Here is a 123,923-nt window from a genome sequence, read left to right on the forward strand (position 1 = left end):
CAAAGAGAGAGACAGCGAGAGATGAGGGCTTTTTTTGAAGTGTTGGCCAGCGAGCGAACGTTAGAAGACGAAGGAGCTTTTACAGCTGCTTGGCTCAACAGGAAGACGCGAAAGGAAGGACCTGGGACCCACCCCTTCAGACAACACACGTCAGAGTCCACAGCAGCAGCAGCTGTCGTCACTTTTCAGAGGTTATGTGAGTGCGTGCGTGGGAGGGGATTCTGGTGCGACCCTGACAATGAGCCCTCCCTATACCCTCAACGCCCTTTTGCTCCTGTTCCATTCATTGCGAAATTACTTGGTATTCATTTAATTTAATTTGTAGCACCTTAAGCTGTTTAACTTTAACGGGTAGCCCCACAAAACGGAAACGGAACACTTTCCCACCCCGCTGAGCCAACCAGCCACCACATGTCCAGGACCTCAGTGATGTCTAGTCAGCCGCCACATGTTCTGGCCACAATGTACGTAACAGGGGTCAGGTCATAAAGCATTCACATTGTTTGCAGTGAATGGGGCACATGAGTCGGTATTTAAGTGGATTACATTTTGTTGGCAAGGCAATGCCGTGATAAGTGCATGGGTGCAAAAGGTTTACGGTTGCAGGATGAAATAAATTGTTTTCTTTATTGAAAATTTTTTTAAAATTGCGCGCTTTCTCTTGCACTTGGAAGCACTGTTCGTTTCTGACAGAGCGGGTAATGTAAAATGTAAAATGTAGAATTAATTGTTAGGGAACATTCCTGCAGCAGAGATAAAATTGTTTGTCCTCTCTAATTTTAGCCAAGACACCAACCCACCGAAACATGACACACAAAAAACAAATTATCTAGGTAATAAATAAAAACGTAAGAGTATACACACCTTAAAATCAATGTGACCGTCCTGCAGATAGATGTTTTATGTGTGTCTTTCCCCGAATGCCCAAGATTCCCACTGTCCAAGAAAACTTCTGCGAGAATCGGGGAGACCTCTTCGAGCCAGCAACGGAGCTGATAAGCAACGAGGAGAACAGCAAGACCTCGGCAGTATTCTGGAGGTGAACTTCTCTTCTTCTCTTCTAATTAGTCGTCTTTATTAACCGATTCTTGGAACCGAACTGGAATTAAGACAGAAATACTTGAATGACCATCGCATTTTGAACTCGTCAGCCAGAAAGTTCTAACTCTTAAACGACTCGTCTATTGACGGCGGAATTAGTAACAAGGTGATGTTGTCACCACATCTTCCTTCTTCTGAAGTAAAGCATTTGCTATTTCTTTCTAGCGCTTGTCTCTCTGAAAGCCGAGCCGAGCCGAGAGAGGGCGTGAATAGTCCTTACCACCTTATTAATAAATTCATACTTAGCCATTATATCCTCCCCTCCACCAGAGAGCGCACACTGCACGAGGGAGAGTTTGTGGGAAAGAGCGAATGAGTAAGCGCGCGTAGCGTAGGTTGAGCGTAGCCACTGGCTATATGGATTCATGGCTATATCGACTCTGCTCTTGATGCTGGCGAAGAATATATGTATATACTTCATGGGGTTAGAAACGGTTCGAATATCCCCCTATACTCTTTGCCTTGGAAGCTCCATGCACTTCACCACTCCTACACGCCAAGAATAATTTTGACTTATGATTATATTTAATTCGTGAAAATTACATAAATAATAAATCAAATCTATGTGTACACATACTATGTACTTTCACGGCTCTACGTCGGCATCCTATGAATTCGGTAATGGACTGTACCGCCAGGGTCCTTCTCTGCGAGACTGAGAGCCTCGCAATACAGCTCTTCAATGAGTTTGAACCTTATCATGTTCGGTTGGTGGCAGTTGATCTGAATTGCTCCTCTGAGCTCTTCGACTCTTAGCTTTGGTTCTTCACTGCTGACACCGCCGTCCTCCTCAGAGAGTTTGCGACGTGGCGTATGCGGTGGTACCTGAGGCCGAAAACGGTGCATTCTCCTGCCTCTTGCATCCATGGTGTTGTCGAAGTCAAGCTTCGGCTCGTCCTCTGTTCCCACATCGAGTGGGAGCTGCGGTTGCTCTTGCCCAGTGGCCTGTGTAGATCGAGGAATCGGCCTGGCTTCAGGTGTAACAAAATGGGTCATCTGCAATGGTTGGTTCGGGTTGGGGCAGAGGTTCAGCTGAATGCAGCAATGTTTACCGTACTTACGATGATAAGAAATACAATGCACAGCACAGAGAACAAACGCATGTTATGCTGATAATTTATAATACTAAGGATACGAAAACCAACCATTGATAGTAAATAGAGAGCATACTGAGCAAAGTAACGAGTGGAGTGGTGTGTATCTTATTCAAAAAATGGTATTGTATGGATGCTAAAACATCCCAGGAACCTGAAATCCTCTTTAGAGTAACTATTGTTCGAACATGAACACACTTAAAATAAAATGTCATCATAAGCACTTACGTGGACAAGAATATGATTGCCGCATTTTGAAACATGCGTCCTTATCTTATTATACATCACATAAGAAGCCTGTGTACCATCCACTGTTAACTATATATGAAGATATACTTTTTTCTTAATATAGCAAGTCCTAACCGAACCCCAGGCAGACCTTAAACACCTGCGCTCCAATTGAGACAGGAACTAGTACTTTTGAACAACCATCGTTAACTAAACGAATGCGATCTTAGTATCGCATACAAAAAACCAAAACCAGTCGCTAGGGGCGTTCAAATAGCGCATATCTGTTCCACTGTAGGTACTTTGTCGTGGAGAACCCCCCATCCAAATTGCATGGGAAATAAACATTAAACAATTAATTCGAGCAAGACCAAGAGAGCCTCCTCCTTCTCACATTCCGACTCTCGTACATTTATTTAGTTTCCTATGCTATAATTATCCATGCATTTTGTATATAGTTTGTATATACTGCAAGTGTAATTCAATTGCGACTTATGGCTAGGCTCGTGTGCAGGGTACACGAGCAATTTGTTATTTCCACTATTACTTAGTTAGGTAAAACAGGAAAAAACGTAAGAAGATTTGATTTCTGTATCGCTATCGTTATCAAATTTACATAATCGGTCATTAGTAGTATTGCTTTCTTCCAAATCTCTTATGGGATACTCTCTCTCTTCCGCCTTTTCTTTTGATTGAAAATAGTTTATCTATTTTTTTTTTTTTTTTTTTTTGTTGCTTGTTTCTCGTTGGTTTGCTGTTTTGCACTTTGCATTTTGCTTGTGTACAAATATAAGGCTACGTGGAGGGGATTTGATTGGAGGAAGGAGGTATGGCTATGGGTATGGGAATGGGTATGGGTACAAGGGAGTATGTATGCCTTCTGTGTAGCTATGTTCTGTGCCAGAGTTGCTTTGAATTCACCTTTGGGTTAATGATCTTTATACAATATATTTTATTTGGGAGCTAAAAACAAAAAAATACAACTAGTGCCCGCGCTCTGGTTGAACGCTCGAGAGGATGCACCATCCATCTCTCGAAGGTCCAGGTCCAGCACATGGCTAAAATGAAAATAAATTATCCTATCAAAGGGTAGCGACTGCGGTGGCAGGGGGCTCGTGGCCCGGCTTTTAGCTTATTCATAAACATGTTTGTGACTTATAAAAAAAAACCAAAGGACTATATAATATATATATACGAGCATATATATATACATTTATATATATGTATACTATTATACAAAACAAAAATTTTACAGGGCCTGGCAATCCCATGGGCTCTGTAGCCGGGCAGACGGAGGAGCACTGTGTTTGTGTGTAGAGTGTGTGTATGAGCTCGAAGGATTTATATGGCAAAATGGTGTTTTTGTGTGGGTGTGTCCTTGGTACGAGTGTTGTAATTTCATTGCTGCTAATTCACCGGTTGATCGTTGATCCTACTTCTGCGCCAGCCGTTGTTGCTGTTATTGGTTAACGATTGGCATATCTATTTGATAAAGGCCTCTGGCGGTATTTTGTTCTCCTTAAAGAGTTTTCCGAACACAAAGCCGGCATGATTATAATCCCAATTCGTCTCCTCTAGGCACCTAGAGATTGGAAATTGATTATAAATGGACTAATCCTTGGCTTCTCCTGCGTACTTACTTGCGACTCCACTCTAGATTCATTTGACTCTGTGAACTCATGGCCTGGACCATTTGCATTTTGGTGGCATCATCTGTCGCTGATCCGGAGCTGGTAAAGACGGGCGGCGGCCCTCCGGCGACACTGGGCAGATTATTTAGGGACAATGAGGCAACTGCTGGCAAAAGTGCAACTGTGGACGCGCCGCCACCGCTTGCAGTTCCTAAACGATTCTGTAGCGATGATACAGATGCATCATCCATGCCCGACGCTGTGTTTCTACCGTCAGCACCAGGTGCGATACCGCCGGGAGCTGGCTGATGCTGAGATCTCTTAAACTCGCGCACCTGTTCATTCGTGGCGGCCGTAATAAAGATCGTCTCGTTGCGTATGCAGAAGCCCGAATTCTGTGGCACCACCACAAACGTGCGCATAAAGTGGCGCAACTCGTAGGCTTGCGAGGTGGATGGTCTGTCCTCTTCGCCGCTCAGCTCCTTGAACAGTCCCGTCACGGTGAAGACAATCATTTGGGGCTAAAAGGAAGGGTACAAAAATGCACAATAGAGAAGGGGGAACCGATATGTAGATGGATGGCATGATGCTCACGTTGTAAATGGTTAGATCGACGGTAAAGGTGCGCCGTTCGTGCAGCGTACGTGGCCACTCATTCAGGGTGGCCACACAGGCCAGTCGGCCGTTCTTGAGCAGCCTCGTGCGATGGTCATCGCGATCATGGTTAACAATGCGGCGAAAGTTGCGATTAAACTTCCAGAAGCTGTTCAATCTGCAGTCAAATAAACGTATATAGTAGTAGGATAAAGGATGAATCTCGGTGGGTGGGACTCACCTGCCCGCGTGGCTTGCATTTGGCATTGTGATGGAAAGCATAGCATGCTCGTGATAGGCATCCAGCAGGGACTGGCGGCTCTCCATATCGAATATGTTAAAGTATTGATCCAAGAATTGGCGCACCACATCGGCACCGGCGTTGTCGCACAGAAACGAGGCCTGGGTCGTTGGCATTGTGCCGGATCCGGCCAAATCGAAGGCAACCTGCGGCCCCAGTGTTTCCCCATCCTATTATTTATTGCATATCATGCAATCATGTAGACAGAGAGATCTAGATATTCTGGATTATCCAACACAATAGAGAAGCGCACTTACCAGTTTGACCAGTTTGGGGAACTTACGTCGTACTTCGCTGTAAATAGTTTGATTGGATATGCGATAGGTTTGTGGTTCGGAATTAGCATTATGATGATGATGTGAAAATATAACAAAATGATGTAGCTTTTCTCTATTGGCGTTGCCCACTGCTCACAGCAGGTACTGGAGATCGGCCCAACCTGACGCAGATCCTCCTCCCACCTTTAACTCCATTGGGATGTCTCGATAAACCGATAACGATTCGGCTAAAAACCGATGAATTGTTCAACTTATTGCAGGAACTTTTGAATGGGCGAAGGCACTTGCATCTATATCATCCGATTTGATATTTTGCAAAGGGGTATGCACAGCACAAAAATGTGAACAGCAGCGGAACAGAACCCTTAAGCATTGCACTGTGCCCTTGGGCATCTTTTTTAAATTTCTTTTTTTTTTTGTATATTTTTTTTTTTGTTGCTTTTTTTTCCCCTTTTTTGATTTTTTTGTATTTTTTAGTTCAAATCTCAAAAAAAAATTTGGTCCTGTAGCTGGCATGCAAAAAAAGCTGCCTGCTACATCAGACAGAGAAAGAGGTTCGGTTCGATGCGGTTCGATCTCGTACGGTCGGTTCGATGAGCGGTGGATCGGTTCGATGTCTGCTGTTGCAGCTCGCGCCCACACACACATCCACTCCACAGGCAACTCATGCGCCCAGGATTAGCAAAATATTATGCTTCCCCCACCCCGTAGCAATTGACGTGTTAACGCCAATTTCTCCATGTCCCTTGTCCCTCCACCTCCACCTCCACAGCCGACCACCGCCACCACACAGACGACAACAACAGCAACAGCAACACAGCACAGTGCAACGCAACCCACACATTCGCGAACATGTGGGCTTTCACTTGCGTGCCTGCGTGTGGGTGTCCGCGCGCGTCTGTGGGTTTTCGAGACGGGGTGTGCGCATGTGGGTTAGTGTTTAATTGTTGTTGTGGTTGGCTACTAGTGTGTGCCGTTATGATGTTTCATTGTCATACCAAAATGTGCTGCATGTGGAATGTTGCCCGCACAGTGGACACACGTGTGCGCGGAGCCTCAATAGCGTTGCCGTTTGTCGTGTCCGTGTCCGTCCGAAGGTCAGGTTCAGGTTCAGTCTTTTCTGTGTCGAACCGCTACACCAAACCTGTTTTTTCTTCTTGTACTTCTTGTTTGAGACTTGGACTTGTTCATAAATATGGGTTTTCATTTTTCTTTTTTTTTCTTTGTTCCTTTTTTTTAAATCCGTTGCCCAAAAGCCCTGTTCTGCTGAACGGTCTGTCTTTGCTTTGTGACAGATAGCAGCCGATGATTAACAAAACCCTTGCCGCAAAAAGTACATTTGCCCAGTTTCAAATACCGCGCTCTGAATAAAACCCGAATGATCCTTAATGATCCTCAACCAAACGGAGGGGGGGCATGGATCTGCCCTCGGATAGGGTCTCAGGACTCCAGCGTACTCCAGAGCAGAGTGCAACAGCCTTGTGTAGATTCTAGGTGGAATGGGAGACAACTCAAAAAGTGGAAATGGAAATGCATGTCCTAGTCCTGTGTGTATGACTCTCGACGAGGTGTCTCCCACGTCGACTGGACGGGCACACGATGGCACGAGCGACAGCGACATCCGCTAGAAAAAGCCAAACAAGTCACAGCATAGTATACCTGATAAACTGCTGTGAGTCCTTGTAGCGCGAACGGCACGGATTGTTCCGCAATACCAGCTCCACAATTGGCAGATTACGGAACACCAGGAGGTGGGCCAGCGAGGGGAGCTGCAGAAGGGACATTACTCGTTGAGGTTTGGCAGTGCCGGGTTTTGTCACTGATGCTGATGCTCACCTTATTATCGCCCAAGTAGAGTATCTTGAGGTGGGGCAGGCGCTTATCGACGCGTCTGAATGCCTCCATGGACACCAGATTGTTATCATTCAGATTGAGCGCCTCCAGATCGGGTATATTGTCGCACATGATATCGAGTGCGGCACCCATCACATTGGCCCGAAACAGGGGACAGAAAACCTGTTTTATGTCGGGATCGGCGTAGAAGCGCGACATATCCAGGGCCTTGGTCTGACTGTTGTAGCGTTTTGCCATGACCTGCTTCATACGCTCCTTGAGGGCATCGTCAACGGTCGCCAGCGGAATGCCGTTGCGGACGCGCGGCGACAGGCGGAATCCATCAGGCAACTGTGCATGTTTTCCCAGCTGTTGAATGTGCTCGGCCATGTCAAAGTCGTCCACATAGAAGCAGACGCTATCTCTCTCGGCACGCCAGTACTGGGCGTTAAACGGATGAGGAGAAAGGGCTGCCAATAAGGCACGCAATAGCACATCCTTTCCGTAAATCTGTCCATTGTTTATCTGGGGTAAGAGAGAGACAAATAGCAATGGAGATAAATACATTGTACATATAAAGATACGCGGAAGCGAGTCAGTGTGGATTCGTTATAGACTAGAGATAGCGACCCAAATTGTGTCATCTATTCGCATGACTATCCCCCACAAAAGTGGTCTACTTTTGGTCTACTTATCAGTGGTATACCCTACCCCCGGATGGTCATGAGGGGCTTCAATGGAAACTACAAGATAGCCTTAAACAGATCAGATCACAGAAGACCAACTATGAAGTCACCATGTGGAACGTCTAAACATAGCCGTCCATTCCTCGAGGTCTGAGCTCTGCCACAATTGCCGAAACAGAATCAGTAAGGCTACTAAATACTTCTACTTGCAATCAAATAAATATGAGAGCAATTTTATTAGGACAACTTAAGTGATCATGAATCGGATATCATGTTTTTTTAGTTCTGCTATACGCTTATGAGAAATTCATTATTTTCGCGGCTTCGGAGAATTATGATTTTTATTTTGGCTTTGTTTCTCGATTATTTCTCGATTTGCTTTTCTTATTCTTATCGATTTGTCGGCTATCGATATAGACCAATTTACCATGTATCAATGAAAGGTATCAGGCGCGTTATCCAGCATAACTTGATCAGGGATAGAGCTCTTACAATAGTGCTGGTGAACGCACATGATTAGATCTTCGCAAATGGAGCGTAAAAATAGTACGATTGCTATTGGCTTATATCGAACGCTGACATATCGATTAGAATACCCACATAAGTCAATATCAGTAGGTTCTGTAGGTTCGCAGTCGGTTGGATACTGTTCGATTTCATCGTTTATCGAAAATTGGCTTGGGGTATGGTTCGGATCCAATAGCATCCTACGTACCTGTGTACATATGTAAATGTGTGTGCAGATATTTGCATAGCATTTCCGAGTCCGTGACTAGTCGTTTAATTACTTTTTTCTTCCTTATCGCCAGCACAGAGTTCTGGGTCTCCCTCTCTCTTTCTATTTTTCCGTCTATCCTTGTCTGTTTCCGATTTAATTATGATTATGATGAGTGTATGGCAAACACACACACACACACACGCACGCAGAAACAGTACACTCAGCGAAAAATGGCATAGCAAAAACAAAGACACACCTATACTTCAATTAAGTACTCGGTTTTTAAGTAGTGTAAATGCATTTAAGAGTCTATTTTAATCTGAACATAAAACACTTTACATCGAATATTGTTAAATTAAATCTGAAGCCTTTGTTGCTGTGGCTTTAAACATTAATGGTACTGTAGGATTCATCTTGGGCTACAATTTTTACAAATCTATTGGTATACATTTTGTAGAAAAAAATATAATTATACTTCAAATGTCAGGACACTTTTCTCTGGGTGTAGTAGAGGCAGACCGTAAGTACGAGTATACACTGTTTCGAGTTTCGGAGTTCGAAGTGGGAGTGTTGCGGACGGATAACGTGACTGCGACTGTGAAGGTCACAGCTATGAATATCGGTCATTCGGCTATTATTATATTAGTAGTATCTAATCGGTGTTTTATGACAAAGGTACATACACTCGCCAAGCAAGAATCAGTTGAATCAGTGGAGAGTAATTCAATTTATATGTTACGATCGAGTTCCGAGTACAGTCAAACAACAAATAAAGATGAGACGTCACCTCATGCACCATATGCCTTTGCATAGTATAGAAAAGATAAGTCTGCAATCCTCGCAACAACACCCACCCAACCACCCATCCACCCGCCCACTCATTCATTGCGCATTAGTGCGATAAATTTATTTATTACGGAGCATTAGTTATGATTATTTTTGTCTCCTTTGCGAGTACACACCACCGCCATTCAGCCGTTCAGACATCCAGGCATCGGCCCCAGGCCCCTTCTTAAAAACTTTTTATAGGTTTTAGTAGGAACGGCCATTGGTGGCCATAGGTTCCAATTGTATTCTGTGGATTGCCCAGAATATCAGCGTCAGAGCTTTAGAGGTTTTTCCCTGCTGAAATCGGGAACGTGAGTCGTCAGCCTGGAATGTGAATAGGCAACCCTGGCTATCGGCTGTCGGCTGTCGGCGCACCTGACCTATCGGAATTTTAACCGTTAAGGGGCCACAAGGCCAGATAGACAGACAGGCATATTACAAAGCCTTTTAAAAATAAAGACGATGACTGTATTCTGTATTTGGATTGGGATCGGGATTGGGGGAGTACATTTATTCGTACAATATACCTATATATAAACCGTTTTTGTTGTATATGAATTCTCCATTGTATTCCCCACAATACGGAATACGGAATACGGAATACGGAATACGAAATACAAAATACGGAATACGAGCGGAGCACTGAGACATATTTCTAGAATTGATATGGAGCTATGACGCCCCTGTCTCTGTCTCTTTTTATGCCTCTGCTCTCTGCCTCGGTCGCTGTCATCGCCGGCAGCGACGCTGTCGATGGGTTGGGGCCCGTGGGGGCCTAACAAGTGAACGAACACCGGCAAACGGAACGGAACGGCACAAAACGGCACGGCGGCATTCGATGACAGACGTGCGAAGTTGAAGCAGCAACAAAAAAAAAACAGCAACCCACCCAGCCACCCAGCCAGCCAGCCAGCCAGCAGCTGAAGCTCCAACATCCAGTAACCCAGCAGACGACAGATCACATCCAGCAAAAATGGGAGGCTGCTGCTCTAAGGACTTGGATGATAAGCGCTCCTGGAGTCCCGAGGAGACCAAAAATGGCGTAAGTACTTTTCTGTCCAGAGAGAGAGAGAGCGAGATGATGTACAGAGATCATCCCTTTCCCCTCTCAACCGCAGAGCACCACATCGACCATCATTGCCCAGCCCATGGATGATGTGGGTACAACCGGAGTGTTTACCCTCACACGCACCACCACGACGAGCACACAGGAGAAAACGGTGACCACCACCAGCGATGGTGACCAGGATTAGCATTAGCCAATGGATAACGGATCCATCTGCAACTACTATGTGTATAGACCCAACCCAAAGCGGAGCCATAATTATTGTATCCACAATAACATCATAATTTTTTTTTTTTATACCATTTTTTTTGTACCATTTTTGTGGTATTTCAATGCCATGTGGGGACAAGTGTGTTTGCTCGAAAGAGAAAGAATGAGTCGAGAAGTGGCGGCCTTTCCTCGAAATGTATGCGATCGAGTGCGTGTTCGGGTGCGGGTGCGGGTGCGGGCTGTAGAGATATATGTATCTATTCGTATGTAAATATTTATGCCGAATGTATGCATGCACATAGCAGAGGGTACACAGCCATGTGAATATATGAATTAAGTGAAGCCGTTAATTGTTATACCAGAATTGCAATTTTATACAAAAAATAAATTGTTGAATCGCCAAAATGTTTGCAATATCCGCCCAAAACCAAAACCAAACACCAATCCCACAGCGAACTTCTAAGCAAAGGCGGCAAAATTAACGGTAAATCAAACAAACACAAGCGCAAACAAAGGACAGGGAGACCGAGAGACCGAGAGACCGAGAGACAGAGAGAGAGAGAGATCAGGGGACAAGCAGCAGCAGGGGCCATGCCAATTCAATTGGAGAACGAGATAAGGAGAACGATTTCAGCGGATCCAACGATCCAACGCATTGCTGGCCGATGACATCAGGCGATGCACAAAAGAACGGCACGGCAGACAACAGACGACAGACGGGCACAAGAAGCAGAGCCAGCGGAAAAGCACAAAAACAGAGAGAGAGAGAGAGAGAGAGAGAGAGACGAAAAGAGACGCGGTGGGTGGGTGCTGGGTGGTGCGGTGTTGTGGGTGCCTCCCTCTCTCCCCCCTACTGTCCATGAGTCAGTGTTCTGGTTATCAATGGATTTGAGTTTGTTGTTTTCGTTTATGGTTTAGGCCAAAATGTGACTAAGAGCCGAGCCATGAGCCATCGGCACGTGTTAAACGTCAGCGATCAGTCATTCCAGAACTTGAAAAAAAAAACAAAACCATATTTCCGTAATGTTTAAGCCATCTCAATCCATTCAGATGAGTACGGGTACGAGTAAGTACATGTGTCTATTTATGCATGCATGCATTGGCATTCCCATTCGGAGATGTGCATCAATTAGGGAAATGCAAATTGAATCAGTCAGCAATTACAATTTGCATTTAATACCACTTAGGCAGCGTTGCCAGACTGCTGGCTGATAATACCCTGTTTACACTAGAGCTGCGTTCTTTCGTTATTACGTTCATTTCAAAAAGACCAAAGCATAACAGACCACTGTCGAGTGGTGGACAAATGTTGAGCTATTCTTGCGTTTCAGGTGCATTTATTTGATTTTTTTATAAATATTTCTGGACTTTTCTGCCAATTGCCATCTATCACCACTAGCAATAACGAAAAACAGCTGTTCTTGCCGATGAAAAATGCGAGGGAAAGGGTAAAAATATACATGAAATCCTTAAAACAAATTAATTTAATCAATCGTATCCATCGTATCGTAACAAGAGATTTTAGTGTACACCTGTAGCCATACGGCCATTACTGAGAATTATGATCTTGAAATTACGAGCTCGCAAAAATAAAATAAAGAATAAATTATTAAGTATAGTTTTTTCCATAATTTGGTTGATTTTTAAAATGTAGTTATTTTTATCAACCACACAAATCAACAGTCTTCATAACGCAAGACGCCATAACGCAACTTTGTGCCAATGAAAACGCTCATGCTGGATTATTGCATTTATTTCGCTAACGATAGCAAACTAGCGACAGTTATGGTCGTTTTCCACTGCTCTCAATACCGGTAAAGGGTAGTAGAAAACGACCATAATTGTGCTGTAAATCACGCGCAAGATCGAAATATTCAGCCAGGCTCCGTTTTTCACATTCACAAAAGTATTCCGATTTACTTTTGAATACACATAAATTGGGGCTCCCGTTTTCACATTCCGCAAGATGTATTCCTTTTCAAAACCAAAACATTTTCGTTGGCGGCTTTTTATACAACAAAACGAACCTTAATTGCAAAATGAAAAAAATAGATGACTTATTGATGCATTAACATAAACTTGACTCCTATATCAGGGTAATTTAACTTTTGCTTTCTTTATAAATCATTTTATTTTAACCCAACCTCAAATTTGGCTCGGAAAAAATTGGACAGGGCAACAACAATTTTCGGTTTGGTGCAAACAGCAAAAATATGTGAAAAATGGAGAACCTCAAAACGAAAACGAAACGTTTTGGCTGAAAACGTAATCTGCAAAATTAAATGAAAAACGGAGCCTGCCTGATTAGTGCAGTTTTTTGTTTGTTTCATTAATATTTTTTGACACCGCCCCAAAGCCGGCAACACGAAAGTGATCTATCTTTCTTCATTTTTTTTCATACCCCTTGTCCCTCCAGAGGGTATACCAGTTTTAGTCACAGAATAAAAAAAAACATATATAGACTTTTCCTTGATCCGTATCCGGAATACATATATCCCAATGAAGAACAGTTCTACCAGGACACAATCAGCTTATTCGGAGCACAAAAAATCTATTATAATGTGGCATTATATATTATATATATATTATATATTATAAATACACGACATGTATTTTTTTCTTGCAATCTCGGTCGCACATGTGTCCGCTTGTATCTTTTACATTTTACGTGTTGGATATTCTCATTTGCTGGCCACGAACGGACCAAAGACTTGCCAACCGCTGCTGCCTCAGAAGATAGTCGGAAAAACTGTAGGGTCTCAGGAGTCGTGGACATTCAGAGCCCTGTTACAGAACAGAATATATACCCAACGAATACTGCCTTTCCCGTGCGTATAGATATCGAAGTAGATAAGATTGTGCCACAAAAGAGAACAAACACCGTCGCAAGGGAGAGAGCACAAACTGCGCAGATATAATCGTAAATTGGATCGTATCTCATGGATCGCTTGGATTGCTTGTATCGCTTTTATGGCACGGCAGGCAGGGCCTAAAACGAAGCGCACGAAGACCGAAGAACCAAACAAAAAGCCAAAACCAAAATCAAAATCAAAATAAAACGAAAGTACAAATCAATTAAAGAATTTTGTGCACTGGCAACTGGACGGCAGACGACTGAGCAGACCCGACCTACAATATACTAAAAGAGACAGATACACACATTGCTTATGTACATAGATAAAATAATTGAACGACCCTACAGTGACTTTTCAATCAACAGAAATGTGAATCAGAAGCGCGGAGCGAGGAGGAAGGGCAGGGCGCGATAGAACACAGAAATTGGAGCGCACCCCGAGGGACCGAGGGACCGATACACCAGACACCAGGCCGCGATCGACGGCAAGAGGCAGCAGCGTGTCAGCAGAAACAGAAACTGCGGTTCGGTTCGGTTTGGTTAGGAGGCGTACTCGTTGCGATTCAATTGCCGCGGTCACTCAGTGCAAAGGCAAAGCTTCGTGCAATCGGACGGACACAATGAAACAGATTCCGGGACTTCTGGGACTGGGTTTAGTGCTGGCGGGACTCCTGCTAGCGGCAGGCAGTTCAAATGCCCTGCCAATGACCAACGATCTGGAGCTGGTGGCTGCCTTGGATGCCATGGAGCCAGCAGCAGCCGCCGCACAGCCATCGCACATTTCACGCATCGCGGCAAGGGGCGAGGCAATAGCCCATGAGGATCGACCGGAGCTGTTCAACACCATTGTGCAGGAGCTAAAGGCAGCGGGGGTCTACACGGCCGAGCGCCAGGATCTGCACACACTCAGCTACAAGGAGCTCACCCGCCTCCTGGCCCTGTGGCACCTCTCGTCGGGCCGAAACTATTACGAGGCGAGTCCTGCCCCCGAAATCGTCGGCTGAAACCGTCGCTCTTTTGTGTTTTGTTTGCTCATTTATTATTATTGTGAAATTCTGTGTTGCCAAAAGTTTATTATGAAATAAAGAAAGAAACTGCTGCGCTACGCCACATCCTTCTGCCTCTCCCACTCGATCTGGTCGAGTCGCGGCGGTGCCACCACTGCGATGCCCCCGATCTCCGAGCTGGTGCCGGTCACGACCAGCCGTGGCATCTGACGCCGCTGCAGCCGCTTGGCCAATGGCGGCACAAACAGATCGTGCTTGATCATTGTGCACTCTGCGTCCTGGTAGATGCGACGGTTGTCGTCCCACTTAAGCAGCGCACACAGCCAGGAGAGCAGCCAGCCCCCGAAGAAGGCCACCAGAAAGCCCAGGGCGGCGTACCACATGTAGCTGATCCTGTACAAGTAAAAGTAGTGCTCGTCCTGCTGCTGCTCCTCCACCTTTGAGAAGAATGCGTCCCTTGCGTAGGTTCTATCAATCGGACATCCCTCCGTGGACATCGGCAAGCTGACCAGCGGCGGCCTCGGCTGCCCGAATCCGATCCAGAAGCACAGAACCAACGAAATGAGCAGCCCACCGATGGCCCCCTTCTGATTGGCCGACGTCACATACATGCCCAGGGTGAAGAGGCCCAGCAGCGGTCCCCCGACGATCCCGAATATGGAGAGGGCCGCCTGCAGCAGTCCCCCAATGGAGCCGGCCATGAAGGCCAGCCCGATGCACAGCAAGCCATAGAAGACGGACAGCAGTTTCGAGTACCACAAGGTCTGGCGGTCCGTCAGGGTGCCGCCACGACTGGAGCAGCACTTGTACAGCGGCTTGAGGTAGTCCTCCAGGGTGACGGCCGCCAGGGAGCTGATGATCGAGCTAATGGTGGAGAGGCTCGCACAGAAGATCCCCGACACAAAGAGCCCCGCCAGGCCGGTGTACTCGCCCATGGTGTCCACCACGAACAGCGGCATCACCTGGTCGCGCGAATTGACGCGTCCCTCCAGCACAGGATCGCAGTGGCGGTAGTACCAGTAGATGCACAGCCCGGAGAAGCAGGTGCTCAGGCTGAGCAGGCACAGGATGGGCAGGCACCACCAGAGCGCCGCCCGGGCAGAGCTCAGATTGCGAACGGCCAGCAGGCGCTGCACCTGGGCCTGATTGACGCCATAGATGGCCAGGTAGGTGGCACAGCCGCCTAGGATCTGGGTGAACCACGTATGCCGCTCCGTTGGATCCACACTAAAGTTGGTAAAATCGATGCGTCCGTTCTCCTGCGCTGTGCGCCAGATCTCCCCGAGGCTGCCCGCCTTTACCCAGGCACAGATGATCACACTGAAGACGGCGACAAACATCAGCACCGACTGATAGATGTCGGTCACGAGCACGGCCTTCATGCCGCCAATCGTGGCATAGAAGGTGCAGACGACGCCCACAATCACAATGGAGAAGATCTGATTGACGCCCGTGACGGCCTCCAGGGCCAGGGCCGGGGCGTACACCACAATGCCCATGTAGAGGATCATCTGTAGTGAAAAGCTTACGGAGGCGGCCAATCGGGTGGCATAGCCGAATCTCAGCTCCAGATACTCGTACACACTGGCCGTCTTCAAGCGATAGAAGACCGGCAGGATGAGGTAGGCGGCAATGGGCGTGGATACCACATACGACAGATTGATGATCACGAACATTGTCCCGAACTGATAGTTCTCCATCGATACGCCCAGAATGGTGATGGCCGACATGAAGCTGGCCATCAGACTAAACGCCACCGGGGTGACGCCCATCGAGCGACCAGCCAGCAGGTACTCCGTGGTGGTGCTCTGCCTCTTGCCCGCGAATCGGTAGTAGAGACCAATCAGCACGGAGATGATGAGCACCACCGCCAGGATGGCATAGTCCCAGGCTCCCAAAGTGGCTTCCATTTCTTCCTCTCTCTCTCTTACGATTGGGGTTTGGGGGTTTCGTATCTAATCGCACATCTAATCACTCCCGGGTGTGATAAGTGGATGGCTGTATGTCTGGGGTCTGCCACGCCGGCCTCTAATCGTGCCTCTTGAGATTCCAGGCAGCGCGCGCGCACAGTTTCACAGTCTTTAGCGTTTGCCGGCTGTTGATGAAATGAAGTCAGTGCGCACTGGCCAGAGCTCTGTTCTCTTCCGTTCTGTTCTACTGCTGCTCAGCGGGCCTAAAGGAGCACCGTCAGCATAGGGTTTGTGCCAAACTGCTTTCTACCTGGGTTTTTTTTGTTGTTTCTCGTGTTTTTATGACACCGCCGAGAGAGATAGCAACGTGTGGTGCAAGGTGGTGGGAGGAATAGCACGCACACAGTGTAGCCGAAGGTTACTGGCCCACCAGAGCCCCACAGAGGGAATACCTACAGCACCACAGACAGGCACCGGTATGTTTCTATATATTTCGGAAGAATCTGCTAATGCCACGACGGCTCCCATTGCTGGGGACCCTCTACTGGCGGCAGGCACTGTGCCCCGACCCGGCCCCGTCCAGCCATAAATATTTATTTGCTTGCTTGCAATTGTAATTGTTGTGGCTCCGACCCTCCCCTCACCCCACACAACGTGTCTGCTATTGAGATTTTGTTGTTTACGGGTTTTACGATTGAAATTAATTAATAAACACAAACGACCACAAACCGGGGAACGGAGAGTCGCGAGATGCCCAGACGCCAGGGCTAAATCGAAAACGAACACCGCTGATAAATGGATGGATAAACATGGACACATGCGCCACCAGACCAGTCTACAAGCGTCGCATGGATGTTGCGAAATCCAAGAATCTATTCCCGAGCAGACATCAGACACCGTCACATGCGTGTGCATGCGATAAGCATGTTATAAGGGATCCGCAATAGTTTTGATTACGTTTTAGCACATAAATCTGTATGCTGGAAAATTTCTAGTTCCAAGTCGTCCACAGACGATACATAGTATATGGTACACAGATATCTATATGGTTGTCGTTCTCGCTCTACGGATAACCACTTACTTAATGGCTAATGGCTTGTCTGGCTGGCTGGCCTAGGACTTACCGTCACTTGATACCATCCAAAGGTGTTGGGCATCAGTTTGCCAAATTTGCCCCGTGGAATCGGTGATCCTCGACGGCGCAGAGCATTACGATCCTACACCGAGAGAGAAAGAGAGAGTCAATGAATAAATACAGATCCAATGCGAGTCGTGGTGGAAGGAGGTTTGATCTTACTTTGGCTGCTGTTGTCATTTCATTCATGTCATCGTCCTCATCCCAACGACGCAAGTCTTCCATGCGCAATTTTATATCCTTTTTGTGTGGGAATTGTGGAGGCTTGAAACTGACACGCCTCTTGTTGCGATCCTTGCGACGTTGCATATCATCGCCATCGGCTAAATTGCACAATTTGTATATGTATGTATTTCCACTGGTATATAATATTTTGCTTTGCGATTTCCACTCACCATCAAAATCTTTCAGGGCAGAATAACGCGAGCCGCCACCGCCGCCATTGCCAACATTGTTATTATTGTAACGCTGGCTGCCTCCGCCGCCGCCGCCACCACCACCACCGCGCTTAGGCATTGTTGTTTTCCACAGAAAATTTTTTTTTGAGCACCCGTACACGTTGTTTTGGACCGCTGCTGCCTCGCAATCTATCTGTGTCGTTGTTGTTGTTGTTGCTACTGCTAGTGTGGAATTGTTCTGCTGTCTTTTTCTTTTCTTTTTTTGTGCCAAATGCCAGACTAAACAATACGCGCTCTCTTAGCTGTGCCTTGAACGCGTTTATAATTCCGTATAGTATATGTTTTATTCACTTTCGATGCCGTAATGGCACTTAGTACGTTATTTTGGATAATGAAAATGTTTTTCCTAGCATAAAGTCTATGCCATAGACACAAAAAAAAAAATTAAACAACGCAATTTCATGAAATTTTTTAACGATGTATCGATACATTTCATTTGCACATACTGCAAAATATAGCGATAGGTATCCAGTTCAGAAACAACCTTTTTTCACTGACGTGAGACACCCATCGATAGTTGAGTAAACTCAATAGCTCATTTTCCCTGGCCACTAACCAAGTACATGATGAAATTATACAATGTATACATACAATAGAGTAAATACATGAACAGGCCATTCATCGTTAATAAATAAATAAATAAAATGATATTTGATAAAATCGCACAATACTATCATATAAAAAATAAAATTAGTGTACAAATCGATATAATATAAACAATCCTAATCGATACACTAAACATCACCAAGTCGAGTCCAAGGGGAGTTAATATCATTTTCAATATGCCCGACCGCAAGTGTTCCTTCAAAATAAGCTTGGCCGAGTCCGAGGATAAATTGATTGAAACAGTGAGCAATCTGCTGAGGCGTTGCTCCGAGCAAGCGAAAGATAGGAAGGCGACTTTCAGCATTGGCCTCTCAGGTGAGGATCCGATCGAGTCGATCTGAGTGTGTGCCTGCCTGTGTGTGTGTGCGTTGATAAGCTCAACTTAAGGTGACCTTGTCAGGTGTTTAAATGGTCTTTTATTCAAAAATGCCAACTATTTCTCCATGATCAGGTGGCTCCCTGGTGCAGCTCCTGACAAAAGCCCTGAGGAAAAGTACTCTGGACACAAGCAACTGGGAATTCTTTTTCTGCGATGAACGCTATGTGGCTGATGATCACAGCGATTCCACATTTTGCGCCTATAAAACCGAGTGGCTGAGCCAGCTACCGTCAATTTTGGACTCGCAGTTTGTCAAGGCTGATACCACCAAGCTGCTGGATGAATGTGCCGCCGATTACGAGGCGAGAGTAAAGGTCAAACTTGGCAACAGTCACAGTGTTCCACAATTCGATTTGTTGCTGCTGGGTATGGGGCCGGATGGCCACACCTGCTCCTTGTTCCCTGAGCAGCCTGCCACGCTCGAGGAGACCTTTCGCCTGGTGATTCCCATCCGAAATTCTCCAAAGCCTCCGCCCGAGCGCATCACCTTTACTCTGCCGCTGATCAACAATGCCAGGGATGTGGCGTTTGTGGTGACCGGCGCCAGCAAATCGGATGTTGTGAAGGTGGGAACAATGGGGGACTCAATATGATTTACTACATTTACTAATGGCGTTTTTAATTGCAGCGCGTGTTCGTGGAGCAGGACAAACAGTTTCCCGCTGCATGGGTAGATCCCACAAATGGCCAGCTGACCTTAATTGTTGATGCGGGAGCTGGATCACAGATTATTTCGTAATTTGTATAGCGTTTTTGTAAATACATTTTTATTATTTTTAATTTGTAATTTAAATTGCTTGAGCGGGTGCTATCGGCTCGGATGCGATATTTTTACTATTATGAATATCGATGTATGGCTTAGTGTGGCCTTACTTGGAAATGTAAGAAATCCTGTTATAATATGACCGCATTCAAAATAGTAATAAATCCCACACAGTGGTTAAACAAAAAAAATTATTAAAAAAATTAAGGAAATGCAGTAGCAGCGGCAATAATTTGTAAATGCACATATGCAATACTAATCCACATCCACGCCCAAACCACAGCAATGGCCGCCTCAGCCCAACCAGTGCCAGCGGGCGGCAGCTTCGATTTCGATGCTGAGATTGTCTGCCGAATTTGCCTGCGCAGTGTGGCGGTGGGCGAGGAGATGCACTTCATCTACGACGAGGCGCCTGTGGAGCAGGGAGCCAATCTCGTCCAGATACTAAACGAGTGCACGCGCTACACCTGCGACCGATTCGACGACAAGATGCCGCATAAAATGTGCGACCTGTGCATCAAGGCGGCCCGCCACGCCTACCGTTTCAAGCGCGATGCGGAAAAGTCCTATTGCTCGCTGATGACACTACTGGGGCGCACACTCAGCAGCAGCAGCAGCGATGTGTGCACTCAAACAGAGCAGGTGGCCCTCCTGCCCTGCGAAATGTGCCACGACCAGTTCCTGAACAGCCTGGAGCTGCGCCTGCACAGGAATAGGGTGCACAAAACAAGAGACAGCGGCACCGGCAATGGCACCCGCACCAGCACCGGCACCAGTACCAGTGTTAGTGCTAGCGAAGGAGTGGCGGCGGTGGTCCAGCAGCTCAAGTGTAAGTTCTGCCCGCAACATTTCCCGCATCTGCGCCAGCTCAGAGCGCATCTAGCACGGTGTCATAACCAAACTGAGCGTCTCCAGTGTCCCCACTGCCAATCAGCCTTCACCCGCAGGGATCACATGCTTCGTCACATACGCAATATACACAAACAAGAGTCAGACAGCACCTGGCCGCTGGAGGACGAGGCGACAATGCAGAGCTCTGCCGGCGATGAGCTCGTTTCGGCCGAGGTCCTGCTCAACGAAGACGAGAATGATGAGGGCGATGCCTATCAGTGCAATATCAATCCCATATCCAGCAATGAGGAAGAGGACGAGGTCAATGACGACGCCAATGACGAGGCCAAGAAAGAGCTGTGGCTGCACATTAAGCCGGAGCCCTGCCTGGAAGCCGAAGATCTTGACCTGAAGCTCGAGAAGAAGCTCCGCCGGCGGAAAGAGAAGACTGAAACCGAGGAGCGGCAAACATCTACCGATGCCGCCGCTGTTAAAGGTGAGCCGCGAAACATTCCTAGAGCATGGATTTAATCAACTTTTCTCCAGATGAACCTTTGCCCAGCACAGAGCCAGCTCAGACGACGCTGCACATCAAAGAGGAAAGCCAGCCGGCGGCTGGCAGCGTGGATGAGCCTGAAGAACGGCACGAAGATGAATTCATAGAAGAACCCAGCCGCCCTGGGGGGGAGGAGGATTTGCCTCTCAGTGATGAAGAGGAGGGGGAGGAGGAGGAGGAGAACGAAGAGCAATACGACTATGGGGATGGGGATGAGGAGAGCGACCTGGATGACGAGGACAACGATGAGGATGATGGAGAAGACGATGATGCCCCTCCAGGAGGCGTGGACAAATCCAAGCTGGATATCATGAGGGATTATCTGAGAAAAGCCAAGCCCACAAAGCGACGACGTCGCAACAAACAGAGTGGAGAACCCAATCCGGAGAATCGCTGCGATGTCTGTCAAAGGACGTTCTCCCGCCACTGCCACCTGCTGCGGCACAAGCTCTCTCACCTGGAGAAGAAGCCGCACAGCTGTCCGCAGTGCCCCAAGGCATTTGCACGCAGCGACCATCTCAAGGCCCATGTGCAGAGCCTGCACAGCAACAAGGAGCACAAATGTACCCTATGCGAAGCAGCCTTTGCTCGCCCCGAGGCTCTCGAGCGGCACAAGGTGAGCAAGCATAATGGCGAGGGCCTGGAGGCGGGCAGCGAACTGAAGCTCCAGCTGGCGGAACACACCTGCGAATACTGCTCGAAGCGTTTCTCCAGCAAAACGTACCTGCGCAAGCACACGCTGCTCCACACCGATTTTCTGTACGCCTGCAAGAGCTGCGAGGAAACCTTCAAGGAGCGCCAGCAGCTGCGCGAGCATGAAAAGAGCCACACTGGTCAGCGTAATTTCCTGTGCTGCATCTGTGGCGATAGCTTTGCCCGCAACGATTACCTGAGGGTGCACATGCGGCGGCATAATGGCGAGAAGCCGTACAAGTGCCGCTACTGTGTGAAGGCCTTTCCCCGGGCCACCGATCTCAAGGTGCACGAGCGGTAAGTGAAACCTCCTGTCCTCCTGTCCTGGCTACAAATGATCCCACGATGATCGAACCTCTGTTGCTTCCTTCCTTGCTTGCTTCCCTCCAGGTATCACACGGGCACCAAGCCCAATCTGTGCAATACGTGCGGCAAGAGCTTCCATCGGGCCTACAATCTAACCATCCACATGCGCACCCACACGGGCGAGCGGCCGTACAAGTGCGACCAGTGCCCGAAGAGCTTCACACAGAGCAATGACCTCAAGGCCCACATACGTCGGCACACGGGCGAGCGGTACAAGTGTCCGCACTGCGATGCCTACTTCCTGCAGCTGTACAACATGAGGAACCACTGCCTGAGTGCCCACAACAAGCATATCGAAACGAAGACGGGTCGGCTGCAGCGTACAGGTCTCCTCGAGGATGGCACTCAATCCCATCTGACCACTGTCGTGATGCCCCCCGTTCGCTATCAGTCGTCGGCGTCGACCGGGCAGGATCCCAACCAAATGGAGCAACAAATTGGAGGCCCGGTGGCTGTAATGGGTACGGGAGTCGAGAGCTCGTCAACCACCAACATTCATAACCACTCGCTGCCAGAGGCCGCCTCGGCGTACCATGCCTCGCCCGTGACCACAGGGGCTGTGCCCACAACATCGCCATCGGCCACTCTAGATGGGGCCGCCTATGCACCGGCCCCGGCGCCGCCAACGCCTGTGAATGCAGCACCTTTTGGCGCCTTCAATTTTCCCCCCGTCGTTGTGGGTAAGCTTTAATAGTGTTCCAAGAGCTTGTGTCTTTAAAGCAAATATGTATTTCCTCCTCTCTGCTTGCAGCGCATCTATTGTACAATCATGCTGGTGGCAGCCAGCACAGTCAGAGCGGCAGTGAGACTGGTAAATAGCTGCAAAGCTGCTGCTACTCCCACAGCCACTGGCACTCCATCAGCAGAGCAAACACACCTATTATTCCAGTGCAATCTTATGTTCCCCGTTGTACAGGATTTCAGAGAGACGACTGCATCATGGAAGTTGCTGGGAAGCAACTTTTTTTTGTTTTAGAATTTTATGTGATAAGAACGACTAGTGTAAGAGCCCAGTTTACATCACATGGAATGTAGCACAACACACACCACCACCCCCAACCCTCACCCAGTAAATGGATGTATTTTATAAATGCCTATTATTATTATTATTATTATTATTATTATTATTATTATATTTGGGACAGAATTGCCATAGAAAATGGAACGATCGTAAAGAGAATTACAGACTCTCAAGCGACTTTGAGCAGATGTTTTTGCCCTACACTACACATCTATATTTTTATTTGTTTAATTAACTATTGTCTGCTACGTATATTTATTTAGATAAAAATAATACAGAATTATTCCTCCGAGTTCCATATTATTATTATCTTAGTCCATATTTAGCAGATAACTATTAATGAACTAAATAAATATCCCTTTCATATATTATACAGGTCGACAAAATCAAGCTTCTGTTTCACTTTCTGTTTGCTGTAGGCCTACATTTATTTTATAATATAGAAACTATCTAAGGCCACCATCTAGCTAAGTGGAGGACCTATTTATTTGTATACATTTTTTGTATTTGAGTCCCAAGGCCCCCCCATTCAGAGACTTGCAATTTTTCATTCAATTTGTGAATAGTCTCTTCTAAAACATGCACAAAAAAAAAATTCTATAGCATGCAGTTATGATTTCTTATTTGATCTTATTTCGTGTGAATCTTTAGAGCTGTTCAATCTGTACAATTGTGCTGTAATTTCACATACAAAATGCACCTTGCATAGCGAAATCGTTTGGCAAAGTGATCGTAAGCGACAAAAAGTAAAAGTGCTATTCTATTCCAATAGATTATGTGTTACCCCCAAATATGGGGTCGACATCGTGATTTCTGTATAATTGATCAGAACCAACTAAAAGGGACGAGACGTTCTTCAAAATCAGTGGCCGCTGCTCTCTTAAAAGTTATTCTAAATTTCTAGAAATATGTATGCCAGTATCTTAGAAAAGCGGCCATCTGTGTAGACCTACAGCAAACTCACTGTCGGCCCGTATTATTGATCAGGAAGCTAAACCTCTTCTCTTTTCTTCTCCTTCTCTTTACTTATCATATTTTTACATCACTGGCTGCCATTGGAATGAGTCTTGTTTCTGTAGATAAGTGTGGAAACTAGTCGCTATCGGCGAGGCTCAAGTCGGGAAGCAATCATCAACTGTGTGCATTTTGTTGTTGCATTCTCGGTCCCGAGACTCACTCGCGAGGACCTTTTTTCGCACATTTCGCACATATATAAACCCAGTTCTTGAGGGGTATAGGGGTATATTAGGTTTGTGGTGAAGTGGATGTGGGTAACACCCAGAAGGAAGTGTTTTCGACCAAATTTTGTATCCAGACTCCTGTGATATCACACTGTTACAAGTGTATTTCAAAATCTCGCCCCGCCCCCTTTCACCTCCACCAAGGACGAAGAGCAAATAGCAATAGCAGATCGGATCATTATTATAGCCACAAGGAACAAATGGAATTACAGAGCTTACTCATTCTCTCACTCTCTCTATAACACACAGTCTTTCTCGTGCAGTGTGCGTGATAAGGCGGAAGGGAGTAAAATAGAGAAAAAGAGACATACATATCAAAAACTACCAAGCGGTTCGACCGATTTGTATGGCCCACGCCGCGGATTCTCGAGCTCGAAAAGCGCTCACACAGGTGCGTTGCGTACCATACACGGCATGCACTTTGTTTTTGCTTTCTATTTTCCCACTTGTGCCGGAAAGTGAGATTTTAGAATACAAAAAGTGCTTTCTGGCATCAAAATAACTGTGGAGTATTCCCCAACTCCATCAAGGCCTCAGCGGTTCGGTCAATCCAGTGTTCCTATATTAAGGATAGTTCAAATTCAAATAGACGACTATCTTTCGCTTGTGTGGTTCTTGAAGATAATTTAATTTTTATTGGGCCAACATCGAAAATAAATGAAACAGAGATAAACAGATAAAGGTACATAAAATAAAATCAAACATAAAACGCAAATAAAAATTCCAAATTCCAAAAATATAGGTACATTTTAGTAGCAATTTCGATAGATAATCTCATCGTGGATTCGGCCACATGCGACTTTCACGTGGCGACGGGAGCTTCAATTGATTGCCAAATCGAGGCCTCTCCTCCTGATTGACCGCCTGCTTTGACGGTGTGTTGGCGGCCGACGCCACCGAATTGTGGTTTACGAGGACATGGCGAATTCGTGGCACAGCCACGCGATTGCGCTGATGCTTAGCCCCGCCGACGGGCAGCACTGAGGAGCGACTCGTGGGCACAAATTCGTCATAGGAGATCCCGGCTTCGCGGTCATTTTCAGTGGTCTCATCGGTCATATACTCGGAATCGCCGGGCGATCTTTTATCCGGCACCGCTGATTTTGTGCGTGGCTTCTTTTTCGAGCATGTGCCAAGGCTGCGTCTGCCCAATCCCCCGCTGCGACGCAATGTGTTGTCCAGGACGCGGACCCGCTTTAGTGGCGACTTGGACGCCTTCAGCTGGCTGTTGGCCAGCCGCTGTGCGGTAGACGGCGACGGGCGTATCGAATTCAGAGAGCTCATGAGGCTGCGCTTGGCGTTGGGAGTCCGATACCCCGAAGAGCTGGCGGCTGCTGATGGATTTAGTCGCTTGTGCAGATTCCCAGTGCTCTTGGTCATATTGGGAGTGATCAGCTGGATTGTTGGGGTCTTGCGCAACGACATTGTCGAGGTCGACATTGAGGACATGTTCTTCAAAGTTCGGGGCGTGCGAGGGGCCGTTGAACCGGCAGTCGGCGGTGGCATCATCAATTTGCTGCTGCTGCCCGTCCTCGTGGTGGGCGGGGCCTTCTTGCGGGCCGAGCTCTGCTTGGCCTTCCGATAGTTCTCCCATTCGCCAGCCATCAGCTCCAGTATGTTCTCGCCATAAACCAGAAACGGGCCATGCGATTGCACCTCATAGGCGTGCACCAGTTCAGTGATCTGCTGCTCAATCTTGGGCAGCTTCGAGGTGATGGCCTTGCGTTCCTTTTCCTCTTTAAGGAGCTGGCCGCCACGATTGTTGAAACGATTCGGCTCGTTGGCCTTTGCCTCTAGAGCCTGCATGCGGGACCAAAGTTCTGCACGGCTCTCGTACAGATCGAAAATCTCCTTGTTGCACGTGTAGAAGCTCTTCAGATCATCCAGCTCCAGCTCGTGCAGCTCCAACAGGTCTTCGTTGTAATACTTATTGTAGTAGTTGGAGAAACGCTTGCGCTCCTGCTGGCTCTTGAGCGTTAGATCCCACCACTTGCTTATCTCGACGCGCAGCTGCTCGATGAACGTCTTGAGGTTCTGGCTGCGCAGTGCCTGGCAGCGCTGCAGCTCCGAATGGAGGATGTCATAGGTGCGCTGCGTAATCTCGGTGCACTCGCGCACTCGTCGCACTGCGCTCTCGTCCGTCTCCTGGAGGCGATCCCACAGCACGTAGATCTTCTCGCGCATGTCATGGATTTTGGAGCGCAGCTCCTGGAGCTGCTCGGCATAACTGTTGCGCATCTGCCGCAGCCGCTCTAGTGTCTCTAGTGTTAGATTGTGGCTCAGATCGTTCAGTAGGCGATCCTCTGCATCGGTCTGGGGCATCAGCTCGAGCATCTTCATGTCATGTTTGATGGCCTTGCGCAGCTGGTCCAGCTCCGTCTGGCGCACTGCGCGCTGAGAGCGCAGGTTGTCGAGATGGTCGCGAAAGCCGTCCATCTCATCGGGCAGGGGCAGCGGGTCCGCCAGTAAAGGGAGCGGCAGTGCGCCCAGCTCTTCGCAGAGCTGCTCCTGCTGGAGCAGCAGCTCCCCGATCTCCGCCCGACGTTTCGAGAGCTCCTCGCGCAGATGCTCAATGCTTTTGTCCAGCTTCAGCTGCCATATGATCAGTGGCACATCGTCGGGCCTCTGACCAATGTCCACCGTCTCATGGAGGAGTCGGGTGAGGTCGCTGGCCTCGGCTCGGAGTGCGGCTATGTCATCCAGGATGGCCGCCTGCTTCTCCCGCGACTCGGTCAGCAGATCCGTATAGAAATTATCCGCGTGCGCCTTGAGTTTGTGCAGAAAGTCCTCGCATGTCTTCGGCTCGAACATGAGGGACCACATTGAATAGAGCTGCTCCACATGCTCGCCAGTCATCTCAAGGATCTCTCCCTTGATGGGGGTTGGGTCAACCATAGCCAATAGGAATGGGTCTTGTATTCGCGAATGGAAGGAATTTATGTGATGTGTGCAGGATTTCGATTGCACAATGTGTTGCTCAAGGAAAATGCCTCCGCACAGATAAGTGACGCCTCTCGTGTTGGCACAAATTGCACAATGAAAATTTTGTGTGCTTGATTTGCCTCATGCCTCAAAGCACAAAACAAGTTGATTCTGATTGATGTGCGGCCAAAAAAACACCTACTTTATATTGCAAATAAGTTCCTTCAAGGTTTTCCAGTTGTAAAGATAATTTAGGATGAGAAATGTGTTTAGTAAAGAAGAATGCCACCGCACAGACTCTAATGACGCCAGACAAAATTTCGGTAAATTCAAAATGAAATGGCGGCGGCTGCAGTGCTGCCACCCGATTTTAAATATTGCTATTCATGGTGAATGACAGATACTGAAAAAAGTGTGGCCATCAATAAAATACCGCTTTCTGCCAATTATTAGATGGCAGTACCAAGACAAAAATGAAACAAAAAGAAACGAAGCCAGCTAGGGAAAATGGCGTACATACAAGTATTTTTAATTCTAAAAATTAGTCAATTGACTGTGATTATATTCATTATGGGAAAAAAAAAACCAAGAACTGTTTGGTATTTTGCAAAGGTGTCTTAAATATTGAAGTGTGCGTGTGGTGTGTGACTAGACCAAGACAAATTTCCAAAGAACATGCTACAAAGCAGGATCGGCAAAGTTTACTTACTGGCGTAATTATTTTTGTTTGCTAATAAGCTATATGTATGTATGTATCAGTCAAAAAATAATATAAAAAAGTAGTTAAAATGCCGTTGAATTTTTGAACAAATGGCTGCCAGACCTGGCCGTTTAGAAGGCCGCTCTGCAAATATACTAAAAAAAAATAAAAATACTTCAAGCTCGGTCACACCGAGCCCGGACTGCATCCCTCGAAAAATTGACAGCAAATTTTTGCTTACCTGTGTGAAAAAAGTAAATTTTCGTGCAATTTTTGTAGGAGTTTTTGTGTTCGCAGAAGCGTGCATGGCTCAGTAGTGTTTTAAAAATGCACTAAATAAATTTTCAATATGGTTTAATCGAGTCACGGAAAGTGGGAACATTCGTTGTTCTACTTCTCTAAATAACACACGCATACAAAGACACGCCGCCGAGTGTCAACAGCTGCCCTGGCCCTGGCCGCCCGCCGTCAAAATGTCGGACATTAAGTAAGTAGCCTGCACAAGGGGGAAAATTCAAGTGTGAAGAGGAGCCGCAGTCGATTAATTGATTATCAAATGTCCCATATCTCAGTAAAAAAGAAAAGTTCCCAGCTAGCGAATGTGAGCGTGTGTTAGGTGAAAGGAGGGCCTAAAGGATGAGGTCTTGATGTTCCTCTATGTATAACACATTCAAGGTGTTTTTGTGAGAGTGCGTGGGTGTGTGTGGGTGCAGGAGTGTGTGCAGAAGTTAGTGGAATCTCATGTCCGTCCCAACAAATGCAATGAGTTTTGTTGTTATTTTTTTGTATTTTTTTTTTGTATTTATAAAAGTAACTATAAAACGGGATTTTATTTAATATTAAAATTGGCATGTGTGTGTGTGTGTGTGTGGGGGCTGCGGAGGACGATACTCCTTGAAGATGATTTTCAATTGAAGTTATTTTGGAATTTGCAGCGATGATTTGCTTAACTACGAACTGGGCGACGACATCGATGATCAGGCCTTGCTTGGCGCCGATGAGGATGAGCTGCTCCTCTCGGATGAAGGTAAGTTGCAGTCCCGTCCAGTCCCGGCCCGGCTATCACTGTAGCAAACACTGTAATGTGGAGGTAATAATCGAATCGGATCTCTTGCAGAGCTGGAAAAAGATGTCACTAGCGAGGTGAAGCAACAAATGCGCGCCGAGGCCGAGGAATGGGCCCAGGAGCAACTGCGTCAGCATGAGCGCAAGCAAAAAGCACAGTCAGCCGCCTCAGTTGAGGCAGCAGCATCAGCGCCCGTAGCAGAAGCAGCAGCAACAACAGCAGCTGCAGTAGCTGGTGTGGAAACTAAACCCTCCACTGTGGCCGCAAAGGTTTCTACATCGACTCAAAGTCCAACTACCGTGGTGGCTCCTGCCCCAAGCGTCCAGACAGACGACACAGTAGTCGCGGTAGTTGCGGAAACCACTCCCCCGACAGCAGTGGCTGACGAAAAGGTTACAGAAGAGAAAAGCGCGGAACAAGTGCAGCCACAGTCAAAGAAGGAAGCCACGCCACCCACTCAGCCGTGTGGCAGTAGCAAGGCCAGCGCCAGTGCCAAGGCCAGCACAACTACTAGCATCAGCACCAAAGAGACATCATCCAGAGATGCTGGGGATTCCACAGCCAAGCAGAGCGAGGCAGATAGTGAGAGTGAACCCGGACTGGGGCTGGGAACTTCTTCTTTGCTGGCCTCATCCCAGGAGAGCCTGCCCAGTGGCAGTTCTGCCTCCGAGCTGGCCGATCTGCGTGAGGATGAGGAGGAGCGTGAGGAGCGCACCAACTACAAGACTGGCAGTGAGCGGGTCGAAAGCAGTCACAGGCAGCATCAGGAGCAGTCCCATTCGATGTCGCCATTTCAGCAGCATCAGCAAATGCAGAGGCGACACCAAAACCATTCAGGTAAGGGTCCACGTCAGGAAGTGCCATGTCCCTGAATGAAACTACAAAATAATCGATTTACAGACAAATCACGAGTGGGAGGCGGTGGACGATTCATGCACGGCCAGCAGCAACAGCCGCAGAATCAAATGGGAAAACCGCTGAGAGGGATGGGCGGCGCACGTCATCACCTGCTGCGCAATCCCACGCCCATGTTCGGGGCAATGCAACAGCAGCAGCAGCAGCGCATGGGAATGTCCGGGATGCCGCCGCCACAGCAACGATACGGCATGCCGGGTAAGGCTTCTGTTCCCCCCCTCCCCCAAACCACATCCGCATTCTAAATCCCCTGCATCCTATATCCATGCATCCATGCGACAGCAAAGGATTGACAAGCCTCCTTCTCAAACATTTGTTTAAATTCCAGGACAATATCCGCCAAACCAGCCTCCGAACCAGTCACAACAACAACAACCGTCGAACCCACAACAACAACAGCAACAACATAATGCTCCTGCCTCCCCCCTACTCAATCCCTCGCACATGATGCACCACAATCACAATCCAAATGGAGGGATACCGCCGCATCTGCTGCCGCATCCGCATGAGCAAGTGCGCGTTGGTCTACTGCAGCCACCGATGGCGTATGCCCCCCAACAGGGCGGCTATCGAAATGGGGCACTGCTGGGTCCGGGTCCACCACTCCTGCCGCCAACTGGAATGCGTCCGCCACTGTATCGCAATGCTGGCCCGCCGCCATCTGGCTATGGCGGCTATGGCGATCACGGCCATCCGCCACCACAACATCCGCCACAGTTTATGCGGCCGCACAATGGCTGGAGGCCGCAGGGGGACGGCGCTCGCATGCCCCGTCCCCCGCTGCAGGCATTGCCACCACACATGATGCCAGGAGCGCCGCCCAACTATCCAAATGGGATGGTGGGAATGCGCGGGCCACCGCCTCAGCAGCAGCAGCAGCAGGTCCAGCAACAGCAGCAGCCGCCACCGCCTCAGCCAGTGCGGTCACCACAGCAACAGCAGCAGCAGCAACAACAGCCTAATCCTAATCAGCAACAACAGCAGCAGCCACAACCAAACGGCCCACCGCCACAACAGGGCGGTGGTCCAGCGGCTATACCGCGGGTCAGCAAGGTGCTGATCAATCCGAATTTCAAGGGCGGCGTCGAGGCAGCCACCAACAAGTTCATCAAGGAGACGCACTTCATGCCGGCCATCAACAGTGATGCGGAGCTGCTGCGTCAGCAGGAGGAGTTCATCAATAAGAATCGTCAGTACTTTGAGAAGCGGCGAATGGAGCGCTCCCCGCCGCCGGCTGGCTCCAGCTCGAGCTCTGTGGCACCCTCCTCCTCGGCCCAGGCTGGGGAGAGGAGACGCAGTCGTAGCCGCAGTCGTTCCCGTGGCCGCAGCTATTCGCCCACCAAGCGTGCCGAAAGGGACCGCGAAAGGGAGCGGGAGAGGGAGCGGGAGCGAGAGCGTGACCGGGAACGAGAGCGCGAACGGGAACAACGGTATGGGACGGCCAATCGCCCAGTGGGAAACCGTGGATTCCGACGTGTTGCTAGCCGCGATCGAGACGAGAATCGCAGTGGAGCGGGCGGCGCACCAGGAAGTGCCCCAGCACCCAGTGCCGGTGGAGGTGGAGGTGGCGGTGGCGGTACTGTTGTGCCATCCAAGAGACGTCGCAGCGGCTCGAACGGCTCTGTGAATCGTAACCCCTTTTCGGGTGAGCCACGCGGCCGACCCTCGGACATTGGCGGTGGTCGAACCGCTGTCAGTGGAAAAGTAAGATCCAACGAAAGAGAAAAACCCTTGGCTTTCCTCTAACCGATTCGCTCTTCCGTCTTGTAGGCCAGCGAGGAGGATGAGGAGACTCGCATCTACCGCCTGGAGATCGAGAAGCAGAAGCAGCTGCGGGAGAAAATTCTGCGCGACAAGGAGCTGAAGCGTAGGCGCGCGGCCGAGGAGAAGCTACATGAGGTAAGTGCCACATCCCAGACTTAAAGCAGCCTCAATCAATTTTGGTGTATTGGAGTACCCAGTACACAGTCAGGGTGAATGTTTTATTTGAGAGACGCAAAGAACCAACCAGAAAACATAAACAACTTTTTAGGAAAAGCGCGCTGAACAGCAAATTTCACCAGGCCGTGAAGAGAAGGAGGCACCTGGTGCGGGAGCAGCACCACCACAAAAGCAACGTCCGGCAGCCGGCAGCCACGAGCGCAAGGTAATCTCGCTGAAAAGGCGCGAAGACCAGGACCCGGCAGGGGGCAATGGCAACGTCAACAGCGGGCGCAGCAGCAGACAGCAGCAACACCAACAGCAAACATCATCGGCGGCGCCCGCTCGTAAGCAACTGACCGCGGCCAAAATAGCGCCGGAGGCTAAGAGGAGTATAACCGAGCACCTGGCGCCCACCCCTAAGCCGCAGCACCAGCACGGATCGGCAGCGGCTGCCGCCCAAGCAAGATCGAGTGGAGGCGGAGGTGGAGCTGGTTCTGGTACTGGTGGTGCGACACCGCCCACTACGTGCAAGCCACGCGATATGCTGCGTCTGGGCACGCCCAGCGACGATGAGGTTGAGCTTGACTACGATGACGATGAACTGATGCTGGATGAGGAGGATCGCCTTTTGGCCACACCCTCGCCACCACCACCGCAGCATCAGAATCAGCATCAGCATAAGACGAGCAGCAAGCGCTCGGCCACGCCCGAAATATTGGTGGTGAAGCGCACTCAGAAATCTGCTCGCGGTGGTAACTCGTCGTCAACGGGCAGCTTTGGCTCCTCCCATAGGCGGGTGGTGTTGAAGCCCACCAGTAATGGCAGCGGCGGCGGCGGTGGAGGAGATCACCAGCAGTCTTCGCATGGCAGGCAGCGGGATAGGCGACAGCGTGGGGATGACCATATACTGCAGAGGAAAGGGAGCAACGCGGGAGGCGGTAGCTCAGGAGGAGGCGGAGGCATCTTTGAGCGTCTGGAGAAGCGGAAGGCAGCATCCTCTGGAGGAAGCGGCGGCGGCGGTCACAAGCAGCGAGGCCGAGGGCCGGCCCGCATTGTACTCAAGCACGATTGAGGATTGCAGAAGACGGATTGAGGCAGCAAAGCTAGGACTAAGCTCAAAATTCAAATTGTAAAAGATAAATCGTTTTTTTTTCTATATAAATTCTGCGGCTGATAAATGTTGCAGATAATGTTCGATTTTAAGCTCTAAAGTTGCAACACTTACAATTGTTTATAGGTAGATGTTAAGCCTTATGTTCGTGTATACGTTAAGCATATACATATACATATACATATACATATACATATACATATATATTTGCGCATACATATTATTTATAATACAAATATATATTGTATCTATTTACATAGATATAGAGATATTCAATTAGAATTTAAGTGTAAAGATCGTAAAACTATGACTAAAACGTGCTTCGTTTTCTTAACAACAACAACAAAAACAATTGTATTTATACTTAGTATTAAGAGTATGGGATATGCTTAAAGCTTGACCTGGAACATCAGCAAAAAAAAAAAACGAAAAAGAGAGATAGCAAAGAAAAAATAACAAACAAATACAAATTTAGTGGAATGCAAACAAGACCATTGAAATGAATATATATATATATGTATGTATGTATATATATATATATATATATATATATAAATCATGAAGGATATATGTATATATATAGGTAGTGTAATTAAAGTTTAGTTGCGAATGAGTGTCCCGTTTCTCGATTTTAAGAACAAACAAAAGCCCTTCACTACATTAAGCTCAAATAACAAATAGCTTCAATGAGATGTAGTCAGAGATGACTCTTACCGTCGCTTTGAACTAATTATGCAAAATTAAATTCAAATAGAACCCCGGCTGTTATTAGATGCGGCATTGTCTATTCTGATACTTTTTGTTATTGTAATTTTTTTTAATGTGTTGTTTTTTGTTTAGATTGTGTGTTTGCGTGTTTGTCCAATATAAATTGTAGACCCGTCCCCCTTTAGCAAATAAGTCGAAACCATAAACTTCTTACAGTACCCATAACAACTGCAATATTGAGCACTAACTCTAGATTTCCTAAAACTAAACTACACCCGAAGCTAAAGCTCTTGAATAATTGTTAAATGAGAGCTCGATCCCATCACAACCCATCCATCCTCCACCATTTTCATCTCCACTCAATATTCGCAGAGGAAAGCTTACATTTACTAAATATATACTTATATAAAGATCTATACAGACAGACCCCTTTAAGCGAGAGTTTTTAAGAGCCTTTAAGTCCAATCCAAGGACCACAGCCATAAACGACATTTACTATTCTTGTTAAATTATTACCACATAAAATACACACGACACACAAACACAAAAAACTACACTACACTACACACTGTGACGTGTGACACGAAAAAGTATGTATATTTAAGCGAGGATTCATCGAGAAAAATCGAGCCTTAACGATAAGCTCCGATAAGTAAAGAATGTTAAAGAGTCGGAGGATGTATTGAAGCACCGAGATGAGATCGCAACGAGATAACCGGATAAAATGTAAACAAAGATATGAAAAGCAATGCAAAGATACATATACATACATATATTATGCCTACCTGTAACAATACACACAATACAGAATGCCGATATAATCTAATCAAAGTGAATCCTAAGGCGAAAAATGTAGGCAGTAGGAGCAGCAGCAGCTGGATCCTCGGTTTGTTATTGTAACTTCTTGTCCTTGAGATGCTTTGTTTGAAATTTTATTAATGTGACACATATATCCACATACTACAAACATATGTATATGTAGATATAGAGATATGTATATGGAAGACAGTACACAAAGAAAGCTCGCAAAAGATTATTCAATTGGAATACGAAAGCGCATGCAAAAATAATATATGCATAGATACGTATATACGTATATAGCTCTAGTAATCGTAATGCTACACAATATGATAATATATGAATTAATAAAAAACAAATTATATTACATGCATACGTAAAAAACATGCAACCGCATAACTGTATAAAACATCTTAAGTTATTCCACGCCACGTGATTCTAGCTTTTTAAGAACAAAAAGACATAACTGAACAAAACCGAACCCACACTCGAAGTGGAATATACATAGTACATAACGAACATTGCAAAAGTAACGATTCCAATCCAATCCAAGCAAATCCGAGTCTGTGATTATTTTTATATTATTCTTATTATTACGCATAAACTACTACTACTACTACTACTACTACTACTACTACTACTATATTACTATATGACATTAACTACTCGTAGCTATCCCTTAGACCGACACAACACACAGTCCCGCAATATACTATGTTTTTGTTTGTTTCTTCCCCCGACAACCCAACCACCAATCCACCTTTTAAGATCTGATACCTTATTGTTTTGTACACATCTATCATCTATGAAACTAGATACTAAGTGCGTCGAATAACTAGTACAATCTATGACACGAATCACACGTCCAGGCACCCAGTCTGCGTGCGACTCTTATGTATCTACTTAGCTGTAAGTCGCCTTTTTGGGGAGGGGGGATGGGTGGGGGCCTTCTATACACTATCTATCCAACACACTACACATTTCACCAGCTTCCTACAATTAGAGCTCTCTATTCATATCTATCCATACAATCCATGTACTTACCATACCATACACTTCTGTATAGTTAAGAACGTAGGCAGACATACAACTCGATGTTACTCTACTAGTCAAGTGAGTGTGTGCGTGCGTATGCGTGTGTGCGTGTGTGTTTTGTATACCCCCGATGTCTGCACGAACTTAATCGTATATTTATTATAATTTTAAGATACTCGTATCTACTATATGCATACATACACCTACGACACACACACCTAGATATTTTTGTTGTTTAGTTAGTTTTAGCAAAATGATTTTTTGTTTTTGTTAAAGTTTGTAACCTAATTATGTTTATAATTGTTGTAACCTCATCCCATACCCCTACTCCCACTCCTGCAGTCCATCAAGAATTGCTCGCCAGTTAAAGCATAACTGTACCCCTACACACAATCTCAAGCCATCCCTTTCATATTCATTCACACACTCTATCGCTATCTTTTTCTCTTCTGCGCTCCGCTCGCCCGATGCCTACTCGCTCTGTCCCCACCACCAATACACCTACACCTGCACCTGCAGCAGAGCTCAACCGGAACGCTGAGATTCAGAGCGAGAACAAGAGCGGGAGCGAGAGGGAAAGCAGCATTATTTAGATTAATTTTACTCAAAGGATAATATCGAATATATGAAACCCTAAACTAATTTTCTTTCAGCACAAACCTCTGTACAAATCGAAAAAGAAAAAAGAAACATGAAAAAACGTACAAAAAAGAAAAGAATAATCAAAGCGAAACTAAAAGAAAAAAAGATTGAATGAAGTGAAAAGATCTAGAGTCAAAAAATCAGAGATGGGGTGAGTGGCCCTGCCCTAACGTGAGGGAAGCCCGAAGCTGAACCTGATTCTGGGCAAAATAACTTTTGAAGAAGACTTAATAAAATTGATATATACACGAATGCATACATATATATAGCGGGAGAGACAGTCCTATATATATTTGTGTATACGTATATTTTTTACAGCAATCAAATTGATACAATCTCTTTTCATTTTGCGGGCGGGCGATCTACTGATCTAGGTGTCTGGCATCTGCTCCTGTCCGCCCCACAATTTGTGCCCCAACCTGGCTTCAATTATTCATTGTTTGGGTCTCTATCGGCATCGCCTAATTAATGGGATGGGATAGGAGATCATCATTAAACATCGAAAAGAATGACTCACAGACTTGTCACATCCAATGCGGCGTTGATTCATTGCTGGAACTACGTCAATGGAACTATGTATTCCCATCCTTAGTGATTTTTTAAGAGGATCACAGTCATAATCACGTCTCAGAGGTACGCAGAAGTCTACTAGTATAAAGATTTGTGCAGTAGTCTAGTCGGGTTTTCCGCTCTCTGATGTAGGCAACAAATAATCCCTTTCTATGCGTTTCCCAGCTGTACTCAACCATCATCTGATCAAACTCATGTTTCCTTTCACAAAAAGTTTTTCTTTTCGAAGTTCTATTTTTCTTCCTCCTGAATCTCTTGATCAATATGTGAAATTTCTTCTTCCATTATCTATTAATTAATCTGGTATCATTCATCGATACATATACATATTTTCTCACTGACATTTTTTTGCTCTATCTAGTGTTGTGTCTCGTGCACTTCTTACGAGAGTTGGGAAGTTGACGTTCAACGGCTGGGCATCATAAGGTGGCCCAAGCGACCAAACCGAAGACTGTTCCGGGCGACACATACATATAACTTAACCGATCGCGTACATGCAGGAAGAAAAGATATTAGACTAATGATCGAGGAAAATTAGAACAAAACTGAACTACTAAGCATACTGAAATATTAAAAATATTAATACTACTTAATTACGGGCATTGTATATAAGTATATATTTTAAAAATAGAAAGGTTCGTTGTAGATATAATGTGGTGTAGGAAATTATAATCCGAGCATTAACGATTCATGCAAAGGTACCATATAGTTACTGGTGGATGTAATATGAATAGTGACGCTTATGAGTCTCAACAAGCCAGGGCTTTTTTTACGATTAACCAAGAATGAAAGGATTAAAAAGGAAGGCTTAGGTAAAGAATCCGTAAGGAGTCTGTTACAAAGTAAGCAGATCAAAATCAGCATTTAATCAATAGGAATAAAGAGATCGTAAAGAAACATCACGGTAAAGATGACAGTCGCTAAGAATTCAGCGATCAAAGTTTGATTCTTATTTCCTTTTCCTTTGTTTTATGCCAAACGTCTCTGTGTTGGATCTCCCTCATGGGTCTCCCTTTGCTGTCCCCTGTCGTCTTTTCCATACGAATACCATATCCAGCGCCAGGATCTGGAGAAGGGGCTGTTATAGTTGACCGATTTGTGTGGTTGGAAGAAGCTTAAATTATGTGGTGTGAAATGAGCTAAATAGTGCCGGAATGGCTTTAGGACAAGATACGGTCGGGGCTCTGCAGTATCAATTAACGCAGGGGCTGGCAGCGTCCTACGCGCAGTGCATTGGGTAGTGTTCTGCTGCAGCGCTGCCGCTCACCAGTACATTGTTACGTTCTGCTGCTGTCAACGCACAAAAACGCACTAAAATATGCGTGTCAACCTATGATTTAATTTATCATAATTAGCCAAATCTCTATCCATACAAGCCTTGTACCCATTCGATTCTGTGAACCATGCTCTGCTTATTCAAAAGCTCTCTTTATTAGGGTTCCCAACGAATCTTCTAGATTGGATTTTGTCCTATCTCTCTAACCGTACTCAACGTGTTTTGTTTTCTAACGTGTTGTCAAATACTGTTAATGTTACTTCAGGTGTTCCACAGGGAAGTCATCTGGGCCCGCTTCTGTTTATTTTATTTGTGAACGACCTTCCTCAAGTTATAACATACTCTACTACACTAATGTATGCTGATGATGTCAAAATCTGTCTTTCTTACTCTGATTGGTATTTGCACACACGCCTTCAACTTGATCTAAGTGAACTACTATTGTGGTGTTCAACTAATCTTCTTTTTCTGAACCTTTCCAAATGCAAACTTATGACATTTTACCGTCGCGCTCCTCATTCTGTCTCATATGTTCTAGGAAATCATGTCCTTGAGCGAATTTCGAGTTCAAATGACCTCGGAGTCCTTTTTGATCATAAGATGTGTTTCAACACCCATATAGCTGCAACTGTAAATAAAGCTAAGGGTGTTTTAGCGTTCATCAAGCGTTGGTCCAAGGAGTTTGACGACCCGTACGTTACGAAACAACTGTACATCTCCTTAGTACGTCCTATATTGGAGTATTGTTCTTGTGTGTGGAGCCCGCAGTATAAAGAGCAGCAGGCTGTTATTGAATCCGTGCAAAAGCAATTTTTAATTTTTGCCCTTCGGAACTTTAACTGGGACTCGGGTAGAATCTTGCCACCCTACCGGTCTAGGCTAAATCTTATCGACCTGCCGTCGTTGCACCATCGCAGAATATGCAATGGCGTAATGTTCGTGCACAAGCTCCTTCTTGGGACTGTTGACTCCCAAACTCTCTTGGGTCAGATTGACTTGGCCGTTCCATCCAGACCTACCCGTACTTTTAGGCCTATCCGTCTACCCATACGTAGGTCTAATTATGCTGATCATGAACCTTTTAGGGTTTTATGCCATAATTATAACTCCCTCTGTCAAACCCTATCCCCTGAACTGTCTCTTAAACTAATTGCATGCAATATTTATAATCATTTAAATTTAGCTAACTTTTAACTTATCTTTTTCCGCCTTTAGTAACTAAGTACCATTATTAACAGATAATTTGTTAATTTAATAAATAAATAAATAAAATAAAATAAAATTTGTCATACCATTCACAGCCTACAGAAACAAATCTCATTCCGATTCGAACATTTTTGGCCGAATCAACCGATTATGTAACTTCTTATCATCTAAGCATCTTATCCTAATAGATAATTGTTGCATAGAGTGTTTATGGACTGATTCTAGAACGTCCTGTAGTAATTTGTATCTGTTCTTTCATCCTCAATCTGTCTTTCAATGGTTTTCTCCAGGTAAACGTAGCTTTTTATCTCTTAGGTATCCTCTAACCATTGTCTCTTGCATTCTCCTGTTAATCCATTATCCTCCTGTTCCTGTTCCATCCTCTTCGAACTTTAGCTTCAAACTGCTTCTAAAGTCATATGTGAGTAAGGGATCTTTGCACTGGCACTGGCATGGGCTTGGACTTGGACTTGGTCTTGGGCCGAGCAGGGGTTCGCACGGTGCACATGGATAATCGTGTGAAGTATTCTTGGTCTTGGCCAATGGTCTTGGCAGTATGCAATTATGCAAAGTGCAAGTTCAACGGAAAAGGCCATGGTTTCATTTCGTTTTGTTTTGTTTTGTTTTGTTTTGTTTCGCTGTGTTGTCGTTGTCGCATTCATTGTTCCCTCTTGAGACTCGAGATTTGTTGTACTCTGTTGTGGGCTACCTCCCACCAAGCCCAGGCCCACTCCCCACGCTGATCATCATCATCATAATTTGCTGCTTCATTTGCCCGGGCACCGGGGCGGTGCACTTGGCCTGCGGTTTTGCTCTCGTCTTACGAGCACTTTCTGTTGTTCAATTATAATTAAATCTATTTGTAAATATAATTGGGGGGCGTGCAATGATGCAACATTGCTGTGGCTGCTGCTGCTGCTGCCTCCGTGGCTGTTGCTGTTGCTGTTGAGCGTGATTTGGTTTTGCAAATTAGAACATCGAAATGTGTTAACGCCCCCATCTTTCCCAGCTTCTCCACCCCATTCGATGCTACGCTCCTCCACCTCCATGAGCATTACGTATACGCTGCATACTTTCTGTGAAATGGTGCCTTTGCTCTGCCTTGGCGGCTGGTGGCTGTGTAATAAGCTTTTAGGCCTCGGCATTAAAGAATCATTGTCTCAGTGGCAGTCGCAGAGTTGGAGCCAAAAACTCTCAGGCCACTCTCAGGCCCATGTGCACACGTAGCCATGGCCAAGTCGTGTCATCGCCGGTCCGTGCCGGGCCGGGCCGGGCCTGAGAGTCGGCTCCCAGTTACTTGGTTAACACTTTTCACATGCCCGGCATGAAGAACAATGTTGTTCCACTCATATGGGGAGAGGCGGCAGCCGCATCGAGATCGACAGCCACAACTCTGACTCTGACATGTATCTGTGGATGATGACTATCGCTATTGACACACGTATCTGTATCTGTATCTATAACTAAAGAGTGGGAGAGATTATTATTTCTGCTGGTAGAATCAAAGGTACCCTTCAATGGATCCAGATGGAATATAAGGTATATATATGTTTAGATAGTGGAATGGATATTCTAAAGGATATATATATCAGCGGTGGGGAAAATCAGCGATACTCATGCACACGCAATGTATGTTGTTTTTTTTTCTATTCTCGGAGAATTCACATGTGCGTGATGGGAGCATAGATGTGCTAACGATAGCACATAGTATTTAGATATGTACATATATGGAGGAATAAACACATAGCTAGGACAAATGGATCAACTTTAACAATATTTTGGCTACATGGACTACCTATGAGAAGTTCTCGGAATATCTAGGAACATGCAAACCCTTTCACAAGTATCTCATCCCCAACTCCAACTCCATCTCCATTTCAATTTATTTTTATGATTCCAGACCGTTACATTTTAAAAATGAGTCACCTCTGGAGACCCGAAAATGAGGGGGACATTATGTGGACACTTACCCCCAGCCAGGCCTATGTCTGCCCTCGAACGTCAAGACGATAGTTGGTAACAAGTACCTCCTTTGTTGCCAAAAAAAAAAAAACCAGATCCGCTTGGGTTTCTCTTTTCTGGTAAGTAGTTTGTGGTACTCCGATACCTAGATACCCGCCGATATCCGAGATTTGAGTGGCTAAACAAAGACCTGGAAAGTGAAAATCCCCCATCCAGCCCCAGTGCGAACTGATTTGAAGCACTTTCAATGACTCACGTACGAAGTACTAGCCTCAATATTTTATCTAACTAAATCGCTGGCCTGTACTGCACTGGATATATGTACGAGTAAGTACTACGAGCGGTGTTTTTGGCCTGAATCATTTTGTTGCGGTTTGTTTTTGCCACGACTACGAGTATTTTGTGTTTTATGTTGGGCAATTAGTTGGCCCAGGGTCAAGTTAATGATTCAATTAGCATTTGTCATCATTGTTATGGCCCCTGCCGACTGAAGTGGGGGATAATTGATACCCAGATCGTGGGAATATTGATAATGATGGTGTCTCCCCCCGACCACACACCCTGTCATATGTAGATCAATTGTTCTGGGCTAGAAGTTTTACTAAGAGGTCGACCTATGGCTTACCTTAGTATACCTTTCTTGATCGGCTGCATAGAAATATTTATGATTGGGGATTGTCCAATAGTAGCAGCTGAGACTCTACCTCGGGGTGGATCGATAGAGCGTTGATAATACAGGTGATACAGTAAAAGTATCCTAAGTAACGCTCTCTCCATCGAAAGTTTTTGGGACTTTATTGGATAGAAGGAATATGTAATACCATCCACTGATAATGTTGGCAGTCCCATCAAGTAAGAGCATATCATTTGATAACCTTAGAAATACATCCAACATTATTTAGAAATTGAATTCTCCATTTCCTTAAGAATTAATCTTCTATTTGTATGGAGTCGAATGGGACCTACCGAAAATCTCTTTCTTTTTATCCACTCATCTATGAATATCTACTTTTGAATCCTATCTGATGAGAAAGACTTGATCAACATATTCCTAGGTGAATTCCTGAAAGAACATCCAGTCAAGATACCCCCGCAGAAAGACATTCGCTTGATCAGAGCTTGGCTCGTGTCATTCCCCTGAGAAATAGAGGTAGATCAGAGGCACTCGTGCTGCTCCAACTTCACAGCTCTCTCACCCACCACTCGACCAAAAGGTAAGCTGACAACAGAGAGAGAAGGAGAGAGAGAGAGCCACAAGCTTGGGCCCAATCCGTTGTGTATAAAAGCGAGTGCTGGGGCGGCATTCGGATCATTAGACAAGTGTCAAGTGGCGCGTGCGCAGTAGCCAGATCCAGTAAACAGTTCCAGACCACACACCCACAGGCGTCCACAACATGAAGTGCTTTGTAAGGCGGCGGAGACTCAAGCCAGGAGCTGGCTAGGATTACACAACCTATAGAATCTAAAACCTGATTGATTGATTTTGCAGTTCGTTCTGGTAGTTGCCAGCCTGGTGCTGAGCGTCTGGGCCGAGGACACGGCGGCGGTAGAGCCGGCTGCAGAAGGACCTCTGGCCGAGGATCAGGTGAGCGCGGCCAGCAGCTATGCCCCGCTGCAGGAGAAGAAGCAGGAGAAGCGCTATGTTGGTGGTTACGGTGGCTACGGCGGCTATTCTGGCTATGGCGGAGGGTACGGAAGTCCCCTGGGAGCGGGCTATGGTGGAGCCTATGGAGCGGCTGGCTATGGCAGTGGCGTGGGCGTTGGCGCCGGACTGGGCGTGGACAGCTACTACAATCCGTACAGCTCCCGGTCGCTGGGTGGCCTAGGTGAGGGTGAGCGCAACATGGAGTTCCCAGCTCTCTTCGGAGGTTCGGCTCGGCATATTCCAGAGTGATTAACACCTCTTTTGTTTTTTTGCTTCGCACAGATGGCTCTGCAGTTGCGGGATACGGGGGCTACGGCTCCGCCCTGGGCGGCTATGGATCTGCTTTAGGCGGCTACGGTTCCAGCCTGGGAGGCTACGGTTCAAGCCTGGGCGGCTACGGTTCCAGCCTGGGTGGCTACGGCTCCAGCTTGGGCGGCGTCGGCGGCTACGGCTCCTACAACTCGAATCCCTATGCGTTGTCGTCGTACTACAATGGGCGCCTGGGCAGCGGTATCGGCACCGGCACTGGCTATCCCTACTACAACACCCGCTTCGGAGCCGGCGGCTATCCCTCCAGCTACTACACTAGCAACTACGGCAACAGCGTAGTGGGCGGCGGCCTAGGCGCCCTAGCCGGTGGGGTGCCGCCCATCGGTTCCGGCTACAACTACGGAGCGGGAATCTCAGGCACCGTCTACTAGGATGGTATATCCCCGGCATCCGACATCCATCCGTTTATCCTCGCCCAACCCAACGTTCGACATCTAAGCTTAGTGGAATTTACTTCTTTTTTTTTTGTCTTCAACTTTTTTTTTAACTTAATTTTTATTTAAAAAAAAAATGCATAAAAAACATAAGTAGCCACGATCACGATAACTAATGTCAGATTGTTTTCCAGGGTATCGAAAGAGTACAGATCAGTAAAGTCAATTAATTTGATTGGGTGGAAGCAGAAAGCAGAAGAAGAAGGTTAAAGGCCATAGGAGCCATGCTTATCCTTGATCACCCAGAAGGAGTCCACAATGTCGCCGTCCTTGTCGTCGGATACCTGCTCAAAGTGCAGATGGGTGCCATTGTGCGCCTTGAGGCGGGTATAGCCATAGTCCTGAAAAAAAGGGACCAAACAAAATAATTAACAATTATTCCCTCCAGAAGATGGCCTCAACATATTGAGTAGATAGTTTGTTTTCAAATAATTCAACCTCTTAACCCTCTACTGATCTAAAACGACCAGCAAATTCCGAATTAATTGCATAAAAAAGCTATAAAAAAGTTTTCTTATACCGGAGATATCTACAAAGGGCAGAAATTGAAATGACTCTTGTATATGCTGTGAAGTTGGAAAGGAAACATCAAAAATATATCTCAAATCATGCTCTTCTAAGGTCTATCCCAAAATAGATCCCCAAATCAAGGGCTATTTAAGAAGCATACATGTCTGTCTGTCACATCAACCACCTTCGTCATATGTACATATGTAGATTCGATATTTGTATAAAGCTTTCAACTTACAAATAATAGAAAGAAATAATACAAACAGACAGGCCTATATGGTTATTCAATCCATAGTGCCCAAAACGAAATGAAAGAATTGGCATAGTCGAAGCATTTATACACTTTGTGTATTATTTCATTGCTTTTCCTTCTTCTTTACCTTACACACAGCAAAACAGTGCTTCAGAGTCTGCGATACTATTTTACTCCCTTCATTTGAGCATTGCTCAATCAGACCTCTACTATATGCATACATTTATGCACGTTGAAATTAAGATAATGCTTTAAAAGCATCTGCCCAATAGACTTTGGGATAGGATATAGAATGATTAAAAAAATCAGGCCATCCAGTTCCGACGGTCGACCTAAAGATGCCTAACTGAATCCCATTTTGAAGTGGTTTTACCAAGCATTATTGGATTTTTAACATACGTTGCTGTGGAAGGCGTTCCATGCGGGCAGATCATTGGAGAAAGGTTCGCGCTCCTCCTTGCAGCCGGCCGAGCCGGTAATGATATGAATGGGTGCCTTGGGATTCGTATATGGCTGCTGGACACTGCCGTTGTAGACCTTAAAGTCGTAGATTGGCCAAAGACGCGTGTAGAAGTGCTCGTGGGCGAAAATCTCCACGTCGACGCCGTGCTTGTAGAAGAGATCTTCGAGGCCGAACCATTTGATTAGGGGCAGGCCCTGGCGGATGTACGTCTCTAGTTTGCCGTCGCAGTCGTACTCCTTTTCGTCGCTGCAATACATCGGACGGTGGCCGTACGTAATGATCCAGGGTCGCTTAGCGCGATTCTCGGGCAGATTGGCCTCGGCCAGGTCGCGCTCCAGCCAATCGAACTGTTTCGTCAGCAGTTTGACGCCATAGTTGAGGAAGTAGTAGACCTCGGTCGAGAAGGAGACAAAGTGCACGGGCCCCAGATCAAAGCTGTACCACAGGCTGTCCGTCTCCCCGGGCATGTTAAATCGCGCACGATAGTTCGAGAAGTTGCTGCAAGACAAACCAAAAACCAAAGAAGATTAGGATGGGTTCCTCCGATAACATAGAGAGGTATGTATAGGCCACTGGCCCACTTACTACTTCTCCTCGTGGTTGCCCGGACAGACCATATAGGGCACGTAGGCCGTCACTGTCTCGATTTGGCGCATGAAGGCATCGCCCACTGCCGCATTGTCCGTGTCCATGTCGTAGGCAAAGTCACCCACATGGATGATGGCATCGTACATCCCCCGCTCCGTATCCTGCTGTATCCGGCCCAGCGACTGGGCATTCTCGTTGCCCATGTCCCCGAAAATGGCCAGCGATGGCGACCAGTTTTCGCCCGCGGGCGGCGTCTTAAAGCTGAACACCGGCGACCAGCCCAGCTCACTGCCGCAGCTGTACTCGTACCGGGTGTCCGGCTCCAGATCCCTGAGTATCACATTGTGCACGTACTGCTGGCGAGCCTTGTGGCCGCCGTCCACGAAGCGCTGCCAGGTGCCTTTCACCACGATCAGCTTGTCCTTGGCGTAATTCCGCGCGTAGTTCACCAGCGAGGCGTTGGGAGAGCTGCGCGTCGACCAGGTTACCGTGATGTCCCTCAGGCTGTCTGCAATGCAATGGCAAGAGTGTGGTTTTTGGTTGAAATTCAATTAAAAACGAGAAGTGAGGTAACTGCCCACAAGAAAATTGTAGTCTAATGGTAGATGCTGCTTAGTATAAATACCTAGACGTGTTCGTATAGATATTGCCTACTTATTAGGCAGTGGCTCAGACTTAAGTAAATCTATATTATTGTTCGCTAATTGCGGTGCCCACTGTACCGAAAGATTGTTGCTCCCCTCTCTTTATCTCGCTCTTTTTTTTTGTTTTGTTAGCAGCAACACATAAGCTATTCTCGCACTAAAGGCCTTCCCGCTTAGTCTTGATCTAACACTTGATTCGTTTTGTACTGGATCGGATCGTGCTGTCTTCATAGTCATAGTGTACATTCAAATAGTTTATAAGTATTCATAGCATGGTCTTTAATTAGTCTACTTGTGAACGTATTCTTGAACATCCGCATAGTATATATGGGAATTTCAATGGAAAGGCCAACTAATTAAAAGTCTATAAAAACACATTTCCATACAATTCTGTCCCGATAAACTTAACAAATTTTACCAATTGACATATGTATCATTTTATTAGCTATTAAAATCAGTATGCGGTACTTCAATAACCATGTTTCCTTTACATATCTTCCATAAGAAAGATGATTTATGATTCAGGTTCTCCCACAAAGTCTCTCCAAAATATGCAAATATCTTTAAAAAAATGCACAGAAAAATGCAAAAGTGGAAATACTCATATATTAGTATTAATTATTAATTAAGTATTATTAAGTATTAGCGCAACAAAAAAATTGTAGTTTACTTCTATTTAAATAGCTATTCCATTTCGATTCCATTATGAGACAAATAATTATATCCGATAAATGATTACATTTTCTCGAGGATTGGATAATTGTTGAGCGTTATTTTATTGAAATATTCGAAATTTTTAAGGACAAAAAGAAGGTATCTGAAGTTTCTCCCTGTAACATTCAACCATTTCGCACCACTCAGTAAGGACCACTAGCTTCCTTAAGATCTCATGCGCATCAGCAAGGTTCGTTCAAAAGTTAGATTTCTTCCGATTTTAGCGGTGGGCGAGTATGGGAACTGTGACAATGCGAATATTGGTTTAGTTCTGGTTTTATTTGTACATATATCGTATAAAAAGAGATTACATATGATAAAATGGTATATAGATAGGTATATAATTAGATTGTGACAGTTATAGTTGGTGCTAATACAGATACATTATACATACATATACATATAAGTATACATATACATATATATTTCGTTGTTACAAAAATAAAAAACACTATTTAGAAACCTTTAAAATATCTTGTGTAAGATTTGTGGGAGTTATCACAAAGATTCCAGCTATAGCAGAGATCAAATCACAGATCAGACCCGTAGGCGCCGTGCTTGTCCTTGACCACCCAGAAGTGATCGATGACCTCGCCCTTCTTGTCATCCGATACCTGTTCAAAGTACAGGTGGGTGCGGTTGTGGGCCTGCAGACGCAGATATCCAAAGTCCTGGCTGTGGAAAGCGCTCCAGGGTGGCATGCGCTCGAGGAAGGGTTCGCGGCCCTCATGGTTACCAGCAGCCCCCGAAATAATGTGAATGGGTGCACCGGGGTTTACATACGGCTCGGCCAGCGAGCCATTGTACACCGTATAGTTGTACATGGGCCACATCCGCTCGTAGCAATGCTCGTGGGCCCACAGCTCCACGTCCACGCCGTACTTGTAGAAGAGCGGCTCCAGGCCGAACATTTCTAGAAAGGGCAGACCCTTACGTACGACGGTCTCGTGATTGGTGCAGTCATCACTGTTGGCATTGCTACAGTACATGGGACGATGGCCGAAGGTGATGATCCACGGACGCTTCTGGCGGTTCTCCGGCCGATTCGCCTCGATCAGGTCCCTCTCCAGCCAGTCGTACTGCATCACGATCTGCTTAAGACCGAACTGTGTGAAGTAGTAGAACTCCGTGCTGAAGCCTATAAAGTGCACTGGTCCCATGTCGAAGCTGTAGAACATATTCTCCGATCCGCCCGGCATGCTGAACCGGTTGATGTAGTGCGAGAAGTTGCTGCAGCGATGGATGGGGATTAATCTGCTCTGCATCTGACCGAGCGTATCCACTTACTACTTCTCCTCGTGATTGCCCACGCAGACCATGTACGGTACATAGGCGGCCACTGTCTCCACCTGGCGCATGAACTCGTCGCCCACCTCCCCGTTCTCGTTGCACATGTCGTAGGCAAAGTCGCCTACATGGATGACGGCATCGTACATGCCCCGCTGCGTCTCCCGCTGCAGGGCCGGCAATGAGGCGGCATTCACCACACCCATGTCCCCGTAGATGGCCAGCGAGGGCGACCAGTCGCTGTGGCTGAACTGCGTACGGAGCCAGTAGGTGGCTGACCAGCCCAGCTGGCTGCCACAATGGTAGCGGTACGTGCTATTCGGCTCCAGATTCGTCAGCGTCACCTGCGTTAGTGTGTGAGTGTTTGTGTGCGTGTGTGTGTGGCACATCAGGGGATACTCACGCGATGGATGTACTGTGTGGCCTTCTTGGGTCCGCCATCCACAAAGGCTGTGGGTCCTTGCGGCGCCTTTGCCAGTCGCTGCAGTCCCTCGATGCCGAACTCGCAGATCGATTCGTTGGTGTTGTCGCGCGTGTTCCAGGTAACGACCATGTCGAGCACGCTTTCTGCAGGGGCGGAGCACACGGCAAACCGAGATTAACTTTGATCCACACTCAAACATACACGCACAAGCACACACCACAGCCTACCCAAAGGCAAATCCGTTCAGTTTTTGCATCTTTTTTTGGTTGATAAAAGCAGTTTAATGAGAGAAAGGTACACAGAGATACAACAAGCGATAGTCGTATAGATCCGACCATAAGTTAAGCCCCGCCATTCGGAATCGGTGGATCGAAGTAGGGAGGAGACTCTACTCTTTCACTGGAATCGATCGAACTGCTAGTAGTTCTACTAAGAACCCTCGCCTGTAGGAAACAATATAAACTACTTAAAATAAAGTAAAAAAATAAAATATGATAATAGAACGGTCCAAAAAAAGCACATACAAAAGAATACACAATTTAAAGGATTGATGCTCCCATTCTTTTGGCAATTTTAGCTTAAATTTACCAAGAAATAGTTTACCAAACATGTTGGAAGAATTGTTTCAAGCATTATTGAATATTTATCTCTTAAAAACGAGCGTTTTGTAAGTTAAAGTATCCATTACACGACAGAAAAACAAAATAATCGTACAACGGATTTGGAAACGAGTACAAAAAGACTCAGAAAAGAGCGTTTAGCGAACGACTACACGAAGAACGAGTGATACGTGGTCTTAGAATCGTCTCGTAAAAAATATCTATCATAAAATGCTCGCCAACGAAATATTTCACTGCCACAAAATCGCTTTCAATGGCTTTCAAGAAGCCTGCCCAACGCTGTTCTATAAGATACGGATATGCAGACATACATATATACATAGGGGTACATAAATGCCTTTCCTGCCATACAGACCAAACGGACATTGAAATAAAAAGCTGCTGGCGCTCACAAAGTACATAGAAATATACAAAATAGATCCCTCCACCTCGTGTTCCGATTTCAATGCGGGTATCGGGGCTCTTACAATATATGTTTGTATACTTATATGTGTATTAATATTAAATGCACTTGCAAAAGTAGTATCCACATAAATGGCTGAACCATTGAATTGTCTAATTAAAATACAGTTTGCTGTTTGTTCTGGGCTCGACTGGGGAATGTTACAGCTGCCTGCTAAAGCTAATTCCTAAGTGGTGATCTAGAATGTGCGCTACTAATACTGCCACTAATTCTACAGTTCCTGCAGTGGCTACAGGTGCTCCGGTTTTTACCGGTTGCCGATTGACCGAGACTCGTTCAGCTTGGTTTGGCCTGGGCCTCAGTTCTGATTCTGATAGCTGCCGTGATGTGATTTGATTAGCCAGAATTGATCTATGATGGCTCCGTTCTGGTCGTCGGAGACCTGCTCGAAGTGCAAGTGGGTGCGATTGTGGGCCTTGAGGCGGGTATAGCCATAGTCCTGGCTGTGGAAGGCACTCCATTCGGGTATTTTACCCTTGAACGGCTCACGTCCCTCATTGCACCCGGCCGAACCCGTCACAATATGGACCGGCGCACCGGGATTCTCGTAGGGCGAGCCCTGGAGCGTTCCATTGCGCACCTCGTAATCGTAAATGGGCCAGAGACGCTCGTACGAATGCTCGTGGGCCCAAATGGCAACATCCACGCCAAATTCGTAGAGGAGCGACTCCAGTCCGAACATGTGGACAAAGGGCCAGCCAACTCTGGTGAGGGTCTCCGAGTGGGTGCAGTCGTTGTCGTTTTCGTTGCTGCAGTACATGGGCCGATGGCCATAGATGATGATCCACGGACGCTTCGAGCGATTCTCAGGCAGATTGGCCTGCTCCAGGTCCCTCCTTAGCCATTCGTACTGAAAGACCAGGCTCTTGACGCCGTAATTCATAAAGTAGTAGACCTCCGTCGAGATGCCGATGAAGTGCACGGGCCCCAGATCGAAACTGTAGAACATGTTCTCCGTCCCACCCGGCATGCTGAATCGGGCTCGATAGTTGGAGAAATTGCTGCACGGAAACCACACGGTATTAGACCTTTCCTCCCCTACACACCTCCACCGACTACTCACAACTTTTCTTCGTGGTTGCCCGGCACCACCATGTAAGGTAAGTAGGCGGCCACTGTCTCGATCTGCCGCATAAACTCATCCCCGACGCGCGCCTCCTTCGTGTTCATGTCGTAGGCAAAGTCACCCACATGGATGATGGCATCGTACATTCCCTGCTGCGTCTCCTGCTGCAGACGGGCCAGCGACTGGGCATTCTCGTTGCCCATGTCCCCGTAGATGGCCAGCGAGGGCGACCAGTCCGCGTCGGCGGCGGGTACCGTTCGAAACTGATAGACGGCCGACCAGCCGAGGGCGCTGCCGCAGTGATAGGCATAGGAGGAGTTCGCCTCCAGCTGGCTAAGCGTCACCTAAGTGGAGGCAATGAGAGCAGGATGGATGAGTGTCTCGCTCGGACTCCGCTCGCTGTACAGATCTAAACGCATACCCTGTGGATAAACTGCGTAGAGTGCTTACGGCCGCCATCCACGAACCTGGTGGCCGTGCCGTGGGCACGCTGATTGAGCCTGGAGGGGGCCTGTCCGGCCACTATCAGTCCGTACTCGACAACGCTGGCCGTATCCGGCGGCAAGCTGCGCGTTGACCAGGTGACAACCATCTCGCTGGCGGTGCGCTCTGGCGAGGTTGAAGCCAAGAATGTGGGAATGCAGAAGAGAGAAACAAACTTGAGCAATTTCGTTTTTGGCCAAAAAGGGGGTTTGGTTCGGTATTCGTTTCAAAAAGTGCATCAGAGGTATTCAAGATCAAATGTCGTTGCTGATTAATTTCTGTTGTTTTTTTGTTTTTGTTTGCTTTGTTCCCTAGCTCTTTTGTTATTGTTTTCTTATCGCATTCGGTTCCACAGAAACTAGCACACAAAAGCTGCTCAGATTACGCCCTTATCGCTATAATAATAGGGGTTAGCCCCACATCACACACACGTTTCAGGTCCGAGTTCTAAATTTGGAAATAGTATTTGTTTTCCCAATATGTTTACTTGGGCGGTTATTTTTAAAAGAGAGTACAGCTATGACAGCTGCAGGAGATTCAAGACGAGTTTTTCCCCCCAAAACGAAATCGAATGCGTAATCTGCACTTATAATTATTACAATTAGCCAACAGTTCCCCTGAGTGCAGTCGTCCATCAGTCTGCCTTTGCTCCACTTGGGGGCGATTGACGTGCATGTGACGATGGGTAGAGCTGTAGCAACTGGAACGTTCCCCCGCCCTTGGGATTGGGGTTGGGAGTGGAGGGAACCAGTGCGCGATTTGATTCGCTTGCAATATTGTGTGCTGGGATTGTACAGTCGATGGGTGAGAAAGCGCTGTTCATTTGGACACATTATGCATGCATGCACACACACTCATTCTCACAGATAAACAAATGCACGAACATAAAAAGGCATTTTATATAATGAAAGACTCACCGCCAAAGGCCAGATGCACTTGCTCCGGCTGGTAGTGGACAATGCTGACCTCCTCCTGATCAGCCCCCACCACTTGGGGGATGAAGCCAATGCCGCCGCCGGCCACCAGGATTAGAGACGTCAGCAGCAGCAGGTGTTGCAAGGACTCCATGTTTTGTTGTTAGTTTATGTTTTTCCGCTTGTGGTTGCACTTTACTGGAGCAATAACATTGCCAAATCACAACTGCGTCGTTGATATCTTCGTTGTTTGTGCTTGTGTATTGTTGCTGTTTAGTGACGTGACGACGCGGACGTTTACGAGAACACAAACAAATTAATTCGCGCGAGTATGGAAATATAGGGGCAATATATAGAAAGTGCAGAGCGGGAGCAGTGTGGCCATAATGCTTTCTGCTCGAAAAACTGCCTAGTGCGACCATACAAAATTATTGATGTAAGGTAATTACAGACTTTGCTGACTGACTAATTGTAAAGACAGAGATAACCTTATTTCTTATTTCTCTCGCTCACACTGCATCCTTTTCTCATTGCAGTGAAGTGAAGTGGCAGTATAGCGCTTTATAAAATTTAATGTGTTCTAAAAAATTCGAGTAAACTGTGTTTTTTCTATGGTCAATATATCAAGTTCTTTGAGCATTTTAATACATCGATAAGAAGACGTATTGTATTAATAGCTAATATAGCAAAAAAATGTATTTTTAATTATTTAATGAACAATATGGTCGAGTCGATAATAATAACTTTGAAACTATTTTTTCATTGAAATATACTAGCTATAATTAACATGCGTTATTTCACACATGATGGTAACAGCCGATAATGGAGTAAAAAATATCGATTCAGGGCAATAAGTTTAAAATCTCGGGACTATCGATATACTAATCCATACTTCTTTCCAGGGTGACCATTTTTCCTCCCATTATGTAGGAAATGTGTAGTTACCGTGTAATTCTTTTCCCCGACGCCGCAAATTATTATCCAGATTATTCGCGCGTAAAAAATAATTTCTGCTTTATCAAGGCTGCATATAAAACTATCATAAAAGAAAAGAATTTATTAAAATGGATAGTGAAGTACCTGAAGTGGTAAGTGGTTTATGCTTGTGGTCGCCAGTCGCCTGTGAAAATTAACATGAACAAATTTTTTCAGGCTCAAAATGCCGGCGATGTCATCAAGACTCCCAACACCGTTGAACTGGTAAACTTTGCTCCCATTGAAATAAGCTCGGAATCAGATTCCGACTCCGAGTCGATGAGCTCGAGCGGCTCTGAATCAAAATCGCAGCTTAAGGAATACCAGGAGCAGGAGCTGAAAGCAGAGTTTGACAAATTTTCGAATTATAGTAACTTGACGTACCGCCAAGTGATGCGGATGAGCGAGATAGCCTAGTACGTATAACTAATTGCAAGAAATTACACAATTCTGACTGTAATGTTGTTTTATCCGCAGCAAACTGAACGATTATGATTCGATTATGGAGGCTGCTGTGCAGTTCAAAAAGATTGCCATAATGCCACCAGAAATATGGCGCAAATACCTGCACGTCCGTCTCCTGGTGACCCATTCTCCCGATGAGCATGTTGCATTCGAGGAGGATTGCGCCGAAGCCTTGAACTCCTATTATGGTAAGCCCAGCAGCAGCACTTATTCGCCTTTTTTGCCATCTTATTTATCTTGTCATCTGTCACCTGTAGATGTCGATTTGGCCAATTTAATATGCAACTATTTGCTTGCCCAGAAGAACTGCAGCAACATCACGCTGTGGTCGTCGCTGCTGTCCAAGTACTCTTTGGAGAATCCCGATTTTATAGAAAAACTGCAAGAACTCTTGGCCTCTGCGCCAGATGCAGACAAACAAGCAGATGCTTTTAAAGCGGAGATGGAAAGTCGCTGCATTAACTGGAACTCTGATGAAGCGAAGTGCACCGAGTTGGCTGAGCTTTTGGACCAATACAAGAAATGGCTGAGCCCCCTCATACATGATCGGCGTGAGCCCGTCGACTGGGAGTGCTTCACCCCGGTCCACATTCTCCAACTGGAGGAAATCAATAAGATGGACTACACCGACGAGATTCGTGATTCTTTGGCCTGCGCGGTATTTGAAATAACCATCTCGCATTTTCCGCAAGTCGAACGAGTTTGGCTCGACTACATAAACTACACAAACAAGAGTGTCAAGCGACCCACTGGCGGGTACCAGATCAGCAGCGCCCTGGATCTGGCCAAACGCGCTGCGATGAGCACATACAGCAAACTGGTGAACCACAAGCTCATCCATTTAATGGAGACCGAAGGACACACCGTTCAGGAGGTGGATAACGTGCTGAAGGGTATCTTCCACAGACTGGCCGTCAACACAAAGGCGACGGTGGAGCTGCATTTGGACTACTTGGCGTTTAGGGTACGCCAGTGCGATGTATCGGACAGCGATCAGTGCACACGCGTGCGTGAGAGATTCGATGGGGCCTGGAATACACTCTCCGATTTGTACGGCGAGAAGGCCGACACCAGCTATGAGGTGCTCCAGCTCTATGCCCAAGTGGAGTATGCCAAATTTAAGAATCCAGCACTGGGCTACAAAATCTGGGAGTACATCATGTGTAAGCGTTTGTTTTGTTGGCCTTGCCCTGCAAGTACTTTTCTTCGTATTTCTAAAAATTGGTACATTTTTCTTTTGCGCAGCTTTCGATGAGAGTCAGCAGAGCGGTTACCTTTGGATGACGTGGGCCCAAATGGAGTCGCAGTTTAACGGCGGTGTTCGTTGTCGCGATGTTCTGAATTTGGCCCTGAAGCAGCCTTTCCTGAAGGATGGTAATTTTGTTCTCGAACAATATCGTCGCTACGAGCGCTGCCATGGGGACTACAAGTCCATAACCACATGCCAGAAGATAAAACTGCCGGCAGAGCCCGACCATGGCATTCACAGACACCAGCAGCATGCCCGCGAGCAACTAAGAGAGAGAAAACCGTACAGGACGTCTCAGCCACCATTGCGAGCCCAAGCATCAGTACGTGCCACAGCAGCACCACGCGCCAAAGCAGCAGTGCCGCCACGCGCCACAAAAGCAGCACCACGCGCCACAGCAGCACCTCGTGCCACAGCAGCACCACCAGTCTCAGGTCTCAAGTACTCAAGTGAGTAACAAAAGAAAGAAACGTAAGAATATATAAACTACATATATTATGTTTGATTTCAGCGGAACTTGAAAAAACCAAAGTGTTTGTTAAGAACATACTGCCAAATGCGACAACTGAAACTCTTAACGAACTCTTTGCCACCTGTGGCACGTTGAAGGATGTTCGCATAGTCCAGAAAAAGCTAACAATCGGCAGCCGACAGTACAAGACACGCAAAAACATTGCTTACATTGAATACGAGCAGGCTGAATCAGCCCAGAAGGCTGTTGAACAATTGAATGGCCATAATCTAAACGGATCTGTGGTAAGAAAATATTCTCCCAAGGAACAAAAGAGCTTGCAGAAATCTAATCATTGCCTCCACCAGCTATCTGTTGCCATTTCTGATCCCCCACCAAAGACCTCGAACATCAGAACAGCCAAACGTCGTGTGGCCACATCGCTAATACCGACTATTGTGACCCGTGAGATGCTGGCCGCCAAGCGTCGCAAGGTGCTGTCGCTTGATAACGAGGCAGATGCGGCCACCAAGACAGAGGATGTGGATATGAAAGATGGGGACAAAGCCACTGCTATAGCCCCAGCTACAAACCCAGATTCCTGCAATACACCATTAACATCGCCAGAGAAGCCCAAGTCCAACGAAGATTTTCGTAAACTACTCGGCTGAAAAATGAAACTAGAACTTTAATTAGAATTACTTTAAGTTTAATTTGTTTTCTAGAACAGGCGCGTCTGTGACGATCTTTTGTTTTTTTTTTTTTTTCTAATTGTTGTAGAGGGGCAAGGAAACCTGCGCCGCGCCCGCACACCCGTCACACAAATATACGCCATGCGTACGGACGTGCTTTAATGTTGTTCCCCACCCACCATTTCCGGCATATGCCGCACAGCAGTTTATGAATGAAACAAAGTAAATAAATGTACAAAATGTGGAATAGCAATGACATGTTCTTTATTTATGTCCGGAATTTGACGCTCTTGGTTACAGTGGCCTTAATGCCAGACATTTCGCCGCCATAGCGTTGCGTCTCCTTGCGTACAGAACGAACGGCGCCCTTGCGCCGGATGAGTGCCTTGCGGTATTTGCCGCGATGCTTTACGCGGGGATTGCGCAGCTCCTTCTTGCGATGTGGGGTGAGACCCTTGTTTTTAGCCATTTGATACGTGATGCCGCGGCGCACAGCTTCGGCTTCAGGGTCTTCATCATCGTCCTGTTGGTCAGGCATCAGTTGAGCGTCCTCGTCGTCGCTGCTGTCATCACTTATGTCTTCAGCTGTCGCTGTCGCTGTGCCGTTCTCCTTTCCGTTTCTCTGCTCGAATTTGTTGAGGATCTGTAGTTTGGCCTTGCGCTGAGCCACATCGAGGACTGTGAAGGCATCACCATCCTGGATGCGTTCGAGCAGAGCCTCCAGCTGGGGCTTGATGTACGTGTCATAGCGTGACGTCAGTTGCTCACGCAGCTGCTTCAGTTGCACGAGACGTTTTATCACGGGATGCAGCTTGACATTGCTGCGCCTGGCCTTGAGCAGCAGGTAGTAGGACACGTTGGAGCAGTAGGTGGCCAGGACGTTGTGGTAGACACTGGCGAACTCCAGGGCCGGCACCATGGGCACTTGATGGTTGCGCACGTAGTTGAGCACGGGCGTAATCAGCTGTTGAACCTCGCCCAAATGCAGATGGAAGTCCTGGGTGAGGCCGAGGAACTCGGGCGAGTCCTTCTGTAGCAGCTGCAGGCGCTCGCGCCCCGTGAGACCTGTCAGATCGGCGGTAACCTTGATGCCAGATTTGGCAACATCGCCGTCCACCTCTTCGTCACTGATGGCAGCAGGCACATCGTCTAGCTGGAAGTCAGCCTCGCTAAATCGCTTGGCCAGGCGCAGCTGAATCTTTTTGGCCTCCTCTTCCTCGGCCTTAGCCTCCTCCTCCTCCTGGGCGTTGTAGCTGCTGTAGTCGGGGTCCACAAAGTCTGTGTTGTAGTAGGTGCTTCGCCTGGTGCCCCAGTCCATGGTGTTCGGCAAGTGGGCATCATCATCGTCGGCCCCTTCGATGTCGCTGTCGCGCATCAGGTCAGCAACATTGTCATCCTCCTCCTCATCTTCATCGCTGAATGCTAAAATCTCCTGTGGTGCAGATGCGTCTTGTTTGCGCTTGTTACGCTGCTTGCGCAAGTCTTCCAGGATCTCGCGCTCATCTTCATCATACTCCTGCTCGGAGCCGGTCAGCTCATAATCATCTGCTTCACTGTCCATTTTAAGTAAATTTAAAAACAATTTCGGCCACAGCACGTGCGTGGTAAACAAACTCAGAGCTGCTGTCGATAGCGGTCTTTCCTAAACAGAAGCGATACATCGGCGCCGATATACTGCTGCACCAACCACAATGAAAATATTTTAAAAGATTATCGATAGTTCAATTCATTTATGGTGTCATGACATTTAAATTTACTAACTTTAATGCAAAGCGAGAGATAGCTTTTGAGACATAACGCAATATTGGTGTTCGGGGCTATCTCCAGACACGTGTCCCGGCTATCAGTCGATGGTCTTTCAACACACACACAGCCAACCGAAATCGATCATCTCTGCCGCGGCGCTGCTTCCATATTAACTGGAAAACCAAGCTGACACATATATTTGTCTCGCTCTCACTGTATGCTTTTCCCATAAGATATTTTTGTAGCTATTGAGCAAAGCCTAATGTCATATGGCCATTGTAGGTTTGTTGACAAGAATTACGTTACTCAAAGTTACGTACGTATTGCGCGTTGCTGTTTGCTGGCTGTTTATGTGTGCACTAAGAAGCAGAAAAGCGTTTGTTAATAAATTATACAAAAGAACAACGATTAAGGCATGGGAAAACCGACGAATATCAACCTGGCAACTAATTTCTCCTCTTGCCATGGTCAGAAGCAAAGCGATGTGGAGTGCCTAGTTTTCGAAACTGCGACGCGCATTGAAGGCATTATAGGGAAATACAACCAAAATAATGAAAATGCGTTCTTCGTCGGTCAGGTAAGTGAAATTCCAGTAAACTGTATTCTCACTAAGAATTGGTACATTTTTAGACGGAATATAAAGTTCGATTCCCATTCCTTGAAAGTGGAGTCGACAACAGCGTCCTTGACTGCGCTCAATTTTTGGGCAACCATGCATGCGCCAATAAAAAAGAATATATCAACCATGAGAAGATCGAGGCACAGGCTGAGTCGTCTTTCGAGGAAGAGGCACAGCCTGACTCGCCTTTCGAGGAAAAGGCACAGCCTGACTCTTCATTCAAGGAAGAGGCCCAGCCTGACTCTTCATTTAAGGAAGAGGCCCAGCCTGACTCTTCATTCAAGGAAGAGGCCCAGTATGACTCGGCATTCAAGGAAGAGGCACAGCCTGACTCTTCATTCAAGGAAGAGGCCCAGCCTGACTCTTCATTCAAGGAAGAGGCCCAGCCTGACTCGGCATTCAAGGAAGAGGCACAGCCTGACTCTTCATTCAAGGAAGAGGCCCAGCCTGACTCGGCATTCAAGGAAGAGGCACAGCCTGACTCTTCATTCAAGGAAGAGGCCCAGCCTGACTCTTCATTCAAGGAAGAGGCCCAGCCTGACTCTTCATTCAAGGAAGAGGCCCAGCCTGACTCTTCATTTAAGGAAGAGGCCCAGCCTGACTCTTCATTCAAGGAAGAGGCCCAGCCTGACTCTTCATTTAAGGAAGAGGCCCAGCCTGACTCTTCATTCAAGGAAGAGGCCCAGTATGACTCGGCATTCAAGGAAGAGGCACAGCCTGACTCTTCATTCAAGGAAGAGGCCCAGCCTGACTCTTCATTCAAGGAAGCGGCCCAACCTGACTCGGCATTCAAGGAAGAGGCACAGCCTGACTCTTCATTCAAGGAAGAGGCCCAGCCTGACTCGGCATTCAAGGAAGAGGCACAGCCTGACTCTTCATTCAAGGAAGAGGCCCAGCCTGACTCTTCATTCAAGGAAGAGGCCCAGTATGACTCGTCATTCAAGGAAGAGGCTATAACACTGCCCGGTGAGACGAAAGCTCAGCAAGTAAAATCCAAGGATGATGGGCTGATCGGAGATGGCACTGCTGCTTCTTCGACATATAGCTACGACAGTGATGACAACGTAGTGGAGGAGCACGAAAAGGATAAGGAACCTGGAAATTGCTTCCGTGGACAGGCCGTACCGAAGTGTTGTTTGGTCAGTAAAAACCATCACCCTATTTAAATATATAAATTTATTTAACCACAAATATTGGTCTCCAGACGGATTCAGTTTTTATGATCGATAGACCCAGATGTGCAGTGATGTTGAAGCAGGAGCTGCGCCGCTTCTCCTTGTTGTCCTTGGACGCCGCCAAACGCCAAGCCAAATTCAAAATCAGTGTAACCAATGTATGTGTTGCCTCTGAAGAAGCAAAAAATCAGTAACTGTGTGAATTGATGGGATATTCATCGTTCATCATCCCTCGTCTTTCAGGTGTACAGCCCCTTTCAGTTTTGGTTCCAAATCGCTGATGAAAATTGTCCTTACGATCTGGAAAATCTGCATTTGGCGATGAAGTAAGTTGTCGTGTATCCATTCCATCCTCCAGAACAGCAGCTAAAAAAAGATGTACATATTTAACCACAGCGACTTTTACCAAGAACGGCGCCGACCCGCCGAAAGCAGTTACCAGAAGCCTATCACTCGGTTTTTCCTACGCCCTGGATACATTTGTGCCGCCCGTCCAAAGTGGGGTGGCTGGAAGCGGGTTCGCATTGTGTCCGCACCACAGGAAAATACTACGGACGTTTCTGTCTTCTACGTGGACTATGGCCGTCTGGAGAAGTGTGCAAGCGAAGAACTACGTTTTTTACCAAAATTGTTCAGCAATATTCCGGCCATGGCCGTCAGGGGAGCACTCTCGCATATCCATCCGCTGAATCACACTTGGCCGGCCGACGTAACGGAGGAGCTCCGTGCCGCAGTTTTGCGGCGCGAGACGTTTGCCCATATCATTGAGGCGGACCAGCAGGATGAGATCTATTCAATCAAAATATACCAACACAACCGGTCTGATGAGTCGCTAAACAGCAAAATGATTCTGGAGAAACTCGCGGGCGAAAGCGATCATTTTGACGAGCGTATCATCAAACAGCATTGTGGCCGCCGCATTCGCTACTTGTGCGAGCGTCTTCCCACGTGAGTATTCTCTAGAGAGATCCGATCCATTTTAAATGCTAAAATAGTGAATTTTTGCAATTTCCCTTTGGTCTCCTTTAGCTTTGAAATGCTCGAGACTGGTGTGTTTCCCATGGATGCGGATAAGGATCTAGATTTTGTGAAATATTTCAATGGAATCATGTCCGCAACATCGTATTTTAGGGAATTTAAGATTCCCACGAGCCACAACCCCCTTCGGCAGGACCTTGAAAAGGCGCTGCGTGACTGGATGGTTGGCTACAAGAAGGAGCAGATGCCCTTGCAGAAATTGCAGAGGGAAGCCGCGCGTAGGGCTAAGGAGAAGGAGAAAAATCGTCGCACTTCTTACGAAAAATTATTTTACAAAAGAAAGGATTAAAATTAAAATAAAATAAACATCTACAATCGCATCTATTAATTACACTGTGGAAGACTAAAAACCAAAAACAAAAACCAATAATGTTGTGCGTTTAATTTGTACTCGCTCAAAACAAAGAAATTTCAATGTATTCTCCGATAATCTGTATCAATCTCCCATTCTCCGTCTTTCTTCGTCTGAAATTGGGACTCCGTTTGCGATAGGGCTTCTGCTTGGTATATGGACCGATGCGGATCCCCTCCTGGACACGTGTCCGTCTGTGTTTCCCCACACTGAGGCGATTGGCGTCTCGGGAGTTACAATTGGAATTTTTTGCCTCTCTCTCGCTCATTGCGGAGTTCAAAAAAGTAGAATTGTAGCCGCCACGCCTGTGTCCTGGAGAGTGTTCAGAGGATCAGCGGAGGATTAGCAGATCCTATGCTTTTCATCTACTTACCCTTTCGGTGAGATCTGGATCTGGAGCACAGCTTCGGTCACGGGTCCAGTCTAGGGCAGGAATCGAACTCAAGTTTTGGTTTAGTTGTATTTTCTTTTGCTGCTTCATCGCTTTGTGGCCCGACCATCCCGTACTGTCCCATCGGCACTTCTAGTTGTTTGATTTGCGGAACCTGAAGGGCGGCAGGACGAATCCCTGGTGATGCGGATGGGAATAGTCGTCTCCATAAGAATGGTTGGAGGTGGCCAGATCTTCATAGCTGCTGCTGGACGCAATGCTTTCGGTGGTGGAGGCTGGCACTGGCAGAGTGCCGTCCAATAATCTGGGAAAGGCCTTGAACCACGGCAGGGTCAGGGAATAGCGGTGCCAATTGTTGGTGTTGTCCTGAGTGCTGGACACCGCACCCTCGGGGTGCACGCGATCTGTACCTTCATTCTGGAGCGCCATCGGTACCTGCCTGGAGCACTGTGAGCCCTGTTTTATCGCCTGGGATGTAGATGCACGCGAAACCGTGCACATTTCCGTCTCGGAGCCATCCTCCTCTTCAGATGTCCCTTCTAGAATCGTGGCTGGTGCCCCCTGGTCCTTTAGTTCCCCAAAGTCTTCCAGATCATCCAGATCCTCCGTTGTGATAGTGTCGGTGGTGCCGCTGCTGCTGGGCGTGTAGTGGGCCATTTGCAAGCGGCCAGATGACTCGCTCGGCAGCTCCAGGCCCTGCTCTTCCTCATCACCATCATCCCCTTCCTCGACGAAGTCGGCCAGGAGGTCCACCTGGCTGAACAATTTCACAGGCGCCTGGTCACGGCCGTGGCCCTGGATTTGGTTGTGACGCCTCAGCCGCCTCATGTTGCTGCAGGAGCGCGAGTTGCCGTAGAGCAGACGCTGCTTGAGCATGGCCTTCTTAGTCAGATCAGGACGCTGCAGCCGTGACGCATTGGTGCCAGCCACTGGTCCTTGCTGGCCAAAGCTGCCAGGGGAGGAGTCCATCAAGCCAGCACCGGCGGCGCCCGTGCCAGTGGATCCACCACCACAAAGACGCCGCAAGCGGCTGGTGACGAGTCGCTTCAGGTTGTGCTTGGACTGGGCATTGCCGTACCTGATCCGTTTGGCGGCCCGCTCCCGTCTGTCCGCCGCCGCGCGCTTCGCATTAACGGCCGCCTGCATTTTGGTGGTCAATCGCAGATCGCTGCGCAGGTAGTGGCCCACACCGGCCTCGGCCAGTTCCGCATTGCGACGAGAAATCTCCTTGCCCAACTCTTTGGCGCGTGCCAGAGTGTTCAGGCGCTGCAGATACTGCTGTTGCTCGACCGTTGGCGCCAGCAGCTCCAGCCGACGGCGTCGTTGCATCGACCTAGCCGTGGCGGAGGAGGTTCCAACGTTGCAGGTGCCAGCGCCATCGAGGCCAGGACCAGGGCCAGCGCCAGCACCAGCGCCAGTGCTAGTGCCAGTGCCCGACATGGCGGGGGGCCCCTCCTTGATCTCCTCGATCTCGCGGAAGAGTCGCTTCAGCCTCACCTGGCGCATCTTCAGCTCGATGGTGCGGTCGTTGAACTCCTGTATCCGCTCGTACTCCTCCCTCAAACGCTGCAGCTGGCCATTCCTTTGGCTATTGTTGTACATGCGGCGGAAAAACGGCGTCGACTTGATCTGGTATGACATGATGGATACTGCTGTCTGCGTCTGCTATCTGCTATCGGCTTACTGCTGGATTATCTTTGATTTTTATTTTATTCAAACTGCAATTGAGAATTTAGCTGCGTCCTAAATATTTTTTGGCTGGTTTATTATGACGAAAATGATTTTTTCATGTGTGTGATTTAAGATTTTTTCTAATGAGACTGAGACACATTTAACCAAAACGTCAAAATTCCCCAAAGCCAACTAAGAAAATTCATGTAGTTTTTAGTCAAATTTGGAATCTTTATTTCTAAATGGTTAAAGCAAATTATCATATAAAAGGCATTTCGAGTAGTTTATCTTTCTTTACGGCGGCATTCCAAGCTTACACGTTAAATATCAATTAAATATAGTTTTAGGGCAACATTCTCTTTTTCTTTTCGCATTTTCGCATCACAGATGCACGACTACATACATACATACACAATTTTTTGTTTTGTTTCTTTTCGTTTTCTTTTTCTTATGTGAGATTGAGGTTATGTTAAGGCGACATCGCAGATGCCAAAAGATTAAATTTTCTCTTACAATTTGGTGAGGTTATGTTTGACAAATTTCACAGTTTCCACAAAAAATACATATGTATTTCTTATATTCTAGACATACACAAAGACAATTTCCCTCTTTCGAGGGTTACAAAACACATAACGCACATTCAGTAAAAAAAGGTAGGTTTAAATTTGCGGTCAAGCTTGCTCACTCCCGCCTGAGGCTTGATTGGCTGGATTTACTTGGTCAGTTTTTCCATAGTTTTAATCAGTTTGTGCTCATCGGCGCCGCTGAATCGGGCAAGGCGCGTCGTGCCCCGTAGGAAGATAAATGTGGGCATGCTCTTGATCTTGTATTGATCCACCAGATCTAAGAACTTGTCCACATTGATCTTGATGACCATCGCCTTTGTGGAGTACTTGCGGGCCATGGACTTGACGCTCTTGTCCATGTCTTTGCAGGGCTCGCACCAGGTGGCGTAAAAGTCCAAGACCACAACCTTACCCTCGGCAGCATCCATTTTCTTATGAAAGTCGTTCATGCTACGGATGCAAGCCATTTTTCGTTTTTTATGTGCACACGATGAATTAAAAAAAAACTATGTTTACAAAGAACTTTTCAGTCTCGAGGTTTTGCTCAAGCGGGGATGCGTTGGCTCGACGTTCATTTTTTGGGACTACTTGTGGGCCTCGTGGTACCTTTTATAGCCTCGGCTCGGCCGATCTGCGGAATTTGGAATTCGCGCCATTTTTATCTATACAATTAACCTGGAATTCGTGGAATTTCATTGTCCACTAGCTCTTATACTCTCTCCGTCTCTCTCACTCAAAATGTCCAACATTATATTGCACTATTGGGATATTATTGCACACACTCATAAAGGTCACACTGCTGCAAATCAGGCGAAAATTTGAAACGAGCAGCGACGCCGCCATTCGTGATTGCATTGATATTTCTTTTATTTTCTTTATTCGAAAGCTAGGCATTGAATTCGTGGAATTGGGTTCATTGTCCACTAACGCTCTCCTCTCTCTCCCCTGAAATGTATCTACGTAATTCGAAACATACTTCTGAAACATCAACGAGCACACAACATTGTTGGAAAGAAGCAACTGAAAAATTTCGTGCAAAAAGTAGGCCTTGCCTTTGAACAAATTTTGGACGCCCTTTAATTTTATCTACTGCCTCAGCCAGATTTCAGTTCGTTAGTCGTTTCTCAACCGTAAAGGTTTTTGGGTTTTGTAAAATCGTAAGTCTCCGAGCAAATTTAAAAGCAAATAAAAAAAAAAAAATGTGAAAATTTTGTTCCGTGTTTGTGCATTTTGGTTTTGTTTTCTTTTTAGAACTTTACTAACGATGGTGTATCTGGTGCAGAGCAAGGATGACTTCGATCAGCAGGTCACCGACGCAGGGGACAAGCTGATCGTGACCGATTTCTATGCCAACTGGTGTGGACCGTGCAAGATAATCAGCCCCAAGCTGGAAGAGCTGGCCCAGCAGTATGCCGACCGTGCCGTCGTCCTCAAGGTGAATGTGGACGAGAACGAGGAGATAACCATCCGGTACAACGTGACCAGCCTGCCAACGTTCGTGTTCATCAAGAGCGGAACCGTGGTCGATTTCTTCGTTGGCTGTAACTCCGAAAAGCTGGCCAAGACCATGGAGAAGTATGTGGGCAGCGAGTGCGATTGCGGCCAGGGCACCGACGACGACGAGCCAGACAGCCAGACGCCGCTCGAAGGGGGAAACAGTGACAATAATGTGTGCGCCATCAATTCGAATTTCATCGAATCGGAGCAGCCTGACGCCCCCGACGACGTCATTGACGCCATGGAGCAAGAAGGCGTCATTGAAAACTAAGGAGCAAAAAAACACAAACAACACAGCACAGTAAGTTGTCTAAAAAAACAGCAATGCAATGCACAAATGCAACACAACAAAATGCATTCTTCTTTAGGCACTAAACGGCATTTTGAATGCCATCGACCAGTAGAGGCGTCCTGGAAATATGACATAAAAAGCAGCACTACTACAGAGTCTCCCAAACAGAAAGCAATGCATAATTGTGTGACATTAAACAACCAGACACATCGCAGGCAAACGAAACAAAATACCAAATGAAAATATGTGCAACAACACAGGCAACTAACCAAATAACAATGCATAAAGGCAACACTTAACAATATTATTGATGCTATCGACCAGTAAGGCATCCTGGATTTCGATAGCACAAAAACATGACTTAAACCTTCTGACTCAATCAGAAACCAGAAACTAAATACAGAATCCAATGGAAATATGTGCAACAACAGCGTCCCTTACACAAACAACAATTACACATGTTAAATATTGTTTTCAAAACTATACACTAAATGGAAATGTGTGCAACAACACACAATTGATCAATTAAATATGTTAACTTTCAACCAGAATTCTTCGGCAATTGTTTCGTTTTTTAATGGATTGGTTTATTCTATTTAAATTAGCACGTTAAAAAAAAGTGGGCTCGGGGCTTCGGGGGTGTTTCAGTTTCACTACAGCCTTGGTGGTCCTACTTCTTGGCGAAAGTAATCTTCATGGCGTGTGTGGGTGTAATCTTGAAGCCCTGTAGTGCCTCCTTGGCGGCATTACTCTGCAGTTCGGTGGTGAACTCGACAAAGGCAATGTCGTGTCGGTTGGGCACCAGGCGAACCTCCTTGAAGCCGGGGAACTGATTGAACAACATCGACAGCATCATCTCGTTGGTTTCCTCCGGCAGATTGGTAAGGAAGAGAATTTGATTTGGCGGCTGCTCAGTTTGCGTATTTGGATTCGAATTTTCAGTGGTAACCGGCTTCTTCTTCTTGTCTCTGCGGGGGGAGGGGTGTACGGAAAGAAATGGTTTGTTATTGTTTCTGGATGCGAATGGAATGCTTTTATTTTTGCGGAGGGTACTTACTTTTTGTCATCGATACCCGGTGTGGGCTTTGGCGGCTTCACCTTCTTGGGGCGCTCCTTGAATGTGCCCTTAAGCTTGGCCACGATGTCCGAGTCAGACTTGGAGTAGGCGATGCGCATGGGCTTGTCGTAGAACGGGAAGCCCTGCATAGTACGCAGCGCGTTGGATGCACTGCCGATCTCCTTGAATACAACAAATGCCTGGCCGCGCATTTTTAGTGTCTTCAGGGCGACAATATCGAGAATTTGGCCGAACTGCGAGAAGATGGCATAGAGGGACTTTTTCAGTTCCTCCTTCTTGATCTTTTCGTTCAGGTTGTTAATATAGATGGTCTGATTCGGGCGAACATCCATTTTTGTTGGAACTTCGTGCGAAACTTAATTTAAACTATATTTTTGCTTGAAAACACAGCAGCAAAGAAAAAAATGCTCCCTTGAGATCAGTGTTGTAAAACAACAGCCGGCACCGCCAACGCGTTGTACTATTTTATGTCTATCGCACTGAAGTATCGATTAGAGCTGGAGAAACATCGATGTTTTAAAAACAATCAAGTTAAGTGAAATCAAATATATATTAAAATAATTTTGAAGCAGCAGGTTGGCCCAGCTTACCTAAATGTCCTTTCAGAAGCAGTGGGATGTTGCCTTAATCTATAAACATGTTGTAGCCACTTATTTTAGTGTGTGTTATTTCATGGGCGCCAACTAAATGCAAAACCATCGATGTCAACGATGCTACCAGCTTTAATCGGTAGTGTCGGTAGTGCACAAGCCCATCGATTGCTTCCGTGCAATTCAATTAATTTTTGTGTTTAGTTTTGTTGCCATTTGCCAATTCAATTTGTTTGTGTTATTAATGGTGCTTTGCGGAGAAGCTGGCGCCCACATGGCGCCCCACAGCAGCGACAAAGGCGACCGCTATGCCAAACTGTCGTTCCTTGGTGAGGGTCAGGTGAGTTTGCTGCAACGCTAAAGCTTTATTTATATTATATTGACGTTTATTTCTCTTTAAATGCATTGTCCATTCTCCCCTCCCAGTTTGCCATTGTGTACAAGGCTCGGGACACGGTGACCAGCCAGATTGTGGCCGTGAAGAAGATCAAGCGTGGCACCCGCGAAGATGCTCGAGATGGAATCAATCGAACCGCTTTGCGCGAGATCAAAATTCTGCAGGAACTGCAGCATGAAAACATCATTGGGCTGGTGGATGTGTTCGGACAGCTGTCGAACGTGTCGCTGGTGTTTGACTTTATGGACACCGACCTGGAGGTGATCATCAAGGACACCAAGATCATACTCACGCAGGCCAATATCAAGGCGTACGCCATCATGACGTTGCGCGGCCTGGAGTACCTGCACCTCCACTGGATCCTGCATCGCGATCTGAAGCCCAACAATCTGCTGGTCAATAGCGACGGTGTGCTCAAGATCGGTGATTTCGGCCTGGCCAAGACATACGGTTCGCCAAATCGGATCTACACCCATCACGTGGTTACGCGCTGGTATCGGTCGCCCGAGCTGCTCTTTGGTGCCCGCCAGTACGGCACTGGTGTAGACATGTGGGCCGTCGGCTGCATTCTGGCGGAGCTCATGCTGCGCGTGCCTTTCATTCCCGGCGACTCGGACCTGGATCAGCTGACCCGCATCTTTGCCACCCTCGGAACACCCTCAGAGGCCGAGTGGCCGTATCTGGGGAAGCTGCACGACTATCTACAGTTCCGCCACTTCACGGGCACCCCGTTGGAGAATATATTCACTGCCGCCGACAATGACCTCATCCACCTAATGCGCCGCCTCTTCGCCATGAATCCGCTGCGGCGTGTCTCCTGCCGCGAGGCACTGAGCATGCCCTACTTTGGCAACAAGCCGGCGCCCACCGTTGGTCCAAAGCTACCCCTGCCCTCGGCCATAGTGGCGGCCAATGCAAAGGCCGACGAGAAGCCCGGCCAGGCGGTGAAGCGCAAGCTGGTGGAGACTACCGTTCGCGGCAACAGCCTGTCACAGAAGAAGCGACTGCAGTTCTGAGAGCTGCCAAGCTGTTTTAGCATTTAGTGTAGAGACCTAAGACAGAGACAAGTGTGTCCAAAACATTGTTGAGATTGCATTCAGCTCGGGTTGATATTGTCCATTAAATATGTGAGAAACTAATAGCCAAAAAATGTGTTGCCCTGGCAGCAGATGTCAGCAGATGTCATTGTAGATCAATTGTGTATCTCAAAATTTCCCAAGTAGTATCCCCCATAGCCAAAATCAAATAATTGGGCCAAATTTCAGTGTATGTTTGGTCATTATTAAGTGTGTTGTATCTCCGTTGCAACAGAAGGCAGAACGATGTCCAACCAGAAACAGACCAAGACACAGGCTCCGATCCAGACCCTGGCCCAGGTTCAAGAGGCGGACAAGCGGTTAACAGACGAAGAGGCGCGCCGCCATCGTGCGAAATTGCGATTCAGCTACGGTAATATGATTTCCAATGCAAATCTGAATCGCATGCGCAACCGGCTGAGCGCCGCCGTGACAGAGGCGGGACCCACAGCAGCGGTATCAGCAGCAGCAGCAGCAGCACCAGCAGTTGTTGTATCAGAAGGAGACGGAGCAGCTAAAAAAGTATCCTCGGCGGGAGCACCAGATACAACACTGCGTCGCATCGCCTCCACTTTCGAGCATGTGTGCAATGTGAAAGCCGGCTGTTGCGAGGCCCAGCCCCACGAGGACACCGACGCGGATGGGCGCGAGGAGCGGGCCGAGGTGCTAATTTGCAGTCAGATGATGCCCCAGGCACCATCCCTATCCGTTCTGTCGCCTGTACCAGAACCACAGAAGAAGAAGGATCTTCCGCTTGACAGCAGCCACTTGGACGGCTTCTATTCAAGGCCATTGGGCGAGTCGCGTGCCATCGAACGCTGGCAGCAGCTGAGCAGCACGGTGACGTCTCTGTTCAGTGCCCGCCGCTTCAGCGATGACTCGGAGTCGCCTGTGGCCAAGACGCGACGCCTACGCGAACAGCGGGAAATGCTACAGATCTTCACTAGACCCTTCCTCATGGATCAACAGAAGCGGGAATTCAGAGATTGAGAAAGAAGAGATTGAGGAAAAGACGAGACGGGACGTTACAAGAGGGGATACCCCATTGAAAGTCGCCGGCAGTTTTTTTCTTAATCAAATTTAATTCATTCCCGATATTCGATATACATCTCCTCTATTTCACATATCTCGTCCACTCTCCTCTCTCGTCCATTGGGGGTGGGGCAATAGGCAGCACAGCTTGGGAATACACCACGGACTATTGGCAGCGGCATCTGTCGCGCGGACAGTCCGACTCGTAATTGAGGCATTCGTCCATGCAGTAAGTGTCGGCACCTTCGCGTCCCGCCAGCTCCCCAATCGCCACGCATTCCTGACTGCAAAAACAAGTCAGGATTATGTTTCTGCGGTAGTCTGCGGTAGTCCGGGCATTCACTCGATTCAAGGGCGCTACTTACGGACAGTGGCAGGCCTCCTCCGGACAATTGGGCGGATAGCGCAGGCAGTTGATCTCGCACCAGTGATCGATTCCAGGCAGCGTACGGAATGCCGATGCCCCAATGCACTTTTGATCTCTGCAAGAAGATAGAACCAAAAGATTGAGCTAAAACATGAAGATTAGTGGAAGGCGGAAAGTCTATCGAATGAGACATATCCATGGAATGTATGGATTTTCCAGTCTCTAAACGGGGAGGGTCCTTCTACTCCTTTTACTCTAAAACCGCTAAAATTGTGAAAGAGGGAATCTTCTCCAACTCCAAGACCAACATCTGGTCCGTAAAATGTAACGAAACTGTGGGATGAACGAGGCAATCCTATATTACTACTATATCAAGGAAATATCTGTCACTCATCCAGGAAACAACTGTCGTTTCTCATCTAGAGTCCGTCATAGTTGTCCGTTGTAGTTGTCGTTTTTCCAAAAATGCAAATCAAAATCTAGGAAAAAAAAATTAAACTTTTGCATTGCGTGCGCTTTTGGATGTCCAGCGGGAGGCAGCAGCGGAAGGGACGCAATCAGATGGAGAAGCAACGTCGACTGCCAGAGCTGCGCATTAACTACGGCAGTGGCCGCTCTGTCATTAACATGCGCGGTTCCAGAGCCATGGTCAAGATACAAACGCCCCGCACCGATATCGTGGTGAGGCATCGCAACTCCAATGCCGTTACCTCGCTGGACCATTGTCTCCCGATGTACAGCGGCTATGGTTACAATCTGGAGAGATGCTTCCTTAAGCCATCGGTGCCGTCGGTGCCATCGATGGTGGGGCGCCCTCTGAAGCCGATTGGTCCCGGACAGACGCCTTCGGACATGGCGACGCCCGTGCAAAACCGAGATCGTGATAGATTTGAGTCCATCGTTTGCGAGGCACTGCCAAAGACGGTGTCTCGCAATAAGTTCCCCATGATCCAGAAGCTTAAGCTGAAGCTGAAGTCCAAGCTGAAGGGCAAGTCCAAGAACCAAAGCAAGGCCTAGAGGGCTGACCAACTGGAGGAAAGTTCAGGAAAACATCGGGGTAACACCACAGGCGGCAAGAAAAAAGCAATGCATTACAAAAAAAAATAAAACAAACACAAGAACAAGAACAAAAAACAGAAAAAAAGGCCTTGACTGGAAAAAAAAGCGGAGTTTGATTTTCAAAAATTCCTTCCTCCTAGAGCAGTAGCATCTATGATCTCATTTTATTGATAGAATCTTCGAGGTGTTCCGATTGTAAGATATCTTTAAAACTCCTGAAACCGTAGACGTGTTGTGTACGAGCGGATGGGGAATACTTAATGGATCTTTTTGAGTTCCTTTAGCCCCTCTGTCGATTCTTTAAATATGAGTATGAGTCTGCAAGGATCGAGTTCCGTGTCTTTGAAATTGTGGATCCCACAGGGTTTTTGCCTATGTATCCGATCGTAAGAATTATTCGATTTCAATGATTCCCTAAATATAGGTAGATAATGGCATTATGTATGAGTCTGCAAAGATCGATACCATAGGACTTTTACGATGATTTGCTTGGAATATATGTACATAGGTAAATAATATCACTGTTTTTGAGTTTTGTGGTAGCTTTCTATTGTCTTATGAAAGCCAGATAATGGATGATCTCCATCTTTTGGATACTGACGGACGCATAAAAGTAAAGTCATAGGTTGCCGTTTTGGTTAAATGTATGTGTTCCCAAATCAAAGACCTTAGACGTAACTTTTAAAGAAACCCCCATCCCCCCGGAATCCATCTAGCTCTCGGTTTGTTTTCTGTTTGTAACATTTGTATGTTTTGAGAGTGAAATTTCTCATTCTAACACTGATTTCGGTCTCGTAAGGAAGTTGTCGTCTGATATCCGGTCTATAATATATTTTTTCTATCATCGTAAAACAAAACAAAAACTAAAACTAAAAAAGTCAAAAGCTCAGCAGCTTTCAAAACACAGAAGCGTCGCGTAAGCCATCAAAGAAACAGTCACGTCACACAATTATCAACACCAAACACCAAGTGAACACATCCGAACGCAATCGCAGCGATGGGATCCCAAATGATGGAACGTATTCGATTGCGGGAGTTGGCCGAGGCCCAGGCACGGGCCTGTCGGGTGCCGCTTCATCTGCAGCCGCAGATCGTGAATATGGGTGACCACACGGTGCAGTATCCACCGACTGGTTAGTAGTTATGCAGCTTCCACGTTCCAAATTAGTTTGTGCTTATCCTTTGCTCTTTGGTCAGCCCAAATTCAAGGACGCTCGGGACGCAATCGTCGGCTGGTGACTGGCGTCCAAAGGACCACCCTCAGCGGCCGTGCTAATTACAGTCCATCTTCGGGTGAATCCAAGCAACTGGTGACGGCTCTCACTTTAGCAGCAGCCAAAACTGCTGCAGCAGAGGCTGCGGCAAAGGCAGCGGCAGAGGCTGCGGCTCCACGTCCGGCTAAAGCTCCAGCCGGTGCCCAGATGAGGAGGGAGTTTCTGACTCGAGTGGCAGGACTCGCCCGCCGAGGTCAGCCCCCTGTGACAAAGGCGAGCCAACTGAAGACCCCACTGGCTAGGCCAGTGCCCAACAAGAAGATGCCGCGCACTGAAGCTCGCAACCTGCGGGTGCTGGAGAATAGCACCGTCACCACAGGAGAAAATGGTGACACCGGCGCCCTGACCGATCAGAACAGTGGGACACATGCCCAAGGGTTGGCGGAGGTGTCAAGAACCAGCTTCACGTACTTTGGGGGGCCGGATGACGACGTCGACGACCTTTTGACGGAACATCGCTTTCCCGCCAGACCCGCGGCCAGTCGTGGCTCCTTTCATTCCGACAAAGCCTACGATGCCGTTATCAATAGCACTGGTGATGAGACGCCTGCGCCCACGAGTAGCGACGTCCCAATTGCCTCGGCCTTGTTGGTCGCATCTGACCAAGCGGCCGTGGAGGCACTAACGGAGAGCTACCAGAAGCTGAATGAGATGGTCGTAGAGCTCAACCCGTACGTGAACAGCTCAAAGGAGACCACTTACGAGCAGCTGGCAGCCGTGTCCTCCGTCCCCCCAAAGGACCAGAAGAAAATACCGAAGCCGTTAACTGCCCATCTGAAAAAGGAGCTCCAGACGCTGACATTGATGAACAGACGGATGCGGTCCAATCTTAAGGTCATCATCGGTCCGCTAGACCGCACTGAAGCAGGAGGCCCACCCCAGATACTCCCGAAACCCTCGACCAACACCATCACCGGCGGCAAGGCCAAAGAGGCCAAGGGCTACGAGTCCTCGAGCAGCTACTACACGCCATCCACCAGCTTCAGATCCATGCGCCCCAGTCTCAAGAAGAGTGTGGCCATCAGGAAAATAGAATACCGGCACGTTGAGAATAAGCCAATGATGATGCAGGAGCCTCGCATTATCGCCAAGGCCCAGTCGTTCGGCATGATCGAGGAGTACAATCTGCAGATGAATAGCATGATGGAAACAGAGAGTCCGAAGCCCGATCCAGCTACCGATCTAGATACCGATACCGATTCAGATGCCGAAATGGATCAGGGGATCCCACTGCTGCCTACTCCGGCTCCTGTTGCTGATTCCAATGCTGATTCTCGACGTGCTGGTGCTGCCGCCTACTCCGATCTAATACAAGAGATGAGCCCCTTGTGCCGCATCGTGTTCGAGAACCTGGGCAAAAATTCCAGCTTGCTGTTGAGTCAGCTCCGTCCTCTGGTGAACGAGGCACGAGCCATCAACGACAAAGAAAAGGACAGCTTGGCTCGTTCCGTTTCCGACCTGGCGATGGGATCCATTCAATCGGCATCGACTGGCAGTTCGGACGCGGAGTCACCATTTTGCGAATTTTTGGCCTCATTGTATTCGGGGGCGACAAGCTTGACCTCCGATGGCATCCTTACCCCGTCGATGGTTTCCTGCTTGTCCACCACTGGCATCTCGACCCCGTCGATGGTGACATGCTTGACCCCAAATGGAGTCTCGACCCCGTCGATGGTGACATGCTTGACCTCCAATGGCAACTCGACGCAAGCGCCCGAGCATAAAGCCGACATTGGACTAACTCCGAAGATGGTGGAGCGCCTACTGGTGACGACGCTATCCTCTCTACACATTCCCACGCAGGTGCATTCCGGCACGCAGACAGAGATTCCCAGGGATCGGTCACCGCCAGCCACACCACGACGCTCTAGTCTCATGGCCAAGAATTGGAAGTCACGTTTGTTAGGGGGGCGCGCAAAGCTTTCAAAATTGCCGCCCCCTGAAATACGTGCCTCGACGCAGCACCTGGTAGTCGATAACAAGGGTGTAGAGATTTTCAAAAAAGTCCTGGTGGGGACTTTACAGATGTTCCTGTTCATCATGCTGATCTTGGTCTGTGTCTATCCGGAGATACGGTGCCTCAAGAGCTGACGTTCCACAATTTCCATGATTTTACTGATGATTCTTAAATGTTTTTTCAAAATTGTTGCGTATTGAAGAAGGCACTGGCTTATCAACGTTTCGTTTCAATGCGGTTATCAAAATTTTGTTTTTTAGTTTTCGTTTTTGCAGACCCACTCAAACAGACACTGGATCCAGAGCGACAGATCAATGTTAATAAATAAATTTCTTGTGTACTGAATCGTATTGAATACGGGCCATCCCAGAGAAGCGAAAACCAAGAGCTGCGAATCGGCTATGCCCGAAACAGAAAACAATATAAATCCGAATTATATATGTTTTATGTTTATTCAAGCATTTATTTATATACAGCAAGTGTGTCTATGAGTATATGTAAAATGTATATTGTGTGTGTGTGTGTGTTTTGGAAACCATAACCGTTTTTGCTTAATATTTAGTAGACTCGCATTTACCTTTACCCGTTTCGGATGCCACTCTAGCCCCGGTTCGTGGCGCGAAGAACAGAACTTTGGAATCGGGTAAGTTGTCTATGCGGGTACCGGGTACCGGGTATATGCGGGTAAGCTGTGTATCGGGTAGCATTTAGCAGGTAGTAAGCGGTTAAGCGTGGGCTCGTTTGCGCGCATGCCGCGTGGCATTGCTAAAAACCAAAGCAAGAGTTAGAATTGTCTTCTCAAATGGCAGATTTTCAAGGAGAAGAAAACGGCGAAACGGTTAGAGTCAGTAGAAACGGTTATGAATAAGGAATCAGCATCGTGTTGGGGATAGTAGAGACAAGGATAGCAAGGATAGCCAATCGGCAATGAAACGGGTAAAAAAAAAATTAAATATATTCAAAAAAAAACCAGAAAGAGGAACTAAAAGGAGTGGAGTAAAATAATTGTTAAATTATAAGGAAACAATTAATATTAAAATCAAGTACCGTTACTTATTATTAAGTTTTATTTTAAATATCACACAATATCACACGATCAAAAATAGAGCACAACGCAAAATTTAATACTTTTTTAAAAATACCATTTTTTTACACTGATTTTTAATTTTTTTTTATGGAAACGTTTTGAGAATGTCTCAAATAGTAAGGAATGTATTCTCAACTCTCATTTTTTCTCAACTACCTATTATCTTTTAAAAGGAAAAAGGAAGGAAGGAAATTATTATTATCACCGAAGAACATGCTTAAAAGGGATAATTATAGGGATAGGTTATACCTAGAGTAGTTTACCGGTATATCTAATACTGCTGTGCGGCTATTCTGAATAGTTACGAAAATAAAAAATTGTCATTATGTAGGGTCCCTGATTAAAATAATAAAGATAAAGTCGAGAGGAAGCGAAATAGTATGGAATCGGTAAGGAAATGAATTCCTGTAAGAAATGGTTATGAATTGATAGAATGGGAGCTGAGGCAAACGAGAGCTCGAAGAAGCGGTAATACAAATAAATCAAGTTTGAAATCAGAAGAAATAAAAATAAATAAAAGTTAAGGAAAGACAAACAATAGATAAAGAGGTGGCTAAGAAGTAAAACAGTTAAAGAAAGCGTACTACCGAATCGATTAATGAAATGGTTGCTTCCGAACCGGTTACAATATCTAGCCGGAACATTTTCCCCCGCATCCCCGCACCGTATACCGTATACCGTACACCGTACACCGTACTCACCGCACAATCAAAGGGAAGACATTGTTGTCCTCGGGCGCCCGATAGTCCCGATAGTAGAGCAGATATGGTGATTTGTTATTAACAAAAATGGGCGGCACACCACCGCCAGTGTTCGAAATGATGGCTATATCGGCACAATTCCTGAATGTCTCTGTGCAATGGAGGACATAGGGGGGTTGGATATTGTGGGTTTACAGATGAGACACGGGCAAGAGAAAGAACTCTATCTTTGGCAACTTACCTGCCTTGCCGCAGCCGACGGCCTCGGTGCCATTGGCACAGGTGCCCCACATATTGGCCGTGTAGTATGTCCACTGGAGGACGCACTGGGTGCAGGTGACATAGGCCGGCAGCCTGACACGGTAGCGGAAGATGTCCTTTTTTTTGGCATCGCGCGGTATAAGGTAGCGGTGCTCCCGACTGCCGGAGATCAGTAGGGGATAGCGGTCGAAGCACTCCTGGGTGGCCTCCTGTCGCGGATTGTTGTTAGGGCAGAGGAACATCTCGAAGCGGCCGTAATGGTTGGCCGTCAGCTCCACTTCCACCTCGATCTCCTGGCCGGAGGTGTAGTACCTCGAGATGATGCCCTTGGCGAACTCCCCGCCCGCTTCGTGTGGGCGCGGCGACTTCACGTGATAGGCATCCCCACAGACGCCGCAGCGGCCGCTGTTCTGCTCCCACTGCACCGCATATCCGCCGCAAAAGAGCTCGTTGTCGTTGTAGTTCACGGGATTGGGATACCCAAAGCGCCACATGGCATTACGCGCCGGAGGATCCATTAGGCGGCCGTGCCCCAGCACCGAACCAACGCCGAGCAGCAGCAGCTGAAAAACATGGGAGGGATATTGGACAGACATATGTAGGTTCGGTCACTAACTCTATTGGCCAAAAACCACTTACCAGAACCACTCGGAGCGTGCTCATTGTGAAGCCCGACCCAACTGTCAACTGTCGCCGCATCTCCTGCCAAGAAAAAAGAATTTAATGAAATGCGGATTCAGTTTCAGATATCAGACATCAGACATAGGGCCTGAAATCGAATGCATTCCCTTGAAATGGGTTCTTGGAGACAACAGTGGAACGAGGACTAGAGGAATGACGACTAAGGACTGTAGTCCTTATGGCTTATATTTTGGGACTTTTCGGGACACGGAAACCATTGAACTCCGCTGAAACCAAATGAATTTCTAAATGTCAAAAATAGCTCAGAATATCAGAGGGAATCAGTCGGAATTGATGATAGTCGAAGCATGAGGGACGTTACCTCAAGATAAAAGTGCTCTAAGCGGCACTTCTGAATGGAAACTCAGCGGAGAATTGTCTCTTGCAGATGGGCCATCTTCAAGGAATAAGATAAACTGAAGAACACAATAATGAATGATGGGATTCTGAGTTGATTGTAAGTCCCAAAGAAATAACCGTAAACACACTTGGGAAGACCATGGCCATTGCCATTAAAGAGTGAACAAATTAATTCCGAATTTCCAGTCTTTTACAGAAACTCCCTCAGCAGGTTTTCTATTAATTGCTTTCCCCCATCGAATGTAAATTTGATTTTGCAATTACCGTTGAAAAGCTGCTCTTGATTTTCCCTGCGGAATTATCTGAACACCCGAAACCTCCACCTCTTGCACCACTGTCTCTGTATCTGTATCTGTGTCTGTGTCTGCGCCTGTCTCTGTATAATGCCTGCAAGGACGTCCACCTGATCCGCTTTCCGACTTTATGGCTGTGTGCCCTTTATAAATAAATTTACAAAACAGCAACACACCAACAACCAGACGGAATCCAGACAGACGGATAAATACTCGTATGTATTTATATTTGCTACGTTTTTTGTTTTCTTTTTTTTTGTTTAAATATGATTTTTTTTTTCATACCCTTTGGGGCTTATCTTTTATGTTAAACATGTTTGCTGGCGCAAAGAAAAGTAATCAAGAGAGAAGGATTAGCAAAGGACCGAGTTGGTAGATACCCTGCTTACCCTGATCAATTTTTTTGGGAGCTGTAGAGGCAGATGTTCAATAGAAAGACTTGGATTTTGAGGGGAACTACTGATAATATTTATGGGGAACACTTTAACTTTGACTTTTTCATACCGTAACGGGGATATACTGGTAATCTCATTAATGCTTAAATGTAGCCATCCGATCCGAGGGGTTCCAGCCGTCTGTGCCATGAAAAGCTGAGAGACAAACTGCAAAACAAAAGTACTCCTACGATCCTAAACGCGGATATTAATTGAGTTCTGTAGGGCATACTATACTCCTTCTTCGCAGCATGGACAAGACCCAGGCCCACCTTTAAAGTGTATTAAAAACTGTCAATAGCTGCACGGTATTCTGTCTTCGGTTTTTTCTTTTCTTTTTTTTTTTCAATTTTAAACAACATTTTTAATGGCATCATCTAGTTTACGCACACAACAGCACAAGAGGAATCGGAGCTGTCTCTGGATCTGGAGCTGAAACTGAGACTAATGCTGAGGCTGAGGCTGGGGCTGAGGCTGGGGGGCTCCAATGCATAAACGGGTTTCCAACTCCGGCACTTGAACCCGGTCCGGCCCCCTCCGACCACAAAAAGGCAACAACACAGAAGCTTTTGGGGGCTAAAAATATATATCCAGATGCTCTCTCTCTTTCTCTCTCTCTCGCGACTTCGAATCTCATTAAATGTCCAAGTGTGGTTTTATTTATTTGCTTATTTACGTTTCTTCCCTCCCCGAACCCACGAAGCATGGGCATGTCCAATGTCCCCACTCTACCAAATTGGCTAGCAAACACATTGATTTCTTGGCCAAGAATTCAGAATATATGCAAAAATTTAGATATTTTAGCAAATATTATGTTGTTTTTCTCAATGGCCATTGACTTTCGAGGCTTTCGAGTGACAGGCGAGATGAGCCACAAGGTGCGTTTGTGGAGCATAAGAGATGGGGAGTGGATACTGCGACTTGGACTTAATTTGAGTCGGCATCGAGGTGGCAAGAAAGGCTGCTTTTGTTATGACTAAATGGAGTATGTTTCAGTATTTCATATGATATTCGAAATACGTATCTTGGATGATCAGATGCTTGAAAAACGGCAATTAACAAACCTTATGGCGTATAAAACACTTCGCCGTGACCTTTGTGTTCAGAGTAATGAATCCCTTTTTTTCTAGCAATCCTTACTGAAAATACATAAAAATGTCTATCTCTATTTTTCGCTAGCCTAGCCCGTCAATCTTCAATATTTGCATTGGAAATCTGTACCGAAATTCTGCTCGCTTTTAATGGCGGCAAAAGTTAAAGACTCGAGGCATGGGTGGAGAAAAGAGCAAACTCAGGTCTTTGGCTGCGGAGCTCAAGTTTCGCCAAGTGATTAAGCACTGCTTGGCGGTTAATTAGGAGCTTAGTGCAGGTGTTAAATGCAACAACAACCTGCCACCCGGCTTTGCCACCTACAAGCAACCACTCGAGAGTAAGGTTTGTTGCCTTTGCCCCTTGCCCCATGGCCCATGCCCATGCTTATGCGCCCTGTCCTGCCCTGGCACCAGCGACGTAATTAGGCATGAGTGTTGGGTTTTTAATTGGGGCCCAGAAATCAATAAGGCAGCTGGAAGGCTGGCAGGCTGACAGGCAGGCCTGGGTCGCGACTGTGTTAAATGAGCGTGCAACATGCAATATTCCACGACAGCGGCAAAAAACGATTAATGGGCGCCCCCAAAAAGAGATGCAAACACACACCAAAGCCGAAATGGCGTCCTTGTGGATGAAACAGAGGGAAAAAGTACAAAAAACACTACAAAAATAAACAGCAACAGCAACAACAACTACAACAATCAACATGCAATTACAACAACTGGCAATAACCAACAGCGTTTATCATAATTGTAAAGCAGGAGAATGTGACAGCAGCGGGAGGGCTGGGGTCCGTTTCTCGAAATGAAAATGTACGAAATTTGGGACCTCTGGTCGTCGGGCCTCTGATAAATTGAAAATCATGACAGAAATTAAGTTGTAAATTAACCAAATTGTTGAAGTCCAAAAAAAAAACCGAAGGAAGTTGAACGTGTAAAGGGGAGACCGCGATCCAGAAGAAGCGCCACCAGCGTGGATGTGTGGAGGTAGCCCCTGTCTTTCGCATGTGGCTATTTAATGTTCGATTCCATTGCGCAATTCCCGCCAATCCCCACACGAGTACTCGCATTAATAAAGTGCATAGCAGACAGCGACCGAAAAAAGGTAATAAATGTATCACCTTATGCAATCGATGTCTTGTCGTCTTTTTTTGGCTGGCTGTCTGGGGGGGCGTGACCGGGTCCGAAATAATCGAGCCAATAAAGATGTCCACTCGGCTCGTAATGAGTGGTGTCAAAAGTCGTGCAGAGAAGGACCATGGAGACGCCCACAACACTATTAAAAATTCCCCACACACCATTGACTTTTCAGATGTTACATTTTTCTATGGAAATCCAAAGATAGTGAAGGCTAAGATAAGACATACATAAGTCCGTACTATATGGCAACTGAGTGCGGGAGTATCGTGATGCCAATGCGATCTTTCTGTTTCTTTTCTTTGGGGCTGCATGACACAAAAGATGTTCGGTTCTTCATTTATGTTTCGATCACATCAATAATTGAACAAGAAACCCAGCTACGTGTATTATTTCCTCCGTTTTCTATTGTATGATTTATATATGGCATGGCGCCATATATACGGATACAAATAGATTGAAATACATATATGTACGTGTGTACGAGTATGCTGATGTGGAGAAGCCCACACACAACAGCAAAACTGGTCTCGAATTTTGGGCGACAGAAATAAATCAGGAATAATGATATTGATACGCATAATAATGATAATCATCATTGCTGTCATCAGTTTTTGCACCAGTCACGATTCTGTAAGCTCCAGGCATGACAGAACGAACGAATGAACGAACGAACGTTCATCCAAGTATAATACCCTTTGGAGGTCACACTCTTAAGTCTTTAGAAATTATTCAACTGATTTGCAAATGGGAATGGCATCGAATGGAAATCGAAAAAATCTATTAACGAACCGCAGAGCACTAATTGGTTTGGGTTCTCCCTCACGCTTCTTCCATCTTGCAGCGAAGTGGTTCTGTTCTGGAATTGGCACAAAGAAATAAATCTCCCACGAAATCTGTTTACAGAAACTGTGTGTGTCTTCTTTTGTGGAGCTAACCGTTTTGTAGTGGCTAATGGCTTTTTGATAAGTCCATTTTATAAGTTCATAAATAAATTAACCATAAATAAACAAGCAAAAACATAAACAGACTTGTAAGTGTCTCTGTCAAGTCAACTCCCGAGCAAGAATCGTCATGGATGGATAGCTCGAGGCTGTATTTAGTGTACGGCTCGACGCATGGGTCTCGGTCTCCTCACGGATGCCACTCACGTAGAAGTGTCTTTGAACAAGTCCCAGCAAACATGCGTAAATTTTATATTCAAAGAGAAGACTTCGCTTTGCTTCAGTTCGATTGTCGATCGATCGGTCGATCAATGGCCAATTCTTTCAAGGCAAGAAAAATGTGTCAATGTGTCAACTGGAATACGGATTTCTGGCTCCCCCGAAAACCGCAAATGAATCTTTGCCGTCTTTGCCAAACAAATGGCCCAATTACTGGCTTAGAATCGTATGCATGTATACATACATATGTATGTATGTACGGTTTCAGTTAGAACTTAAGCTAAATTTCCAGTTTTTTGTTTGAGGCATCGCTGAGATATTTCCGTTTTGAAATTTCTTTTGTTTTGTGCCACGAGAGACCACAATTTATGGCACGACAGGGCGTGAGAACAAGCGTGCCAGTCTACCAGTCTACCAGTCTCCCGGTATCGTCTCCTCTCGCTACTCTTGACCCGACGTGACGTCTGGAACTGGCTTTGGCATCCTTGGCGCTTTTGGCATTTAAAGAGTGTTAATCGAAAGCGAAAACTCCGACGGGAGGGAGGGTCAGTAAACCAAGCCGGCTTAACGGCCCAACAGTGAAGGTCAGCAGTGAGCGGAGGAGATCGGTATCCCGATCCCCACTGCAGATGGCACATGAAACCTTCACAGATCTATTTTTGCATGGCAATGGCGCTCGAAAGTATGCATCGAACAAACTGGGGCTTTCCTTGAACTTGAATAGTTTTTCCCCACTTCTGGGTGACCCATCCGGTGATAGAAAGTTGTATCGAAAACGACATTGACGTTTTCTTGCGCAACAACAAACAGAAACTTTTGCTTTCTTTCCTTTTGCACAACATTCCATACCACAACTCCACAAATGGAGAACCCCCAACGTGATGTACATAATATATCTACATAAAATCGTATAAAGTGTATATATATTATATGTGCATTCATGGCTAAACGAAAAATGATTTCTGGCCAAGTGATTTTGAGTCATTGCAAACAGCGCTTTTTGTTCGGTGTGTGGAATCAATTACTCAGAGGGGCACGTTAAAAGAGAGCCTCATTGAAATGCACAAATGCCACGCCGTGCCGTGGCATGGGGCACATAAAATTCCCCAATTCCCTGGCATAGCGGGTTCTATTAACTGCACATTGTACGAAGTACGAGTGCGAGTGCGAGTACCCTGACCATTCCACGAAGGCCTCCTCCCCTCTTTAGTATGCCGATCGGGTAGCACTTCAATTGGCTCTCGACGAAACCCCAAACAGCCAGAGATTTCGGGGTTAATTCGATTATTTGAATGACGGCAGAACCAAACGTATCGTACCGTGAATTCTGGAATTCCTTGGCAGGTGCACTTTTCAGAATTGAATTTCGTTTGGGTGTAAATGTCGCTGAACCTCGCGGAGTACCATATTTTCGGAACAAAAATGCTTCTCTTATTTTGATCAGAATTTATATGAAACTTTTGTTTATTGCTCTCCCGCATAATTTTAGATAAGAATGCGAATACAATTTTGTTTTAATTGTGCACCGCAGCGTACCATATTTTTGGAACATCAATCCTTCTCCCCTTTTTTTTTTATCAGAATTTATATGAAACTCTTGTTTAATACTCTGCCGCATAATTTAAGATAAGAAATGCTAATGCGATTGTGTTTTAATTTTACATTTCTATGCCTTAATTTTACATATTTTGTGGATGGACGAGATAATAGCACACATAAATCGATTCAAAGTGTTGATTGCAATTGAAATTGCCACAAAAAAAATAATGTCATACATTTTCTGATGTATGTGCACCTTTTCCCGCCATAGAGAGACCATCAGGAGTTCGAAAGAGTTTCTGAAGATTTTAACAAGGACACACATTCCTTAGTTCATCATTTATTGCGTAATGCTTTAGGAAAATTGCTCTTCCACCATTTGGGAAATGTGTTCAAAAAACTGTTTGCAATATATATATTTGTATATTTTTTTCCTCGATATACATATTTCATTGTTTTCCATTTTTTTGAGATAAAAAATTACCTGTAAATGTACTCCACTTATTTAACACTTTTAAATATTTACAAAAAATTCTTTACGCACACACACACACACTGTTGAAAACCCAAAGGAAACTTTTTAGCTCAATAAAAAAAATCACACACAGTATAAAAACGGAAAAAATTAGCAAAATAATTGTTTAGATTCCTTGAAATTGTGGAAATATTTTAATAATTGTTCAGTTTTTTCAATACATTTATATGGCAAGCCGGCTTGCTCGAGCGGGTGGATGGGTGGCGTCTCGAGTATAAGCGAATATAAGTCCCGATTGTGCGTGTGGGAGTGTGCGTGTGTGTGTGGGTGTGTTGGGCGCGTGCTATGCGTCTGCGCAGCGGCAACGTTCTGATTTCGTACGACGCTCGGCGCTCGCATTTCAACGGCTTTTGAGTGCGCGGAACAGCAGCGAAGGTGGACAGAGGCACCGACAGCGACTGTGGCAGAGGCAAAGGTAAAGGTAAAGGTAGGTGAGATAGGCAGCGACAGCGACAGCGCAGCGGCTGAGCGCCAACGTCAAGACGCTTCCGAGTCCAGGTCTTTTTTTATAACATTGGCGGCTGCGCAGTTCTGCTGCTGCCACTTCTCTCAACCCGCTGCTCATGCGCACTGCGTTGGCGTTGTCGTTGACGTCGCTGCTTGTATACCCTTCAATAAGGTATCGTGTATTTTCGATTGCACAATAAATGCACTCCTTATCCGCTCTGATCACCGAATAGTACACAAATTAAATACAATTTAACGCTGCCCAAGCAAGCACTCTGTTAACAATTCGCACAGCTGATTGAGTAGGGCTACCGTTTAACAGCGGATGATTATTGATGCACTCTGGTCACCTTTTTATAAACTCTAGCTGATGTAGGGCAGCCTTAAATACTTTATAAATGTTTATATAAATATACATACTTTATATTAATATTACCAAAAGTTCTACCAATCATTCAGTAATTTCTTGGAACGAGCGAAGCGCCTAAAACACAATAAGGACTGCAAAGCTTCTCAGCAAAATTTTAGACAGTGGTGACAGCCCTGGTCACATTTGTCAAAAGGTTATCGGTATGATTAGCTTGTCAAACTTTCGACGTCACAAGAAGAGCTGTCTAGTCATTAACATAGAAAAAAGTCGGCCGGAAAAAAACTCGGAGTCTTAGAAAAAGGTACGAATTAGTAAGAAACTTTGCGGATAACAAAATTTAATATTTTGCTTAATTCCATAGACATTACCAAGAAAAATCAGTCGAAAGAAGAGCCAAAGAGTTCGGCAGAAAGGCTGCCGGTAGAACAGACATCAATAAATTTGCATCTCGTTGAAAAAAAGGTTTGAGTACGTAAGAAGAAGACAATTTGTGCAGGATCTAATAGTGCTTTAGTTTCAGCAGCTATTAAAGATGAGCTTAGTCGCTGTGCTGGTGGCGGACGGGGGTTTCCAATGCTCCTACGAGAACATCGTCAACGCCATTATGACTGGAAGAGCCAAGCTGCTCCTAATCGCCAACTCGACTCCCACCTGGCTGAGCGCCCAGCTTATGCGTCTCGCAGAAATATGTCACTGCCCCCATTTGAGCTACGCCCACAGTCTGATTGTGATCCGCAATAGCCAGGGCTTCGTGATCCAGACCCGTTACATTGTCTTCACCGATGCCAAGGCTGCCGCCGATATTCTGACTCTGGCACATTAATAAACTATAATAATATACTAATAATAAACTAATTGATTCGATAGAAATGTACATATATGACAATGATTCTCTGTGTGTGTGGTCTGTGGTTCCAAAGTTATAGCCGGGCGTTGTGCCATTGTGGCCATGCATTCTTTGAGTAATTCGTGGTCGCATATTCGATCTTTCGCATTAGCGGAGGACTTGGAAGACTGAACGAACCTAAATATGTGATATTTCGGAGGCAAGTTGCTGTAAATTGCGAGAAGTTTCGGCAAAAGTAACAGTGCTGCCATACTGCCATACTGCATGCGGGCTAAGCAGCTGATGGATTCTAACATAGAAAATTGCAATTGGTTTACACTTCGACTTAGCCCAATTTGTAGGAATTACTACAACACTACAATGCCTATACATTTTCGTAGCTGCCACATGGAAAGAGTATGCAATGCTTCGGCCCACCGGCTGAAGAGCCTCCTGTTTTGCTGCTGTCTTTTTGCTTTTGTCTTTTCTTTGGCGCTTTTTCTCTGCTGCTGCCGCTACTGGCGTCTCTGCTGCCGTCAACGCATTCTGCTTTGGTATGCAAAGGAAGCGGCAAACGTGCAAGGCGAGGCCCTGTGCTCTTCTCTCTGCTCTCCTCTGCACCTGAAAAAAGGGACGGCATTACGGCAAGTGCGTGCTCCGTCCCATTCCGGCTAATTGCTGCGGCCAGGCAATCAGCTGATTAATTGCCAACATAGTCTCCAAGGGTCTGTCTGTCTGCGGGCGGGCTCCAGGCCGATCTTGCGCGTAAGAGGCAGCGGCGTCGTCCCCAAAGTGAAGGAGGGGGATACTGGTACTGTGGTCTGCAGCACCTATCGCATTACACTGCAGCATATCGGGAATTCTTCCACAAAAACCTGCTTAGACCCTGCCTTAGATCATCCCACCCCGCCCCCTACTCTACGATGCCCTTGAGGTGCGTCTCGCTTCTGTCACCATTTGTCGCAAACAGATTTTGATTTATGTCGTTCACTCTGAGAGCTGAATATGAAATCAATAGATCGATTTGGGGCTCTTTTCGCTTGCAAATTGAAATCGTGACTTGGGGCTTTAGATAAGCCCCGAGAATTGGCCGCAATGTAATTGGTGGCCCAAAAAAATGGGCAAAAAAAGAACAACCAGAGCTCCAACCAAAGCGCTCCCACATGGGGGTTCAATGAACCTAAAGCGGAGTCGTTTGAATTGCCCGCCACGGCTGTATAACAGTTTGGTAGGAAATATTTCTTTTCCGCCACAAAACAGCTGATGCTGAGGGAAATTTTTGTTTGCTCTCTCTCTCTCTATCTGGCGCTCTAAGCATCAATGCGCAGGATTTAAAAAGCCGGATATGCAGAGTTGGAAAGAGAGAGAGAGAGAGGGACCTACGAAATATGTACCTTACCTTGTATGATTGGTGCACCTTGTGGAGGAGAGTGTAAGAACGTGTGTCTGCTGAAGAGAGAATTTCACTCTGCGGGAACATTCTCGCAGCTATCGTCGCCGTTGGGCCAGAAGGACAGACGGACCACAACCTCTCTTCATTCTAGGTTGCTCTCTCTGTTCCGCTCAACCACACCACCACTCCCACCCCCCCCGCTGCAGTCTATGAATGATTAGGTAAACAACAGCGCGAGATCCGGCATCCGTAATGCCGGACCCGCTTGTACACTCGTACTCGTGACTCGGACTATTTCGAGTTTCCCTCATTTTCGAATTTGAAACTTTACAATTTCCTTGAATCTTTTCACCTTGGAAACCCATCTGCCACCTTGCTGCATTTGGGAAACATGAAACTTAAATTTTTAATTTGCTCGAAATTAATTTTTGGTTGTTGTTGTCGTTGCTGGGGTTCTTAGGGGGAGGGGGGTAGCCTTAGCATTAGCATACTTAGCCAGGCCCAAGCACATTACACATACGCACTGTTGGCTCCGCACTTTCACCTCTACGCGGGGGAAACAGGGTAAATATATATATAGAGAGAGAGAGAGAGAGAGGAAGGTAGGTGGACGGACGGGTACTTCCTGTGCTTATGTGTCAGAGATGGGGGTTGGGCCACACTGCCGCCTCCATTCACTGGCAATTTACATGCTTTATTCGAGTAATTTAATTGCAAATGTCCCATTAGTGGCAACGTGAAGAGCCTGCAGGGCGGTGGACGGAGGAGGAAGAGCGACAGGGAGAGGAAAATTTAGAAAAGGGGAAGGGCAGAGGGTTAGACTGGAGGATGCGATGGGATGCTGCTTCTGGGCTTTTGGGTTGAGCGCTTAGATGCCCAATGTTAATGTGTTCTAAGGCAAGGACAGTAGAACATCGGCCCAAGTGATATGTACGTATAGGAGCCAGATAGATAGATATGTAGGTAGGTAGTATATAGACAGTTGTATGCGAGTATACAGCTAGAAAATATACGTAAACATCGAATAATAATCATTACATCAAAGTTATTTAGCGTTTCTTTTGAATGGACAATTTATTCCCAATGTTCGGCTTACAGGGATCCTTTCTAATAGTTTTCTCAACAAAAAGTTCCTCTAAAACGGCTCTATCTGAGTTGCAGTTTTCACTGTAATTGTTTACAGGTGAATATTGAAGGGGATTGTGTAGCAAATATGTACATACATATGTATGTGTGTAGTTGAAGATGGTGTCAGGAGGGGTCTTGGGAGGATTGAGAGACGGATCTTAGCGGCAGAGGGATTGCGGTAAGGGAGGCAGGGGGGCCCTTGAAGAGGTGTTAGATGTACGATATGTACTCCCACCCCTTTATGTGTTACTGTGACATTTATTTTTCTCTCTGCTTCCGCCACCATATTTTCCATGTTTTTGTTGCTGGGCCTGTGAGTGTCATTAACATGGCCAAGAAACCGCAAAAAGCGCAAAGCGCATCTCTAACAGCAAGCACAAGAAGCGGCGGAAAAAAAGAACCAGCAGAAGAGGCTGGAAAAGAAGCAAAAAGAACCATAACAAGAAATAAATAATATAAAAAGAAATACTTGAAAGCAATTTTTGGCTGCAACGAATTCTGTGTACACTTTCAGCTGCCCGATCATCATCGGGAAAATTGGAGTGCAAGATCTATTTGATTATCTCATAGTTGAACAGTTGAAATAGTTTTTGGCAGCTCCAACACTTAAACTGGGAAGCAGGCAACAAATCAGTCTCCTAAAACTGAGGAAACTAAACAGAAAATGATTGTGTATTAAAGGTATGTGTTTGAGATGCTTCCTTCTGGAAGTCTGGAAAGCCTTTCGTGAATATCCCAATACGCATACCCTCTATACGTGTAGGGTATCAGAAACAGACATGCAAAAGGCTCTTTCTGCTGCGTCTCCCCCCAATCAAGACTTTCTCCCTCTGTGATTCTCTTTTTCTCTGTTTTTGATGGGCTAAAACTAACAACAAAATATAAAGAGAAAAAAAAGAGGCAAAGCAACAGAAAAAACAGCAAAAACAGCAGCAGCAACAAAAAAGAAACTAAATAAATAAAGTTGTCACATAAAATAAGGCAAAAGATATGGGAACACTAGGTGTAGGGGACATGAGCGACGGTGGGGATGCTGGGATGTTGTGTGCTAAGGAAGGAGGGGGGACGGAGAGAGCGGTGGAGGGTCTGTGGAGGATGTCTGTGTGAGGCATTTAGCTATGCAAAAGCGCTCATCCTAGCCGCCATTCTGTGGAAATTACAAGCAAAATGTTACCTAAATAGGCCAAACAAATACATATGCTGTGGCACAAAAACACACATAGATCCAAAAACACGAGGGAGAATACACACACACACATAGACACACGCATAAACAGAAATGCAGATAGGAAAAGTGCTGACATTCATTGACTGTGAGATAAGCCATCTTTATTTTAATGGCAAAATTATTATTCACAAAAAAATCAAGTGTAAAAATCAACAGATTAAACATATATGAAAAATAAACTTAATGTTTTTAGCTCTCCCAAATAGTTTAGATTGATTTTAGATATTTCAGTAAGATATAAACGATACGCGATTGAGAGATACATAGATACATATATGGAGTTGCATATGGAAACTGGTGTTCAAGTGCCTCAAACAGGAGCCAGTGGCAGTGTATGTAATATTTGATGGTTCAAAGACACCTTTAAAGACAAAAATGGTGTGTTTATTTATAGATAATCATACTATTAAATATCAGAATTTATGGTATCGAACAATATGTATTTATCATCAATCTAAGCCATACATTTCGAGCAAAATCTTCATTTTGAAAAGCACAGATATTATTTGTATTGCTTATTTCTGCTTAACAAATGGGGCAATGTTAGATTCGATCATATGTGCTATGAACCGCTTGAAGGGCTCAGTATTCCTTTTCTTACTTGATTAACATTCATATAAAGCTAATAGCTATGTATATATATTATAAAATGATCATATCTGATCTAATACAATCTCTATCTGTTAGACCACTCGCTTGGCTATTCTACAGATTGTTGCATAGCTGTATGGCTGTAAAATAACTACATAACGTAAACGTATCTCTGTACTTCATCTCATTTATCACTTAGTTTTAAGCAAATTAAGATCCAGAAAGTCTGTGCTTATCAGATATTCATATTTTTATGGAAATCAAAAATGAATTGGCGATTTCTTTGTCGGCAGCGAATCAGTGTTCTCCTTTCAACAGCTCGGATCCGTTCCAATGAAAGGTTCAATGCACTTCAACGTCGCTTCACCTCCTAGGCCCATAAAAATCGTTGCAGGGTGCCATCACTAAAAAGAAAATTAAACACAGAAATTTGACTAAAAATATTCGTAGTATGTTCTTGTAAACCAGAACAACTTAAATGCAAATGAAATGTTTACACTTAATGTGCAAATTTATTTATGACAATACATAAAAAAATAGATTTGAGATCTAGATCCAGGGATCCAAAGATCCAGAGCCAGCCAGCCCCCCGCAAATTCTGATCTATCGAAAGTTGGACCCGTCTTGGCGTTGATTGCTGCCTGATCGGCGATCGGTCGATCGTTAAGGCCAATTTTCGGCTAGAGATATCATAAAACAAAACGGCGAACGATCCACAAAACTGTCATAATCTCGTTATAAGAAACAAAAGCCACACAAAACAAGATTGGTCTTTAAAAAAAAAAGAAACAAAAATGAATCATAAAAGCGTAGATAAATAGTTAAAATTGTATGCGACTTGGGAATGCTCTTTGATTTGGGGCTTCGGAAAAGATAAGAGCTTTAAATAAAATGTTTCTGAAAGATAAAAAAAAGATAGATAATAGATATTAGTTTTGGAATTATGTTTGGAGATTTTTTTGAAGTTTTGGAAATACCATTTCCCATAAACAATATATTTTCCTCAATCAAATCGAGTAGGAGATAACATTATGGAGCTTTCAAACCAGTCTTCAACAACATCCCCTACTCGTCTAAATCCTTGTACGAGTACGAGTACGAGTATGAGGACGATTATTACTTAGTGATGATTACATACATTTATGCATATCGACGATGGAAATGGATATTGATATGGCTGGCAGTGGATATAGCAATTACCTGGTTGGCTTGATTGTTTGTTGATTGGGGAGTTTCGACGCAGTTGATTATCTGTGTATGTTTGAGTTGTGCGTGTTCTCCAGTGTTCAGGCTGCTGTTTAGGCTGCTGTTCAGGCCCGGAATTCGACATGCATTCAACTCTCACATACACTACTCCCCTCTTCCCCGTTGACCTGTGTGTTGTTGAGTGGCATTCGTGGCCGATAATTGTCCGGGTGTCAAATATCAGCTAATCGATTAATCGTCAATTGTATGCCTCGCTTCTGACCCGCTGGCTCAACTCTTGTTTTGTTGTTTGTTTGTCTGTCTGCTAGTCCGTCTGTCATTCAGTCACTGAAGCTACCTTTGGCTGCTGCCCTCACGACGAATTGTCGAAATTCCATTGTCATGCACAAATTTAGAGCTTATATAGAATCCATTGGTATGCGTTATTTTTTTTCGATTAAACTTTTTGTTATTCCAGGTGATATATCTGTTGTTTACCGAAAGCTAAACGTTGTGTGGTTTTTTTGCTCTCTAATTAAGATACCCTTTGCTTATTTCCATCAATTTTGAACACATCGAACTGGTGTCCCAGAGATACGATCAGTCTATGGTATGGCCACCAGAAGAACGATCGATCTGGAAAGGTTACTTAAGGGTTATGCACAGGGCCTAAAGGCCAAAGGTTCTACATATTTATAGAAATCTATAGAAAACTCAGTTATTCATCGCTGGTCAATCGCTGTTTATCGGTGTCTATCGCCCATCTGCTGCTGTTCTTCTTCCTCCATCGCTTGTTCATCGATGATTTATTCCACTTGTGATCCCCTAAGCACCGCCTCTGGCTTAAGCAGCTGTGCCACCAGCAATCGCAATTAATTGCTAATAAAATCATTAAAAATCAATGAATGCATTCATTAAATAATAAGCAGAAGATCCATAAGCAGGCTAGCCATCAAGGATTCGGATAATGCGGGTAGCAATTAATGAACCCTGAGAAACTGAGAGCTCGAGCGCTGGAGAGCTGGAGACAACCTGACAACCCATCCGTGAACCCCAAAGTGCTGAGAGGCTTTCAGGTGGCGTTGCGGTGGAGGTGGCGGTGGCGGTGCCGGTGCTTTGTGGCCATTAATAAACGTGTCAGCTTTGGGCATTTGTGGTCATATTGTTATTCTAATAAACAATAATCATTGTTTGTTGTTTCGGCTACCGATGTCGTCCCCCGACGCCGGCACTGACACACTGCCCCCGGGGTCGGTTCGGGACGTGGACCCTGGTCTACGGTGCCACGCCCGAAGCAGCATGTTAACGCCATTTGCTGGAGAAGAACAACAAACAAAAAGAGGTGGACGTGGTCGCGGATCTGGCATCAGCCCCCGATAAGGGGGATTATCGAAAGTCATTGTGTTCTATGAGGGGGCACTGTCATTGATAAAAAGTTTAAGAAACTAACTAGTTTTCATTTATTTTCTTCAGAATTCAATCATTTTAAAGGCTTTTACAATTGAAATTCAAACATTTTTGGGCGTATTATAAGGTGGTATGGGAAAAAAGAGTAGTTTTTTTATACCCGATACTCAAAATGAGTATTGGGGTATATTAGATTTGTGGTAAAAGTGGATGTGTGTAACGTCCAGAAGGAATCGTTTCCGACCCCATAAAGTATATATATTCTTGATCAGCATCAATAGCCGAGTCGATTGAGCCCTGTCTGTCTTTCCGTCTGTCCGTCTGTCCGTCCCTCCGTCCGTCCGTCTGTCCGTCTCCTTCAGCGCCTAGTGCTCAAAGACTATAAGAGCTAGAGCAACGATGTTTTGGATCCAGACTTCTGTGATATGTCACTACTACAAAAATATTTCAAAACTTCGCCCCGCCCACTTCCGCCCCCACAAAGGACGAAAATCTGTGGCATCCACATTTTTAAAGATCCGATAAAACCAAAAACGCAGAATCGTAGAGGATGATTATATGTTCAAGAGTGTAAAATCTCAACCAGATCGTATAATTATTATAGCCATATGCAAAATATGAGTTCAAGGATCTCAGAACCTATAAGAGCTGGAGCAACCAAATTTGGTATCCACACTCCTGTGATATCGGACCTTGACCGTTTCGTGTCAAAATTTCAGCACACCCCCTTCCGCCCCCGCAAAGGACGAAAATCTGGGGCATCCACAAATCTCAGAGACTATTAAGGCTAGAGTAACAAAATTTGGTATCCGCACTTCTGTTAGATCTCACTATAAAACGTATATCTCAGAATTTCGCCCCACCACCTTGCGCCCCCACAAAGGACGAAAATCTGTTGCATCCACAATATTGCACATTCGAGAAAACTAAAGCGCAGAATCATAGATAATGATAATATCTATCAGATTGCTGAATCTGGATCAGATCGGATCATTCTTGTAGCCAAAAGCAAGAAATCAGTGCAGTGCAGTGGCTACGCAGCTCCCGACGTCACGCTCAGACTGATTTTCTGTCTCTCTCGCACGCACTCTTTGTCGTGTCGTTTAAAATTAGCGGCGTCTGCCGGAGGAGAGCCATACTGACTAAGTATCGGGTATAAATGTAGAGTTGCGGTCTCCGCAGCAACTCACAACGTTCCCCCTCGTTTTAAACTCTTATTTACTGTAAGACAGCATAGATTTTAGTTTTTGAAGCCGTATTTGATTGCACGCCAATTTCACACTATGTATATGTGCGCACATACATGTACATATGTATATATGAACATTGAAATCTACCGTATATATTATTATTTTCGAAATCTTCATGATTACTCACATGTGTAAGCTACATTTATATGTAGGTGTTACACTACATGCATCAGTGGCGCCATCCATTGCTGAACGCTTACTTTACTACTTCTTACATTTATTTATTCTGTTGTACATTATAAGTGTTCCATCTGTCAAAGCTTTGCTCGAAAAGATGCTATAAACTGTGGTGTATACTTTGGGTGTAGTTATCAGCTAGAAAAATTAATTTTTGTTTGGCGTTGTTATCCTCCTATACTCCTCCGCTCGTTCTCAGTTCCTTGCCGTTAATAGTGCTATAATCAATACCTTTCACAATGTAGTAGAAAATTTCGTAATGATCTTAAAAAATTCTTTTCGTTCGTTAACTCTAAGCGTAAGTCAAATGCTTTTCCTCCTTCCCTTCATTACCAAAACAAAACAGAAGCTTCTGCTGTTGGTATTGCAAATTAATTCGCTACTTTTTTCCAAACAACGTACTCGTCTCATATTTACAAAGCATCCACTCCGTGTCCCTACCATCTACCGCACGTTAACAGCATTTTTCTAGCATTTTTGTCATCTATGGACATATCGTTTTCTGCGGGTCCATCCACCGTGGTTTTCAAAGTGGTTGGCAGACAGACGGATGTATGTAGTTTTTACGGACTTTAGCATGGCATTCGTTTCTGTGAACCATGCTCTGCGTATTCACAAGCTCTCTTTATTAGGGCTCTCAAAGAATCTTATAAATTCGATTTTGTCCTATCTCTCTAACCGTACTCAACGTACTGTTTTGTTTTCTAATGTGTTGTCAAATATTGTTAATGTTACTTCAGGAGTGCCACAGGGAAGTCATCTGGGCCCGCTTCTGTTTATGTTATTTGTGAATGACTTTCCCCAAGTTATAACATTTTCTACTACACACACTGTCTGCCTTACTCTGATTGGTACTTGCACACACGCCTTCTACTGGGTCTAAGTGAACTGTGAACAAATGAACGCTTTTAAGTGTTCTAGTCAATACTGCTCGGCTCTACTTACTGCTGTTCCCCGTTGCTAACCACTGCTCCTTCAATAGGCCCCTCCTTCTTAAATACATGATAAATTAGTCATATTAGATGTAAGCAAGCACCGAAAAATAATAAAAAATGATAAAATAATACGTGTAGGTGGAATGTTCCTTTCTCGCTCTTTACAGCACTACCCTGCAGCCATCTTTCACTCTCTTTTCCTGCTACTACCCCGTGTGTCCGCTCCACTCCCTATCGTCTTGCTACTCCTGCTCCTTCTGTGTATAATGTGTATAATGCATTGAAATATTGCCTCCTTTTTGCAACGGTTTATTTTTAGATATCAAAAATTTGCCTCAATTTTGTCCAAATAAAAATCCGTTCTTAAAACGTCAATGCATAAGGTCACATCAACTGGACACGTAAAAGCCAGAAATAATTTATGAATATACTTTTGGCCCTGACATATTATCCACAATGATTAAATATGTTTCTTTATATTGGCACAATACACAATTAAACCAACCCAATCTAGACCAACCTGCACTGGATTCGCACGGAAGAATTTTCTTTTTTATTTTCTTCCTCAGCAAAAATAAATTAACAATATTAATTTATTTAACAGAATAAAATGTCAATATTATTAACAAACCAATTGAGCTTTTGAGCTTGCTCTCTTTCGCTTTATCGCTGAATGCCCAATGGAAAATGAGAAGCCGATTGGTTGGCTGTGTGAAGAAAAGAGATTTCTTATGCTGGGGGACGCTCACGCGTTCCAAAAAGGGAGAGAGAGAATATAAAAGCACCTGTTGGTTCAAGAAATGCTTCAGTCAGCGGCAGCACTTAGATAGCGACTAGTTAGCGACCGGAGCGGCCACGTAGAGCTCGAGAAAAGAATGAATCTTTCGGCACGACTTCTGTTCATCGCAGTGATCGCGGCAAGCGTGATTCTGAGAGAGATTCGGGCACGTGAGGCGATTACTCCCAGTCCAGAAGTAGGCCAGATCATTAAAGATCTCGATGGACTGCATATAGACGGCACTGGGACGGCGTGGAGGCAAGGTGAGTGGATATGCAGAAAACTTGAATGGAGAACTGAGAAAGAGCTGTCCCTCTCGCGTTAACTTTGTTAGGGAATGTTGAGAGTCGCTGCTACGGCCGCTACTCTATAGACAGACATGGCTCTATCGACTCGGCTTTTGCTGCTGATCAAGAATGTATATACTTTATGGGGTCGGAATCTGGGGGTTACACACATCCACTTTCCGCATAAATCTAATATACCCCTATACTCATTTTGAGTATCGGGTATAAACATTTAATTTCACCTCCATTTCGAGTGCTAAACGATTACTGAATTACTGAAATTTCAGGAGCGTCCTGCAAAGTGGATGTGCAAAGGGATCTGCCCCCACCGAGATTATTTCAGCCGCTTTACCTTCAACCAAATACGAGTTTGTACTGGCTGCCCAATGCGAATGGCCAATTGGAGATACCTAGTGGGCATCCCATCGAGCTCTACTGCAGAGGAAACTTTTCGGAAATCGCTGAATACAGTGAATCCATACAGCCAAAGTGTCTGCAGGGCACGACGTTCGAGTTGAATGGATCGAAGCTGGAGTTTCGCAAGTTCACCTGCTCCCAGTCGATGACATACACGGTGGAGAAGTTAGAAAGCAGTTGCGGATCCTCGCCCAGCCCAGCCGATCAGTCGCATTTGTATCGCGTGGGCTACGACATCGGGCGTGGCCGATTCGTGGAGACCATGAAACTGTGCCACAACCCACAAACAGTGCGCACACACTACGCCGTCCATCAGCTGACCCCCGCCAGCCAGCACTTCCAGCAGAAGGTGAAGAGGCCCAAGTTCACAACTGCCGGACACTTCGAGGGCTATGACATGAATAATATTTACTCGTTCAAAAATCAGCAAAGCCTCCTGGGAGGTCTTGTGAACGAGAAGGAAAACCAGTTCCTTTCCCGCGGTCATCTGGTGGCCAAGGCGGATCTCATCTATGCCAGTCAGCAACGCAGCAGCTTCAACTACATGAACACGGCGCCTCAGTGGCAGCTCTTTAATGCTGGGTCATGGCAAAATCTGGAGGAGGCCACACGCCGCTTTGTGGCCAATGCAGGCATCGAGGTCGAAGTCTACACGGGCACCTATGGCCAGATGCCATTCCCTAATGCCAGTGCCGTTGTCCACCTGGCTACAGATACCAACAAGAGGCAAGTGTTGCAAGTGCCCCGTCTTTTCTATCGGGTACTCATTGACAAAGTCAACCGCAGACGCGGAATCGCACTGGTGGGCGTCAACAGTCCAAATGCAATCCTCAGCGAAATCAAAGATCCCAATGTCATCTGTGATCCCATAGATCCCATAGAGGAGAAGGTTCCCTGGCTTGACTGGGTGGCCAAGGCCAACAAGAAAAGAAGGCTGTTGATGCAGGGAGGATATCTCTATGTCTGTTCTGTCTCCGACCTGGCTGGTGCTGTCAAAGAGTTGCCCAACCACCTGGGTGATGTCAGCGAACTGCTCAAATAGTCCATAGGTTTGCCTCTGGATCTATGTAAAATAAGTGAGGGCATATAATAAGTGAGTGGTTTACCGTGAATTTTAAAGTTGTTGTAACACGACTTCATATTCAGAGATCTATCATATATGTACATATAATTCAGGCATTCGCTTCGTATTTAAAAAAAAAGCTTATTCAGCATACTTAATATTTTTCGCTGTTCAGAAATAAAAGGAAATGTTCCAATTTGTATGCCAAATCCAACTCCTTTCCATCCTTAACTGTGAATTAGCCTATACCATCCGAGTGCCATCCATCGGAGCTTCACGCCATCTAAATCAAGTGTGTGTGGTCATTTCTGGTCGAAACATAGTTTTAAGTGAAAATCGAGTTCATTTAATAGAACTACAGCCTTGATCGAAGGCATCCCTCAGCCTCCGGAGCCTTTATGGCCCGCAAAGATGGCAATGGTTGGAATGTTTACCGCCATTATATGCACATACATTATGCACGTATAGTACGATATGTTCTCAGTCTGTACGTAGATCGGCCCCACTGTTATTTACAACCTTCTCAGTTTCGAATAGGTACAGTTGGACGACGAAGTCTCTTTTCCATTCCGTTCCATTGGGTTTTTTTTTGTTGTCTAAGGTCTACTACTGAAGGCTTAACTAGTTTTTCAAACGAAATATACGTAATGGAACTGAAAAGCAAATTCTTCCTAAAATTGTACCACTTTTCTACAATGAAGAATGTATGATATAATCTATGATGTGTGCAAATACAGTATACAGTATACTATAGATATAGATATAGATATATGGATCGGGGTAGGAAATAATTTCTGCTTTTGAATCATGATAACACCTTTGGAAGGATATAGCAATGTTTTCCATCGGCCTGACGTGTGGGTTGGTACGGTGGGAAGGGGGAGTCGAGCGGCCAGCCGTGGGCGATGGGCGTGGCGACCACTTTCGGGGCACGCACACACGCATAAACATCGCTGCTTTCGCGTCTAAAAGTGCTTGGTTTTGGTTGCACGTTGCAGGTTGGGGAAGTCGCACATGCCACAGAATACTCGCCTCTTCTTCTGCCATCATGCATTATGCATGCCACTGCTTTTCTTGTTGCTGTTGCTGTATCTCTGAAACGTTTTCCCCCGATGGTGGAAAATATGAAAATCTTCCTCAAAATTTCGCAGCGCGAATAGCCGATCGGCTAGAAACCTAGACAGCAAAAGTGTGCGGATGGAAAACATACCCTCTATTCATTATTCAGGTCTTTAAATTATCAAAATCAAAGCAAAGATGCCACTTTAAATGAAGCTTATACTTAAGGTCTATATTTATTTCGTATATTTGCAAATTTAATTCAATTGAATCACGCCTTGATTGCATTTAGTTTAATAAATCATAGCGCATTTTACTCAATTTGATCACTCACTTCATACTCTGAAGAATATAACTACTTCCGTTCCAAACGGAAGGGCGAAACATTTCCCCTAGATCAGGCCCCTCTCGTCTCTTGAGCGCTTGCCCCCATTGGATGGCAACTCACATGCCGCACTACCTCCAAGAACTTAAGGTCTAGATGATGAAGGCTTGACTTCCTGCGGAATGCCTTCCTTTATGTAATCGTTGGATGCATTGCGTCCAACACCGAGTGTCTCGCACAAGATGTTTTGAATTTCTGAGGCGGTCTCCAGCTCCAGGGCCATCTTCGCTCTTCTTCCGTCTGTTATACAAGTATCGGAGTAATTGAGTCAGTTTGGCGCGTCCTGTCACTGGGTCATTGCAACCCCGACACCGACACCGACACCGATACCGATACCGAAACCCCTCCTGAATGGCAGTCAATCGCTGTCGATGTGTCGATGTCAGTGCAAACAGAATTTAAATGCGTCAGCAAATGGCAGACAAAGAGTCAAGCAGTCAAGCAGTCGAGCAGTCGAGCAGTCAAGCAGGGGTACAGTCAGCAGAATCAGAAGATTTCCCAGTAATAAGTCAATGGAGGGAGAAAGAGAGAGAAAGAGAGCGAAAGTGAGAAAGAAAAACCAGTAGCGACACGCACAGACATGTCAGGCACTAGCGACAACAACAACAGCTTCTTGTCAAACAACAAAACAACAAAACAACAAAAGTGACAAAATAAATGAAATTGACTTGCCTTTTGTCTATCGCCGTCCCTTTCACCGCTTCTCTCGCCATCTCTTTCCTTCTGCCAGTGTGTGAGAGTGTGCATGAGTGTCTCCATAAGTGTGCGTGCCTGCGGGGGCAGCGGGTGCGTCTTTCCCCCAGTTATTTTTTTTCCATGTACTTCCCCCCGTTGTGGTACCCTTCTTTGCTGAGGGTATGCCCGACAGGCAACAGATGAGTGGAACGTACTTGATAGCACAATAAACGAGCATAAATATTTATAAGATTACTATTATTATTATTAGAAACCCCCATTGCACTCTGACCGTATACATATTGGGCATATTGTATGATCTAGGCTTTTACTTGAGTTAAGTTACTCAAGGCAAGGCCGTCACATAGGATATGTTCCGATGTTTCCTGCTTCTGCAGGAGTACAGATATCTCTATCCTCATGCACCTGGAGAATTAGATGAAGAGCACTAGTAACGGGGAAGCAAAGCGAAACGCCCTGGTGGGTAAGTCCGATACAGAAATCATATACTGTAATGCACCATACGTCCATTACTCCAACAAAGACGGACACCATTGCCTTGCAGCCACTGTGATCAATTCACGGCCAGATATTGCGGGAGTACTACGCACATTGGGAAGGCACTTCCCTATCTTAGCGCTTAAAAGCTGTTAACCTATTTTTGTTTTCGCATGCCCAAAAATACTTCCAAATGGTACTCCCAAATTAATGCTTCACCAACACATACATGCATATATATACGTACGTACAATAGGCTGACTGCAGATCCATGATCGGGTTCCCAGGCTGAGACACGAGGGCCAGAAGCTCATCATACTGTTTCTTTGTGAAACGAAATATAACAATGTGTCAATTAAAAACTATTTATTAAATATAAAGAAATAATCGAATGTTTTTGTAGTTTTATTAATCGATTAAATATATTTGAATGCCAAAAGATGGCCTATTCCTTAGTACTTCGTGGTCGCTCTTTCAGAAGCCGAAAGAATATGATGATAGAGTAGGTACAACACATATGTATGTATGTATATATGCATGTGGCTAAGTATTGCTAGCAAGCATAACATCTATGGTATAATATAATTAAAGTAACTGGTTTGAGCAGTTAGGTGTAGCAGTATTCTTGATATTGGGCATCGGTGGATGGCTCCATGGTACCTGTGTTGCATATGGGATGTATGGGATTACTTCTGTGTACCGTGTACAATACCACCAGAATATGAAGACTGTATCCTATAGCTACCATATGTACGATCGACCTTAGAGGGTATCCAGCTATCATTCTGCTGCCGTTGCTGTTTGGCGCCGTTGGCCGTTTGGCGCTTTTAACTGCTTAAATTGATACAATTAAGTGCCTTTCGGGCTTGTTTATTCGCATTCACTTGCACTCCTGATCATTCGTTGCCCTCTTTCCGCATTTCTCGTCCCCTGTCGGCAATTATTTATGTGCCGGGGATAACAATAAGTGAAGTGTTTGTCCTTCGGGCAATGGCCGGTACAGATTTTTGCCGTTTTCCGTTTGGTTTTTTCGTCCGCCTTAATGCTAATTGATTTATGCTGCCTCATGGGGCAGGGCTCAGGAATCAGGATGGTGGCGCCAGCGATTGGTAAGGCCGTACGTGGGGTTAATGGCGGCGTCAGGCTGCGCTCTGCAGCTGAATCGCGTGACGAGTTTCACACTACGAAATCAAATCGAAATTGATACACTTCTGTGCGACATGCAACGGAGGGCGGCTGGAGAAGGGGGACTCCCCAAAATGATAATTGATTGATGCCGGCAAACGAGTTGAAGTCCGGATCGATTACGAATTTGGTTAGCCATCGAGAGGAGAGTGAGAGTACAAGGAAACAGTCCGACACTTTTCCACAAAATTACATTTGCAGCCGCATTTTCGTTTCCGTTTCCCTTTCCCAGTCCCTTTGCGGTGGCTACACTGTCTCTCCGAATGTATGTCTGTATCTGTTGTCTGTTTCTGTGTGTGAGTGAGGGGATGCCATTTGGGTTTGACCCTTGGCGCATTACTTGTACCACAGTGGGGCCATTGCATTGGAAAATCGCCAGAGCTTCACTTGAAAAGATAAGTGGCCGAAGCTTGTTGCAGATCACAGGCAGAAAAGCAACCGAAGACTGGCGACACGAGACTATATGTATTTGTATATATGTATTTATTTATTTACAACGAGGTTAGAGTTAAAACATTGTTTATTTAAGAATAACACTGGTTACTATGAGCTTTGGCTATGTTATAATTATATTACATTATGTTCATTATATACATTGTATATTATATAGTTCTATAGATGCTGGGACGTTGTTCTGTATATTATATGTATTTTATGTATGTCTATGGAATATAAAATGAGGTTGATTTATCTTTGAAATTCTTTGGACAAGTTTAATGATTATTGACTTGTGTTTTTGCGAATTAATTTTTCTGAAGAACTACAGTCTGAAACAAGCGGGAACGCTGTGAGTCGCAGCTACGGTCGCTCCTCTAAATTTATACCCGATACTCAGTCAGAGGAACCACTACCGCTAACTATGTTTTAAAGTTAATTCTTGAACTTCGTTTCTCCTCTTTTCACCTAATGACATATTTGCTTAGAATTTGAGAGTACTTTATTTATTTCCATTTTGACGCTACTGACCATTATTCCGCCACAACTGGCTCTCTCTCTTCTCACACCAACAACTGGCGCAAGATCCCGCTCCCCTCCGCCAGGGGCGCACTCTGCACGATGAAGACTGTGAGGGAGAGAGAGAGAGAGAGAGAGAGGCGCGCAAGTAGGCGCGTGGAAGGGGGTAGCGTAGCCACTGAAAATCGATTTTTACTTTACTTTAAAGCTGTCAAAGGCTGAAGAAGGTGAAGAAATGAATCTTGAAGTCGATATATCGAATATGGTTTCCAATTTCATTCCTTCCACTGTGCTGGCTCTGGTGCTGGAGAGCACGAGCAATAACTGTGTGTTTTCAATGGCCTCCCAGCGTGTCGCTTTATATCTGTCCGACTGTATGTCTGTCTTGCTGCTACAGTGTCCTGGGTGTCCGCCTGCTCGTATGGATGCGGGCATTATGCGTAGGCACAATGCATTAGTTAAATGTAACAAAAGCGTCCAAGGCAGCAGCGGCCTCTACGGGGAGTTGGGGTTTGGGAATTAGGCAAAGCGTTGGCCATTAGCCAGACGACCAGGAGGAGGGCCTCCACCAGACAACAATAATACGCACTGTGGGACATAGTCTATGGATATGGCGGGATTTGAGATTCTTTTGGTTGTGGCCCAGCAAATTTCTGCAGTATTTCGCGATAAATGCTCGATAACTGAATCAGTTCCAGCACTCTGCCATCGATACATTCATCGGTATCAGTAGCCAGATAGTATAGTATCTCGAACGATATTAAAATTGTCTAAGCACTCTCAGGGCACGGTGCAGTCCCATCCCTATCCCCATCCCAATCCTCGCCAATCCTATTCGCATTCCCTTGGACACACGGTGAACATGTCTATTGGTCCACAAGGACCATCCTTGCCAGCCAGCTAGCCCCTCTTTTTTTTGGGGTTCCTTCTCGTTTCTCCCTTTCTCCCTTACGGAATACGAGTATCTGCTGTTGCTATCATTACCATTTCCATCTTCCATTTGCTTTCATTCGTTTCAATTTTAATTTACAATTATTGGTCGCCTTTGAGGGTGTCGGCTGTCGGGTATGAAAAGGAGTAGCGCTCGAAGGATTCACAGCCTCGACGACCGGTTACAAAAGTTTCGCCGCCTCATGACAACTCTTCTATGGCTGCTCTCCGGGCCAGGCGTCCGGACGGACACAAAAGGGGCCAAGTACACGACCCACCAAAAACGTTGCCGAATAAACCAAAATCAAGCAAAACGAGAAGCGAAGGCCAGCATCAGTGGGTCGATGCCTTTGATGCCCTTTTAGAGCGTATGTTTGTTTTGAATGGGAGAAGTGTGATGTCCTATGTCTTATTCGATTGAAGGACATGGTGATTCGATCCAGCTTATATACTGGCTGCAACAAAATTAATAATAAAATGTAAAACTCTCAAAAAGATGTACATACTAAAGGTTATTGTTTTAAGGCAGCAAATATAGCACAGTTCAATATTAATTGTTTAGATTTTACCCAACAAAGGTGGTATTTAAGTAGTTCATAGTGTGCAGTCGTTTTGTTCGACAGATGCTTCATCGACTCGACTTTTGAAAACTCGATACTCAATAATAATCCTTGATGGTTTCTTCTATGTGGTACAAACATCTGGTGAAAATTGAATGGCCTTTGGAAAGGGTATACAAAGAGAAGACCAAGCGCAAAAAAGATTTCAGACTTTATTCCGTGGAACGATGGCGGCTGGTTGCAGAAGGTCCTTGTTGTCCTTGTTGTGTTTTTTAACAAACATATCATTGATATTTGCGCTGGGCATTGTCAGTGCTGTTGTTGGGGTCTTTCTGGTCGGTGCCACCGCCTCTTGTAAATGAAACTTTTTGCCAGTTTTCGCCCAACGACATTGAAAGTTACGAGGGGCCTTCAATTTGAGTTGAAAACAGAAACGGCCCCCTAGCCCCTATCTCTCCTCCGACAACCCTTCCCTCCGCCCCACCCCACCCTGTCGAAACTAAAACGGGGCAAGGGCATAGACATCTATGGAGAGATGGGGGACATCGGGGTGGGATGGGTTGGGATGGGGCAGCAGCATCATCCGTAGCTGAAGAGGCGGAAAACTCTCGGGGACGCTGTCACAGGTGCCGCCTGGTAAATCTGCTTTTCTGGTGGCGCTTCCATGGCAGAGTGCTGGACGGAGACGCGGCGATAGTGGAGGATTTTGGCAAATGTTAAACAAGTTGAAATTGAGATATTTCAATTGTTGAAACGTTCCAGAAAGGAGTAAACAAATTAAGTAATTCATGATTCAAGATTTCGTAACTTTTTCCATGATTATGCCAGTTGAGGCAAAAGGTTGGATTGTCTCCCGTCGAAAGAGGTCGAAAGATGTTGAGCGAATCTTGGGGGAAAAGGAACAAGAAAGAAAGGTGAACATTTCTGGAAATAAGATGATATCGGAATGGAATTTTTGTTTGCTTTAATTCAGATAACAATAAAGAAAGGTAACGATGTTTAAAGGGAAGATAAAAGATCCATTATTATATTATTATTTATTTATTCCTTAGAAGCAAATGAGAATGAAGAAGAGGCGGGGAATAATGACAAGGAAAGAAGAAAATGTCAACGTAGAAATGCTATAATGATAATGATGATATGAAGGAAAACTTTACGGGATACAATGGGATCTGGGATCTGGAATCCGGATCTGGGTGCAGTTGGAGCCCTCCCAGGTGTACATGCTTCCCCTGTCCGTTAGGGGAAGAACATATCTTTTCGACTTTTAACTCTTCGGCCTAAACATAAAGCCACGAAACTGAAAATTGATGAAGCCACTGACCAAAGTAGCCCTCTTCCCTTCTCCCCACTCTGTCCAGTAACACCCTCTTGGCTTGCCTACCCCTGCCTGCTCCACAGCCTGCTGGACTTCCGTCATGTCCTGCAGTTTGCCTTCTCATTATTAACAGGGCACCGAAAAGCGCCTGGGCATGACCCAAAGGTCTAGCGCCTCCCCATTGCGTCCTTATTTTACATTTCTCTGCTCCGCCCTACTCTGCCCCCCTCTAGATTCCCTGAATCCCTCAGTGCTCTCTACAGCCCCCACCAAAGGCTTGGCCCCAAGGCTGCCTTCGGTCCGGTTTTGGGCTTTGCTCAGCTTACTGTTCCTTTTTATTTCAGATACCCTTTCCGAGGGCATTTTGAGTTTGAATTGTGCCATGTGTACATCATCAGTCCTTGAAAATAATCTAAGCAAAAATAATGCAAGAACTTGTGGTAAAAGTGGAGAAAACTCGTCGCCCGAACTGTACCTATTCGAAATTTGAGAAGGCTACAAATAACAGAAAGCTCGATGTACCAGGCAGCATCGATGTACTGTATTAGGGCGGAAAATGGATGGAGTGCATCAATTTCCTTGCATATTTCCAGACCATAAAGTCTCCGGAAGCTGCGGATCGTCTACTTTGATCTTCTGCCGACAATTCGATTTTAAAACAAAAAGACTAAGGCCCAATTAACAACATAAATACTCTAAAATGTATGTACGTATATACATCTCCAACACCATATACATATTCATATATGCACGATGATCTTGTTGCAGATACATAATGTTCGATCGTCATGATCTTCCTGTTTCCTACCACGAAACACTTTTATTAAGGCACTTCACATAAATGCCTCGTGATCGAACTTTTTTGTCGGGTTTAAAGAGGAATTGGATCTCTTTGTCTTATAGCTTCTTCTAGAAAACATGTGCCTGTAAGAGTACCCAAGGATTCGGCCTCCGATGGAGTCCTTTCATTCTTGATTTTTTCGTGTTCACTTCAACTTTTTGGGCTCCCATGCATGTGTGTGTGCCGCTTATTAAGCTCTGAGAGCGTGTGTGTGTGAGCCTGAAGGGGGATGGGAAGGGATTGGAAGGGATGGATGGTACATTTAAGCGTCTGCTTGCCATAAAAACAAATTTAATTTACGTAATTTTCAGTGAATGTCTACATCAGTTTCTGTTTCATTTTCATTTAGAGTTCGTTTTTTGTTGTTGTTGTTGTTGTGTTTGAAGTGCGGTCGCTTTGGGTCAGCCATGGATGGTGGTTGGCAAAGGGGATTTGAGCGAGGTTGAATGACTACCCACTAAACTCTCCCCCAACCACAAACCACCGCCCTGCGTGCCCTGTGTGCCCTGTATGCCCTGCACCGTGCTTCCGGCCACTGTATAACCTTTGTAAATAAATGTAAATTGTTGATTAATTTTTAATAATGCTCATTAAAGTTGAACAATGCTGTTGTGCTGTGTGCTCCCCATATGAGTGTTTCCTTCTCCCCAGCGCACTAAGCAGCTCTTGACCCTCTCAACGTTGCGGCTCCCCGGCTGCTTGTGGGCTTCTTAATTGCGTTAATAGTCCGCTGAATGGCGACAATTTGATTTTCCTCTCTGCTTTTCCTGGGGTTCTCATAGCGACGGCTGCGGCTGCTGATCCCCCGCCATATCCTTTGACTGTGCATGTGTGTGTGTGTGTGTCTATGGAATTAGTCGACATTTCTTGGAATAGTTCCCATATTTGTCTTTCATTTTGTGTTGATTGTGAGCTTTTCTTGGTGTATTTCTAATGTGTTCTCCGATGTGTCTTGTTATCTGATGGTGAAAGTGTTGGTGGGAGTTTTGGTGTGTTTTGCGATGGAATTATTTGATTTTGAAGTTCGGTTTCATGAGTACTGTTGTAGTCATGTGCTTTTAAAGTTTTCCTTGAGTTGGAGCGGCTTTCCATGCCCCCCTAAAAGTTCAGATCCCTATTCCGTGGAGCGCTTTGCCAGCATCGGCCCCGCCAGTTGGCTATAATTATAAGCATCATCTGCATATGCAATATCCTGTTAGACTCACATTGCCTCGCCTTCCCTGTTTGTCTTTGTCTCTGGCATCCTAGTCTGTGTAGCATCCTTCGTCTGCGCCACAGCTGGTATGCCTCATCCTTGGTATGTGTCCCAGTCTCTGGCTCAGTCTGGGCCCCAGTCTCTGCGCCTAGTCTCTACGCTTCTAGCTTCTTCCGGTCATTATTTTTTTGTGCGCTAATTTGTATGCAGCGTTTTTGCTGTTGCTGTAGGTCTTGGTGCAGTTGTTGGAGTTGTTCCTGGCGCTGTTTTTCGTGTAGTTATGGGTATTATTGTTCATCTGTTGGAGTTCTTTCGGAGGAGGTCGCTGCTTTAGTCTCTACTTTAATCGCTGTCTCGATTCTCATTGCCCATCCCCCATCTGTGCTTCTCCATCCCCCGTTTTTCATCCAATTTTCTAGCTTCTGCGGCTAGCCGCCGCCGTCATTTTATTTTTGCATTTCTCCCAGCCTCCTTTCTTTTCCTCCTCTCCTCGGCTGCAGCTCCTTCCGGTTCCTGTTTTTGCTTGTTGTTGCTGCTGCTGCTATTGCTGTTGCTGCCACTGGCGTCTGGCGCTGGCAGCGCCGTCGCTTGCCGCAAACTGCGTGCAACTTCAACTTAATAATACAAAAATCTGCACTCTTATTATGCCATCAACAATAAAAACAAGGCAGCACAGTACGAACAAAAACAGCGACGTCGGGAAGGCGGTAACAATAACAAAACAAAGTTTGTCGCTCTGGAAACACAAAAAAAAAACAACAACAAATTCGAATAAAGTCGGAGCCGAAGCTTTTACTACTCTTTCAGCATCAGCATCAGCTATGACTGTACTATACATACATATGTATGTACATACAGGCCATTGTAATTCGATTGGGATTCCATTTTGATAAGGTATGGAAAAAAAGCACTGAAGGCTTGTATCTCCTCATCAGAAATTATCCGATTATCCACTCCTCTGAGCAATGAACCATGGAATCCATGGAATGCTTGGATTCGGAAATGCCGCATACCCTCTGAAAGGTTATAAAAAAATACAGCGGACAAAAACAAAAATGCCATAGTAAAATAACAAAAAAAAACAACAAAAAAACAACTGAAAAACTGCAGACGCAACTTTTGAAATTTGTTGCAGTTGTTGTTTCTTCTCTGGGCAGAGCTGGCCGCGACAGCGACAGCCGACAGCCACAGCGAAACAGTTGATGTCCTTGTCTGGCGATGACTGGTGGGCCGGGGCCGGGGCCGGGGCGGAGACGGGGACGCGGCTGGGGCATAGTGAGTGCGAAAATTGGAACAACGCTTGGACTTGAAGTAGGTCTGGTCTGGGTCCCTCCTAGGCCACAACCAAAGCCAGAGGAGATCTTACCAGGGCACCACGAATGATGGTATCAAATCTCATCCATGGTTTGGAAATTCCATTCATAGTTCGTCAAGAGATCTTTGAAATCCGTGAGAATTTCTCTGAAAATTATCTTCGAAGTGTTCATGGATCCTTTTACTATCCCTTGAAGCTTCATCGATGGAGGGTCACGCCTGCGCTCGCCTTTATGGCTGTAATGTGATGGGGTCATGGGTTAAGGGGGGGGGGGAAGGGGGGGGGGGATCCCATAGTAATGACGTCTGAACGACAGGAAGTCTTCATTGCAATGCGCTGCATGTTGACTCTATTTTTTTTTGGATTGCCACTGCTGGGCTGCTGCTCTGCCGTTCCGCCCCTGCTGCGCCTGCTGCCCCAGTGACCCACTTGCAACCCTTTATACCACCTGTCTCCCCGCTCTAGCACTGCTGCCGCCGCTGCCGCTGCTGCTGCTGCTGCTGTTGCCACTGCATCAGCGTCAGCTTTGTGGGTAAGACAATTGCAACAAAGGGCGAAGGAGCCGCCGCCATTTAAATGCGAAAGCAGCTTGACTTGTCTTTGCCGCATGCATCTGTGGCATCCATGTCATCCATGGCATCCATCTGCGGCAGGAGACCAGGGAGAGCCCGCGAAGAGATTCGGGGGCGAGCTAAGAGCGAGTCTGCGCAGTGGGCGTGGTGGAAAGCTCTCGCCTCGGATTAGGGATGGCAAAGCTTTTGGCCTTTAAGAGCAGCAAGATTTACGCTTTATTTGCTAATTAAACAGAAATTTCTCTCGAGTGTGAGGGCATTATGGATGGCGATGAGGGGCGCATCCAAAAGCATTCAAGGAATGATTCCCAGATTATTCCTGGATTATTTCCGAACTCCCTTCCCCGGGCTATCCTGCTAATTGCTGCGCCACCCCTCCGCCTACCCCCACCCCTCCACCACCCATTAAGGCCTGCCAATCGGACCACATTGCGGGGACCGATGGCCCCATAAATAGGTTGGCATCTCTGTCGGAGATATCCACTCGACGGCACGGCCCGGCACGGCACTCTAAAGTTCACCACCGCTCAGAAAAGTACAGCCAAACAAGATGGAACAAGTGGCATCACATGCGTACTTTTCTATAAAAACTTTTCTGCTTGTTCGAGTACGCTCCTCCCGTGCGTCGAGTGCTTACTGTTCCTATCGGGCTGTGGGCTGTGGCGTGGCAAAACAGAGATTAAGTTGCTGCAGTCGATTAAGGGTGGCATGGTAGGGCGGTGGATGGTGCTTCAAGGCCGGATTTAAGGAGATTATTGATGCCCTCCCTGGCACATTTTACCCAAACCTTTTCAACTTTGTGGGTCCAGTCAGTCACACCGATCAGGATGAGCCGGCATGCAGTTATCCAAGGAACCCCGCCGCTCCTGATCAACCACTTATGGGCTGGAGTTCCATTTAGTTTTAGATGGACTAAGCTCAATTCAAAGCTTTTCTATCGATGCATTAGGTTAGGGTGTCTAAGGGATCGCCCTCCGTGGATGTCCCCTGGATGGCCCCTTCTGTCGCTTTTCAATTAAGCGCAACGCCATGCCGCGCATCGCGCCGCGCCACGCCTGAAGTGCGGCAACGTGGCAACAATGCTGTTCGCCCAAGTGTTGCGACGTTGCCTGCGTAATTGCAATCGTTATCGCTGGCGTAATCTCGGCCTGACCAATCTGCCACATACCCCAGAAGCAGCAGCAACAGCAGCAACAGCAACAGCAGCACCAGCCAAAAGCCCCCAGCCCACATTCCTGTTAAACGTCCTCGAGGTTGTTCATTATGTTTGATGTTGCTGCTGCTCAAAGTTGTTTGCTTTTAGAAAGCTGTTTGTTTATTTAAAGCAATTGAAAATTAATTAATTTACTTACGTAACCGAAACTGACACAGAACTGAACTGAACTGAACAGAACAGAACAAGTAAATGTGCAGCACACACAACATACACTGCGAAGGATAGTTGCTATTGTTGTCAGCCATTTCCAGACAGGGACACACACACACAGGCAGACAAACAGACATGCAGCGGAGACAGGGACACAGAGACAGATACAGATACATACAGATACAGAAGGGAGTAAGAGAAATCTCTGGCAATGACAATGGCAGCAAGGCGTTCAGCTTGAAGTTTTGCACCAAGCAACACAAAAGCAGAGCAAACACAATACAAGAGACGAAGGACAGGATCCCCAAACCCAAAATACCCTAGCAGGATGGCATCATGGCATCATGGCATGGGATCAAGGCAGATACTCTCGAAGATCTAAGATCTTTCTGTCTGTCGAAAGTCATGCGAACCTCTGTTGGAAGGGTAAATTGATGGGCGAGCGAGGAGTACCAAGTTCTTGAGATTATAATTAAGCACAGCATCAGGCGGGGCAACGCTGCATTAGGTGCAAATTAAGTTTCGAAGATGAAGCGTCAGCCGAAAAGTTGCACTCCACTCCGGTCTCCGGTCTCCTTTCTCCGCCCTCTGTCCCTTTGGATACAGTGGGTCCTCGGAAGGGTTGGTTGCTTAGCCATGGAATGTCGTCCTCCAAGGGACGTGTGTGTGAGGACTATGGGGATACCTTTTAGAGCTGATTTTCGTGCAACAACCATATTTGATGGAGACATAGATTGCCATCGAGAAAAATAACGATTATAATCGGTAATACAAGAATTGTTGAAAAAACGCTGAATTAGCTCCAATATTATAGTCTGTCTTTGCGGGCGTTCACTGCTGGTTAGAGCTGTTTTTATACCCGATACTCAAAATGAGTATTGGGGTATATTAGATTTGTGGTAAAAGTGGATGTGTGTAACGTCCAGAAGGAATCGTTTCCGACCCCATAAAGTATATATATTCTTGATCAGCATCAATAGCCGAGTCGATTGAGCCCTGTCTGTCTGTCCGTCCGTCCGTCCGTCTGTCCGTCTGTCCGTCCCCCTCAGCGCCTAGTGCTCAAAGACTATAGGAGCTAGAGCAACGTTGTTTTGGATCCAGACTTCTGTGATATGTCACTGCTACAAAAATATTTCAAAACTTCGCCCCGCCCACTTCCGCCCCCACAAAGGACGAAAATCTGTGGCATCCACATTTTTAAAGATACGATAAAGCCAAAAACGCAGAATCGTAGAGGATGACTATATGTTCCAGAGTGTAAAATCTCAACCAGATCGTGTAATTATTATAGCCAGAATCAAGAGAACAATTTCATTCTTTCTCGCTCTGTCTCTCTCTAACACACAGGTTTCATGGTCGGCTTTGCCAATTGCAAAATATGAAATCAAGGATCTCAGAACCTATAAGAGCCAGAGCAACCAAATTTGGTATCCACACTCCTGTTATATCGGACCTTGACCGTTTCGTGTCCAAATTTCGCCACACCCCCTTCCGCCCCCGCAAAGGACGAAAATCTGGGGCATCCACAAATCTCAGAGACTATTAAGGCTAGAGTAACCAAATTTGGTATCCGCACTTCTGTTAGATCTCACTATAAAACGTATATCTCAGAATTTCGCCCCACCCCCTTCCGCCCCCACAAAGGACGAAAATCTGTTGCATCCACAATATTGCAGATTTGAGAAAACTAAAAACGCAAAATCATAGATAATGACCATATCTGCTGAATCTGGATCAGATCGGATCATTTTTATAGCCAAAAGGAACAAATCAATTTGCAGTGGTTACGCAGCGCCCGACGTCACGCTTAGACTGATTTTCTGTCTCTCTCGCACGCACTCTTTGTCGTGTCGTTTAATATTAGCGGCGTCTGCCGGAGGAGAGCCATACTGACTAAGTATCGGGTATAACTGTAGAGTTGCGGTGTCCGCAGCAACTCACAACGTTCCCCCTCGTTGTTTCTTATTTTTATTGTTTTCGTTTCGTAATCAGCTGGAAAATGGAAAGCTTATTTGCTTTGATGCCTTAAATGGTAGCGTGCCAGGTACAATGGCAGGGCTCAAAGTTTTTAGTATAAGTTGTAGTAGCATAAGAATCATCAGTGCAAAACTGAGACAGTCGAAAACAATCGAGTAGAAGAAATTCCAGTAAGAGAAGTAATACTACCAGTGACAGTATCGGTATCAGTATCAGAGGCGGTAAAAGAAGTAGTACCAGATGCAGAGTCAGCAGAAAGGACAAGGCAATACCCTTAGATAATGATGGCGCGTCAGCTTTTGTGATGTGACAATAAGCACAGGAATAACAACAACCAGAACAACATGAACACGCACGAGGCAGGACATAAGAACAGTACGCAAAGGCAACCGCACAGCCATCAGCCATATACTCACTCGTACTATATGGCCACTCGATGTCAGTTGTCAGCAGCAAAGTAGCAACTTGAATGGAACGATACTCTCTCTCACTCACTCTGCTCGAGAGACTGCTCGTCTCTCTCTCTGTCTCTCTGTCTCACTTGCCATCTCTTTCTGTTTCACTGTGTGTCTGGGCATCAAGCTGTGACACGAAAGAAAACTAAGTAGCTTTTGTGGGGCCGCAGGTTTAAATACCCTTGCGGTCCGAATCGTTGCCAGATAAGAGCAAGTTTTCACCAAATTTTCATTAAGTTTGCATCCGATTTTACTGAATAGCCGTCGCAGAACACACATTGAATTGTTTCTTGCTTCTGCCTCAGAGAGAAAATAGCATCAATAGTAACAATAGTGTTTCATCACTATTACTTTCTACAATCACGAAGTAATTTATATGCCTACGGATTAGAGATCCGCATGAATCTGAAGCTTTGAGTGACTCAGATGGATTCAGTAAGGGTTTAATAAAAAATATGGATCATATTATGAGATCTGGATAATATGGCGCCGTTTTCTCGATGGTATCCTCTGGAAGGGTATGCAAGGGACCTCGTACAGCATCGCCTTTGTTTAGCTTGCAGCAGGGTCTAAGGAGGAGCAACTGATGTGATGTTGTGTGAGTAAAGAAGAGATGTCCGCAGTCTGCCTTTTCATGCAAATCAAGCAGAGCGTAGGAACGTTTGCTGCCTCTGCGCTGGTGGAACTCCTGATACTGTCGCTGTTGCAGGAAGTCAAAGTAAAGTAACGGAAAGCCAGCCACAAATACACAAGCACGCACTCACAGATGGAGAGAAACAGAGAGAAAGTCATAGAGAGTGTGGGGAAAGCGGGCACAATTGAAGAAAGTTTCGACTGACTCAAGGTACATTGAAGAGAAGGTACTGCCAATTGAATGACTGGCTCTCTCTATGAAGTTTGGAATGCTGTTGAAATTGTTTTTTCGGCTGCCTCACCTTGTGTTCAATAGTCCTGAGAAATGGTTAGAAAAACTGTTTTTTGGGGAAATAGTCGCTCTTCTCCTCTTGTCAGGTGGTAACTTTTGAAAGTCTTTGCATTTATTTAATCCCATTTTGACGTTAAATATTCAGCTGCAAATGTGCAAGTGCATTGCAGGTTGAAGTGTTTTCCTAATTCGCAATCAATTTGCTTGTTTGATTGTCCTGGTTTTTGCTCTTAGTTCATGTCTGTCGTTAGAATATGATACACTCATTAATTAATGTTTTTACTTGGCATATCCTTGTTTTCCGAGAGAATCCCATAGCTGTCCATAGGCAGCCGACAAATAACAGAATTATTTCTTACGAGTATGCATGAAAAAACAATGGTATTTCTGAAAGTGATTTGGATTTTCTTTGGATTCATTTACTGCTGAAGCAACAACATTTTTGTTCAGACTATTTGTTCAACAGCTTGGCCTTAAAGCTGTTTATAAATTGGCCAAACACATATACATATGTATACACAAATGTACATCTAAGAAGAGGAATAATCAATGGTTAAATCTTCATGACACAAATTGTACATAAATGAGCAGCAAGCAAATACTCGCAGAAATATTGAAATTGCCATCCAACATACAAACCAAACACCAAGTGTCCTCACATACATATGTACATATGTGATTTCAGACAATCAAAACCATATTTTAACATTTTTATTTTAGATGTGATAAGCGGATAATCGAAAGCAATCTTAGTAGTAGCCAGCACAAAACAAATACGGGCAATTTATTTAATTTTATTATCTTCCCTATTATCTTTCTAATGGTCAAGCCTTAGTCGCTCTTAAGGTTCGGTTCAAGGCCTAATCGCTCTTTAGATCTGACGGACAGTGGGAGGCACGAGCTCTGTTGCACGCTCAACTTAGACCATCTTCTATTACTGCTTTTGGCATTAGTTGATCGACCAGTAAGGACGTGGTAGTACATATAGTGCTGTACTTATCGGAGCAATATGTTGTTCTCTATAAATATGCAGGATGCATATAAATGCAAGGGCTTTAGCAAGAAGGTATGTTCGCATATCAGTGCAGTGCACGTGCTAACATAGCCTATGTTGCAGGGAAGTTGCACCTACGCTGCCCCATCGTGGTTCAGTCTCGGAAAGATTAAACAGGGAGCAACAGTTGTCGAGACTTCTCCAACATCTCGTCTGGATCTCTCACCAGAGATCCAACGTGCTGAAGGTCGGCTTCAATCACCTCGAATCTTTCCTACTTCTCGCGACAGACAACCCCAAAGTAAACTTCAGGAATTTAAGTTTTGTTCATAAATACAGTGCAACGTAATGAAATATAAACTTTTATAACACCCCTCTCTAATGTTATCTCTTATCTTTCTCTTGTGTATCTTTTTATTCCATAAAAATGGAAATACTATCTGCAATATGTAAACCAAAACAACTGGCGTTTGTAGCGTAATTGTATTATATGCATTATTTGAAGTTATTCTGTCAGGATTTTATAAAATGTGGTGAATCTTATTAAAAGATTGATCAAGGAACAATCCATTAATTTGAGCGCATGGGCATAGTAGGGTAGGCAGAGAAGGGAGGGACAATCATCACCTATGTAGGTTCCCTCCAAATAGTAGCGGCTTCAGCAGGGTGCGCTATCAGAGTTAAATTTTTCTTTGTATAACCAAGTGCAATCCATCCGGCGAGCTAGATCCGGGCCTAGCAACGGCGCGCCGTCCTTTAATTTCAGTCATAGCCATTTGCTGATATCGAGGGCCTATATACATATTTGTTATGTATATATACTTATATCTGTTTTGCAATACCACGAGATGCGTTTTCATTTGTTTGTAGAACAGCTGAGATCAGATCTAAATCACCTTACGCTTTCGCTGGTGGAGTCTGCATTTGACGGAAGTGAAGTCAAGTGAAGTGTGCCGTGCCGTGCGGTGCCTGCTGTGTCCTCTTCTCTGAAACTTCTTCCTTGCACCACTTGCTGCTGCGGGTGCTCTCTTTTTAATTTAGTTTGCTGCTTTTGCTGACTTTTAGTTCAGTGAGTCAGTCTGTTAGTCTGTCAGCCAGGCAGGCCAAGGCTCAAATGAGTTGGAGCTCGGAGCTGGAGTGAACTCCGCCCGTGCGCTGGCCGTGCCACTGACAGCTCCGAGTACGAGTACGTGACGGCTGTGCTCCCATGTCCTGACGTTTGACTATGTTGATGTCTTCATCATGGTCTTCACTTCTTCTCTACTCTCCTCCAGCCTCCAGCCTCCACATTCAGTCTCTCTATCGCTTCTTCCCGGCACGCTCAATTGTCACTTTTCATTGTGATGTCGTTGTTGCTGTGGTAAGTTTTTCTGCGTGTGGTGTGGGGGGGCACAACAAAGGCAGGAGGAAAAGAAAAATATAAAAAAATAGAAAAGGATATGTAGGGAAAGTTCCGGAAGCCTCGGCTGTAGATACCCTTGCACAGGCATTGTTTCAATGGCAGCTATAATATATAAAGTATCCTCTCCCAGTGGATCCCACCTATCCATTCCGATGCTGCTCAAGACTATATATCTGCCTCTAAATATTCAAAGCAGTCACTCTAATTACATGTTTATGTTTTATATTTAAACTATATTTAAATGGGAACGTATACGTCCACTCTAACATCATATGCATGGAAATTCGAATAAGCAAAATACTCAAAGAATTAGCCACCGTTTGGCATTCAAGTATATTTAATCGATGAACATAGCTTTTAATTGATTGTCAGTATCATTATCACATCGCAAATATGTGCTTCTGGCACTCGTGTCTCAGCCTGGGAACGCGATCATGGATTACTGGCTTTTAAATGTTAAGATAGGGAAGTGCCTTCCCAATGTGCGTAGTACTCCCGCAATATCTGGCCGTGAATTGATCACAGTAGCTGCAAGGCAATGGTGTCCGTCTTTGTTGGAGTAATGGACGTATGGTGCATTACAGTATATGATTTCCGTATCGGACTTACCCACCAGGGCGTTTCGCTTTGCTTCCGTTACTAGTGCTCTTCATCTAATCCTCCAGGTGCATGAGGATAGAGATATCTGTACTCCTGCAGAAGTAGGAAACATCGGAACATATCCTATGTGACGGCCTTGCCTTGAGTAACTTAACTCAAGTAAAAGCCTAGATCATACAATATGCCCAATATGTATACGGTCAGAGTGCAATGGGGGTTTCTAATAATAATAATAGTAATCTTATAAATATTTATGCTCGTTAATTTTGCTATCAAGTACGTTCCACTCATCTGTTGCCTGTCGGGCATACCCCAGCAAACAAGGGTACCACAACGGGGGGAAGTACATGGAAAAAAAATAACTGGGGGAAAAACGCACCCGCTGCCCCCGCAGGCACGCACACTTAGGGAGACACTCATGCACACTCTCACACACTGGCAGAAGGAAAGAGATGGCGAGAGAAGCGGTGAAAGGGACAGCGATAGACAAAAGGCAAGTCAATTTCATTTATTTTGTCACTTTTGTTGTTTTGTTGTTTTGTTGTTTGACAAGAAGCTGTTGTTGTTGTCGCTAGTGCCTGACATGTCTGTGCGTGTCGCTACTGGTTTTTCTTTCTCACTTTCGCTCTCTTTCTCCCTCCATTGACTTATTACTGGGAAATCTTCTGATTCTGCTGACTGTACCCCTTCTTGACTGCTCGACTGCTTGACTGCTTGACTCTTTGTCCGCCATTTGCTGACGCATTTAAATTCTGTTTGCACTCACATCGACACATCATCAGCGATTGACTGCCATTCAGGAGGGTTTCGGTTTCGGTATCGGTGTGGGGGATGCGATGACCCAGTGACAGGACGCGCCAAACTGACTCAATTATCCCACAAAAAGGAGGTAGGGAGAGATAATCGTATAGCAGATCGAGGCAGAGCCGCAAGATTGTTTTCGATTGCTTTCTATAATGATTCTGTCTGTAATTTCTCTATGATCCCTCGCACACAGCAAGCGGAGGAAATCAGAGCATTCTAGTAAAAATTGAACAAATCTTTTCTGTTAAAAGAATTTCCATATTTGGACACACATACGATGGATGCGAACACCCTGGCGGAAATTAAGTCGACCCTGGGCGAAAGCCAGTACAGAGCAAAGAACTACGAGGCGGCGCTAAGGTCGTACTCGGAGGCCATCGATCTGTTCCCGGACTCGGCGGCCTATTACAACAATCGCGCAGCTTGCTACTATGAGCTCCTTGACCCCGGCAGTGCCCTGGCGGATGTCAGTCACGCCCTTCGCATAGATCCTGGCTTCGATAAGGCCTACGTCCACATGGCCAAGTGCTGTCGAGTACTGGGCGACCTGTTCGGCATGGAGAGTGCCGTAAAGAAGGTGTTTGAGGCGGATCGTAACAGCACAGCGGTCAACGAAGAGCAGATGGCTTTGCGGGAGATCCGCCGATTAGAGCCCTTTATTAAGAGCACTTACGACCGAATGTTCTTTGGTGCTACGAGGGTCTACCTGGATTACATTTTAATGATGGCCCCAGCAACAGTTGGGTATCGTATCCTGAAAGCCGAATGTCTGGCTTATCTGAATCGGTGTGATGATGCCCTGGAGATTGCCGCGGACGTGATCAGGCAAGATCCCACCTCAGCGGACGCAATCTTTGTGCGCGGCCTGTGTCTCTTTTACACGGACAATGTGGAGAAATGCATCCCGCACTTCGAGCACGCCTTGTTGCTGGATCCCGAGCACGAAAAATCCAAGCAGATGCTCATCAAGGCCAAAAAAGTCAAGGCGATGAGAGAGGAAGGCAATAGGCTGTTCAAGATGTACCGGTATCGGGAGGCGTATCTCGTCTTCACGGATGCCCTTGCGATAGATGTCAACAACACGAACATCAACTCGAAGCTGCAGTACAACCGGGCACTGGTGAGTACTTGGCTTGGTTCTCTTGTGCATGCCGTGGAGGATTGCAATAATGTGCTGTTGCTCAATGGCCCGTGTCTGAAGGCTCTGGTGCTGCGCGGGCAGTGCCTCCTTAAACTAGGGATATTCGAAGAGGCAGTCGCCGACTTTAAAGTGGCCCTGACGCTGGAGAGCAGCGAAGAAATTAAAAAGTTATGGCGCGACGCCAAGCAGGGCCTGCAGCGACTGGGTTGCTACGGGATACTGGGTGTTGAACGCAATGCATCCGACGATGACATACGGAGGGCGTTCTACCAGAAGGCAAGGCTCCATCATCCGGACAAGCATGCGAGTGACAGTAACGAGAAGCAGGAGGAGGAGAGGCATAAGTTCTTGGAGGTAGTCGGGGCATATGAGATGCTATCCAATGGGAGAAAGTGCTCACGAGACGAGATCGGCCAGGAGATGGAAGCCAGTCCTGACCTAGAGGAAATGTTTCGCTCTTTTTTTTGGAACGAAAGTATTCCTCTAAATTCGGGTCGCTAAAATATCACCAACATCTACAGTATCCACAAAATGTCTAGTGTATTGTTCATATTTGCGAATTTCCGATTACAATTCTTGTATAGATATTCTTGTTGACTTTTGGGCACTGCGGTGACATGCGTTTGTGTCTGTATCTGTGCAAGAATTGAGCTAACTCATTTGTTAATTAACTGGTGCAACAATCCAGCAAGGCATTCTGGAGTAACCAATTTTATTTGTTATCTTTGGTTGTTTGCAGAGACTTCTGTAGAGCACAAAATCGTCGATATGGATCATACTGAGACTTAATGCATACATTGGGAGTACTACTCATGCATATGTGTATATATATATCTACTTTAATTATTATTCATAATGCATTGAATTGACTGATTCAATTGAATGCAACAAATGCGCCACGAATGATTAAACTGAATGCATTCAGTGCCCTAACAGTGATTAAATTGTACATATCTATAAACGAAATAAGTAAGCTCATGCTTAAGTACCACTTGAAGAGGCATCTTTTGCTTAAATCTTGGTAAATGAGGGCGGTTTAAATGTCTCAGTAAAATTTGCGGTGCGCATACAAGTATAGCACTTTACTCCGCTGTACTGAAGCGCTAATTAGTGCAGAATTTTCAGTAAATAATATTTGTATTTGTTTGCATAGTATTGCGATTGAATTCCTTAGATTTACTTGCAATCATAAGACAAACCACACCGAACGAATCGAATGGAATGGAACTATCAACAACAAAATAGGCTTAATAAATGCATTATAAAGTACTGATTTGTTTTCCAATTCCTGTAGTATAATTGAACCTAATTTGTGAAGGCACTCGAGCACGAAACGGGCTACAGAATTGCAATGCAAAATATTTAAATTGAAATGATTCGGTTATCATATATTCATATTCTGGGTAAAACCTGCGCTGCATAGCTCACAGCATTACAGCATCCCAGTATCGCAGTGTCGCATCATTGCAGCGGCACGTGGTCGTGGCAGTGGCAGTAGCAATGATGGACATAAAAATCCCGAATAAAATATTTACAATTTAATTAAAGCGCAAAGCTGCCAAAAAAGAGGACACACACACACACATACACAGAGTGATGGACAAATGGGCAAAATAGAGATGCATACGCTGCGTATGCGTAATATTCGTTTTTAGGTGTCGTTTGTGTGCAGTGGAATTTTCCCGAGCTCGGATTATGCACAGACACATGCCTGTAAATGCCTGTAAAAACATGCATATGTATCTCTCTCCGGGCGGACATTTGCTTTGGGCGAACTGCCGCCTTGGGCAACCAATCTTTGGGAGGGACATGCTCCCTCAACTCCTGTCTCCTCCTCCTTCACGAGGGTCATGTCCGCAACCATTTTGGCAGCTTGGCACGTACTCTGGCAACTCTGGCAGCTCTGAGCTGTCGTAGGGTTGTCGCCCAGCCCATGGCTCCCATGGATGGAAGAGAGTCATGCCCAGGAAGTTTGCCCCGACAACCCGACAATCCGACAAGCCTCTTCTCAGGTGCAATAATTATTTAGGACTTACTGAAAGAATGCTTCGACGGTATTTATGTATCTTGGGTCCCATTCCAAATGAAAATTTCTTCTTGGGCTAAAATGAAGAACTTTTCTGATTCCAATTGCCTCCACTTAAGATCGATTACGAATACCTGTCCTTCTGCCACAGCCGTGAATAGTACCACCACCGTCCTTTGGGTTTCTTTGGCTGTGTGCCCTCTTCCATCCCCTCCTAAATTGGTCAGTCACGTTCTCAAATTAAAATTTCAAAACATTCCCATTCAAAATTCAAAGCCAACCACTTTCCTTTCCTCTTTTGCCTTCTCTTTTTGCTTCTGCTTCTGTTTCTATTTTCCTTCTTCTATTTTTGGAGGATTTTTTTCGTTGAGGTTTTTAACTTTTTGGGGCAACATTTTTGTTGCTGTTTTGTTAATTTTTGGTAAGAGAAATGAGCCAAATTAAGAGGAAAGGTTGGTCAGGAGGAAAGCAGCACAACTAGCAAAAAATGTTGCCTAATTTGGCTGACTTCTGATGGAGGGTAGGGATGTGTTTTCGGCTGGGGTCCCGGAGTCTGTCATCGTTTGGGGCTTGGTATCCTATTCGCTGGCTCATGAAGCATTAACACGTTGTCCTGTTCTTTGCCCTGCTCTCTCCCACCTCTTGGCCATATTTACCACTGCTCTGGTACACAGCATTTCATCGCTGGAAGTTTGCGCGTTCTTCGCCCGCAGCGCATAAATTAATAAAGTGTGTAATTACAGAGTTCATAAACTTCACAAACGCTCCACGCGGCCATACATGAACAACATCAGCATCAAGAGGAACACGAACTCAAGGAGCAACTGCCACAACACCAACAATGGAAGCTCCTCCCCGCAACCCAAAAAGCCCAGAACCCCACAACCCCAACTCTCAAGACCTTGTCGACTTTTCTCTTTTTGTCTTACTACCGGAAATCCTGGTAGGGCAATTGCTCATATCGATTTGAGCACACAGTTTGCTAGAAGATGAGGGAACCTTCCAAGAAAAGTGTACCATTCAAGAAGAACACCTTTTGATTGGGGTTTTCTGTAGATGAGGCTTTGGCCATTGTCCAGAGTTTTTCGGGGGTGATTGATACTTCTAAGTGGCTGGGAATATTGAGAAAATATGTTGAATGTAAGACCGTTTGATGAAGGTTCTTGGTGACATGTCGATGCGGCAACAACTCGGGAAAAATCTCCAGAAAATGCTTGATATACGGAAACTTTTCATACATGTTCACAGCTCGGGTAGATGGACTCCTAGGCATAAACTGTGCTACAGATATACATATGATGAGTAAATCTATAAGAACTTTTGTACTCAGGGAACATGAAGTTAATACTTTTACATGTATTATTTATAGGTTTATATGTTAATTTTTATGTTTATGTCGAACTTAATTATGGCGAATACTTAATCCAAAATTCGATTTTCGGTTAGGGCATTGACCCATTCGTTGGCTCCCAATGGAAGAAGATCCTTTGTTGCTGCTTTGGCACTCAATTACTTCATTTGGTAACACCCATTTACACACGCTTCTAGCTACAGCCCGTCGCTTTTCCTCCCCCGATCCCTTCAACCATTTTCGCTTTCAGCCTTTTGAAGCACTTTTCCGTCTAAAGGTGCGAATTGTTCGCCATTCTGCATATTTTATGAGCTAATTAACTGACACACAGGCTAGCGGGGGAACCCACAGCCATTGGGAGCTGCTGCTCCTCCACAGCCGCCCTGGTCCCCCGGCCCTCCCAGGCTCCCCTGCAGGGCCCTGGCCCCCTGTCCCTCAGCCGTGGGCTTAGATTTTGGTAAATAATAGTCATAAAGTTGTGTATTTTGGTAATGTTCGTGTTTCTGTGTGCTGTTCTGTGTGCGGTTGCTGTGGCACTCGCCAAAAATTTGTTCTAAAAAAAGCCAGAAAGCCAAAAAAAATACTGGGAAAGCAAACGTGACTGTACCGGAGGTAGAGGTACCAGAGTTGCCACTGTTTCTGTGTGTGTGTGTATGCGTGTGTGTTTGCGTAATCTCTAATTAGGAGACTTACAAACACACACACACACACACACGGGGATGCGCATAGGGAGGGGGACGCACTCACACAGAGGCATGGGAACTAATAGGTGCGTAAACGATGTTTTCCATTGCATACTTTGCAGCGGCATTTCGGCTGTTCCAGCCCCACGGGGCGAGGGATTGTTGAGGGACATCACAGGGGAGTACGAGGGAGGACGTGTAGCACGGGCGAGAGTGATGGCGGTGGGAGAAGCTGACTTTTGGTGCCAAAGCGTGTTCATCTTGCTCCTGCTTCTGCCTCCCTGCCCGCCTTCCCTTGCCCCCCCTCCTGTTCCAAGCATTCCACTCCATCATCCCAGACCAGACCCCCAAAAAGTTCCAAAGCTCTCAAACCACCTCTGGTGTACGCTCGTTATGCGCGTGCATGTAAAACATTTCCGTGTTTCCGCTGTTTTTATTTTTTTTGTTGGCTTTTGTTTTATCCTCTACCACCCCCATGCCCCCACACAGCACTCTGCGATTGAGGCATTTCAGCTTAGACAGTGCGGATGCCTCACCAGGGTGGATGGATAGGCGGAATGATCAATGAGCGGGCTGAAAGCTCTCTCTTTAACGATTAAATCCGACGTGATCTGATCCTGAAGTACCAGGATGTGCCGACCATATTTGGTTGGCTATTGTATTGCTCCAATTAGTTGTGTTATCGGTCTGTCGATAGCTGGATAGGAAGCTATCGATATCCTTACACATTTGGCTTTCTTCAGAGTTGCTTCACACCCATCGCTGTCAATACGTTCTGCCTTCTCTTTTCAATGTACGACTCTTCTCTTTCCCTCTCTCTTTCTGTATATTAGATCTATCTCTTTCCCCTTAATTAATTTAATTTTTCTTTCCATCTTTTCTTTGCTATCCCTTTCTCAAATTTTCGTGATTTCTCTGCCATCCAACTTTTGCAATGCATTCAAATTTCGTGTTCAACTTGAAATTTTATTAAAAATTTGACTTTGTTTGTCACCATTTCTTGTTTTTTTTTTTTTTTTTTTTTTGGCACAGCACCAGGGAGAGAGAGTGGGTGGGAGAGGAAGAGAGGTAGAGAGAGAGTTTAGAAAAACATCGTAAATTTGTGTGTAATTTGAGGTTTTTCATTCTTTGCCAAACAACAGCAGTGGCATCCAACAACATGGGCGCGGCATGCTATGCCTCCATCTCCTAGAAAAGTTCTCTATCCCGTCCAACAACGCCGGGCTCTCTCTCTCCCTCTCTCTAGCTCTCCTTTGCTCTATTCTTTCTCCCCACTCTGCATCCCGCTCTGCTATTGTTTTGTGGGCAAATATGTAATTTAAATTAATTTTTGTTTTTTAAGCTTTTCATAGACGATGTCTGTTAATAAAATGTTTTGCACCCTCTCCACCCCAGCACCTGGTGTGCCCCATCCTCCTTCTCCTTCTCCTCCACCTCCTCCTTATGTCTCCTTCTATCTCCTACACTCCCCTCTGCACCCCTCCTCAAACTTGGCTTAAACTTTGTTCATATAAAGTTTTCGGCAAAGTAAGCAGAAGAAGATGCCAGCTTCTGTTTCACGGCTCCTGCCCCATCCTTCTGCCGCATCCTCATCCTGCCACATCCTTCTGTTGCTGTTGCTGCTGCTGCTGCTTTGGCTTCGGCTTGATGAAATTTTTGTTGAGTTACCCCCTCCCCTCCCATTGCTATAGTGCAGCTGCGTGTATGTGTGTGCGGCGTGGGGGCGTGGCCAGTCTGGCAATTGTATAATTTTCATAAATTACGCTCCATTAATTTCTGACGCACCCCGGCTCACTCCATTCCACACCACACCACACTTTTCCTCTCACTCTTTATCTCTGGCTAATGCAAACACTTTAAAAAGGGTGGCGACAAGGAGAAA

The 123,923-nt window shown here is 45.8% G+C and overlaps 24 protein-coding genes and 1 long non-coding RNA gene across 36 annotated transcripts; 15 read left to right on the top strand and 10 right to left on the bottom strand.

The window, feature by feature from the left end:
• Positions 1-1,614: 1,614 nt before the first annotated feature.
• LOC108151710 lies at positions 1,615-2,310 on the bottom strand. 2 transcript variants are annotated; one of them, XM_017280481.2, is made up of 2 exons: positions 2,154-2,310; positions 1,615-2,097 (listed from the first exon to the last, which is right to left on the bottom strand). In XM_017280481.2, exons 1-2 carry the CDS (start codon positions 2,247-2,249, stop codon positions 1,696-1,698), a joined length of 498 nt encoding a protein of 165 aa, XP_017135970.1. In that variant the 5' UTR covers positions 2,250-2,310; the 3' UTR covers positions 1,615-1,695. The 2 variants fall into 2 exon arrangements, with proteins under 2 accessions (XP_017135970.1, XP_017135971.1); XM_017280482.2 differs by having other exon boundaries at positions 1,620-2,097; positions 2,163-2,302.
• A 472-nt stretch (positions 2,311-2,782) lies between these two features.
• Positions 2,783-18,354, bottom strand: LOC108151707 (nuclear RNA export factor 1). The gene is made up of 10 exons (XM_017280477.2): positions 17,870-18,354; positions 17,637-17,797; positions 17,464-17,556; positions 7,064-7,585; positions 6,887-6,996; positions 5,207-5,243; positions 4,890-5,119; positions 4,649-4,826; positions 4,064-4,575; positions 2,783-4,005 (listed from the first exon to the last, which is right to left on the bottom strand). Exons 1-10 carry the CDS (start codon positions 17,988-17,990, stop codon positions 3,906-3,908), a joined length of 2,064 nt encoding a protein of 687 aa, XP_017135966.1. The 5' UTR covers positions 17,991-18,354; the 3' UTR covers positions 2,783-3,905.
• LOC108151712 lies at positions 10,073-10,973 on the top strand. The gene is made up of 2 exons (XM_017280484.2): positions 10,073-10,334; positions 10,411-10,973. Exons 1-2 carry the CDS (start codon positions 10,266-10,268, stop codon positions 10,543-10,545), a joined length of 204 nt encoding a protein of 67 aa, XP_017135973.1. The 5' UTR covers positions 10,073-10,265; the 3' UTR covers positions 10,546-10,973.
• LOC108151711 lies at positions 13,832-14,532 on the top strand. The gene has a single exon (XM_017280483.2). It carries the CDS (start codon positions 14,043-14,045, stop codon positions 14,424-14,426), a length of 384 nt encoding a protein of 127 aa, XP_017135972.1. The 5' UTR covers positions 13,832-14,042; the 3' UTR covers positions 14,427-14,532.
• On the bottom strand, positions 14,438-16,819 carry LOC108151708 (putative sodium-dependent multivitamin transporter). Its single transcript, XM_017280478.2, has one exon. The coding sequence runs from the start codon at positions 16,337-16,339 to the stop codon at positions 14,525-14,527; it is 1,815 nt and encodes a 604-aa protein (XP_017135967.1). The 5' UTR covers positions 16,340-16,819; the 3' UTR covers positions 14,438-14,524.
• A 293-nt stretch (positions 18,355-18,647) lies between the features above and the next one.
• On the top strand, positions 18,648-19,704 carry LOC108151709 (probable 6-phosphogluconolactonase). Its single transcript, XM_017280479.2, has 3 exons — positions 18,648-18,853; positions 18,990-19,483; positions 19,546-19,704. The coding sequence occupies exons 1-3, from the start codon at positions 18,715-18,717 to the stop codon at positions 19,654-19,656; spliced, it is 744 nt and encodes a 247-aa protein (XP_017135968.1). The 5' UTR covers positions 18,648-18,714; the 3' UTR covers positions 19,657-19,704.
• Positions 19,705-19,807: 103 nt separating this feature from the next.
• Positions 19,808-23,325, top strand: LOC108151705 (zinc finger protein 12). Its single transcript, XM_017280476.2, has 4 exons — positions 19,808-21,007; positions 21,058-22,057; positions 22,151-22,806; positions 22,878-23,325. Exons 1-4 carry the CDS (start codon positions 19,966-19,968, stop codon positions 22,943-22,945), a joined length of 2,766 nt encoding a protein of 921 aa, XP_017135965.1. The 5' UTR covers positions 19,808-19,965; the 3' UTR covers positions 22,946-23,325.
• Positions 23,326-24,986: 1,661 nt separating this feature from the next.
• On the bottom strand, positions 24,987-27,250 carry LOC108161189 (protein regulator of cytokinesis 1-like; the record flags this gene model as incomplete). Its single annotated transcript, XM_033387680.1, has 1 exon — positions 24,987-27,250. A coding segment is annotated over one exon (2,088 nt), but the record flags the coding sequence as incomplete, so codon positions are not given.
• Positions 27,251-28,192: 942 nt separating this feature from the next.
• On the top strand, positions 28,193-33,489 carry LOC108152779 (RNA-binding protein 33). Its single transcript, XM_017282361.2, has 7 exons — positions 28,193-28,497; positions 28,946-29,037; positions 29,128-29,913; positions 29,977-30,189; positions 30,320-31,695; positions 31,762-31,890; positions 32,024-33,489. Exons 1-7 carry the CDS (start codon positions 28,484-28,486, stop codon positions 32,984-32,986), a joined length of 3,573 nt encoding a protein of 1,190 aa, XP_017137850.1. The 5' UTR covers positions 28,193-28,483; the 3' UTR covers positions 32,987-33,489.
• A 9,034-nt stretch (positions 33,490-42,523) lies between these two features.
• LOC108151095 (glycine-rich cell wall structural protein 2) lies at positions 42,524-43,747 on the top strand. Of its 2 annotated transcripts, none has more exons than XM_017279488.2 (3): positions 42,524-42,628; positions 42,712-43,054; positions 43,150-43,747. In XM_017279488.2, the coding sequence occupies exons 1-3, from the start codon at positions 42,617-42,619 to the stop codon at positions 43,566-43,568; spliced, it is 774 nt and encodes a 257-aa protein (XP_017134977.1). In that variant the 5' UTR covers positions 42,524-42,616; the 3' UTR covers positions 43,569-43,747. The 2 variants fall into 2 exon arrangements, with proteins under 2 accessions (XP_017134977.1, XP_017134978.1); XM_017279489.2 differs by having other exon boundaries at positions 42,712-43,048.
• LOC108151091 (acid phosphatase type 7) lies at positions 43,657-52,640 on the bottom strand. 4 transcript variants are annotated; one of them, XM_017279481.2, is made up of 5 exons: positions 52,064-52,480; positions 48,494-48,657; positions 48,091-48,434; positions 44,794-45,355; positions 43,657-43,972 (listed from the first exon to the last, which is right to left on the bottom strand). In XM_017279481.2, exons 1-5 carry the CDS (start codon positions 52,212-52,214, stop codon positions 43,838-43,840), a joined length of 1,356 nt encoding a protein of 451 aa, XP_017134970.1. In that variant the 5' UTR covers positions 52,215-52,480; the 3' UTR covers positions 43,657-43,837. The 4 variants fall into 4 exon arrangements, with proteins under 4 accessions (XP_017134970.1, XP_017134968.1, XP_017134969.1 ...); XM_017279479.2 differs by lacking the exons at positions 48,091-48,434; positions 48,494-48,657 and adding an exon at positions 45,443-45,953 and having other exon boundaries at positions 52,064-52,467; XM_017279480.2 differs by lacking the exons at positions 43,657-43,972; positions 44,794-45,355 and adding an exon at positions 47,062-48,033 and having other exon boundaries at positions 52,064-52,539.
• Positions 52,641-52,973: 333 nt separating this feature from the next.
• LOC108151086 (RNA-binding protein 4F) lies at positions 52,974-56,145 on the top strand. The gene is made up of 7 exons (XM_017279472.2): positions 52,974-53,148; positions 53,213-53,451; positions 53,513-53,688; positions 53,758-54,663; positions 54,746-55,198; positions 55,261-55,505; positions 55,569-56,145. The coding sequence occupies exons 1-7, from the start codon at positions 53,125-53,127 to the stop codon at positions 55,869-55,871; spliced, it is 2,346 nt and encodes a 781-aa protein (XP_017134961.1). The 5' UTR covers positions 52,974-53,124; the 3' UTR covers positions 55,872-56,145.
• On the bottom strand, positions 56,120-57,538 carry LOC108151092 (something about silencing protein 10). Its single transcript, XM_017279482.2, has one exon. The coding sequence runs from the start codon at positions 57,451-57,453 to the stop codon at positions 56,161-56,163; it is 1,293 nt and encodes a 430-aa protein (XP_017134971.1). The 5' UTR covers positions 57,454-57,538; the 3' UTR covers positions 56,120-56,160.
• A 378-nt stretch (positions 57,539-57,916) lies between these two features.
• LOC108151089 (KH domain-containing protein akap-1) lies at positions 57,917-60,798 on the top strand. Its single transcript, XM_017279474.2, has 6 exons — positions 57,917-58,215; positions 58,269-59,396; positions 59,462-59,590; positions 59,676-59,758; positions 59,829-60,380; positions 60,462-60,798. The coding sequence occupies exons 1-6, from the start codon at positions 58,054-58,056 to the stop codon at positions 60,757-60,759; spliced, it is 2,352 nt and encodes a 783-aa protein (XP_017134963.2). The 5' UTR covers positions 57,917-58,053; the 3' UTR covers positions 60,760-60,798.
• Positions 60,799-60,837: 39 nt separating this feature from the next.
• LOC108151090 lies at positions 60,838-63,036 on the bottom strand. The gene is made up of 2 exons (XM_017279475.2): positions 61,196-63,036; positions 60,838-61,134 (listed from the first exon to the last, which is right to left on the bottom strand). Exon 1 carries the CDS (start codon positions 62,852-62,854, stop codon positions 61,346-61,348), a length of 1,509 nt encoding a protein of 502 aa, XP_017134964.1. The 5' UTR covers positions 62,855-63,036; the 3' UTR covers positions 60,838-61,134; positions 61,196-61,345.
• A 58-nt stretch (positions 63,037-63,094) lies between these two features.
• On the bottom strand, positions 63,095-64,045 carry LOC108151099 (thioredoxin-1). Its single transcript, XM_017279493.2, has one exon. The coding sequence runs from the start codon at positions 63,915-63,917 to the stop codon at positions 63,597-63,599; it is 321 nt and encodes a 106-aa protein (XP_017134982.1). The 5' UTR covers positions 63,918-64,045; the 3' UTR covers positions 63,095-63,596.
• A 451-nt stretch (positions 64,046-64,496) lies between these two features.
• Positions 64,497-65,790, top strand: LOC108151098 (thioredoxin-2). Its single transcript, XM_017279492.2, has 3 exons — positions 64,497-64,607; positions 64,702-65,248; positions 65,316-65,790. Exon 2 carries the CDS (start codon positions 64,715-64,717, stop codon positions 65,216-65,218), a length of 504 nt encoding a protein of 167 aa, XP_017134981.1. The 5' UTR covers positions 64,497-64,607; positions 64,702-64,714; the 3' UTR covers positions 65,219-65,248; positions 65,316-65,790.
• An 11-nt stretch (positions 65,791-65,801) lies between these two features.
• On the bottom strand, positions 65,802-66,756 carry LOC108151097 (U1 small nuclear ribonucleoprotein A). Its single transcript, XM_017279491.2, has 2 exons — positions 66,297-66,756; positions 65,802-66,207 (listed from the first exon to the last, which is right to left on the bottom strand). The coding sequence occupies exons 1-2, from the start codon at positions 66,647-66,649 to the stop codon at positions 65,910-65,912; spliced, it is 651 nt and encodes a 216-aa protein (XP_017134980.1). The 5' UTR covers positions 66,650-66,756; the 3' UTR covers positions 65,802-65,909.
• Positions 66,757-66,975: 219 nt separating this feature from the next.
• LOC108151093 (cyclin-dependent kinase 7) lies at positions 66,976-68,443 on the top strand. The gene is made up of 2 exons (XM_017279483.2): positions 66,976-67,247; positions 67,334-68,443. The coding sequence occupies exons 1-2, from the start codon at positions 67,152-67,154 to the stop codon at positions 68,318-68,320; spliced, it is 1,083 nt and encodes a 360-aa protein (XP_017134972.1). The 5' UTR covers positions 66,976-67,151; the 3' UTR covers positions 68,321-68,443.
• A 42-nt stretch (positions 68,444-68,485) lies between these two features.
• On the top strand, positions 68,486-69,397 carry LOC108151096. The gene has a single exon (XM_017279490.2). The coding sequence runs from the start codon at positions 68,627-68,629 to the stop codon at positions 69,368-69,370; it is 744 nt and encodes a 247-aa protein (XP_017134979.1). The 5' UTR covers positions 68,486-68,626; the 3' UTR covers positions 69,371-69,397.
• A 45-nt stretch (positions 69,398-69,442) lies between these two features.
• LOC108151094 lies at positions 69,443-83,412 on the bottom strand. 2 transcript variants are annotated; one of them, XM_017279484.2, is made up of 6 exons: positions 83,298-83,412; positions 76,758-76,820; positions 76,099-76,681; positions 75,858-76,008; positions 69,778-69,894; positions 69,443-69,696 (listed from the first exon to the last, which is right to left on the bottom strand). In XM_017279484.2, exons 2-6 carry the CDS (start codon positions 76,815-76,817, stop codon positions 69,579-69,581), a joined length of 1,029 nt encoding a protein of 342 aa, XP_017134973.1. In that variant the 5' UTR covers positions 76,818-76,820; positions 83,298-83,412; the 3' UTR covers positions 69,443-69,578. The 2 variants fall into 2 exon arrangements, with proteins under 2 accessions (XP_017134973.1, XP_017134974.1); XM_017279485.2 differs by lacking the exons at positions 69,443-69,696; positions 69,778-69,894 and adding an exon at positions 74,121-74,834.
• Positions 71,602-74,414, top strand: LOC108151087. Its single transcript, XM_017279473.2, has 2 exons — positions 71,602-71,971; positions 72,036-74,414. Exons 1-2 carry the CDS (start codon positions 71,836-71,838, stop codon positions 74,201-74,203), a joined length of 2,304 nt encoding a protein of 767 aa, XP_017134962.1. The 5' UTR covers positions 71,602-71,835; the 3' UTR covers positions 74,204-74,414.
• A 261-nt stretch (positions 83,413-83,673) lies between the features above and the next one.
• Positions 83,674-85,025, top strand: LOC117186400. Of its 6 annotated transcripts, none has more exons than XR_004471488.1 (4): positions 83,674-83,763; positions 84,238-84,466; positions 84,527-84,633; positions 84,680-85,025. It is a non-coding gene; the product is annotated as an uncharacterized LOC117186400 (long non-coding RNA). The 6 variants fall into 6 exon arrangements; XR_004471490.1 differs by having other exon boundaries at positions 84,689-85,025; XR_004471491.1 differs by having other exon boundaries at positions 84,527-84,627.
• A 10,079-nt stretch (positions 85,026-95,104) lies between these two features.
• On the top strand, positions 95,105-97,024 carry LOC108165557. The gene is made up of 2 exons (XM_017301630.2): positions 95,105-95,326; positions 95,638-97,024. The coding sequence occupies exons 1-2, from the start codon at positions 95,161-95,163 to the stop codon at positions 96,807-96,809; spliced, it is 1,338 nt and encodes a 445-aa protein (XP_017157119.1). The 5' UTR covers positions 95,105-95,160; the 3' UTR covers positions 96,810-97,024.
• A 20,001-nt stretch (positions 97,025-117,025) lies between these two features.
• On the top strand, positions 117,026-118,566 carry LOC108153786 (dnaJ homolog subfamily C member 7-like). The gene is made up of 2 exons (XM_017283930.2): positions 117,026-117,960; positions 118,042-118,566. Exons 1-2 carry the CDS (start codon positions 117,118-117,120, stop codon positions 118,480-118,482), a joined length of 1,284 nt encoding a protein of 427 aa, XP_017139419.1. The 5' UTR covers positions 117,026-117,117; the 3' UTR covers positions 118,483-118,566.
• Positions 118,567-123,923: the final 5,357 nt, after the last annotated feature.

This window comes from Drosophila miranda, chromosome XR, assembly GCF_003369915.1.
Source record: "Drosophila miranda strain MSH22 chromosome XR, D.miranda_PacBio2.1, whole genome shotgun sequence".
In the NCBI taxonomy this organism is placed as follows: Eukaryota; Metazoa; Arthropoda; class Insecta; order Diptera; family Drosophilidae; genus Drosophila; species Drosophila miranda.

Coding starts and splice junctions, on each gene's coding strand:
- LOC108151710 (XM_017280481.2), bottom strand. CDS start 2,249: ATGGTTGGTTTTCGTATCCTTAGTATTATAAATTATCAGCATAACATG. Junction 2,098..2,153: donor TTCTTATCATCGTAAGTACG/GTAAACATTGCT, acceptor CAACCATTGCAG/ATGACCCATTTTGTTACACC.
- LOC108151712 (XM_017280484.2), top strand. CDS start 10,266: ATGGGAGGCTGCTGCTCTAAGGACTTGGATGATAAGCGCTCCTGGAGT. Junction 10,335..10,410: donor CCGAGGAGACCAAAAATGGC/GTAAGTACTTTT, acceptor TCTCAACCGCAG/AGCACCACATCGACCATCAT.
- LOC108151711 (XM_017280483.2), top strand. CDS start 14,043: ATGAAACAGATTCCGGGACTTCTGGGACTGGGTTTAGTGCTGGCGGGA.
- LOC108151708 (XM_017280478.2), bottom strand. CDS start 16,339: ATGGAAGCCACTTTGGGAGCCTGGGACTATGCCATCCTGGCGGTGGTG.
- LOC108151707 (XM_017280477.2), bottom strand. CDS start 17,990: ATGCCTAAGCGCGGTGGTGGTGGTGGCGGCGGCGGCGGAGGCAGCCAG. Junction 7,586..17,463: donor TTGGATGGTATCAAGTGACG/GTAAGTCCTAGG, acceptor CTCTTACCCCAG/ATAAACAATGGACAGATTTA. Junction 5,244..6,886: donor GACTCACAGCAGTTTATCAG/GTATACTATGCT, acceptor AACTATTTACAG/CGAAGTACGACGTAAGTTCC.
- LOC108151709 (XM_017280479.2), top strand. CDS start 18,715: ATGCCCGACCGCAAGTGTTCCTTCAAAATAAGCTTGGCCGAGTCCGAG. Junction 18,854..18,989: donor TTTCAGCATTGGCCTCTCAG/GTGAGGATCCGA, acceptor CTCCATGATCAG/GTGGCTCCCTGGTGCAGCTC. Junction 19,484..19,545: donor GCAAATCGGATGTTGTGAAG/GTGGGAACAATG, acceptor TTTTAATTGCAG/CGCGTGTTCGTGGAGCAGGA.
- LOC108151705 (XM_017280476.2), top strand. CDS start 19,966: ATGGCCGCCTCAGCCCAACCAGTGCCAGCGGGCGGCAGCTTCGATTTC. Junction 21,008..21,057: donor CGATGCCGCCGCTGTTAAAG/GTGAGCCGCGAA, acceptor ACTTTTCTCCAG/ATGAACCTTTGCCCAGCACA. Junction 22,058..22,150: donor GATCTCAAGGTGCACGAGCG/GTAAGTGAAACC, acceptor GCTTCCCTCCAG/GTATCACACGGGCACCAAGC.
- LOC108152779 (XM_017282361.2), top strand. Junction 30,190..30,319: donor GCAACGATACGGCATGCCGG/GTAAGGCTTCTG, acceptor TTTAAATTCCAG/GACAATATCCGCCAAACCAG. Junction 31,696..31,761: donor GAACCGCTGTCAGTGGAAAA/GTAAGATCCAAC, acceptor TCCGTCTTGTAG/GCCAGCGAGGAGGATGAGGA.
- LOC108151095 (XM_017279488.2), top strand. Junction 43,055..43,149: donor GCTGGGTGGCCTAGGTGAGG/GTGAGCGCAACA, acceptor TGCTTCGCACAG/ATGGCTCTGCAGTTGCGGGA.
- LOC108151091 (XM_017279476.2), bottom strand. CDS start 52,214: ATGGAGTCCTTGCAACACCTGCTGCTGCTGACGTCTCTAATCCTGGTG. Junction 51,273..52,063: donor AGTGCATCTGGCCTTTGGCG/GTGAGTCTTTCA, acceptor CAACCTCGCCAG/AGCGCACCGCCAGCGAGATG. Junction 50,599..50,660: donor GGCAACCACGAAGAAAAGTT/GTGAGTAGTCGG, acceptor GTTTCCGTGCAG/CAATTTCTCCAACTATCGAG.
- LOC108151086 (XM_017279472.2), top strand. CDS start 53,125: ATGGATAGTGAAGTACCTGAAGTG. Junction 53,149..53,212: donor ATAGTGAAGTACCTGAAGTG/GTAAGTGGTTTA, acceptor AAATTTTTTCAG/GCTCAAAATGCCGGCGATGT. Junction 55,506..55,568: donor ATAATCTAAACGGATCTGTG/GTAAGAAAATAT, acceptor TGCCTCCACCAG/CTATCTGTTGCCATTTCTGA.
- LOC108151092 (XM_017279482.2), bottom strand. CDS start 57,453: ATGGACAGTGAAGCAGATGATTATGAGCTGACCGGCTCCGAGCAGGAG.
- LOC108151089 (XM_017279474.2), top strand. CDS start 58,054: ATGGGAAAACCGACGAATATCAACCTGGCAACTAATTTCTCCTCTTGC. Junction 58,216..58,268: donor ATGCGTTCTTCGTCGGTCAG/GTAAGTGAAATT, acceptor GTACATTTTTAG/ACGGAATATAAAGTTCGATT. Junction 59,397..59,461: donor CCGTACCGAAGTGTTGTTTG/GTCAGTAAAAAC, acceptor ATTGGTCTCCAG/ACGGATTCAGTTTTTATGAT.
- LOC108151090 (XM_017279475.2), bottom strand. CDS start 62,854: ATGTCATACCAGATCAAGTCGACGCCGTTTTTCCGCCGCATGTACAAC.
- LOC108151099 (XM_017279493.2), bottom strand. CDS start 63,917: ATGGCTTGCATCCGTAGCATGAACGACTTTCATAAGAAAATGGATGCT.
- LOC108151098 (XM_017279492.2), top strand. CDS start 64,715: ATGGTGTATCTGGTGCAGAGCAAGGATGACTTCGATCAGCAGGTCACC.
- LOC108151097 (XM_017279491.2), bottom strand. CDS start 66,649: ATGGATGTTCGCCCGAATCAGACCATCTATATTAACAACCTGAACGAA. Junction 66,208..66,296: donor CCGGGTATCGATGACAAAAA/GTAAGTACCCTC, acceptor CTCCCCCCGCAG/AGACAAGAAGAAGAAGCCGG.
- LOC108151093 (XM_017279483.2), top strand. CDS start 67,152: ATGGTGCTTTGCGGAGAAGCTGGCGCCCACATGGCGCCCCACAGCAGC. Junction 67,248..67,333: donor CGTTCCTTGGTGAGGGTCAG/GTGAGTTTGCTG, acceptor CTCCCCTCCCAG/TTTGCCATTGTGTACAAGGC.
- LOC108151096 (XM_017279490.2), top strand. CDS start 68,627: ATGTCCAACCAGAAACAGACCAAGACACAGGCTCCGATCCAGACCCTG.
- LOC108151087 (XM_017279473.2), top strand. CDS start 71,836: ATGGGATCCCAAATGATGGAACGTATTCGATTGCGGGAGTTGGCCGAG. Junction 71,972..72,035: donor GGTGCAGTATCCACCGACTG/GTTAGTAGTTAT, acceptor CTCTTTGGTCAG/CCCAAATTCAAGGACGCTCG.
- LOC108151094 (XM_017279484.2), bottom strand. CDS start 76,817: ATGCGGCGACAGTTGACAGTTGGGTCGGGCTTCACAATGAGCACGCTC. Junction 76,682..76,757: donor GCACGCTCCGAGTGGTTCTG/GTAAGTGGTTTT, acceptor CATGTTTTTCAG/CTGCTGCTGCTCGGCGTTGG. Junction 69,697..69,777: donor GAGGAGGCCTGCCACTGTCC/GTAAGTAGCGCC, acceptor TTGTTTTTGCAG/TCAGGAATGCGTGGCGATTG.
- LOC108165557 (XM_017301630.2), top strand. CDS start 95,161: ATGAATCTTTCGGCACGACTTCTGTTCATCGCAGTGATCGCGGCAAGC. Junction 95,327..95,637: donor TGGGACGGCGTGGAGGCAAG/GTGAGTGGATAT, acceptor CTGAAATTTCAG/GAGCGTCCTGCAAAGTGGAT.
- LOC108153786 (XM_017283930.2), top strand. CDS start 117,118: ATGGATGCGAACACCCTGGCGGAAATTAAGTCGACCCTGGGCGAAAGC. Junction 117,961..118,041: donor TGCAGTACAACCGGGCACTG/GTGAGTACTTGG, acceptor CCGTGTCTGAAG/GCTCTGGTGCTGCGCGGGCA.